Raw genomic sequence first — 143,002 nt, 5'->3', positions numbered from 1 at the left:
TGTTTCCACACTGCTCTATCAAGAGGAATGTTCAAGTCTGTGAGTAGAATGCACTCACCACAAAGAAGTTTCTGAGAATGCTTCTGTCTAGTTTTTATGTGAAGATATTTCCTTTTCCAGCATAGGCGTCAAAGCGCTCCAAATAAACACTTGCAGATTCTACAAAAGGAGTGTTTCCAAACCGCTCTATCAGAGGGAATGTTCAAGTCTGTGAGTTGAATGCACTAGTCAGACAGAAGTTTGTGAGAATGCTTCTGTGTAGTTTTTAGGTGAAGATATTTCCTTTTCCAGCATAGGTCTCAAAGTGATCCAAATAAACACTTGCAGATTCTACAAAAGGAGTGTTTCCAAACTGCTCTATCAGAGGGAATGTTCAAGTCTGTGAGTTGAATGCAGTAATCACACAGAAGTTTGTGAGAATGCTTCTGTCTAGTTTCAGGTGGAGATATTTCTTTTCCCAGCATAGGCCTCAAAGCCCTCCAAATATCCACTTGCAGACTCTACAAAAAGAGTGTTTCAAAACTGCTCTTTCAAAAGGATGGCTCAAGTCGGTGAGTTGAATGCACTCATCACAAAGAACTTTCTGAGAATGCTTCTGTGTAGTTGTTATGTGAAGATACTTCCTTTTCCAGCACAGGCCTCAGTGCGCTCGAAATAAACACTTGCAGATCCTACGAAAGGAGTGTTTCAAAACTGTCCTATCAAAATAAACGTTCAAGTCTGTGAGTTGAATGCAGTCATCACACAGAAGTTTCTGAGAATGCTTCTGTGTAGTTTTTAGGTGAAGATATTTCATTTCCCAGCACAGGCCTCAGAGCGCTCCAAATATGCATTTGCAGATTCTACAAAAAGAGAGCTTGAAAACTCTTCCACCAAAAAGAGGCTTCAACTCTATGAGTAGAATGCACTCATCACAAAGAAGTTTCTGAGAATGCTTCTGTCTAGTTTTTATGTGAAGATATTTCCTTTTCCAGCATAGGCGTCAAAGCGCTCCAAATAAACACTTGCAGATTCTACTAAAGGAGTGTTTCCAAACTGCTCTATCAAAGGCAATGTTCAAGTCTGTGAGTTGAATGCACTCATCACAGAGAAGTTTCTGAGAATGCTTCTGTGTAGTTTTTAGGTGAAGATATTTCCTTTTCCAGCATAGGCGTCAAAGCGATCCAAATAAACATTTGCAGATTCTACAAAAGGAGTGTATCCAAACTGCTCTATCAGAGGGAATGTTCAAGTCTGTGAGTTGAATGCAGTAATCACACAGAAGTTTGTGAGAATGCTTCTGTCTAGTTTTTAGGTGAAGATATTTCTTTTCCCAGAATAGGCCCTAAAGCGCTCCAAATTTCCACTTGCAGATTCTACAAAAAGAGTGTTTCAAAACTGCTCTTTCAAAAGGAAGGCTCAAGTCTGTGAGTTGAATACACTCATAACAAATAAATTTCTGAGAATGCTTCTGTGTAGTTTTTAGGTGAAGATATTTCCTTTTCCAGCATAGGCGTCAAAGCGATCCAAATAAACACTTGCAGATTCTACAAAAGGAGTCTATCCAAACTGCTCTATCAGAGGGAATGTTCAAGTCTGTGAGTTGAATGCAGTCATCACACAGAAGTTTGTGAGAATGCTTCTGTCTAGTTTTTAGGTGAAGATATTTCTTTTCCCAGAATAGGCCTGAAAGCGCTCCAAATTTCCACTTGCAGATTCTACAAAAAGAGTGTTTCAAAACTGCTCTTTCAAAAGGAAGGCTCAAGTCTGTGAGTTAAATGCACTCATCACAAAGAAGTTTCTGAGAATGCTTCTGTGTAGTTGTTATGTGAAGATACTTCCTTTTCCAGCATAGGCCTCAAAGCGCTCGAAATAAACACTTGCAGATTCTACGACAGGAGTGTTTCCAAACTGTCCTATCAAAAGAAACGTTCACGTCTGTGAGTTGAATGCACTCATCACAGAGAAGTTTCTGAGAATGCTTCTGTGTAGTTTTTAGGTGAAGATATTTCCTTTTCCAGCATAGGCGTCAAAGCGATCCAAATAAGCCCTTGCAGATTCTACAAAAGGAGTGTTTCCAAACTGCTCTATCAGAGGGAATGTTCAAGTCTGTGAGTTGAATGCAGTAATCACACAGAAGTTTGTGAGAATGCTTCTGTCTAGTTTTTAGGTGAAGATATTTCATTTCCCAGAATAGGTCTGAAAGCGCTCCAAATTTCCACTTGCAGATTCTACAAAAAGAGTGTTTCAAAACTACTCTTTCAAAAGGAAGGCTCAAGTCTGTGAGTTGAATGCACTCATCACAAAGAAGTTTCTGAGAATGCTTCTGTGTAGTTGTTATGTGAAGACACTTCCTTTTCCAGCATAGGCCCCAAAGCGCTCGAAATAAACACTTGCAGATTCTACGAAAGGAGTGTTTCAAAACTGTCCTATGAAAAGCAACGTTCAAGTCTGTGAGTTGAATGCACTCATCACAGAGAAGTTTCTGAGAATGCTTCTGTCTAGTTTTTATGTGAAGATATTTCCTTTTCCAGCATAGGCGTCAAAGCGCTCCAAATAAACACTTGCAGATTCTACAAAAGGAGTGTTTCCAAACTGCTCTATCAGAGGGAATGTTCAAGTCTGTGAGTTGAATGCACTAGTCAGACAGAAGTTTGTGAGAATGCTTCTGTGTAGTTTTTAGGTGAAGATATTTCCTTTTCCAGCATAGGTCTCAAAGTGATCCAAATAAACACTTGCAGATTCTACAAAAGGAGTGTTTCCAAACTGCTCTATCAGAGGGAATGTTCAAGTCTGTGAGTTGAATGCAGTAATCACACAGAAGTTTGTGAGAATGCTTCTGTCTAGTTTCAGGTGGAGATATTTCTTTTCCCAGCATAGGCCTCAAAGCCCTCCAAATATCCACTTGCAGACTCTACAAAAAGAGTGTTTCAAAACTGCTCTTTCAAAAGGATGGCTCAAGTCGGTGAGTTGAATGCACTCATCACAAAGAAGTTTCTGAGAATGCTTCTGTGTAGTTGTTATGTGAAGATACTTCCTTTTCCAGCACAGGCCTCAGTGCGCTCGAAATAAACACTTGCAGATCCTACGAAAGGAGTGTTTCAAAACTGTCCTATCAAAATAAACGTTCAAGTCTGTGAGTTGAATGCAGTCATCACACAGAAGTTTCTGAGAATGCTTCTGTGTAGTTTTTAGGTGAAGATATTTCATTTCCCAGCACAGGCCTCAGAGCGCTCCAAATATGCATTTGCAGATTCTACAAAAAGAGAGCTTGAAAACTCTTCCACCAAAAAGAGGCTTCAACTCTATGAGTAGAATGCACTCATCACAAAGAAGTTTCTGAGAATGCTTCTGTCTAGTTTTTATGTGAAGATATTTCCTTTTCCAGCATAGGCGTCAAAGCGCTCCAAATAAACACCTGCAGATTCTACTAAAGGAGTGTTTCCAAACTGCTCTATCAAAGGCAATGTTCAAGTCTGTGAGTTGAATGCACTCATCACAGAGAAGTTTCTGAGAATGCTTCTGTGTAGTTTTTAGGTGAAGATATTTCCTTTTCCAGCATAGGCGTCACAGCGATCCAAATAAACACTTGCAGATTCTACAAAAGGAGTGTATCCAAACTGCTCTATCAGAGGGAACGTTCAAGTCTGTGAGTTGAATGCAGTAATCACACAGAAGTTTGTGAGAATGCTTCTGTCTAGTTTTTAGGTGAAGATATTTCTTTTCCCAGAATAGGCCCTAAAGCGCTCCAAATTTCCACTTGCAGATTCTACAAAAAGAGTGTTTCAAAACTGCTCTTTCAAAAGGAAGGCTCAAGTCTGTGAGTTGAATGCACTCATCACAAAGAAGTTTCTGAGAATGCTTCTGTGTAGTTGTTATGTGAAGATACTTCCTTTTCCAGCATAGGCCTCAAAGCGCTCGAAATAAACACTTGCAGATTCTACGAAAGGAGTGTTTCAAAACTGTCCTATCAAAAGAAACGTTCAAGTCTGTGAGTTGAATGCACTCATCACAGAGAAGTTTCTGAGAATGCTTCTGTGTAGTTTTTAGGTGAAGATATTTCCTTTTCCAGCATAGGCGTCAAAGCGATCCAAATAAGCCCTTGCAGATTCTACAAAAGGAGTGTTTCCAAACTGCTCTATCAGAGGGAATGTTCAAGTCTGTGAGTTGAATGCAGTAATCACACAGAAGTTTGTGAGAATGCTTCTGTCTAGTTTTTAGGTGAAGATATTTCATTTCCCAGAATAGGCCTTAAAGCGCTCCAAATTTCCACTTGCAGATTCTACAAAAAGAGTGTTTCAAAACTACTCTTTCAAAAGGAAGGCTCAAGTCTGTGAGTTGAATGCACTCATCACAAAGAAGTTTCTGAGAATGCTTCTGTGTAGTTGTTATGTGAAGATACTTCCTTTTCCAGCATAGGCCCCATAGCGCTCGAAATAAACACTTGCAGATTCTACGAAAGGAGTGTTTCAAAACTGTCCTATGAAAAGAAACGTTCAGGTCTGTGAGTTGAATGCACTCATCACAGAGAAGTTTCTGAGAATGCTTCTGTGTAGTTTTTAGGTGAAGATATATCCTTTTCCAGCATAGGCGTCAAAGCGATCCAAATAAACACTTGCAGATTCTACAAAAGGAGTGTTTCCAAACTGCTCTATCAAGAGGAATGTTCAAGTCTGTGAGTAGAATGCACTCACCACAAAGAAGTTTCTGAGAATGCTTCTGTCTAGTTTTTATGTGAAGATATTTCCTTTTCCAGCATAGGCGTCAAAGCGCTCCAAATAAACACTTGCAGATTCTACAAAAGGAGTGTTTCCAAACCGCTCTATCAGAGGGAATGTTCTAGTCCGTGAGTTGAATGCACTAGTCAGACAGAAGTTTGTGAGAATGCTTCTGTGTAGTTTTTAGGTGAAGATATTTCCTTTTCCAGCATAGGTCTCAAAGTGATCCAAATAAACACTTGCAGATTCTACAAAACGAGTGTTTAAAAACTGCTCTATCAGAGGGAATGTTCAAGTCTGTGAGATGAATGCAGTAATCACACAGAAGTTTGTGAGAATGCTTCTGTCTAGTTTCAGGTGGAGATATTTCTTTTCCCAGCATAGGCCTCAAAGCCCTCCAAATATCCACTTGCAGACTCTACAAAAAGAGTGTTTCAAAACTGCTCTTTCAAAAGGATGGCTCAAGTCGGTGAGTTGAATGCACTCATCACAAAGAAGTTTCTGAGAATGCTTCTGTGTAGTTGTTATGTGAAGATACTTCCTTTTCCAGCACAGGCCTCAGTGCGCTCGAAATAAACACTTGCAGATCCTACGAAAGGAGTGTTTCAAAACTGTCCTATCAAAAGAAACGTTCAAGTCTGTGAGTTGAATGCACTCATCACAGAGAAGTTTCTGAGAATGCTTCTGTGTAGTTTTTAGGTGAAGATATTTCCTTTTCCAGCATAGGCGTCAAAGCGATCCAAATAAGCCCTTGCAGATTCTACAAAAGGAGTGTTTCCAAACTGCTCTATCAGAGGGAATGTTCAAGTCTGTGAGTTGAATGCAGTAATCACACAGAAGTTTGTGAGAATGCTTCTGTCTAGTTTTTAGGTGAAGATATTTCATTTCCCAGAATAGGCCTGAAAGCGCTCCAAATTTCCACTTGCAGATTCTACAAAAAGAGTGTTTCAAAACTACTCTTTCAAAAGGAAGGCTCAAGTCTGTGAGTTGAATGCACTCATCACAAAGAAGTTTCTGAGAATGCTTCTGTGTAGTTTTTATGTGAAGATACTTCCTTTTCCAGCATAGGTCCCAAAGCGCTCGAAATAAACACTTCCAGATTCTACGAAAGGAGTGTTTCAAAACTGTCCTATGAAGAGAAACGTTCAAGTCTGTGAGTTGAATGCACTCACCACAGAGAAGTTTCTGAGAATGCTTCTGTGTAGTTTTTAGGTGAAGATATATCCTTTTCCAGCATAGGCGTCAAAGCGATCCAAATAAACACTTGCAGATTCTACAAAAGGAGTGTTTCCAAACTGCTCTATCAAGAGGAATGTTCAAGTCTGTGAGTAGAATGCACTCACCACAAAGAAGTTTCTGAGAATGCTTCTGTCTAGTTTTTATGTGAAGATATTTCCTTTTCCAGCATAGGCGTCAAGGCGCTCCAAATAAACACTTGCAGATTCTACAAAAGGAGTGTTTCCAAACTGCTCTATCAGAGGGAATGTTCAAGTCTGTGAGTTGAATGCACTAGTCACACAGAAGTTTGTGAGAATGCTTCTGTGTAGTTTTTAGGTGAAGATATTTCCTTTTCCAGCATAGGTCTCAAAGTGATCCAAATAAACACTTGCAGATTCTACAAAAGGAGTGTTTCCAAACTGCTCTATCAGAGGGAATGCTCAAGTCTGTGAGTTGAATGCAGTAATCACACAGAAGTTTGTGAGAATGCTTCTGTCTAGTTTCAGGTGGAGATATTTCTTTTCCCAGCATAGGCCTCAAAGCCCTCCAAGTATCCACTTGCAGACTCTACAAAAAGAGTGTTTCAAAACTGCTCTTTCAAAAGGATGGCTCAAGTCGGTGGGTTGAATGCACTTATCACAAAGAACTTTCTGAGAATGCTTCTGTGTAGTTGTTATGTGAAGATACTTCCTTTTCCAGCACAGGCCTCAGTGCGCTCGAAATAAACACTTGCAGATCCTACGAAAGGAGTGTTTCAAAACTGTCCTATCAAAATAAACGTTCAAGTCTGTGAGTTGAATGCAGTCATCACACAGAAGTTTCTGAGAATGCTTCTGTGTAGTTTTTAGGTGAAGATACTTCATTTCCCAGCACAGGCCTCAGAGCGCTCCAAATATGCATTTGCAGATTCTACAAAAAGAGAGCTTGAAAACTCTTCCACCAAAAAGAGGCTTCAACTCTATGAGTAGAATGCACTCATCACAAAGAAGTTTCTGAGAATGCTTCTGTCTAGTTTTTATGTGAAGATATTTCCTTTTCCAGCATAGGCGTCAAAGCGCTCCAAATAAACACTTGCAGATTCTACTAAAGGAGTGTTTCCAAACTGCTCTATCAAAGGCAATGTTCAAGTCTGTGAGTTGAATGCACTCATCACAGAGAAGTTTCTGAGAATGCTTCTGTGTAGTTTTTAGGTGAAGATATTTCCTTTTCCAGCATAGGCGTCAAAGCGATCCAAATAAACACTTGCAGATTCTACAAAAGGAGTGTATCCAAACTGCTCTATCACAGGGAATGTTCAAGTCTGTGAGTTGAATGCAGTCATCACACAGAAGTTTGTGAGAATGCTTCTGTCTAGTTTTTGGGTGAAGATATTTCTTTTCCCAGAATAGGCCCTAAAGCGCTCCAAATTTCCACTTGCAGATTCTACAAAAAGAGTGTTTCAAAACTGCTCTTTCAAAAGGACGGCTCAAGTCTGTGAGTTGAATGCACTCATTACAAAGAAGTTTCTGAGAATGCTTCTGTGTAGTTGTTATGTGAAGATACTTCCTTTTCCAGCATAGGCCTCAAAGCGCTCGAAATAAACACTTGCAGATTCTACGAAAGGAGTGTTTCAAAACTGTCCTATCAAAAGAAACGTTCAAGTCTGTGAGTTGAATGCACTCATCACAGAGAAGTTTCTGAGAATGCTTCTGTGTAGTTTTTAGGTGAAGATATTTCCTTTTCCAGCATAGGCGTCAAAGCGATCCAAATAAGCCCTTGCAGATTCTACAAAAGGAGTGTTTCCAAACTGCTCTATCAGAGGGAATGTTCAAGTCTGTGAGTTGAATGCAGTAATCACACAGAAGTTTGTGAGAATGCTTCTGTCTAGTTTTTAGGTGAAGATATTTCATTTCCCAGAATAGGCCTGAAAGCGCTCCAAATTTCCACTTGCAGATTCTACAAAAAGAGTGTTTCAAAACTACTCTTTCAAAAGGAAGGCTCAAGTCTGTGAGTTGAATGCACTCATCACAAAGAAGTTTCTGAGAATGCTTCTGTGTAGTTGTTATGTGAAGATACTTCCTTTTCCAGCATAGGCCCCAAAGCGCTCGAAATAAACACTTGCAGATTCTACGAAAGGAGTGTTTCAAAACTGTCCTATGAAAAGAAACGTTCAAGTCTGTGAGTTGAATGCACTCATCACAGAGAAGTTTCTGAGAATGCTTCTGTGTAGTTTTTAGGTGAAGATATATCCTTTTCCAGCATAGGCGTCAAAGCGATCCAAATAAACACTTGCAGATTCTACAAAAGGAGTGTTTCCAAACTGCTCTATCAGAGGGAATGTTCAAGGCCGTGAGTTGAATGCACTAGTCAGACAGAAGTTTGTGAGAATGCTTCTGTGTAGTTTTTAGGTGAAGATATTTCCTTTTCCAGCATAGGTCTCAAAGTGATCCAAATAAACACTTGCAGATTCTACAAAAGGAGTGTTTCCAAACTGCTCTATCAGAGGGAATGTTCAAGTCTGTGAGTTGAATGCAGTAATCACACAGAAGTTTGTGAGAATGCTTCTGTCTAGTTTCAGGTGGAGATATTTCTTTTCCCAGCATAGGCCTCAAAGCCCTCCAAATATCCACTTGCAGACTCTACAAAAGAGTGTTTCAAAACTGCTCTTTCAAAAGGATGGCTCAAGTCTGTGAGTTGAATGCACTCATCACAAAGAAGTTTCTGAGAATGCTTCTGTGTAGTTGTTATGTGAAGATACTTCCTTTTCCAGCACAGGCCTCAGTGCGCTCGAAATAAACACTTGCAGATCCTACGAAAGGAGTGTTTCAAAACTGTCCTATCAAAATAAGCGTTCAAGTCTGTAAGTTGAATGCAGTCATCACACAGAAGTTTCTGAGAATGCTTCTGTGTAGTTTTTAGGTGAAGATATTTCCTTTTCCAGAATAGGCGTCAAAGCGATCCAAATAAACACTTGCAGATTCTACAAAAGGAGTGTATCCAAACTGCTCTATCAGAGGGAATGTTCAAGTCTGTGAGTTGAATGCAGTAATCAGACAGAAGTTTGTGAGAATGCTTCTGTCTAGTTTTTAGGTGAAGATATTTCTTTTCCCAGAATAGGCCCTAAAGCGCTCCAAATTTCCACTTGCAGATTCTACAAAAAGAGTGTTTCAAAACTGCTCTTTCAAAAGGAAGGCTCAAGTCTGTTAGTTGAACGCACTCATCACAAAGAAGTTTCTGAGAATGCTTCTGTGTAGTTTTTAGGTGAAGATATTTCCTTTTCCAGCATAGGCGTCAAAGCGATCCAAATAAACACTTGCAGATTCTACAAAAGGAGTCTATCCAAACTGCTCTATCAGAGGGAATGTTCAAGTCTGTGAGTTGAATGCAGTAATCACACAGAAGTTTGTGAGAATGCTTCTGTCTAGTTTTTAGGTGAAGATATTTCTTTTCCCAGAATAGGCCCTAAAGCGCTCCAAATTTCCACTTGCAGATTCTACAAAAAGAGTGTTTCAAAACTGCTCTTTCAAAAGGAAGGCTCAAGTCTGTGAGTTGAATGCACTCATCACAAAGAAGTTTCTGAGAATGCTTCTGTGTAGTTGTTATGTGAAGATACTTCCTTTTCCAGCATATGCCTCAAAGCGCTCGAAATAAACACTTGCAGATTCTACGAAAGGAGTGTTTCAAAACTGTCCTATCAAAAGAAACGTTCAAGTCTGTGAGTTGAATGCACTCATCACAGAGAAGTTTCTGAGAATGCTTCTGTGTAGTTTTTAGGTGAAGATATTTCCTTTTCCAGCATAGGCGTCAAAGCGATCCAAATAAGCCCTTGCAGATTCTACAAAAGGAGTGTTTCCAAACTGCTCTATCAGAGGGAATGTTCAAGTCTGTGAGTTGAATGCAGTAATCACACAGAAGTTTGTGAGAATGCTTCTGTCTAGTTTTTAGGTGAAGATATTTCATTTCCCAGAATAGGCCTGAAAGCGCTCCAAATTTCCACTTGCAGATTCTACAAAAAGAGTGTTTCAAAACTACTCTTTCAAAAGGAAGGCTCAAGTCTGTGAGTTGAATGCACTCATCACAAAGAAGTTTCTGAGAATGCTTCTGTGTAGTTGTTATGTGAAGATACTTCCTTTTCCAGCATAGGCCCCAAAGCGCTCGAAATAAACACTTGCAGATTCTACGAAAGGAGTGTTTCAAAACTGTCCTATGAAAAGAAACGTTCAAGTCTGTGAGTTGAATGCACTCATCACAGAGAAGTTTCTGAGAATGCTTCTGTGTAGTTTTTAGGTGAAGATATATCCTTTTCCAGCATAGGCGTCAAAGCGATCCAAATAAACACTTGCAGATTCTACAAAAGGAGTGTTTCCAAACTGCTCTATCAAGAGGAATGTTCAAGTCTGTGAGTAGAATGCACTCACCACAAAGAAGTTTCTGAGAATGCTTCTGTCTAGTTTTTATGTGAAGATATTTCCTTTTCCAGCATAGGCGTCAAAGCGCTCCAAATAAACACTTGCAGATTCTACAAAAGGAGTGTTTCCAAACTGCTCTATCAGAGGGAATGTTCAAGTCTGTGAGTTGAATGCACTAGTCAGACAGAAGTTTGTGAGAATGCTTCTGTGTAGTTTTTAGGTGAAGATATTTCCTTTTCCAGCATAGGTCTCAAAGTGATCCAAATAAACACTTGCAGATTCTACAAAAGGAGTGTTTCCAAACTGCTCTATCAGAGGGAATGTTCAAGTCTGTGAGTTGAATGCAGTAATCACACAGAAGTTTGTGAGAATGCTTCTGTCTAGTTTCAGGTGGAGATATTTCTTTTCCCAGCATAGGCCTCAAAGCCCTCCAAATATCCACTTGCAGACTCTACAAAAAGAGTGTTTCAAAACTGCTCTTTCAAAAGGATGGCTCAAGCCGGTGAGTTGAATGCACTCATCACAAAGAACTTTCTGAGAATGCTTCTGTGTAGTTGTTATGTGAAGATACTTCCTTTTCCAGCACAGGCCTCAGTGCGCTCGAAATAAACACTTGCAGATCCTACGAAAGGAGTGTTTCAAAACTGTCCTATCAAAATAAACGTTCAAGTCTGTGAGTTGAATGCAGTCATCACACAGAAGTTTCTGAGAATGCTTCTGTGTAGTTTTTAGGTGAAGATATTTCATTTCCCAGCACAGGCCTCAGAGCGCTCCAAATATGCATTTGCAGATTCTACAAAAAGAGAGCTTGAAAACTCTTCCACCAAAAAGAGGCTTCAACTCTATGAGTAGAATGCACTCATCACAAAGAAGTTTCTGAGAATGCTTCTGTCTAGTTTTTATGTGAAGATATTTCCTTTTCCAGCATAGGCGTCAAAGCGCTCCAAATAAACACTTGCAGATTCTACTAAAGGAGTGTTTCCAAACTGCTCTATCAAAGGCAATGTTCAAGTCTGTGAGTTGAATGCACTCATCACAGAGAAGTTTCTGAGAATGCTTCTGTGTAGTTTTTAGGTGAAGATATTTCCTTTTCCAGCATAGGCGTCAAAGCGATCCAAATAAACACTTGCAGATTCTACAAAAGGAGGGTATCCAAACTGCTCTATCAGAGGGAATGTTCAAGTCTGTGAGTTGAATGCAGTAATCACACAGAAGTTTGTGAGAATGCTTCTGTCTAGTTTTTAGGTGAAGATATTTCTTTTCCCAGAATAGGCCCTGAAGCGCTCCAAATTTCCACTTGCAGATTCTACAAAAAGAGTGTTTCAAAACTGCTCTTTCAAAAGGAAGGCTCAAGTCTGTGAGTTGAATGCACTCATCACAAAGAAGTTTCTGAGAATGCTTCTGTGTAGTTTTTAGGTGAAGATATTTCCTTTTCCAGCATAGGCGTCAAAGCGATCCAAATAAACACTTGCAGATTCTACAAAAGGAGTCTACCCAAACTGCTCTATCAGAGGGAATGTTCAAGTCTGTGAGTTGAATGCAGTAATCACTCAGAAGTTTGTGAGAATGCTTCTGTCTAGTTTTTAGGTGAAGATATTTCTTTTCCCAGAATAGGCCCTAAAGCGCTCCAAATTTCCACTTGCAGATTCTACAAAAAGAGTGTTTCAAAACTGCTCTTTCAAAAGGAAGGCTCAAGTCTGTGAGTTGAATGCACTCATTACAAAGAAGTTTCTGAGAATGCTTCTGTGTAGTTGTTATGTGAAGATACTTCCTTTTCCAGCATAGGCCTCAAAGCGCTCGAAATAAACACTTGCAGATTCTACGAAAGGAGTGTTTCAAAACTGTCCTATCAAAAGAAACGTTCAAGTCTGTGAGTTGAATGCACTCATCACAGAGAAGTTTCTGAGAATGCTTCTGTGTAGTTTTTAGGTGAAGATATTTCCTTTTCCAGCATAGGCGTCAAAGCGATCCAAATAAGCCCTTGCAGATTCTACAAAAGGAGTGTTTCCAAACTGCTCTATCAGAGGGAATGTTCAAGTCTGTGAGTTGAATGCAGTAATCACACAGAAGTTTGTGAGAATGCTTCTGTCTAGTTTTTAGGTGAAGATATTTCATTTCCCAGAATAGGCCTGAAAGCGCTCCAAATTTCCACTTGCAGATTCTACAAAAAGAGTGTTTCAAAACTACTCTTTCAAAAGGAAGGCTCAAGTCTGTGAGTTGAATGCACTCATCACAAAGAAGTTTCTGAGAATGCTTCTGTGTAGTTGTTATGTGAAGACACTTCCTTTTCCAGCATAGGCCCCAAAGCGCTCGAAATAAACACTTGCAGATTCTACGAAAGGAGTGTTTCAAAACTGTCCTATGAAAAGAAACGTTCAAGTCTGTGAGTTGAATGCACTCATCACAGAGAAGTTTCTGAGAATGCTTCTGTGTAGTTTTTAGGTGAAGATATATCCTTTTCCAGCATAGGCGTCAAAGCGATCCAAATAAACACTTGCAGATTCTACAAAAGGAGTGTTTCCAAACTGCTCTATCAAGAGGAATGTTCAAGTCTGCGAGTAGAATGCACTCACCACAAAGAAGTTTCTGAGAATGCTTCTGTCTAGTTTTTATGTGAAGATATTTCCTTTTCCAGCATAGGCGTCAAAGCGCTCCAAATAAACACTTGCAGATTCTACAAAAGGAGTGTTTCCAAACCGCTCTATCAGAGGGTATGTTCAAGTCTGTGAGTTGAATGCACTAGTCAGACAGAAGTTTGTGAGAATGCTTCTGTGTAGTTTTTAGGTGAAGATATTTCCTTTTCCAGCATAGGTCTCAAAGTGATCCAAATAAACACTTGCAGATTCTACAAAAGGAGTGTTTCCAAACTGCTCTATCAGAGGGAATGTTCAAGTCTGTGAGTTGAATGCAGTAATCACACAGAAGTTTGTGAGAATGCTTCTGTCTAGTTTCAGGTGGAGATATTTCTTTTCCCAGCATAGGCCTCAAAGCCCTCCAAATATCCACTTGCAGACTCTACAAAAAGAGTGTTTCAAAACTGCTCTTTCAAAAGGATAGCTCAAGTCGGTGAGTTGAATGCACTCATCACAAAGAAGTTTCTGAGAATGCTTCTGTGTAGTTGTTATGTGAAGATACTTCCTTTTCCAGCACAGGCCTCAGTGCGCTCGAAATAAACACTTGCAGATCCTACGAAAGGAGTGTTTCAAAACTGTCCTATCAAAATAAACGTTCAAGTCTGTGAGTTGAATGCAGTCATCACACAGAAGTTTCTGAGAATGCTTCTGTGTAGTTTTTAGGTGAAGATATTTCATTTCCCAGCACAGGCCTCAGAGCGCTCCAAATATGCATTTGCAGATTCTACAAAAAGAGAGCTTGAAAACTCTTCCACCAAAAAGAGGCTTCAACTCTATGAGTAGAATGCACTCATCACAAAGAAGTTTCTGAGAATGCTTCTGTCTAGTTTTTAGGTGAAGATATTTCTTTTCCCAGAATAGGCCCTGAAGCGCTCCAAATTTCCACTTGCAGATTCTACAAAAAGAGTGTTTCAAAACTGCTCTTTCAAAAGGAAGGCTCAAGTCTGTGAGTTGAATGCACTCATCACAAAGAAGTTTCTGAGAATGCTTCTGTGTAGTTTTTAGGTGAAGATATTTCCTTTTCCAGCATAGGCGTCAAAGCGATCCAAATAAACACTTGCAGATTCTACAAAAGGAGTCTACCCAAACTGCTCTATCAGAGGGAATGTTCAAGTCTGTGAGTTGAATGCAGTCATCACACAGAAGTTTGTGAGAATGCTTCTGTCTAGTTTTTAGGTGAAGATATTTCTTTTCCCAGAATAGGCCCTAAAGCGCTCCAAATTTCCACTTGCAGATTCTACAAAAAGAGTGTTTCAAAACTGCTCTTTCAAAAGGACGGCTCAAGTCTGTGAGTTGAATGCACTCATTACAAAGAAGTTTCTGAGAATGCTTCTGTGTAGTTGTTATGTGAAGATACTTCCTTTTCCAGCATAGGCCTCAAAGCGCTCGAAATAAACACTTGCAGATTCTACGAAAGGAGTGTTTCAAAACTGTCCTATCAAAAGAAACGTTCAAGTCTGTGAGTTGAATGCACTCATCACAGAGAAGTTTCTGAGAATGCTTCTGTGTAGTTTTTAGGTGAAGATATTTCCTTTTCCAGCATAGGCGTCAAAGCGATCCAAATAAGCCCTTGCAGATTCTACAAAAGGAGTGTTTCCAAACTGCTCTATCAGAGGGAATGTTCAAGTCTGTGAGTTGAATGCAGTAATCACACAGAAGTTTGTGAGAATGCTTCTGTCTAGTTTTTAGGTGAAGATATTTCATTTCCCAGAATAGGCCTGAAAGCGCTCCAAATTTCCACTTGCAGATTCTACAAAAAGAGTGTTTCAAAACTACTCTTTCAAAAGGAAGGCTCAAGTCTGTGAGTTGAATGCACTCATCACAAAGAAGTTTCTGAGAATGCTTCTGTGTAGTTGTTATGTGAAGACACTTCCTTTTCCAGCATAGGCCCCAAAGCGCTCGAAATAAACACTTGCAGATTCTACGAAAGGAGTGTTTCAAAACTGTCCTATGAAAAGAAACGTTCAAGTCTGTGAGTTGAATGCACTCATCACAGAGAAGTTTCTGAGAATGCTTCTGTGTAGTTTTTAGGTGAAGATATATCCTTTTCCAGCATAGGCGTCAAAGCGATCCAAATAAACACTTGCAGATTCTACAAAAGGAGTGTTTCCAAACTGCTCTATCAAGAGGAATGTTCAAGTCTGCGAGTAGAATGCACTCACCACAAAGAAGTTTCTGAGAATGCTTCTGTCTAGTTTTTATGTGAAGATATTTCCTTTTCCAGCATAGGCGTCAAAGCGCTCCAAATAAACACTTGCAGATTCTACAAAAGGAGTGTTTCCAAACCGCTCTATCAGAGGGTATGTTCAAGTCTGTGAGTTGAATGCACTAGTCAGACAGAAGTTTGTGAGAATGCTTCTGTGTAGTTTTTAGGTGAAGATATTTCCTTTTCCAGCATAGGTCTCAAAGTGATCCAAATAAACACTTGCAGATTCTACAAAAGGAGTGTTTCCAAACTGCTCTATCAGAGGGAATGTTCAAGTCTGTGAGTTGAATGCAGTAATCACACAGAAGTTTGTGAGAATGCTTCTGTCTAGTTTCAGGTGGAGATATTTCTTTTCCCAGCATAGGCCTCAAAGCCCTCCAAATATCCACTTGCAGACTCTACAAAAAGAGTGTTTCAAAACTGCTCTTTCAAAAGGATAGCTCAAGTCGGTGAGTTGAATGCACTCATCACAAAGAAGTTTCTGAGAATGCTTCTGTGTAGTTGTTATGTGAAGATACTTCCTTTTCCAGCACAGGCCTCAGTGCGCTCGAAATAAACACTTGCAGATCCTACGAAAGGAGTGTTTCAAAACTGTCCTATCAAAATAAACGTTCAAGTCTGTGAGTTGAATGCAGTCATCACACAGAAGTTTCTGAGAATGCTTCTGTGTAGTTTTTAGGTGAAGATATTTCATTTCCCAGCACAGGCCTCAGAGCGCTCCAAATATGCATTTGCAGATTCTACAAAAAGAGAGCTTGAAAACTCTTCCACCAAAAAGAGGCTTCAACTCTATGAGTAGAATGCACTCATCACAAAGAAGTTTCTGAGAATGCTTCTGTCTAGTTTTTGTGTGAAGATATTTCCTTTTCCAGCATAGGCGTCAAAGCGCTCCAAATAAACACCTGCAGATTCTACTAAAGGAGTGTTTCCAAACTGCTCTATCAAAGGCAATGTTCAAGTCCGTGAGTTGAATGGACTCATCACAGAGAAGTTGCTGAGAATGCTTCTGTGTAGTTTTTAGGTGAAGATATTTCCTTTTCCAGCATAGGCGTCATAGCGATCCAAATAAACACTTGCAGATTCTACAAAAGGAGTGTATCCAAACTGCTCTATCAGAGGGAATGTTCAAGTCTGTGAGTTGAATGCAGTAATCACACAGAAGTTTGTGAGAATGCTTCTGTCTAGTTTTTAGGTGAAGATATTTCTTTTCCCAGAATAGGCCCTAAAGCGCTCCAAATTTCCACTTGCAGATTCTACAAAAAGAGTGTTTCAAAACTGCTCTTTCAAAAGGAAGGCTCAAGTCTGTGAGTTGAATGCACTCATCACAAAGAAGTTTCTGAGAATGCTTCTGTGTAGTTGTTATGTGAAGATACTTCCTTTTCCAGCATAGGCCTCAAAGCGCTCGAAATAAACACTTGCAGATTCTACGAAAGGAGTGTTTCAAAACTGTCCTATGAAAAGAAACGTTCAAGTCTGTGAGTTGAATGCACTCATCACAGAGAAGTTTCTGAGAATGCTTCTGTGTAGTTTTTAGGTGAAGATATTTCCTTTTCCAGCATAGGCGTCAAAGCGATCCAAATAAGCCCTTGCAGATTCTACAAAAGGAGTGTTTCCAAACTGCTCTATCAGAGGGAATGTTCAAGTCTGTGAGTTGAATGCAGTAATCACACAGAAGTTTGTGAGAATGCTTCTGTCTAGTTTTTAGGTGAAGATATTTCATTTCCCAGAATAGGCCTGAAAGCGCTCCAAATTTCCACTTGCAGATTCTACAAAAAGAGTGTTTCAAAACTACTCTTTCAAAAGGAAGGCTCAAGTCTGTGAGTTGAATGCACTCATCACAAAGAAGTTTCTGAGAATGCTTCTGTGTAGTTGTTATGTGAAGATACTTCCTTTTCCAGCATAGGCCCCAAAGCGCTCGAAATAAACACTTGCAGATTCTACGAAAGGAGTGTTTCAAAACTGTCCTATGAAAAGAAACGTTCAAGTCTGTGAGTTGAATGCACTCATCACAGAGAAGTTTCTGAGAATGCTTCTGTGTAGTTTTTAGGTGAAGATATATCCTTTTCCAGCATAGGCGTCAAAGCGATCCAAATAAACACTTGCAGATTCTACAAAAGGAGTGTTTCCAAACTGCTCTATCAGAGGGAATGTTCAAGGCCGTGAGTTGAATGCACTAGTCAGACAGAAGTTTGTGAGAATGCTTCTGTGTAGTTTTTAGGTGAAGATATTTCCTTTTCCAGCATAGGTCTCAAAGTGATCCAAATAAACACTTGCAGATTCTACAAAAGGAGTGTTTCCAAACTGCTCTATCAGAGGGAATGTTCAAGTCTGTTAGTTGAATGCAGTAATCACACAGAAGTTTGTGAGAATGCTTCTGTCTAGTTTCAGGTGGAGATATTTCTTTTCCCAGCATAGGCCTCAAAGCCCTCAAAATATCCACTTGCAGACTCTACAAAAAGAGTGTTTCAAAACTGCTCTTTCAAAAGGATGGCTCAAGTCTGTGAGTTGAATGCACTCATCACAAAGAAGTTTCTGAGAATGCTTCTGTGTAGTTGCTATGTGAAGATACTTCCTTTTCCAGCACAGGCCTCAGTGCGCTCGAAATAAACACTTGCAGATCCTACGAAAGGAGTGTTTCAAAACTGTTCTATCAAAATAAACGTTCAAGTCTGTGAGTTGAATGCAGTCATCACACAGAAGTTTCTGAGAATGCTTCTGTGTAGTTTTTAGGTGAAGATATTTCCTTTTCCAGCCTAGGCGTCAAAGCGATCCAAATAAACACTTGCAGATTCTACAAAAGGAGTGTATCCAAACTGCTCTATCAGAGGGAATGTTCAAGTCTGTGAGTTGAATGCAGTAATCACACAGAAGTTTGTGAGAATGCTTCTGTCTAGTTTTTAGGTGAAGATATTCCTTTTCCCAGAATAGGCCCTAAAGCGCTCCAAATTTCCACTTGCAGATTCTACAAAAAGAGTGTATCAAAGCTGCTCTTTCAAAAGGAAGGCTCAAGTCTGTGAGTTGAACGCACTCATCACAAAGAAGTTTCTGAGAATGCTTCTGTGTAGTTTTTAGGTGAAGATATTTCCTTTTCCAGCATAGGCGTCAAAGCGATCCAAATAAACACTTGCATATTCTACAAAAGGAGTCTATCCAAACTGCTCTATCAGAGGGAATGTTCAAGTGTGTGAGTTGAATGCAGTAATCACACAGAAGTTTGTGAGAATGCTTCTGTCTAGTTTTTAGGTGAAGATATTTCTTTTCCCAGAATAGGCCCTAAAGCGCTCCAAATTTCCACTTGCAGATTCTACAAAAAGAGTGTTTCAAAACTGCTCTTTCAAAAGGAAGGCTCAAGTCTGTGAGTTGAATGCACTCATCACAAAGAAGTTTCTGAGAATGCTTCTGTGTAGTTGTTATGTGAAGATACTTCCTTTTCCAGCATAGGCCTCAAAGCGCTCGAAATAAACACTTGCAGATTCTACGAAAGGAGTGTTTCAAAACTGTCCTATCAAAAGAAACGTTCAAGTCTGTGAGTTGAATGCACTCATCACAGAGAAGTTTCTGAGAATGCTTCTGTGTAGTTTTTAGGTGAAGATATTTCCTTTTCCAGCATAGGCGTCAAAGCGATCCAAATAAGCCCTTGCAGATTCTACAAAAGGAGTGTTTCCAAACTGCTCTATCAGAGGGAATGTTCAAGTCTGTGAGTTGAATGCAGTAATCACACAGAAGTTTGTGAGAATGCTTCTGTCTAGTTTTTAGGTGAAGATATTTCATTTCCCAGAATAGGCCTGAAAGCGCTCCAAATTTCCACTTGCAGATTCTACAAAAAGAGTGTTTCAAAACTACTCTTTCAAAAGGAAGGCTCAAGTCTGTGAGTTGAATGCACTCATCACAAAGAAGTTTCTGAGAATGCTTCTGTGTAGTTGTTATGTGAAGATACTTCCTTTTCCAGCATAGGCCCCAAAGCGCTCGAAATAAACACTTGCAGATTCTACGAAAGGAGTGTTTCAAAACTGTCCTATGAAAAGAAACGTTCAAGTCTGTGAGTTGAATGCACTCATCACAGAGAAGTTTCTGAGAATGCTTCTGTGTAGTTTTTAGGTGAAGATATATCCTTTTCCAGCATAGGCGTCAAAGCGATCCAAATAAACACTTGCAGATTCTACAAAAGGAGTGTTTCCAAACTGCTCTATCAAGAGGAATGTTCAAGTCTGTGAGTAGAATGCACTCACCACAAAGAAGTTTCTGAGAATGCTTCTGTCTAGTTTTTATGTGAAGATATTTCCTTTTCCAGCATAGGCGTCAAAGCGCTCCAAATAAACACTTGCAGATTCTACAAAAGGAGTGTTTCCAAACTGCTCTATCAGAGGGAATGTTCAAGTCTGTGAGTTGAATGCACTAGTCAGACAGAAGTTTGTGAGAATGCTTCTGTGTAGTTTTTAGGTGAAGATATTTCCTTTTCCAGCATAGGTCTCAAAGTGATCCAAATAAACACTTGAAGATTCTACAAAAGGAGTGTTTCCAAACTGCTCTATCAGAGGGAATGTTCAAGTCTGTGAGTTGAATGCAGTAATCACACAGAAGTTTGTGAGAATGCTTCTGTCTAGTTTCAGGTGGAGATATTTCTTTTCCCAGCATAGGCCTCAAAGCCCTCCAAATATCCACTTGCAGACTCTACAAAAAGAGTGTTTCAAAACTGCTCTTTCAAAAGGATAGCTCAAGTCGGTGAGTTGAATGCACTCATCACAAAGAAGTTTCTGAGAATGCTTCTGTGTAGTTGTTATGTGAAGATACTTCCTTTTCCAGCACAGGCCTCAGTGCGCTCGAAATAAACACTTGCAGATCCTACGAAAGGAGTGTTTCAAAACTGTCCTATCAAAATAAACGTTCAAGTCTGTGAGTTGAATGCAGTCATCACACAGAAGTTTCTGAGAATGCTTCTGTGTAGTTTTTAGGTGAAGATATTTCATTTCCCAGCACAGGCCTCAGAGCGCTCCAAATATGCATTTGCAGATTCTACAAAAAGAGAGCTTGAAAACTCTTCCACCAAAAAGAGGCTTCAACTCTATGAGTAGAATGCACTCATCACAAAGAAATTTCTGAGAATGCTTCTGTCTAGTTTTTATGTGAAGATATTTCCTTTTCCAGCATAGGCGTCAAAGCGCTCCAAATAAACACTTGCAGATTCTACTAAAGGAGTGTTTCCAAACTGCTCTATCAAAGGCAATGTTCAAGTCTGTGAGTTGAATGCACTCATCACAGAGAAGTTTCTGAGAATGCTTCTCTGTAGTTTTTAGGTGAAGATATTTCCTTTTCCAGCATAGGCGTCAAAGCGATCCAAATAAACACTTGCAGATTCTACAAAGGAGGGTATCCAAACTGCTCTATCAGAGGGAATGTTCAAGTCTGTGAGTTGAATGCAGTAATCACACAGAAGTTTGTGAGAATGCTTCTGTCTAGTTTTTAGGTGAAGATATTTCTTTTCCCAGAATAGGCCCTAAAGCGCTCCAAATTTCCACTTGCAGATTCTACAAAAAGAGTGTTTCAAAACTGCTCTTTCAAAAGGAAGGCTCAAGTCTGTGAGTTGAATGCACTCATCACAAAGAAGTTTCTGAGAATGCTTCTGTGTAGTTTTTAGGTGAAGATATTTCCTTTTCCAGCATAGGCGTCAAAGCGATCCAAATAAACACTTGCAGATTCTACAAAAGGAGTCTACCCAAACTGCTCTATCAGAGGGAATGTTCAAGTCTGTGAGTTGAATGCAGTAATCACACAGAAGTTTGTGAGAATGCTTCTGTCTAGTTTTTAGGTGAAGATATTTCTTTTCCCAGAATAGGCCCTAAAGCGCTCCAAATTTCCACTTGCAGATTCTACAAAAAGAGTGTTTCAAAACTGCTCTTTCAAAAGGAAGGCTCAAGTCTGTGAGTTGAATGCACTCATTACAAAGAAGTTTCTGAGAATGCTTCTGTGTAGTTGTTATGTGAAGATACTTCCTTTTCCAGCATAGGCCTCAAAGCGCTCGAAATAAACACTTTCAGATTCTACGAAAGGAGTGTTTCAAAACTGTCCTATCAAAAGAAACGTTCAAGTCTGTGAGTTGAATGCACTCATCACAGAGAAGTTTCTGAGAATGCTTCTGTGTAGTTTTTAGGTGAAGATATTTCCTTTTCCAGCATAGGCGTCAAAGCGATCCAAATAAGCCCTTGCAGATTCTACAAAAGGAGTGTTTCCAAACTGCTCTATCAGAGGGAATGTTCAAGTCTGTGAGTTGAATGCAGTAATCACACAGAAGTTTGTGAGAATGCTTCTGTCTAGTTTTTAGGTGAAGATATTTCATTTCCCAGAATAGGCCTGAAAGCGCTCCAAATTTCCACTTGCAGATTCTACAAAAAGAGTGTTTCAAAACTACTCTTTCAAAAGGAAGGCTCAAGTCTGTGAGTTGAATGCACTCATCACAAAGAAGTTTCTGAGAATGCTTCTGTGTAGTTGTTATGTGAAGACACTTCCTTTTCCAGCATAGGCCCCAAAGCGCTCGAAATAAACACTTGCAGATTCTACGAAAGGAGTGTTTCAAAACTGTCCTATGAAAAGAAACGTTCAAGTCTGTGAGTTGAATGCACTCATCACAGAGAAGTTTCTGAGAATGCTTCTGTGTAGTTTTTAGGTGAAGATATATCCTTTTCCAGCATAGGCGTCAAAGCGATCCAAATAAACACTTGCAGATTCTACAAAAGGAGTGTTTCCAAACTGCTCTATCAAGAGGAATGTTCAAGTCTGTGAGTAGAATGCACTCACCACAAAGAAGTTTCTGAGAATGCTTCTGTCTAGTTTTTATGTGAAGATATTTCCTTTTCCAGCATAGGCGTCAAAGCGCTCCAAATAAACACTTGCAGATTCTACAAAAGGAGTGTTTCCAAACTGCTCTATCAGAGGGAATGTTCAAGTCTGTGAGTTGAATGCACTAGTCAGACAGAAGTTTGTGAGAATGCTTCTGTGTAGTTTTTAGGTGAAGATATTTCCTTTTCCAGCATAGGTCTCAAAGTGATCCAAATAAACACTTGCAGATTCTACAAAAGGAGTGTTTCCAAACTGCTCTATCAGAGGGAATGTTCAAGTCTGTGAGTTGAATGCAGTAATCACACAGAAGTTTGTGAGAATGCTTCTGTCTAGTTTCAGGTGGAGATATTTCTTTTCCCAGCATAGGCCTCAAAGCCCTCCAAATATCCACTTGCAGACTCTACAAAAAGAGTGTTTCAAAACTGCTCTTTCAAAAGGATGGCTCAAGTCGGTGAGTTGAATGCACTCATCACAAAGAAGTTTCTGAGAATGCTTCTGTGTAGTTGTTATGTGAAGATACTTCCTTTTCCAGCACAGGCCTCAGTGCGCTCGAAATAAACACTTGCAGATCCTACGAAAGGAGTGTTTCAAAACTGTCCTATCAAAATAAACGTTCAAGTCTGTGAGTTGAATGCAGTCATCACACAGAAGTTTCTGAGAATGCTTCTGTGTAGTTTTTAGGTGAAGATATTTCATTTCCCAGCACAGGCCTCAGAGCGCTCCAAATATGCATTTGCAGATTCTACAAAAAGAGAGCTTGAAAACTCTTCCACCAAAAAGAGGCTTTAACTCTATGAGTAGAATGCACTCATCACAAAGAAGTTTCTGAGAATGCTTCTGTCTAGTTTTTATGTGAAGATATTTCCTTTTCCAACATAGGCGTCAAAGCGCTCCAAATAAACACTTGCAGATTCTACAAAAGGAGTGTTTCCAAACTGCTCTATCAAAGGCAATGTTCAAGTCTGTGAGTTGAATGCACTCATCACAGAGAAGTTTCTGAGAATGCTTCTGTGTAGTTTTTAGGTGAAGATATTTCCTTTTCCAGCATAGGCGTCACAGCGATCCAAATAAACACTTGCAGATTCTACAAAAGGAGTGTATCCAAACTGCTCTATCAGAGGGAATGTTCAAGTCTGTGAGTTGAATGCAGTAATCACACAGAAGTTTGTGAGAATGCTTCTGTCTAGTTTTTAGGTGAAGATATTTCTTTTCCCAGAATAGGCCCTAAAGCGCTCCAAATTTCCACTTGCAGATTCTACAAAAAGAGTGTTTCAAAACTGCTCTTTCAAAAGGAAGGCTCAAGTCTGTGAGTTGAATGCACTCATCACAAAGAAGTTTCTGAGAATGCTTCTGTGTAGTTGTTATGTGAAGATACTTCCTTTTCCAGCATAGGCCTCAAAGCGCTCGAAATAAACACTTGCAGATTCTACGAAAGGAGTGTTTCAAAACTGTCCTATCAAAAGAAACGTTCAAGTCTGTGAGTTGAATGCACTCATCACAGAGAAGTTTCTGAGAATGCTTCTGTGTAGTTTTTAGGTGAAGATATTTCCTTTTCCAGCATAGGCGTCAAAGCGATCCAAATAAGCCCTTGCAGATTCTACAAAAGGAGTGTTTCCAAACTGCTCTATCAGAGGGAATGTTCAAGTCTGTGAGTTGAATGCAGTAATCACACAGAAGTTTGTGAGAATGCTTCTGTCTAGTTTTTAGGTGAAGATATTTCATTTCCCAGAATAGGCCTGAAAGCGCTCCAAATTTCCACTTGCAGATTCTACAAAAAGAGTGTTTCAAAACTACTCTTTCAAAAGGAAGGCTCAAGTCTGTGAGTTGAATGCACTCATCACAAAGAAGTTTCTGAGAATGCTTCTGTGTAGTTGTTATGTGAAGATACTTCCTTTTCCAGCATAGGCCCCAAAGCGCTCGAAATAAACACTTGCAGATTCTACGAAAGGAGTGTTTCAAAACTGTCCTATGAAAAGAAACGTTCAAGTCTGTGAGTTGAATGCACTCATCACAGAGAAGTTTCTGAGAATGCTTCTGTGTAGTTTTTAGGTGAAGATATATCCTTTTCCAGCATAGGCGTCAAAGCGATCCAAATAAACACTTGCAGATTCTACAAAAGGAGTGTTTCCACACTGCTCTATCAAGAGGAATGTTCAAGTCTGTGAGTAGAATGCACTCACCACAAAGAAGTTTCTGAGAATGCTTCTGTCTAGTTTTTATGTGAAGATATTTCCTTTTCCAGCATAGGCGTCAAAGCGCTCCAAATAAACACTTGCAGATTCTACAAAAGGAGTGTTTCCAAACTGCTCTATCAGAGGGAATGTTCAAGTCTGTGAGTTGAATGCACTAGTCAGACAGAAGTTTGTGAGAATGCTTCTGTGTAGTTTTTAGGTGAAGATATTTCCTTTTCCAGCATAGGTCTCAAAGTGATCCAAATAAACACTTGCAGATTCTACAAAAGGAGTGTTTCCAAACTGCTCTATCAGAGGGAATGTTCAAGTCTGTGAGTTGAATGCAGTAATCACACAGAAGTTTGTGAGAATGCTTCTGTCTAGTTTCAGGTGGAGATATTTCTTTTCCCAGCATAGGCCTCAAAGCCCTCCAAATATCCACTTGCAGACTCTACAAAAAGAGTGTTTCAAAACTGCTCTTTCAAAAGGATGGCTCAAGTCGGTGAGTTGAATGCACTCATCACAAAGAAGTTTCTGAGAATGCTTCTGTGTAGTTGTTATGTGAAGATACTTCCTTTTCCAGCACAGGCCTCAGTGCGCTCGAAATAAACACTTGCAGATCCTACGAAAGGAGTGTTTCAAAACTGTCCTATCAAAATAAACGTTCAAGTCTGTGAGTTGAATGCAGTCATCACACAGAAGTTTCTGAGAATGCTTCTGTGTAGTTTTTAGGTGAAGATATTTCATTTCCCAGCACAGGCCTCAGAGCGCTCCAAATATGCATTTGCAGATTCTACAAAAAGAGAGCTTGAAAACTCTTCCACCAAAAAGAGGCTTCAACTCTATGAGTAGAATGCACTCATCACAAAGAAGTTTCTGAGAATGCTTCTGTCTAGTTTTTATGTGAAGATATTTCCTTTTCCAGCATAGGCGTCAAAGCGCTCCAAATAAACACTTGCAGATTCTACTAAAGGAGTGTTTCCAAACTGCTCTATCAAAGGCAATGTTCAAGTCTGTGAGTTGAATGCACTCATCACAGAGAAGTTTCTGAGAATGCTTCTGTGTAGTTTTTAGGTGAAGATATTTCCTTTTCCAGCATAGGCGTCAAAGCGATCCAAATAAACATTTGCAGATTCTACAAAAGGAGTGTATCCAAACTGCTCTATCAGAGGGAATGTTCAAGTCTGTGAGTTGAATGCAGTAATCACACAGAAGTTTGTGAGAATGCTTCTGTCTAGTTTTTAGGTGAAGATATTTCTTTTCCCAGAATAGGCCCTAAAGCGCTCCAAATTTCCACTTGCAGATTCTACAAAAAGAGTGTTTCAAAACTGCTCTTTCAAAAGGAAGGCTCAAGTCTGTGAGTTGAATACACTCATAACAAATAAATTTCTGAGAATGCTTCTGTGTAGTTTTTAGGTGAAGATATTTCCTTTTCCAGCATAGGCGTCAAAGCGATCCAAATAAACACTTGCAGATTCTACAAAAGGAGTCTATCCAAACTGCTCTATCAGAGGGAATGTTCAAGTCTGTGAGTTGAATGCAGTCATCACACAGAAGTTTGTGAGAATGCTTCTGTCTAGTTTTTAGGTGAAGATATTTCTTTTCCCAGAATAGGCCCTAAAGCGCTCCAAATTTCCACTTGCAGATTCTACAAAAAGAGTGTTTCAAAACTGCTCTTTCAAAAGGAAGGCTCAAGTCTGTGAGTTAAATGCACTCATCACAAAGAAGTTTCTGAGAATGCTTCTGTGTAGTTGTTATGTGAAGATACTTCCTTTTCCAGCATAGGCCTCAAAGCGCTCGAAATAAACACTTGCAGATTCTACGACAGGAGTGTTTCTAAACTGTCCTATCAAAAGAAACGTTCACGTCTGTGAGTTGAATGCACTCATCACAGAGAAGTTTCTGAGAATGCTTCTGTGTAGTTTTTAGGTGAAGATATTTCCTTTTCCAGCATAGGCGTCAAAGCGATCCAAATAAGCCCTTGCAGATTCTACAAAAGGAGTGTTTCCAAACTGCTCTATCAGAGGGAATGTTCAAGTCTGTGAGTTGAATGCAGTAATCACACAGAAGTTTGTGAGAATGCTTCTGTCTAGTTTTTAGGTGAAGATATTTCATTTCCCAGAATAGGCCTGAAAGCGCTCCAAATTTCCACTTGCAGATTCTACAAAAAGAGTGTTTCAAAACTACTCTTTCAAAAGGAAGGCTCAAGTCTGTGAGTTGAATGCACTCATCACAAAGAAGTTTCTGAGAATGCTTCTGTGTAGTTGTTATGTGAAGATACTTCCTTTTCCAGCATAGGCCCCAAAGCGCTCGAAATAAACACTTGCAGATTCTACGAAAGGAGTGTTTCAAAACTGTCCTATGAAAAGAAACGTTCAAGTCTGTGAGTTGAATGCACTCATCACAGAGAAGTTTCTGAGAATGCTTCTGTGTAGTTTTTAGGTGAAGATATATCCTTTTCCAGCATAGGCGTCAAAGCGATCCAAATAAACACTTGCAGATTCTACAAAAGGAGTGTTTCCAAACTGCTCTATCAAGAGGAATGTTCAAGTCTGTGAGTAGAATGCACTCACCACAAAGAAGTTTCTGAGAATGCTTCTGTCTAGTTTTTATGTGAAGATATTTCCTTTTCCAGCATAGGCGTCAAAGCGCTCCAAATAAACACTTGCAGATTCTACAAAAGGAGTGTTTCCAAACTGCTCTATCAGAGGGAATGTTCAAGTCTGTGAGTTGAATGCACTAGTCAGACAGAAGTTTGTGAGAATGCTTCTGTGTAGTTTTTAGGTGAAGATATTTCCTTTTCCAGCATAGGTCTCAAAGTGATCCAAATAAACACTTGAAGATTCTACAAAAGGAGTGTTTCCAAACTGCTCTATCAGAGGGAATGTTCAAGTCTGTGAGTTGAATGCAGTAATCACACAGAAGTTTGTGAGAATGCTTCTGTCTAGTTTCAGGTGGAGATATTTCTTTTCCCAGCATAGGCCTCAAAGCCCTCCAAATATCCACTTGCAGACTCTACAAAAAGAGTGTTTCAAAACTGCTCTTTCAAAAGGATAGCTCAAGTCGGTGAGTTGAATGCACTCATCACAAAGAAGTTTCTGAGAATGCTTCTGTGTAGTTGTTATGTGAAGATACTTCCTTTTCCAGCACAGGCCTCAGTGCGCTCGAAATAAACACTTGCAGATCCTACGAAAGGAGTGTTTCAAAACTGTCCTATCAAAATAAACGTTCAAGTCTGTGAGTTGAATGCAGTCATCACACAGAAGTTTCTGAGAATGCTTCTGTGTAGTTTTTAGGTGAAGATATTTCATTTCCCAGCACAGGCCTCAGAGCGCTCCAAATATGCATTTGCAGATTCTACAAAAAGAGAGCTTGAAAACTCTTCCACCAAAAAGAGGCTTCAACTCTATGAGTAGAATGCACTCATCACAAAGAAATTTCTGAGAATGCTTCTGTCTAGTTTTTATGTGAAGATATTTCCTTTTCCAGCATAGGCGTCAAAGCGCTCCAAATAAACACTTGCAGATTCTACTAAAGGAGTGTTTCCAAACTGCTCTATCAAAGGCAATGTTCAATTCTGTGAGTTGAATGCACTCATCACAGAGAAGTTTCTGAGAATGCTTCTCTGTAGTTTTTAGGTGAAGATGTTTCCTTTTCCAGCATAGGCGTCAAAGCGATCCAAATAAACACTTGCAGATTCTACAAAAGGAGGGTATCCAAACTGCTCTATCAGAGGGAATGTTCAAGTCTGTGAGTTGAATGCAGTAATCACACAGAAGTTTGTGAGAATGCTTCTGTCTAGTTTTTAGGTGAAGATATTTCTTTTCCCAGAATAGGCCCTAAAGCGCTCCAAATTTCCACTTGCAGATTCTACAAAAAGAGTGTTTCAAAACTGCTCTTTCAAAAGGAAGGCTCAAGTCTGTGAGTTGAATGCACTCATCACAAAGAAGTTTCTGAGAATGCTTCTGTGTAGTTTTTAGGTGAAGATATTTCCTTTTCCAGCATAGGCGTCAAAGCGATCCAAATAAACACTTGCAGATTCTACAAAAGGAGTCTACCCAAACTGCTCTATCAGAGGGAATGTTCAAGTCTGTGAGTTGAATGCAGTAATCACACAGAAGTTTGTGAGAATGCTTCTGTCTAGTTTTTAGGTGAAGATATTTCTTTTCCCAGAATAGGCCCTAAAGCGCTCCAAATTTCCACTTGCAGATTCTACAAAAAGAGTGTTTCAAAACTGCTCTTTCAAAAGGAAGGCTCAAGTCTGTGAGTTGAATGCACTCATTACAAAGAAGTTTCTGAGAATGCTTCTGTGTAGTTGTTATGTGAAGATACTTCCTTTTCCAGCATAGGCCTCAAAGCGCTCGAAATAAACACTTTCAGATTCTACGAAAGGAGTGTTTCAAAACTGTCCTATCAAAAGAAACGTTCAAGTCTGTGAGTTGAATGCACTCATCACAGAGAAGTTTCTGAGAATGCTTCTGTGTAGTTTTTAGGTGAAGATATTTCCTTTTCCAGCATAGGCGTCAAAGCGATCCAAATAAGCCCTTGCAGATTCTACAAAAGGAGTGTTTCCAAACTGCTCTATCAGAGGGAATGTTCAAGTCTGTGAGTTGAATGCAGTAATCACACAGAAGTTTGTGAGAATGCTTCTGTCTAGTTTTTAGGTGAAGATATTTCATTTCCCAGAATAGGCCTGAAAGCGCTCCAAATTTCCACTTGCAGATTCTACAAAAAGAGTGTTTCAAAACTACTCTTTCAAAAGGAAGGCTCAAGTCTGTGAGTTGAATGCACTCATCACAAAGAAGTTTCTGAGAATGCTTCTGTGTAGTTGTTATGTGAAGACACTTCCTTTTCCAGCATAGGCCCCAAAGCGCTCGAAATAAACACTTGCAGATTCTACGAAAGGAGTGTTTCAAAACTGTCCTATGAAAAGAAACGTTCAAGTCTGTGAGTTGAATGCACTCATCACAGAGAAGTTTCTGAGAATGCTTCTGTGTAGTTTTTAGGTGAAGATATATCCTTTTCCAGCATAGGCGTCAAAGCGATCCAAATAAACACTTGCAGATTCTACAAAAGGAGTGTTTCCAAACTGCTCTATCAAGAGGAATGTTCAAGTCTGTGAGTAGAATGCACTCACCACAAAGAAGTTTCTGAGAATGCTTCTGTCTAGTTTTTATGTGAAGATATTTCCTTTTCCAGCATAGGCGTCAAAGCGCTCCAAATAAACACTTGCAGATTCTACAAAAGGAGTGTTTCCAAACTGCTCTATCAGAGGGAATGTTCAAGTCTGTGAGTTGAATGCACTAGTCAGACAGAAGTTTGTGAGAATGCTTCTGTGTAGTTTTTAGGTGAAGATATTTCCTTTTCCAGCATAGGTCTCAAAGTGATCCAAATAAACACTTGCAGATTCTACAAAAGGAGTGTTTCCAAACTGCTCTATCAGAGGGAATGTTCAAGTCTGTGAGTTGAATGCAGTAATCACACAGAAGTTTGTGAGAATGCTTCTGTCTAGTTTCAGGTGGAGATATTTCTTTTCCCAGCATAGGCCTCAAAGCCCTCCAAATATCCACTTGCAGACTCTACAAAAAGAGTGTTTCAAAACTGCTCTTTCAAAAGGATGGCTCAAGTCGGTGAGTTGAATGCACTCATCACAAAGAAGTTTCTGAGAATGCTTCTGTGTAGTTGTTATGTGAAGATACTTCCTTTTCCAGCACAGGCCTCAGTGCGCTCGAAATAAACACTTGCAGATCCTACGAAAGGAGTGTTTCAAAACTGTCCTATCAAAATAAACGTTCAAGTCTGTGAGTTGAATGCAGTCATCACACAGAAGTTTCTGAGAATGCTTCTGTGTAGTTTTTAGGTGAAGATATTTCATTTCCCAGCACAGGCCTCAGAGCGCTCCAAATATGCATTTGCAGATTCTACAAAAAGAGAGCTTGAAAACTCTTCCACCAAAAAGAGGCTTCAACTCTATGAGTAGAATGCACTCATCACAAAGAAGTTTCTGAGAATGCTTCTGTCTAGTTTTTATGTGAAGATATTTCCTTTTCCAACATAGGCGTCAAAGCGCTCCAAATAAACACCTGCAGATTCTACTAAAGGAGTGTTTCCAAACTGCTCTATCAAAGGCAATGTTCAAGTCTGTGAGTTGAATGCACTCATCACAGAGAAGTTTCTGAGAATGCTTCTGTGTAGTTTTTAGGTGAAGATATTTCCTTTTCCAGCATAGGCGTCACAGCGATCCAAATAAACACTTGCAGATTCTACAAAAGGAGTGTATCCAAACTGCTCTATCAGAGGGAATGTTCAAGTCTGTGAGTTGAATGCAGTAATCACACAGAAGTTTGTGAGAATGCTTCTGTCTAGTTTTTAGGTGAAGATATTTCTTTTCCCAGAATAGGCCCTAAAGCGCTCCAAATTTCCACTTGCAGATTCTACAAAAAGAGTGTTTCAAAACTGCTCTTTCAAAAGGAAGGCTCAAGTCTGTGAGTTGAATGCACTCATCACAAAGAAGTTTCTGAGAATGCTTCTGTGTAGTTGTTATGTGAAGATACTTCCTTTTCCAGCATAGGCCTCAAAGCGCTCGAAATAAACACTTGCAGATTCTACGAAAGGAGTGTTTCAAAACTGTCCTATCAAAAGAAACGTTCAAGTCTGTGAGTTGAATGCACTCATCACAGAGAAGTTTCTGAGAATGCTTCTGTGTAGTTTTTAGGTGAAGATATTTCCTTTTCCAGCATAGGCGTCAAAGCGATCCAAATAAGCCCTTGCAGATTCTACAAAAGGAGTGTTTCCAAACTGCTCTATCAGAGGGAATGTTCAAGTCTGTGAGTTGAATGCAGTAATCACACAGAAGTTTGTGAGAATGCTTCTGTCTAGTTTTTAGGTGAAGATATTTCATTTCCCAGAATAGGCCTGAAAGCGCTCCAAATTTCCACTTGCAGATTCTACAAAAAGAGTGTTTCAAAACTACTCTTTCAAAAGGAAGGCTCAAGTCTGTGAGTTGAATGCACTCATCACAAAGAAGTTTCTGAGAATGCTTCTGTGTAGTTGTTATGTGAAGATACTTCCTTTTCCAGCATAGGCCCCAAAGCGCTCGAAATAAACACTTGCAGATTCTACGAAAGGAGTGTTTCAAAACTGTCCTATGAAAAGAAACGTTCAAGTCTGTGAGTTGAATGCACTCATCACAGAGAAGTTTCTGAGAATGCTTCTGTGTAGTTTTTAGGTGAAGATATATCCTTTTCCAGCATAGGCGTCAAAGCGATCCAAATAAACACTTGCAGATTCTACAAAAGGAGTGTTTCCACACTGCTCTATCAAGAGGAATGTTCAAGTCTGTGAGTAGAATGCACTCACCACAAAGAAGTTTCTGAGAATGCTTCTGTCTAGTTTTTATGTGAAGATATTTCCTTTTCCAGCATAGGCGTCAAAGCGCTCCAAATAAACACTTGCAGATTCTACAAAAGGAGTGTTTCCAAACTGCTCTATCAGAGGGAATGTTCAAGTCTGTGAGTTGAATGCACTAGTCAGACAGAAGTTTGTGAGAATGCTTCTGTGTAGTTTTTAGGTGAAGATATTTCCTTTTCCAGCATAGGTCTCAAAGTGATCCAAATAAACACTTGCAGATTCTACAAAAGGAGTGTTTCCAAACTGCTCTATCAGAGGGAATGTTCAAGTCTGTGAGTTGAATGCAGTAATCACACAGAAGTTTGTGAGAATGCTTCTGTCTAGTTTCAGGTGGAGATATTTCTTTTCCCAGCATAGGCCTCAAAGCCCTCCAAATATCCACTTGCAGACTCTACAAAAAGAGTGTTTCAAAACTGCTCTTTCAAAAGGATGGCTCAAGTCGGTGAGTTGAATGCACTCATCACAAAGAACTTTCTGAGAATGCTTCTGTGTAGTTGTTATGTGAAGATACTTCCTTTTCCAGCACAGGCCTCAGTGCGCTCGAAATAAACACTTGCAGATCCTACGAAAGGAGTGTTTCAAAACTGTCCTATCAAAATAAACGTTCAAGTCTGTGAGTTGAATGCAGTCATCACACAGAAGTTTCTGAGAATGCTTCTGTGTAGTTTTTAGGTGAAGATATTTCATTTCCCAGCACAGGCCTCAGAGCGCTCCAAATATGCATTTGCAGATTCTACAAAAAGAGAGCTTGAAAACTCTTCCACCAAAAAGAGGCTTCAACTCTATGAGTAGAATGCACTCATCACAAAGAAGTTTCTGAGAATGCTTCTGTCTAGTTTTTATGTGAAGATATTTCCTTTTCCAGCATAGGCGTCAAAGCGCTCCAAATAAACACTTGCAGATTCTACTAAAGGAGTGTTTCCAAACTGCTCTATCAAAGGCAATGTTCAAGTCTGTGAGTTGAATGCACTCATCACAGAGAAGTTTCTGAGAATGCTTCTGTGTAGTTTTTAGGTGAAGATATTTCCTTTTCCAGCATAGGCGTCAAAGCGATCCAAATAAACATTTGCAGATTCTACAAAAGGAGTGTATCCAAACTGCTCTATCAGAGGGAATGTTCAAGTCTGTGAGTTGAATGCAGTAATCACACAGAAGTTTGTGAGAATGCTTCTGTCTAGTTTTTAGGTGAAGATATTTCTTTTCCCAGAATAGGCCCTAAAGCGCTCCAAATTTCCACTTGCAGATTCTACAAAAAGAGTGTTTCAAAACTGCTCTTTCAAAAGGAAGGCTCAAGTCTGTGAGTTGAATACACTCATAACAAATAAATTTCTGAGAATGCTTCTGTGTAGTTTTTAGGTGAAGATATTTCCTTTTCCAGCATAGGCGTCAAAGCGATCCAAATAAACACTTGCAGATTCTACAAAAGGAGTCTATCCAAACTGCTCTATCAGAGGGAATGTTCAAGTCTGTGAGTTGAATGCAGTCATCACACAGAAGTTTGTGAGAATGCTTCTGTCTAGTTTTTAGGTGAAGATATTTCTTTTCCCAGAATAGGCCCTAAAGCGCTCCAAATTTCCACTTGCAGATTCTACAAAAAGAGTGTTTCAAAACTGCTCTTTCAAAAGGAAGGCTCAAGTCTGTGAGTTAAATGCACTCATCACAAAGAAGTTTCTGAGAATGCTTCTGTGTAGTTGTTATGTGAAGATACTTCCTTTTCCAGCATAGGCCTCAAAGCGCTCGAAATAAACACTTGCAGATTCTACGACAGGAGTGTTTCTAAACTGTCCTATCAAAAGAAACGTTCACGTCTGTGAGTTGAATGCACTCATCACAGAGAAGTTTCTGAGAATGCTTCTGTGTAGTTTTTAGGTGAAGATATTTCCTTTTCCAGCATAGGCGTCAAAGCGATCCAAATAAGCCCTTGCAGATTCTACAAAAGGAGTGTTTCCAAACTGCTCTATCAGAGGGAATGTTCAAGTCTGTGAGTTGAATGCAGTAATCACACAGAAGTTTGTGAGAATGCTTCTGTCTAGTTTTTAGGTGAAGATATTTCATTTCCCAGAATAGGCCTGAAAGCGCTCCAAATTTCCACTTGCAGATTCTACAAAAAGAGTGTTTCAAAACTACTCTTTCAAAAGGAAGGCTCAAGTCTGTGAGTTGAATGCACTCATCACAAAGAAGTTTCTGAGAATGCTTCTGTGTAGTTGTTATGTGAAGACACTTCCTTTTCCAGCATAGGCCCCAAAGCGCTCGAAATAAACACTTGCAGATTCTACGAAAGGAGTGTTTCAAAACTTTCCTATGAAAAGAAACGTTCAAGTCTGTGAGTTGAATGCACTCATCACAGAGAAGTTTCTGAGAATGCTTCTGTGTAGTTTTTAGGTGAAGATATATCCTTTTCCAGCATAGGCGTCAAAGCGATCCAAATAAACACTTGCAGATTCTACAAAAGGAGTGTTTCCAAACTGCTCTATCAAGAGGAATGTTCAAGTCTGTGAGTAGAATGCACTCACCACAAAGAAGTTTCTGAGAATGCTTCTGTCTAGTTTTTATGTGAAGATATTTCCTTTTCCAGCATAGGCGTCAAAGCGCTCCAAATAAACACTTGCAGATTCTACAAAAGGAGTGTTTCCAAACTGCTCTATCAGAGGGAATGTTCAAGTCTGTGAGTTGAATGCACTAGTCAGACAGAAGTTTGTGAGAATGCTTCTGTGTAGTTTTTAGGTGAAGATATTTCCTTTTCCAGCATAGGTCTCAAAGTGATCCAAATAAACACTTGCAGATTCTACAAAAGGAGTGTTTCCAAACTGCTCTATCAGAGGGAATGTTCAAGTCTGTGAGTTGAATGCAGTAATCACACAGAAGTTTGTGAGAATGCTTCTGTCTAGTTTCAGGTGGAGATATTTCTTTTCCCAGCATAGGCCTCAAAGCCCTCCAAATATCCACTTGCAGACTCTACAAAAAGAGTGTTTCAAAACTGCTCTTTCAAAAGGATGGCTCAAGTCGGTGAGTTGAATGCACTCATCACAAAGAAGTTTCTGAGAATGCTTCTGTGTAGTTGTTATGTGAAGATACTTCCTTTTCCAGCACAGGCCTCAGTGCGCTCGAAATAAACACTTGCAGATCCTACGAAAGGAGTGTTTCAAAACTGTCCTATCAAAATAAACGTTCAAGTCTGTGAGTTGAATGCAGTCATCACACAGAAGTTTCTGAGAATGCTTCTGTGTAGTTTTTAGGTGAAGATATTTCATTTCCCAGCACAGGCCTCAGAGCCCTCCAAATATGCATTTGCAGATTCTACAAAAAGAGAGCTTGAAAACTCTTCCACCAAAAAGAGGCTTCAACTCTATGAGTAGAATGCACTCATCACAAAGAAGTTTCTGAGAATGCTTCTGTCTAGTTTTTATGTGAAGATATTTCCTTTTCCAGCATAGGCGTCAAAGCGCTCCAAATAAACACCTGCAGATTCTACTAAAGGAGTGTTTCCAAACTGCTCTATCAAAGGCAATGTTCAAGTCTGTGAGTTGAATGCACTCATCACAGAGAAGTTTCTGAGAATGCTTCTGTGTAGTTTTTAGGTGAAGATATTTCCTTTTCCAGCATAGGCGTCACAGCGATCCAAATAAACACTTGCAGATTCTACAAAAGGAGTGTATCCAAACTGCTCTATCAGAGGGAACGTTCAAGTCTGTGAGTTGAATGCAGTAATCACACAGAAGTTTGTGAGAATGCTTCTGTCTAGTTTTTAGGTGAAGATATTTCTTTTCCCAGAATAGGCCCTAAAGCGCTCCAAATTTCCACTTGCAGATTCTACAAAAAGAGTGTTTCAAAACTGCTCTTTCAAAAGGAAGGCTCAAGTCTGTGAGTTGAATGCACTCATCACAAAGAAGTTTCTGAGAATGCTTCTGTGTAGTTGTTATGTGAAGATACTTCCTTTTCCAGCATAGGCCTCAAAGCGCTCGAAATAAACACTTGCAGATTCTACGAAAGGAGTGTTTCAAAACTGTCCTATCAAAAGAAACGTTCAAGTCTGTGAGTTGAATGCACTCATCACAGAGAAGTTTCTGAGAATGCTTCTGTGTAGTTTTTAGGTGAAGATATTTCCTTTTCCAGCATAGGCGTCAAAGCGATCCAAATAAGCCCTTGCAGATTCTACAAAAGGAGTGTTTCCAAACTGCTCTATCAGAGGGAATGTTCAAGTCTGTGAGTTGAATGCAGTAATCACACAGAAGTTTGTGAGAATGCTTCTGTCTAGTTTTTAGGTGAAGATATTTCATTTCCCAGAATAGGCCTTAAAGCGCTCCAAATTTCCACTTGCAGATTCTACAAAAAGAGTGTTTCAAAACTACTCTTTCAAAAGGAAGGCTCAAGTCTGTGAGTTGAATGCACTCATCACAAAGAAGTTTCTGAGAATGCTTCTGTGTAGTTGTTATGTGAAGATACTTCCTTTTCCAGCATAGGCCCCAAAGCGCTCGAAATAAACACTTGCAGATTCTACGAAAGGAGTGTTTCAAAACTGTCCTATGAAAAGAAACGTTCAAGTCTGTGAGTTGAATGCACTCATCACAGAGAAGTTTCTGAGAATGCTTCTGTGTAGTTTTTAGGTGAAGATATATCCTTTTCCAGCATAGGCGTCAAAGCGATCCAAATAAACACTTGCAGATTCTACAAAAGGAGTGTTTCCAAACTGCTCTATCAAGAGGAATGTTCAAGTCTGTGAGTAGAATGCACTCACCACAAAGAAGTTTCTGAGAATGCTTCTGTCTAGTTTTTATGTGAAGATATTTCCTTTTCCAGCATAGGCGTCAAAGCGCTCCAAATAAACACTTGCAGATTCTACAAAAGGAGTGTTTCCAAACCGCTCTATCAGAGGGAATGTTCTAGTCCGTGAGTTGAATGCACTAGTCAGACAGAAGTTTGTGAGAATGCTTCTGTGTAGTTTTAAGGTGAAGATATTTCCTTTTCCAGCATAGGTCTCAAAGTGATCCAAATAAACACTTGCAGATTCTACAAAACGAGTGTTTAAAAACTGCTCTATCAGAGGGAATGTTCAAGTCTGTGAGTTGAATGCAGTAATCACACAGAAGTTTGTGAGAATGCTTCTGTCTAGTTTCAGGTGGAGATATTTCTTTTCCCAGCATAGGCCTCAAAGCCCTCCAAATATCCACTTGCAGACTCTACAAAAAGAGTGTTTCAAAACTGCTCTTTCAAAAGGATGGCTCAAGTCGGTGAGTTGAATGCACTCATCACAAAGAAGTTTCTGAGAATGCTTCTGTGTAGTTGTTATGTGAAGATACTTCCTTTTCCAGCACAGGCCTCAGTGCGCTCGAAATAAACACTTGCAGATCCTACGAAAGGAGTGTTTCAAAACTGTCCTATCAAAAGAAACGTTCAAGTCTGTGAGTTGAATGCACTCATCACAGAGAAGTTTCTGAGAATGCTTCTGTGTAGTTTTTAGGTGAAGATATTTCCTTTTCCAGCATAGGCGTCAAAGCGATCCAAATAAGCCCTTGCAGATTCTACAAAAGGAGTGTTTCCAAACTGCTCTATCAGAGGGAATGTTCAAGTCTGTGAGTTGAATGCAGTAATCACACAGAAGTTTGTGAGAATGCTTCTGTCTAGTTTTTAGGTGAAGATATTTCATTTCCCAGAATAGGCCTGAAAGCGCTCCAAATTTCCACTTGCAGATTCTACAAAAAGAGTGTTTCAAAACTACTCTTTCAAAAGGAAGGCTCAAGTCTGTGAGTTGAATGCACTCATCACAAAGAAGTTTCTGAGAATGCTTCTGTGTAGTTGTTATGTGAAGATACTTCCTTTTCCAGCATAGGTCCCAAAGCGCTCGAAATAAACACTTGCAGATTCTACGAAAGGAGTGTTTCAAAACTGTCCTATGAAGAGAAACGTTCAAGTCTGTGAGTTGAATGCACTCACCACAGAGAAGTTTCTGAGAATGCTTCTGTGTAGTTTTTAGGTGAAGATATATCCTTTTCCAGCATAGGCGTCAAAGCGATCCAAATAAACACTTGCAGATTCTACAAAAGGAGTGTTTCCAAACTGCTCTATCAAGAGGAATGTTCAAGTCTGTGAGTAGAATGCACTCACCACAAAGAAGTTTCTGAGAATGCTTCTGTCTAGTTTTTATGTGAAGATATTTCCTTTTCCAGCATAGGCGTCAAAGCGCTCCAAATAAACACTTGCAGATTCTACAAAAGGAGTGTTTCCAAACTGCTCTATCAGAGGGAATGTTCAAGTCTGTGAGTTGAATGCACTAGTCAGACAGAAGTTTGTGAGAATGCTTCTGTGTAGTTTTTAGGTGAAGATATTTCCTTTTCCAGCATAGGTCTCAAAGTGATCCAAATAAACACTTGCAGATTCTACAAAAGGAGTGTTTCCAAACTGCTCTATCAGAGGGAATGTTCAAGTCTGTGAGTTGAATGCAGTAATCACACAGAAGTTTGTGAGAATGCTTCTGTCTAGTTTCAGGTGGAGATATTTCTTTTCCCAGCATAGGCCTCAAAGCCCTCCAAATATCCACTTGCAGACTCTACAAAAAGAGTGTTTCAAAACTGCTCTTTCAAAAGGATGGCTCAAGTCGGTGAGTTGAATGCACTCATCACAAAGAAGTTTCTGAGAATGCTTCTGTGTAGTTGTTATGTGAAGATACTTCCTTTTCCAGCACAGGCCTCAGTGCGCTCGAAATAAACACTTGCAGATCCTACGAAAGGAGTGTTTCAAAACTGTCCTATCAAAATAAACGTTCAAGTCTGTGAGTTGAATGCAGTCATCACACAGAAGTTTCTGAGAATGCTTCTGTGTAGTTTTTAGGTGAAGATATTTCATTTCCCAGCACAGGCCTCAGAGCGCTCCAAATATGCATTTGCAGATTCTACAAAAAGAGAGCTTGAAAACTCTTCCACCAAAAAGAGGCTTCAACTCTATGAGTAGAATGCACTCATCACAAAGAAGTTTCTGAGAATGCTTCTGTCTAGTTTTTATGTGAAGATATTTCCTTTTCCAACATAGGCGTCAAAGCGCTCCAAATAAACACCTGCAGATTCTACTAAAGGAGTGTTTCCAAACTGCTCTATCAAAGGCAATGTTCAAGTCTGTGAGTTGAATGCACTCATCACAGAGAAGTTTCTGAGAATGCTTCTGTGTAGTTTTTAGGTGAAGATATTTCCTTTTCCAGCATAGGCGTCACAGCGATCCAAATAAACACTTGCAGATTCTACAAAAGGAGTGTATCCAAACTGCTCTATCAGAGGGAATGTTCAAGTCTGTGAGTTGAATGCAGTAATCACACAGAAGTTTGTGAGAATGCTTCTGTCTAGTTTTTAGGTGAAGATATTTCTTTTCCCAGAATAGGCCCTAAAGCGCTCCAAATTTCCACTTGCAGATTCTACAAAAAGAGTGTTTCAAAACTGCTCTTTCAAAAGGAAGGCTCAAGTCTGTGAGTTGAATGCACTCATCACAAAGAAGTTTCTGAGAATGCTTCTGTGTAGTTGTTATGTGAAGATACTTCCTTTTCCAGCATAGGCCTCAAAGCGCTCGAAATAAACACTTGCAGATTCTACGAAAGGAGTGTTTCAAAACTGTCCTATCAAAAGAAACGTTCAAGTCTGTGAGTTGAATGCACTCATCACAGAGAAGTTTCTGAGAATGCTTCTGTGTAGTTTTTAGGTGAAGATATTTCCTTTTCCAGCATAGGCGTCAAAGCGATCCAAATAAGCCCTTGCAGATTCTACAAAAGGAGTGTTTCCAAACTGCTCTATCAGAGGGAATGTTCAAGTCTGTGAGTTGAATGCAGTAATCACACAGAAGTTTGTGAGAATGCTTCTGTCTAGTTTTTAGGTGAAGATATTTCATTTCCCAGAATAGGCCTGAAAGCGCTCCAAATTTCCACTTGCAGATTCTACAAAAAGAGTGTTTCAAAACTACTCTTTCAAAAGGAAGGCTCAAGTCTGTGAGTTGAATGCACTCATCACAAAGAAGTTTCTGAGAATGCTTCTGTGTAGTTGTTATGTGAAGATACTTCCTTTTCCAGCATAGGCCCCAAAGCGCTCGAAATAAACACTTGCAGATTCTACGAAAGGAGTGTTTCAAAACTGTCCTATGAAAAGAAACGTTCAAGTCTGTGAGTTGAATGCACTCATCACAGAGAAGTTTCTGAGAATGCTTCTGTGTAGTTTTTAGGTGAAGATATATCCTTTTCCAGCATAGGCGTCAAAGCGATCCAAATAAACACTTGCAGATTCTACAAAAGGAGTGTTTCCACACTGCTCTATCAAGAGGAATGTTCAAGTCTGTGAGTAGAATGCACTCACCACAAAGAAGTTTCTGAGAATGCTTCTGTCTAGTTTTTATGTGAAGATATTTCCTTTTCCAGCATAGGCGTCAAAGCGCTCCAAATAAACACTTGCAGATTCTACAAAAGGAGTGTTTCCAAACTGCTCTATCAGAGGGAATGTTCAAGTCTGTGAGTTGAATGCACTAGTCAGACAGAAGTTTGTGAGAATGCTTCTGTGTAGTTTTTAGGTGAAGATATTTCCTTTTCCAGCATAGGTCTCAAAGTGATCCAAATAAACACTTGCAGATTCTACAAAAGGAGTGTTTCCAAACTGCTCTATCAGAGGGAATGTTCAAGTCTGTGAGTTGAATGCAGTAATCACACAGAAGTTTGTGAGAATGCTTCTGTCTAGTTTCAGGTGGAGATATTTCTTTTCCCAGCATAGGCCTCAAAGCCCTCCAAATATCCACTTGCAGACTCTACAAAAAGAGTGTTTCAAAACTGCTCTTTCAAAAGGATGGCTCAAGTCGGTGAGTTGAATGCACTCATCACAAAGAACTTTCTGAGAATGCTTCTGTGTAGTTGTTATGTGAAGATACTTCCTTTTCCAGCACAGGCCTCAGTGCGCTCGAAATAAACACTTGCAGATCCTACGAAAGGAGTGTTTCAAAACTGTCCTATCAAAATAAACGTTCAAGTCTGTGAGTTGAATGCAGTCATCACACAGAAGTTTCTGAGAATGCTTCTGTGTAGTTTTTAGGTGAAGATATTTCATTTCCCAGCACAGGCCTCAGAGCGCTCCAAATATGCATTTGCAGATTCTACAAAAAGAGAGCTTGAAAACTCTTCCACCAAAAAGAGGCTTCAACTCTATGAGTAGAATGCACTCATCACAAAGAAGTTTCTGAGAATGCTTCTGTCTAGTTTTTATGTGAAGATATTTCCTTTTCCAGCATAGGCGTCAAAGCGCTCCAAATAAACACTTGCAGATTCTACTAAAGGAGTGTTTCCAAACTGCTCTATCAAAGGCAATGTTCAAGTCTGTGAGTTGAATGCACTCATCACAGAGAAGTTTCTGAGAATGCTTCTGTGTAGTTTTTAGGTGAAGATATTTCCTTTTCCAGCATAGGCGTCAAAGCGATCCAAATAAACATTTGCAGATTCTACAAAAGGAGTGTATCCAAACTGCTCTATCAGAGGGAATGTTCAAGTCTGTGAGTTGAATGCAGTAATCACACAGAAGTTTGTGAGAATGCTTCTGTCTAGTTTTTAGGTGAAGATATTTCTTTTCCCAGAATAGGCCCTAAAGCGCTCCAAATTTCCACTTGCAGATTCTACAAAAAGAGTGTTTCAAAACTGCTCTTTCAAAAGGAAGGCTCAAGTCTGTGAGTTGAATACACTCATAACAAATAAATTTCTGAGAATGCTTCTGTGTAGTTTTTAGGTGAAGATATTTCCTTTTCCAGCATAGGCGTCAAAGCGATCCAAATAAACACTTGCAGATTCTACAAAAGGAGTCTATCCAAACTGCTCTATCAGAGGGAATGTTCAAGTCTGTGAGTTGAATGCAGTAATCACACAGAAGTTTGTGAGAATGCTTCTGTCTAGTTTTTAGGTGAAGATATTTCTTTTCCCAGAATAGGCCCTAAAGCGCTCCAAATTTCCACTTGCAGATTCTACAAAAAGAGTGTTTCAAAACTGCTCTTTCAAAAGGAAGGCTCAAGTCTGTGAGTTAAATGCACTCATCACAAAGAAGTTTCTGAGAATGCTTCTGTGTAGTTGTTATGTGAAGATACTTCCTTTTCCAGCATAGGCCTCAAAGCGCTCGAAATAAACACTTGCAGATTCTACGACAGGAGTGTTTCTAAACTGTCCTATCAAAAGAAACGTTCACGTCTGTGAGTTGAATGCACTCATCACAGAGAAGTTTCTGAGAATGCTTCTGTGTAGTTTTTAGGTGAAGATATTTCCTTTTCCAGCATAGGCGTCAAAGCGATCCAAATAAGCCCTTGCAGATTCTACAAAAGGAGTGTTTCCAAACTGCTCTATCAGAGGGAATGTTCAAGTCTGTGAGTTGAATGCAGTAATCACACAGAAGTTTGTGAGAATGCTTCTGTCTAGTTTTTAGGTGAAGATATTTCATTTCCCAGAATAGGCCTGAAAGCGCTCCAAATTTCCACTTGCAGATTCTACAAAAAGAGTGTTTCAAAACTACTCTTTCAAAAGGAAGGCTCAAGTCTGTGAGTTGAATGCACTCATCACAAAGAAGTTTCTGAGAATGCTTCTGTGTAGTTGTTATGTGAAGATACTTCCTTTTCCAGCATAGGCCCCAAAGCGCTCGAAATAAACACTTGCAGATTCTACGAAAGGAGTGTTTCAAAACTGTCCTATGAAAAGAAACGTTCAAGTCTGTGAGTTGAATGCACTCATCACAGAGAAGTTTCTGAGAATGCTTCTGTGTAGTTTTTAGGTGAAGATATATCCTTTTCCAGCATAGGCGTCAAAGCGATCCAAATAAACACTTGCAGATTCTACAAAAGGAGTGTTTCCAAACTGCTCTATCAAGAGGAATGTTCAAGTCTGTGAGTAGAATGCACTCACCACAAAGAAGTTTCTGAGAATGCTTCTGTCTAGTTTTTATGTGAAGATATTTCCTTTTCCAGCATAGGCGTCAAAGCGCTCCAAATAAACACTTGCAGATTCTACAAAAGGAGTGTTTCCAAACTGCTCTATCAGAGGGAATGTTCAAGTCTGTGAGTTGAATGCACTAGTCAGACAGAAGTTTGTGAGAATGCTTCTGTGTAGTTTTTAGGTGAAGATATTTCCTTTTCCAGCATAGGTCTCAAAGTGATCCAAATAAACACTTGCAGATTCTACAAAAGGAGTGTTTCCAAACTGCTCTATCAGAGGGAATGTTCAAGTCTGTGAGTTGAATGCAGTAATCACACAGAAGTTTGTGAGAATGCTTCTGTCTAGTTTCAGGTGGAGATATTTCTTTTCCCAGCATAGGCCTCAAAGCCCTCCAAATATCCACTTGCAGACTCTACAAAAAGAGTGTTTCAAAACTGCTCTTTCAAAAGGATGGCTCAAGCCGGTGAGTTGAATGCACTCATCACAAAGAACTTTCTGAGAATGCTTCTGTGTAGTTGTTATGTGAAGATACTTCCTTTTCCAGCACAGGCCTCAGTGCGCTCGAAATAAACACTTGCAGATCCTACGAAAGGAGTGTTTCAAAACTGTCCTATCAAAATAAACGTTCAAGTCTGTGAGTTGAATGCAGTCATCACACAGAAGTTTCTGAGAATGCTTCTGTGTAGTTTTTAGGTGAAGATATTTCATTTCCCAGCACAGGCCTCAGAGCGCTCCAAATATGCATTTGCAGATTCTACAAAAAGAGAGCTTGAAAACTCTTCCACCAAAAAGAGGCTTCAACTCTATGAGTAGAATGCACTCATCACAAAGAAGTTTCTGAGAATGCTTCTGTCTAGTTTTTATGTGAAGATATTTCCTTTTCCAGCATAGGCGTCAAAGCGCTCCAAATAAACACTTGCAGATTCTACTAAAGGAGTGTTTCCAAACTGCTCTATCAAAGGCAATGTTCAAGTCTGTGAGTTGAATGCACTCATCACAGAGAAGTTTCTGAGAATGCTTCTGTGTAGTTTTTAGGTGAAGATATTTCCTTTTCCAGCATAGGCGTCAAAGCGATCCAAATAAACACTTGCAGATTCTACAAAAGGAGGGTATCCAAACTGCTCTATCAGAGGGAATGTTCAAGTCTGTGAGTTGAATGCAGTAATCACACAGAAGTTTGTGAGAATGCTTCTGTCTAGTTTTTAGGTGAAGATATTTCTTTTCCCAGAATAGGCCCTGAAGCGCTCCAAATTTCCACTTGCAGATTCTACAAAAAGAGTGTTTCAAAACTGCTCTTTCAAAAGGAAGGCTCAAGTCTGTGAGTTGAATGCACTCATCACAAAGAAGTTTCTGAGAATGCTTCTGTGTAGTTTTTAGGTGAAGATATTTCCTTTTCCAGCATAGGCGTCAAAGCGATCCAAATAAACACTTGCAGATTCTACAAAAGGAGTCTACCCAAACTGCTCTATCAGAGGGAATGTTCAAGTCTGTGAGTTGAATGCAGTAATCACTCAGAAGTTTGTGAGAATGCTTCTGTCTAGTTTTTAGGTGAAGATATTTCTTTTCCCAGAATAGGCCCTAAAGCGCTCCAAATTTCCACTTGCAGATTCTACAAAAAGAGTGTTTCAAAACTGCTCTTTCAAAAGGAAGGCTCAAGTCTGTGAGTTGAATGCACTCATTACAAAGAAGTTTCTGAGAATGCTTCTGTGTAGTTGTTATGTGAAGATACTTCCTTTTCCAGCATAGGCCTCAAAGCGCTCGAAATAAACACTTGCAGATTCTACGAAAGGAGTGTTTCAAAACTGTCCTATCAAAAGAAACGTTCAAGTCTGTGAGTTGAATGCACTCATCACAGAGAAGTTTCTGAGAATGCTTCTGTGTAGTTTTTAGGTGAAGATATTTCCTTTTCCAGCATAGGCGTCAAAGCGATCCAAATAAGCCCTTGCAGATTCTACAAAAGGAGTGTTTCCAAACTGCTCTATCAGAGGGAATGTTCAAGTCTGTGAGTTGAATGCAGTAATCACACAGAAGTTTGTGAGAATGCTTCTGTCTAGTTTTTAGGTGAAGATATTTCATTTCCCAGAATAGGCCTGAAAGCGCTCCAAATTTCCACTTGCAGATTCTACAAAAAGAGTGTTTCAAAACTACTCTTTCAAAAGGAAGGCTCAAGTCTGTGAGTTGAATGCACTCATCACAAAGAAGTTTCTGAGAATGCTTCTGTGTAGTTGTTATGTGAAGACACTTCCTTTTCCAGCATAGGCCCCAAAGCGCTCGAAATAAACACTTGCAGATTCTACGAAAGGAGTGTTTCAAAACTGTCCTATGAAAAGAAACGTTCAAGTCTGTGAGTTGAATGCACTCATCACAGAGAAGTTTCTGAGAATGCTTCTGTGTAGTTTTTAGGTGAAGATATATCCTTTTCCAGCATAGGCGTCAAAGCGATCCAAATAAACACTTGCAGATTCTACAAAAGGAGTGTTTCCAAACTGCTCTATCAAGAGGAATGTTCAAGTCTGCGAGTAGAATGCACTCACCACAAAGAAGTTTCTGAGAATGCTTCTGTCTAGTTTTTATGTGAAGATATTTCCTTTTCCAGCATAGGCGTCAAAGCGCTCCAAATAAACACTTGCAGATTCTACAAAAGGAGTGTTTCCAAACCGCTCTATCAGAGGGTATGTTCAAGTCTGTGAGTTGAATGCACTAGTCAGACAGAAGTTTGTGAGAATGCTTCTGTGTAGTTTTTAGGTGAAGATATTTCCTTTTCCAGCATAGGTCTCAAAGTGATCCAAATAAACACTTGCAGATTCTACAAAAGGAGTGTTTCCAAACTGCTCTATCAGAGGGAATGTTCAAGTCTGTGAGTTGAATGCAGTAATCACACAGAAGTTTGTGAGAATGCTTCTGTCTAGTTTCAGGTGGAGATATTTCTTTTCCCAGCATAGGCCTCAAAGCCCTCCAAATATCCACTTGCAGACTCTACAAAAAGAGTGTTTCAAAACTGCTCTTTCAAAAGGATAGCTCAAGTCGGTGAGTTGAATGCACTCATCACAAAGAAGTTTCTGAGAATGCTTCTGTGTAGTTGTTATGTGAAGATACTTCCTTTTCCAGCACAGGCCTCAGTGCGCTCGAAATAAACACTTGCAGATCCTACGAAAGGAGTGTTTCAAAACTGTCCTATCAAAATAAACGTTCAAGTCTGTGAGTTGAATGCAGTCATCACACAGAAGTTTCTGAGAATGCTTCTGTGTAGTTTTTAGGTGAAGATATTTCATTTCCCAGCACAGGCCTCAGAGCGCTCCAAATATGCATTTGCAGATTCTACAAAAAGAGAGCTTGAAAACTCTTCCACCAAAAAGAGGCTTCAACTCTATGAGTAGAATGCACTCATCACAAAGAAGTTTCTGAGAATGCTTCTGTCTAGTTTTTAGGTGAAGATATTTCTTTTCCCAGAATAGGCCCTGAAGCGCTCCAAATTTCCACTTGCAGATTCTACAAAAAGAGTGTTTCAAAACTGCTCTTTCAAAAGGAAGGCTCAAGTCTGTGAGTTGAATGCACTCATCACAAAGAAGTTTCTGAGAATGCTTCTGTGTAGTTTTTAGGTGAAGATATTTCCTTTTCCAGCATAGGCGTCAAAGCGATCCAAATAAACACTTGCAGATTCTACAAAAGGAGTCTACCCAAACTGCTCTATCAGAGGGAATGTTCAAGTCTGTGAGTTGAATGCAGTCATCACACAGAAGTTTGTGAGAATGCTTCTGTCTAGTTTTTAGGTGAAGATATTTCTTTTCCCAGAATAGGCCCTAAAGCGCTCCAAATTTCCACTTGCAGATTCTACAAAAAGAGTGTTTCAAAACTGCTCTTTCAAAAGGACGGCTCAAGTCTGTGAGTTGAATGCACTCATTACAAAGAAGTTTCTGAGAATGCTTCTGTGTAGTTGTTATGTGAAGATACTTCCTTTTCCAGCATAGGCCTCAAAGCGCTCGAAATAAACACTTGCAGATTCTACGAAAGGAGTGTTTCAAAACTGTCCTATCAAAAGAAACGTTCAAGTCTGTGAGTTGAATGCACTCATCACAGAGAAGTTTCTGAGAATGCTTCTGTGTAGTTTTTAGGTGAAGATATTTCCTTTTCCAGCATAGGCGTCAAAGCGATCCAAATAAGCCCTTGCAGATTCTACAAAAGGAGTGTTTCCAAACTGCTCTATCAGAGGGAATGTTCAAGTCTGTGAGTTGAATGCAGTAATCACACAGAAGTTTGTGAGAATGCTTCTGTCTAGTTTTTAGGTGAAGATATTTCATTTCCCAGAATAGGCCTGAAAGCGCTCCAAATTTCCACTTGCAGATTCTACAAAAAGAGTGTTTCAAAACTACTCTTTCAAAAGGAAGGCTCAAGTCTGTGAGTTGAATGCACTCATCACAAAGAAGTTTCTGAGAATGCTTCTGTGTAGTTGTTATGTGAAGACACTTCCTTTTCCAGCATAGGCCCCAAAGCGCTCGAAATAAACACTTGCAGATTCTACGAAAGGAGTGTTTCAAAACTGTCCTATGAAAAGAAACGTTCAAGTCTGTGAGTTGAATGCACTCATCACAGAGAAGTTTCTGAGAATGCTTCTGTGTAGTTTTTAGGTGAAGATATATCCTTTTCCAGCATAGGCGTCAAAGCGATCCAAATAAACACTTGCAGATTCTACAAAAGGAGTGTTTCCAAACTGCTCTATCAAGAGGAATGTTCAAGTCTGCGAGTAGAATGCACTCACCACAAAGAAGTTTCTGAGAATGCTTCTGTCTAGTTTTTATGTGAAGATATTTCCTTTTCCAGCATAGGCGTCAAAGCGCTCCAAATAAACACTTGCAGATTCTACAAAAGGAGTGTTTCCAAACTGCTCTATCAGAGGGAATGTTCAAGTCTGTGAGTTGAATGCACTAGTCAGACAGAAGTTTGTGAGAATGCTTCTGTGTAGTTTTTAGGTGAAGATATTTCCTTTTCCAGCATAGGTCTCAAAGTGATCCAAATAAACACTTGCAGATTCTACAAAAGGAGTGTTTCCAAACTGCTCTATCAGAGGGAATGTTCAAGTCTGTGAGTTGAATGCAGTAATCACACAGAAGTTTGTGAGAATGCTTCTGTCTAGTTTCAGGTGGAGATATTTCTTTTCCCAGCATAGGCCTCAAAGCCCTCCAAATATCCACTTGCAGACTCTACAAAAAGAGTGTTTCAAAACTGCTCTTTCAAAAGGATGGCTCAAGTCGGTGAGTTGAATGCACTCATCACAAAGAACTTTCTGAGAATGCTTCTGTGTAGTTGTTATGTGAAGATACTTCCTTTTCCAGCACAGGCCTCAGTGCGCTCGAAATAAACACTTGCAGATCCTACGAAAGGAGTGTTTCAAAACTGTCCTATCAAAATAAACGTTCAAGTCTGTGAGTTGAATGCAGTCATCACACAGAAGTTTCTGAGAATGCTTCTGTGTAGTTTTTAGGTGAAGATATTTCATTTCCCAGCACAGGCCTCAGAGCGCTCCAAATATGCATTTGCAGATTCTACAAAAAGAGAGCTTGAAAACTCTTCCACCAAAAAGAGGCTTCAACTCTATGAGTAGAATGCACTCATCACAAAGAAGTTTCTGAGAATGCTTCTGTCTAGTTTTTATGTGAAGATATTTCCTTTTCCAGCATAGGCGTCAAAGCGCTCCAAATAAACACTTGCAGATTCTACTAAAGGAGTGTTTCCAAACTGCTCTATCAAAGGCAATGTTCAAGTCTGTGAGTTGAATGCACTCATCACAGAGAAGTTTCTGAGAATGCTTCTGTGTAGTTTTTAGGTGAAGATATTTCCTTTTCCAGCATAGGCGTCAAAGCGATCCAAATAAACATTTGCAGATTCTACAAAAGGAGTGTATCCAAACTGCTCTATCAGAGGGAATGTTCAAGTCTGTGAGTTGAATGCAGTAATCACACAGAAGTTTGTGAGAATGCTTCTGTCTAGTTTTTAGGTGAAGATATTTCTTTTCCCAGAATAGGCCCTAAAGCGCTCCAAATTTCCACTTGCAGATTCTACAAAAAGAGTGTTTCAAAACTGCTCTTTCAAAAGGAAGGCTCAAGTCTGTGAGTTGAATACACTCATAACAAATAAATTTCTGAGAATGCTTCTGTGTAGTTTTTAGGTGAAGATATTTCCTTTTCCAGCATAGGCGTCAAAGCGATCCAAATAAACACTTGCAGATTCTACAAAAGGAGTCTATCCAAACTGCTCTATCAGAGGGAATGTTCAAGTCTGTGAGTTGAATGCAGTAATCACACAGAAGTTTGTGAGAATGCTTCTGTCTAGTTTTTAGGTGAAGATATTTCTTTTCCCAGAATAGGCCCTAAAGCGCTCCAAATTTCCACTTGCAGATTCTACAAAAAGAGTGTTTCAAAACTGCTCTTTCAAAAGGAAGGCTCAAGTCTGTGAGTTAAATGCACTCATCACAAAGAAGTTTCTGAGAATGCTTCTGTGTAGTTGTTATGTGAAGATACTTCCTTTTCCAGCATAGGCCTCAAAGCGCTCGAAATAAACACTTGCAGATTCTACGACAGGAGTGTTTCTAAACTGTCCTATCAAAAGAAACGTTCACGTCTGTGAGTTGAATGCACTCATCACAGAGAAGTTTCTGAGAATGCTTCTGTGTAGTTTTTAGGTGAAGATATTTCCTTTTCCAGCATAGGCGTCAAAGCGATCCAAATAAGCCCTTGCAGATTCTACAAAAGGAGTGTTTCCAAACTGCTCTATCAGAGGGAATGTTCAAGTCTGTGAGTTGAATGCAGTAATCACACAGAAGTTTGTGAGAATGCTTCTGTCTAGTTTTTAGGTGAAGATATTTCATTTCCCAGAATAGGCCTGAAAGCGCTCCAAATTTCCACTTGCAGATTCTACAAAAAGAGTGTTTCAAAACTACTCTTTCAAAAGGAAGGCTCAAGTCTGTGAGTTGAATGCACTCATCACAAAGAAGTTTCTGAGAATGCTTCTGTGTAGTTGTTATGTGAAGATACTTCCTTTTCCAGCATAGGCCCCAAAGCGCTCGAAATAAACACTTGCAGATTCTACGAAAGGAGTGTTTCAAAACTGTCCTATGAAAAGAAACGTTCAAGTCTGTGAGTTGAATGCACTCATCACAGAGAAGTTTCTGAGAATGCTTCTGTGTAGTTTTTAGGTGAAGATATATCCTTTTCCAGCATAGGCGTCAAAGCGATCCAAATAAACACTTGCAGATTCTACAAAAGGAGTGTTTCCAAACTGCTCTATCAAGAGGAATGTTCAAGTCTGTGAGTAGAATGCACTCACCACAAAGAAGTTTCTGAGAATGCTTCTGTCTAGTTTTTATGTGAAGATATTTCCTTTTCCAGCATAGGCGTCAAAGCGCTCCAAATAAACACTTGCAGATTCTACAAAAGGAGTGTTTCCAAACTGCTCTATCAGAGGGAATGTTCAAGTCTGTGAGTTGAATGCACTAGTCAGACAGAAGTTTGTGAGAATGCTTCTGTGTAGTTTTTAGGTGAAGATATTTCCTTTTCCAGCATAGGTCTCAAAGTGATCCAAATAAACACTTGCAGATTCTACAAAAGGAGTGTTTCCAAACTGCTCTATCAGAGGGAATGTTCAAGTCTGTGAGTTGAATGCAGTAATCACACAGAAGTTTGTGAGAATGCTTCTGTCTAGTTTCAGGTGGAGATATTTCTTTTCCCAGCATAGGCCTCAAAGCCCTCCAAATATCCACTTGCAGACTCTACAAAAAGAGTGTTTCAAAACTGCTCTTTCAAAAGGATGGCTCAAGCCGGTGAGTTGAATGCACTCATCACAAAGAACTTTCTGAGAATGCTTCTGTGTAGTTGTTATGTGAAGATACTTCCTTTTCCAGCACAGGCCTCAGTGCGCTCGAAATAAACACTTGCAGATCCTACGAAAGGAGTGTTTCAAAACTGTCCTATCAAAATAAACGTTCAAGTCTGTGAGTTGAATGCAGTCATCACACAGAAGTTTCTGAGAATGCTTCTGTGTAGTTTTTAGGTGAAGATATTTCATTTCCCAGCACAGGCCTCAGAGCGCTCCAAATATGCATTTGCAGATTCTACAAAAAGAGAGCTTGAAAACTCTTCCACCAAAAAGAGGCTTCAACTCTATGAGTAGAATGCACTCATCACAAAGAAGTTTCTGAGAATGCTTCTGTCTAGTTTTTATGTGAAGATATTTCCTTTTCCAGCATAGGCGTCAAAGCGCTCCAAATAAACACTTGCAGATTCTACTAAAGGAGTGTTTCCAAACTGCTCTATCAAAGGCAATGTTCAAGTCTGTGAGTTGAATGCACTCATCACAGAGAAGTTTCTGAGAATGCTTCTGTGTAGTTTTTAGGTGAAGATATTTCCTTTTCCAGCATAGGCGTCAAAGCGATCCAAATAAACACTTGCAGATTCTACAAAAGGAGGGTATCCAAACTGCTCTATCAGAGGGAATGTTCAAGTCTGTGAGTTGAATGCAGTAATCACACAGAAGTTTGTGAGAATGCTTCTGTCTAGTTTTTAGGTGAAGATATTTCTTTTCCCAGAATAGGCCCTGAAGCGCTCCAAATTTCCACTTGCAGATTCTACAAAAAGAGTGTTTCAAAACTGCTCTTTCAAAAGGAAGGCTCAAGTCTGTGAGTTGAATGCACTCATCACAAAGAAGTTTCTGAGAATGCTTCTGTGTAGTTTTTAGGTGAAGATATTTCCTTTTCCAGCATAGGCGTCAAAGCGATCCAAATAAACACTTGCAGATTCTACAAAAGGAGTCTACCCAAACTGCTCTATCAGAGGGAATGTTCAAGTCTGTGAGTTGAATGCAGTAATCACTCAGAAGTTTGTGAGAATGCTTCTGTCTAGTTTTTAGGTGAAGATATTTCTTTTCCCAGAATAGGCCCTAAAGCGCTCCAAATTTCCACTTGCAGATTCTACAAAAAGAGTGTTTCAAAACTGCTCTTTCAAAAGGAAGGCTCAAGTCTGTGAGTTGAATGCACTCATTACAAAGAAGTTTCTGAGAATGCTTCTGTGTAGTTGTTATGTGAAGATACTTCCTTTTCCAGCATAGGCCTCAAAGCGCTCGAAATAAACACTTGCAGATTCTACGAAAGGAGTGTTTCAAAACTGTCCTATCAAAAGAAACGTTCAAGTCTGTGAGTTGAATGCACTCATCACAGAGAAGTTTCTGAGAATGCTTCTGTGTAGTTTTTAGGTGAAGATATTTCCTTTTCCAGCATAGGCGTCAAAGCGATCCAAATAAGCCCTTGCAGATTCTACAAAAGGAGTGTTTCCAAACTGCTCTATCAGAGGGAATGTTCAAGTCTGTGAGTTGAATGCAGTAATCACACAGAAGTTTGTGAGAATGCTTCTGTCTAGTTTTTAGGTGAAGATATTTCATTTCCCAGAATAGGCCTGAAAGCGCTCCAAATTTCCACTTGCAGATTCTACAAAAAGAGTGTTTCAAAACTACTCTTTCAAAAGGAAGGCTCAAGTCTGTGAGTTGAATGCACTCATCACAAAGAAGTTTCTGAGAATGCTTCTGTGTAGTTGTTATGTGAAGACACTTCCTTTTCCAGCATAGGCCCCAAAGCGCTCGAAATAAACACTTGCAGATTCTACGAAAGGAGTGTTTCAAAACTGTCCTATGAAAAGAAACGTTCAAGTCTGTGAGTTGAATGCACTCATCACAGAGAAGTTTCTGAGAATGCTTCTGTGTAGTTTTTAGGTGAAGATATATCCTTTTCCAGCATAGGCGTCAAAGCGATCCAAATAAACACTTGCAGATTCTACAAAAGGAGTGTTTCCAAACTGCTCTATCAAGAGGAATGTTCAAGTCTGCGAGTAGAATGCACTCACCACAAAGAAGTTTCTGAGAATGCTTCTGTCTAGTTTTTATGTGAAGATATTTCCTTTTCCAGCATAGGCGTCAAAGCGCTCCAAATAAACACTTGCAGATTCTACAAAAGGAGTGTTTCCAAACCGCTCTATCAGAGGGTATGTTCAAGTCTGTGAGTTGAATGCACTAGTCAGACAGAAGTTTGTGAGAATGCTTCTGTGTAGTTTTTAGGTGAAGATATTTCCTTTTCCAGCATAGGTCTCAAAGTGATCCAAATAAACACTTGCAGATTCTACAAAAGGAGTGTTTCCAAACTGCTCTATCAGAGGGAATGTTCAAGTCTGTGAGTTGAATGCAGTAATCACACAGAAGTTTGTGAGAATGCTTCTGTCTAGTTTCAGGTGGAGATATTTCTTTTCCCAGCATAGGCCTCAAAGCCCTCCAAATATCCACTTGCAGACTCTACAAAAAGAGTGTTTCAAAACTGCTCTTTCAAAAGGATAGCTCAAGTCGGTGAGTTGAATGCACTCATCACAAAGAAGTTTCTGAGAATGCTTCTGTGTAGTTGTTATGTGAAGATACTTCCTTTTCCAGCACAGGCCTCAGTGCGCTCGAAATAAACACTTGCAGATCCTACGAAAGGAGTGTTTCAAAACTGTCCTATCAAAATAAACGTTCAAGTCTGTGAGTTGAATGCAGTCATCACACAGAAGTTTCTGAGAATGCTTCTGTGTAGTTTTTAGGTGAAGATATTTCATTTCCCAGCACAGGCCTCAGAGCGCTCCAAATATGCATTTGCAGATTCTACAAAAAGAGAGCTTGAAAACTCTTCCACCAAAAAGAGGCTTCAACTCTATGAGTAGAATGCACTCATCACAAAGAAGTTTCTGAGAATGCTTCTGTCTAGTTTTTAGGTGAAGATATTTCTTTTCCCAGAATAGGCCCTGAAGCGCTCCAAATTTCCACTTGCAGATTCTACAAAAAGAGTGTTTCAAAACTGCTCTTTCAAAAGGAAGGCTCAAGTCTGTGAGTTGAATGCACTCATCACAAAGAAGTTTCTGAGAATGCTTCTGTGTAGTTTTTAGGTGAAGATATTTCCTTTTCCAGCATAGGCGTCAAAGCGATCCAAATAAACACTTGCAGATTCTACAAAAGGAGTCTACCCAAACTGCTCTATCAGAGGGAATGTTCAAGTCTGTGAGTTGAATGCAGTCATCACACAGAAGTTTGTGAGAATGCTTCTGTCTAGTTTTTAGGTGAAGATATTTCTTTTCCCAGAATAGGCCCTAAAGCGCTCCAAATTTCCACTTGCAGATTCTACAAAAAGAGTGTTTCAAAACTGCTCTTTCAAAAGGACGGCTCAAGTCTGTGAGTTGAATGCACTCATTACAAAGAAGTTTCTGAGAATGCTTCTGTGTAGTTGTTATGTGAAGATACTTCCTTTTCCAGCATAGGCCTCAAAGCGCTCGAAATAAACACTTGCAGATTCTACGAAAGGAGTGTTTCAAAACTGTCCTATCAAAAGAAACGTTCAAGTCTGTGAGTTGAATGCACTCATCACAGAGAAGTTTCTGAGAATGCTTCTGTGTAGTTTTTAGGTGAAGATATTTCCTTTTCCAGCATAGGCGTCAAAGCGATCCAAATAAGCCCTTGCAGATTCTACAAAAGGAGTGTTTCCAAACTGCTCTATCAGAGGGAATGTTCAAGTCTGTGAGTTGAATGCAGTAATCACACAGAAGTTTGTGAGAATGCTTCTGTCTAGTTTTTAGGTGAAGATATTTCATTTCCCAGAATAGGCCTGAAAGCGCTCCAAATTTCCACTTGCAGATTCTACAAAAAGAGTGTTTCAAAACTACTCTTTCAAAAGGAAGGCTCAAGTCTGTGAGTTGAATGCACTCATCACAAAGAAGTTTCTGAGAATGCTTCTGTGTAGTTGTTATGTGAAGACACTTCCTTTTCCAGCATAGGCCCCAAAGCGCTCGAAATAAACACTTGCAGATTCTACGAAAGGAGTGTTTCAAAACTGTCCTATGAAAAGAAACGTTCAAGTCTGTGAGTTGAATGCACTCATCACAGAGAAGTTTCTGAGAATGCTTCTGTGTAGTTTTTAGGTGAAGATATATCCTTTTCCAGCATAGGCGTCAAAGCGATCCAAATAAACACTTGCAGATTCTACAAAAGGAGTGTTTCCAAACTGCTCTATCAAGAGGAATGTTCAAGTCTGCGAGTAGAATGCACTCACCACAAAGAAGTTTCTGAGAATGCTTCTGTCTAGTTTTTATGTGAAGATATTTCCTTTTCCAGCATAGGCGTCAAAGCGCTCCAAATAAACACTTGCAGATTCTACAAAAGGAGTGTTTCCAAACCGCTCTATCAGAGGGTATGTTCAAGTCTGTGAGTTGAATGCACTAGTCAGACAGAAGTTTGTGAGAATGCTTCTGTGTAGTTTTTAGGTGAAGATATTTCCTTTTCCAGCATAGGTCTCAAAGTGATCCAAATAAACACTTGCAGATTCTACAAAAGGAGTGTTTCCAAACTGCTCTATCAGAGGGAATGTTCAAGTCTGTGAGTTGAATGCAGTAATCACACAGAAGTTTGTGAGAATGCTTCTGTCTAGTTTCAGGTGGAGATATTTCTTTTCCCAGCATAGGCCTCAAAGCCCTCCAAATATCCACTTGCAGACTCTACAAAAAGAGTGTTTCAAAACTGCTCTTTCAAAAGGATAGCTCAAGTCGGTGAGTTGAATGCACTCATCACAAAGAAGTTTCTGAGAATGCTTCTGTGTAGTTGTTATGTGAAGATACTTCCTTTTCCAGCACAGGCCTCAGTGCGCTCGAAATAAACACTTGCAGATCCTACGAAAGGAGTGTTTCAAAACTGTCCTATCAAAATAAACGTTCAAGTCTGTGAGTTGAATGCAGTCATCACACAGAAGTTTCTGAGAATGCTTCTGTGTAGTTTTTAGGTGAAGATATTTCATTTCCCAGCACAGGCCTCAGAGCGCTCCAAATATGCATTTGCAGATTCTACAAAAAGAGAGCTTGAAAACTCTTCCACCAAAAAGAGGCTTCAACTCTATGAGTAGAATGCACTCATCACAAAGAAGTTTCTGAGAATGCTTCTGTCTAGTTTTTGTGTGAAGATATTTCCTTTTCCAGCATAGGCGTCAAAGCGCTCCAAATAAACACCTGCAGATTCTACTAAAGGAGTGTTTCCAAACTGCTCTATCAAAGGCAATGTTCAAGTCCGTGAGTTGAATGGACTCATCACAGAGAAGTTGCTGAGAATGCTTCTGTGTAGTTTTTAGGTGAAGATATTTCCTTTTCCAGCATAGGCGTCATAGCGATCCAAATAAACACTTGCAGATTCTACAAAAGGAGTGTATCCAAACTGCTCTATCAGAGGGAATGTTCAAGTCTGTGAGTTGAATGCAGTAATCACACAGAAGTTTGTGAGAATGCTTCTGTCTAGTTTTTAGGTGAAGATATTTCTTTTCCCAGAATAGGCCCTAAAGCGCTCCAAATTTCCACTTGCAGATTCTACAAAAAGAGTGTTTCAAAACTGCTCTTTCAAAAGGAAGGCTCAAGTCTGTGAGTTGAATGCACTCATCACAAAGAAGTTTCTGAGAATGCTTCTGTGTAGTTGTTATGTGAAGATACTTCCTTTTCCAGCATAGGCCTCAAAGCGCTCGAAATAAACACTTGCAGATTCTACGAAAGGAGTGTTTCAAAACTGTCCTATGAAAAGAAACGTTCAAGTCTGTGAGTTGAATGCACTCATCACAGAGAAGTTTCTGAGAATGCTTCTGTGTAGTTTTTAGGTGAAGATATTTCCTTTTCCAGCATAGGCGTCAAAGCGATCCAAATAAGCCCTTGCAGATTCTACAAAAGGAGTGTTTCCAAACTGCTCTATCAGAGGGAATGTTCAAGTCTGTGAGTTGAATGCAGTAATCACACAGAAGTTTGTGAGAATGCTTCTGTCTAGTTTTTAGGTGAAGATATTTCATTTCCCAGAATAGGCCTGAAAGCGCTCCAAATTTCCACTTGCAGATTCTACAAAAAGAGTGTTTCAAAACTACTCTTTCAAAAGGAAGGCTCAAGTCTGTGAGTTGAATGCACTCATCACAAAGAAGTTTCTGAGAATGCTTCTGTGTAGTTGTTATGTGAAGATACTTCCTTTTCCAGCATAGGCCCCAAAGCGCTCGAAATAAACACTTGCAGATTCTACGAAAGGAGTGTTTCAAAACTGTCCTATGAAAAGAAACGTTCAAGTCTGTGAGTTGAATGCACTCATCACAGAGAAGTTTCTGAGAATGCTTCTGTGTAGTTTTTAGGTGAAGATATATCCTTTTCCAGCATAGGCGTCAAAGCGATCCAAATAAACACTTGCAGATTCTACAAAAGGAGTGTTTCCAAACTGCTCTATCAGAGGGAATGTTCAAGGCCGTGAGTTGAATGCACTAGTCAGACAGAAGTTTGTGAGAATGCTTCTGTGTAGTTTTTAGGTGAAGATATTTCCTTTTCCAGCATAGGTCTCAAAGTGATCCAAATAAACACTTGCAGATTCTACAAAAGGAGTGTTTCCAAACTGCTCTATCAGAGGGAATGTTCAAGTCTGTTAGTTGAATGCAGTAATCACACAGAAGTTTGTGAGAATGCTTCTGTCTAGTTTCAGGTGGAGATATTTCTTTTCCCAGCATAGGCCTCAAAGCCCTCAAAATATCCACTTGCAGACTCTACAAAAAGAGTGTTTCAAAACTGCTCTTTCAAAAGGATGGCTCAAGTCTGTGAGTTGAATGCACTCATCACAAAGAAGTTTCTGAGAATGCTTCTGTGTAGTTGCTATGTGAAGATACTTCCTTTTCCAGCACAGGCCTCAGTGCGCTCGAAATAAACACTTGCAGATCCTACGAAAGGAGTGTTTCAAAACTGTTCTATCAAAATAAACGTTCAAGTCTGTGAGTTGAATGCAGTCATCACACAGAAGTTTCTGAGAATGCTTCTGTGTAGTTTTTAGGTGAAGATATTTCCTTTTCCAGCCTAGGCGTCAAAGCGATCCAAATAAACACTTGCAGATTCTACAAAAGGAGTGTATCCAAACTGCTCTATCAGAGGGAATGTTCAAGTCTGTGAGTTGAATGCAGTAATCACACAGAAGTTTGTGAGAATGCTTCTGTCTAGTTTTTAGGTGAAGATATTCCTTTTCCCAGAATAGGCCCTAAAGCGCTCCAAATTTCCACTTGCAGATTCTACAAAAAGAGTGTATCAAAGCTGCTCTTTCAAAAGGAAGGCTCAAGTCTGTGAGTTGAACGCACTCATCACAAAGAAGTTTCTGAGAATGCTTCTGTGTAGTTTTTAGGTGAAGATATTTCCTTTTCCAGCATAGGCGTCAAAGCGATCCAAATAAACACTTGCATATTCTACAAAAGGAGTCTATCCAAACTGCTCTATCAGAGGGAATGTTCAAGTGTGTGAGTTGAATGCAGTAATCACACAGAAGTTTGTGAGAATGCTTCTGTCTAGTTTTTAGGTGAAGATATTTCTTTTCCCAGAATAGGCCCTAAAGCGCTCCAAATTTCCACTTGCAGATTCTACAAAAAGAGTGTTTCAAAACTGCTCTTTCAAAAGGAAGGCTCAAGTCTGTGAGTTGAATGCACTCATCACAAAGAAGTTTCTGAGAATGCTTCTGTGTAGTTGTTATGTGAAGATACTTCCTTTTCCAGCATAGGCCTCAAAGCGCTCGAAATAAACACTTGCAGATTCTACGAAAGGAGTGTTTCAAAACTGTCCTATCAAAAGAAACGTTCAAGTCTGTGAGTTGAATGCACTCATCACAGAGAAGTTTCTGAGAATGCTTCTGTGTAGTTTTTAGGTGAAGATATTTCCTTTTCCAGCATAGGCGTCAAAGCGATCCAAATAAGCCCTTGCAGATTCTACAAAAGGAGTGTTTCCAAACTGCTCTATCAGAGGGAATGTTCAAGTCTGTGAGTTGAATGCAGTAATCACACAGAAGTTTGTGAGAATGCTTCTGTCTAGTTTTTAGGTGAAGATATTTCATTTCCCAGAATAGGCCTGAAAGCGCTCCAAATTTCCACTTGCAGATTCTACAAAAAGAGTGTTTCAAAACTACTCTTTCAAAAGGAAGGCTCAAGTCTGTGAGTTGAATGCACTCATCACAAAGAAGTTTCTGAGAATGCTTCTGTGTAGTTGTTATGTGAAGATACTTCCTTTTCCAGCATAGGCCCCAAAGCGCTCGAAATAAACACTTGCAGATTCTACGAAAGGAGTGTTTCAAAACTGTCCTATGAAAAGAAACGTTCAAGTCTGTGAGTTGAATGCACTCATCACAGAGAAGTTTCTGAGAATGCTTCTGTGTAGTTTTTAGGTGAAGATATATCCTTTTCCAGCATAGGCGTCAAAGCGATCCAAATAAACACTTGCAGATTCTACAAAAGGAGTGTTTCCAAACTGCTCTATCAAGAGGAATGTTCAAGTCTGTGAGTAGAATGCACTCACCACAAAGAAGTTTCTGAGAATGCTTCTGTCTAGTTTTTATGTGAAGATATTTCCTTTTCCAGCATAGGCGTCAAAGCGCTCCAAATAAACACTTGCAGATTCTACAAAAGGAGTGTTTCCAAACTGCTCTATCAGAGGGAATGTTCAAGTCTGTGAGTTGAATGCACTAGTCAGACAGAAGTTTGTGAGAATGCTTCTGTGTAGTTTTTAGGTGAAGATATTTCCTTTTCCAGCATAGGTCTCAAAGTGATCCAAATAAACACTTGAAGATTCTACAAAAGGAGTGTTTCCAAACTGCTCTATCAGAGGGAATGTTCAAGTCTGTGAGTTGAATGCAGTAATCACACAGAAGTTTGTGAGAATGCTTCTGTCTAGTTTCAGGTGGAGATATTTCTTTTCCCAGCATAGGCCTCAAAGCCCTCCAAATATCCACTTGCAGACTCTACAAAAAGAGTGTTTCAAAACTGCTCTTTCAAAAGGATAGCTCAAGTCGGTGAGTTGAATGCACTCATCACAAAGAAGTTTCTGAGAATGCTTCTGTGTAGTTGTTATGTGAAGATACTTCCTTTTCCAGCACAGGCCTCAGTGCGCTCGAAATAAACACTTGCAGATCCTACGAAAGGAGTGTTTCAAAACTGTCCTATCAAAATAAACGTTCAAGTCTGTGAGTTGAATGCAGTCATCACACAGAAGTTTCTGAGAATGCTTCTGTGTAGTTTTTAGGTGAAGATATTTCATTTCCCAGCACAGGCCTCAGAGCGCTCCAAATATGCATTTGCAGATTCTACAAAAAGAGAGCTTGAAAACTCTTCCACCAAAAAGAGGCTTCAACTCTATGAGTAGAATGCACTCATCACAAAGAAATTTCTGAGAATGCTTCTGTCTAGTTTTTATGTGAAGATATTTCCTTTTCCAGCATAGGCGTCAAAGCGCTCCAAATAAACACTTGCAGATTCTACTAAAGGAGTGTTTCCAAACTGCTCTATCAAAGGCAATGTTCAAGTCTGTGAGTTGAATGCACTCATCACAGAGAAGTTTCTGAGAATGCTTCTCTGTAGTTTTTAGGTGAAGATATTTCCTTTTCCAGCATAGGCGTCAAAGCGATCCAAATAAACACTTGCAGATTCTACAAAGGAGGGTATCCAAACTGCTCTATCAGAGGGAATGTTCAAGTCTGTGAGTTGAATGCAGTAATCACACAGAAGTTTGTGAGAATGCTTCTGTCTAGTTTTTAGGTGAAGATATTTCTTTTCCCAGAATAGGCCCTAAAGCGCTCCAAATTTCCACTTGCAGATTCTACAAAAAGAGTGTTTCAAAACTGCTCTTTCAAAAGGAAGGCTCAAGTCTGTGAGTTGAATGCACTCATCACAAAGAAGTTTCTGAGAATGCTTCTGTGTAGTTTTTAGGTGAAGATATTTCCTTTTCCAGCATAGGCGTCAAAGCGATCCAAATAAACACTTGCAGATTCTACAAAAGGAGTCTACCCAAACTGCTCTATCAGAGGGAATGTTCAAGTCTGTGAGTTGAATGCAGTAATCACACAGAAGTTTGTGAGAATGCTTCTGTCTAGTTTTTAGGTGAAGATATTTCTTTTCCCAGAATAGGCCCTAAAGCGCTCCAAATTTCCACTTGCAGATTCTACAAAAAGAGTGTTTCAAAACTGCTCTTTCAAAAGGAAGGCTCAAGTCTGTGAGTTGAATGCACTCATTACAAAGAAGTTTCTGAGAATGCTTCTGTGTAGTTGTTATGTGAAGATACTTCCTTTTCCAGCATAGGCCTCAAAGCGCTCGAAATAAACACTTTCAGATTCTACGAAAGGAGTGTTTCAAAACTGTCCTATCAAAAGAAACGTTCAAGTCTGTGAGTTGAATGCACTCATCACAGAGAAGTTTCTGAGAATGCTTCTGTGTAGTTTTTAGGTGAAGATATTTCCTTTTCCAGCATAGGCGTCAAAGCGATCCAAATAAGCCCTTGCAGATTCTACAAAAGGAGTGTTTCCAAACTGCTCTATCAGAGGGAATGTTCAAGTCTGTGAGTTGAATGCAGTAATCACACAGAAGTTTGTGAGAATGCTTCTGTCTAGTTTTTAGGTGAAGATATTTCATTTCCCAGAATAGGCCTGAAAGCGCTCCAAATTTCCACTTGCAGATTCTACAAAAAGAGTGTTTCAAAACTACTCTTTCAAAAGGAAGGCTCAAGTCTGTGAGTTGAATGCACTCATCACAAAGAAGTTTCTGAGAATGCTTCTGTGTAGTTGTTATGTGAAGACACTTCCTTTTCCAGCATAGGCCCCAAAGCGCTCGAAATAAACACTTGCAGATTCTACGAAAGGAGTGTTTCAAAACTGTCCTATGAAAAGAAACGTTCAAGTCTGTGAGTTGAATGCACTCATCACAGAGAAGTTTCTGAGAATGCTTCTGTGTAGTTTTTAGGTGAAGATATATCCTTTTCCAGCATAGGCGTCAAAGCGATCCAAATAAACACTTGCAGATTCTACAAAAGGAGTGTTTCCAAACTGCTCTATCAAGAGGAATGTTCAAGTCTGTGAGTAGAATGCACTCACCACAAAGAAGTTTCTGAGAATGCTTCTGTCTAGTTTTTATGTGAAGATATTTCCTTTTCCAGCATAGGCGTCAAAGCGCTCCAAATAAACACTTGCAGATTCTACAAAAGGAGTGTTTCCAAACTGCTCTATCAGAGGGAATGTTCAAGTCTGTGAGTTGAATGCACTAGTCAGACAGAAGTTTGTGAGAATGCTTCTGTGTAGTTTTTAGGTGAAGATATTTCCTTTTCCAGCATAGGTCTCAAAGTGATCCAAATAAACACTTGCAGATTCTACAAAAGGAGTGTTTCCAAACTGCTCTATCAGAGGGAATGTTCAAGTCTGTGAGTTGAATGCAGTAATCACACAGAAGTTTGTGAGAATGCTTCTGTCTAGTTTCAGGTGGAGATATTTCTTTTCCCAGCATAGGCCTCAAAGCCCTCCAAATATCCACTTGCAGACTCTACAAAAAGAGTGTTTCAAAACTGCTCTTTCAAAAGGATGGCTCAAGTCGGTGAGTTGAATGCACTCATCACAAAGAAGTTTCTGAGAATGCTTCTGTGTAGTTGTTATGTGAAGATACTTCCTTTTCCAGCACAGGCCTCAGTGCGCTCGAAATAAACACTTGCAGATCCTACGAAAGGAGTGTTTCAAAACTGTCCTATCAAAATAAACGTTCAAGTCTGTGAGTTGAATGCAGTCATCACACAGAAGTTTCTGAGAATGCTTCTGTGTAGTTTTTAGGTGAAGATATTTCATTTCCCAACACAGGCCTCAGAGCGCTCCAAATATGCATTTGCAGATTCTACAAAAAGAGAGCTTGAAAACTCTTCCACCAAAAAGAGGCTTTAACTCTATGAGTAGAATGCACTCATCACAAAGAAGTTTCTGAGAATGCTTCTGTCTAGTTTTTATGTGAAGATATTTCCTTTTCCAACATAGGCGTCAAAGCGCTCCAAATAAACACTTGCAGATTCTACAAAAGGAGTGTTTCCAAACTGCTCTATCAAAGGCAATGTTCAAGTCTGTGAGTTGAATGCACTCATCACAGAGAAGTTTCTGAGAATGCTTCTGTGTAGTTTTTAGGTGAAGATATTTCCTTTTCCAGCATAGGCGTCACAGCGATCCAAATAAACACTTGCAGATTCTACAAAAGGAGTGTATCCAAACTGCTCTATCAGAGGGAATGTTCAAGTCTGTGAGTTGAATGCAGTAATCACACAGAAGTTTGTGAGAATGCTTCTGTCTAGTTTTTAGGTGAAGATATTTCTTTTCCCAGAATAGGCCCTAAAGCGCTCCAAATTTCCACTTGCAGATTCTACAAAAAGAGTGTTTCAAAACTGCTCTTTCAAAAGGAAGGCTCAAGTCTGTGAGTTGAATGCACTCATCACAAAGAAGTTTCTGAGAATGCTTCTGTGTAGTTGTTATGTGAAGATACTTCCTTTTCCAGCATAGGCCTCAAAGCGCTCGAAATAAACACTTGCAGATTCTACGAAAGGAGTGTTTCAAAACTGTCCTATCAAAAGAAACGTTCAAGTCTGTGAGTTGAATGCACTCATCACAGAGAAGTTTCTGAGAATGCTTCTGTGTAGTTTTTAGGTGAAGATATTTCCTTTTCCAGCATAGGCGTCAAAGCGATCCAAATAAGCCCTTGCAGATTCTACAAAAGGAGTGTTTCCAAACTGCTCTATCAGAGGGAATGTTCAAGTCTGTGAGTTGAATGCAGTAATCACACAGAAGTTTGTGAGAATGCTTCTGTCTAGTTTTTAGGTGAAGATATTTCATTTCCCAGAATAGGCCTGAAAGCGCTCCAAATTTCCACTTGCAGATTCTACAAAAAGAGTGTTTCAAAACTACTCTTTCAAAAGGAAGGCTCAAGTCTGTGAGTTGAATGCACTCATCACAAAGAAGTTTCTGAGAATGCTTCTGTGTAGTTGTTATGTGAAGATACTTCCTTTTCCAGCATAGGCCCCAAAGCGCTCGAAATAAACACTTGCAGATTCTACGAAAGGAGTGTTTCAAAACTGTCCTATGAAAAGAAACGTTCAAGTCTGTGAGTTGAATGCACTCATCACAGAGAAGTTTCTGAGAATGCTTCTGTGTAGTTTTTAGGTGAAGATATATCCTTTTCCAGCATAGGCGTCAAAGCGATCCAAATAAACACTTGCAGATTCTACAAAAGGAGTGTTTCCACACTGCTCTATCAAGAGGAATGTTCAAGTCTGTGAGTAGAATGCACTCACCACAAAGAAGTTTCTGAGAATGCTTCTGTCTAGTTTTTATGTGAAGATATTTCCTTTTCCAGCATAGGCGTCAAAGCGCTCCAAATAAACACTTGCAGATTCTACAAAAGGAGTGTTTCCAAACTGCTCTATCAGAGGGAATGTTCAAGTCTGTGAGTTGAATGCACTAGTCAGACAGAAGTTTGTGAGAATGCTTCTGTGTAGTTTTTAGGTGAAGATATTTCCTTTTCCAGCATAGGTCTCAAAGTGATCCAAATAAACACTTGCAGATTCTACAAAAGGAGTGTTTCCAAACTGCTCTATCAGAGGGAATGTTCAAGTCTGTGAGTTGAATGCAGTAATCACACAGAAGTTTGTGAGAATGCTTCTGTCTAGTTTCAGGTGGAGATATTTCTTTTCCCAGCATAGGCCTCAAAGCCCTCCAAATATCCACTTGCAGACTCTACAAAAAGAGTGTTTCAAAACTGCTCTTTCAAAAGGATGGCTCAAGTCGGTGAGTTGAATGCACTCATCACAAAGAAGTTTCTGAGAATGCTTCTGTGTAGTTGTTATGTGAAGATACTTCCTTTTCCAGCACAGGCCTCAGTGCGCTCGAAATAAACACTTGCAGATCCTACGAAAGGAGTGTTTCAAAACTGTCCTATCAAAATAAACGTTCAAGTCTGTGAGTTGAATGCAGTCATCACACAGAAGTTTCTGAGAATGCTTCTGTGTAGTTTTTAGGTGAAGATATTTCATTTCCCAGCACAGGCCTCAGAGCGCTCCAAATATGCATTTGCAGATTCTACAAAAAGAGAGCTTGAAAACTCTTCCACCAAAAAGAGGCTTCAACTCTATGAGTAGAATGCACTCATCACAAAGAAGTTTCTGAGAATGCTTCTGTCTAGTTTTTATGTGAAGATATTTCCTTTTCCAGCATAGGCGTCAAAGCGCTCCAAATAAACACTTGCAGATTCTACTAAAGGAGTGTTTCCAAACTGCTCTATCAAAGGCAATGTTCAAGTCTGTGAGTTGAATGCACTCATCACAGAGAAGTTTCTGAGAATGCTTCTGTGTAGTTTTTAGGTGAAGATATTTCCTTTTCCAGCATAGGCGTCAAAGCGATCCAAATAAACATTTGCAGATTCTACAAAAGGAGTGTATCCAAACTGCTCTATCAGAGGGAATGTTCAAGTCTGTGAGTTGAATGCAGTAATCACACAGAAGTTTGTGAGAATGCTTCTGTCTAGTTTTTAGGTGAAGATATTTCTTTTCCCAGAATAGGCCCTAAAGCGCTCCAAATTTCCACTTGCAGATTCTACAAAAAGAGTGTTTCAAAACTGCTCTTTCAAAAGGAAGGCTCAAGTCTGTGAGTTGAATACACTCATAACAAATAAATTTCTGAGAATGCTTCTGTGTAGTTTTTAGGTGAAGATATTTCCTTTTCCAGCATAGGCGTCAAAGCGATCCAAATAAACACTTGCAGATTCTACAAAAGGAGTCTATCCAAACTGCTCTATCAGAGGGAATGTTCAAGTCTGTGAGTTGAATGCAGTCATCACACAGAAGTTTGTGAGAATGCTTCTGTCTAGTTTTTAGGTGAAGATATTTCTTTTCCCAGAATAGGCCCTAAAGCGCTCCAAATTTCCACTTGCAGATTCTACAAAAAGAGTGTTTCAAAACTGCTCTTTCAAAAGGAAGGCTCAAGTCTGTGAGTTAAATGCACTCATCACAAAGAAGTTTCTGAGAATGCTTCTGTGTAGTTGTTATGTGAAGATACTTCCTTTTCCAGCATAGGCCTCAAAGCGCTCGAAATAAACACTTGCAGATTCTACGACAGGAGTGTTTCTAAACTGTCCTATCAAAAGAAACGTTCACGTCTGTGAGTTGAATGCACTCATCACAGAGAAGTTTCTGAGAATGCTTCTGTGTAGTTTTTAGGTGAAGATATTTCCTTTTCCAGCATAGGCGTCAAAGCGATCCAAATAAGCCCTTGCAGATTCTACAAAAGGAGTGTTTCCAAACTGCTCTATCAGAGGGAATGTTCAAGTCTGTGAGTTGAATGCAGTAATCACACAGAAGTTTGTGAGAATGCTTCTGTCTAGTTTTTAGGTGAAGATATTTCATTTCCCAGAATAGGCCTGAAAGCGCTCCAAATTTCCACTTGCAGATTCTACAAAAAGAGTGTTTCAAAACTACTCTTTCAAAAGGAAGGCTCAAGTCTGTGAGTTGAATGCACTCATCACAAAGAAGTTTCTGAGAATGCTTCTGTGTAGTTGTTATGTGAAGATACTTCCTTTTCCAGCATAGGCCCCAAAGCGCTCGAAATAAACACTTGCAGATTCTACGAAAGGAGTGTTTCAAAACTGTCCTATGAAAAGAAACGTTCAAGTCTGTGAGTTGAATGCACTCATCACAGAGAAGTTTCTGAGAATGCTTCTGTGTAGTTTTTAGGTGAAGATATATCCTTTTCCAGCATAGGCGTCAAAGCGATCCAAATAAACACTTGCAGATTCTACAAAAGGAGTGTTTCCAAACTGCTCTATCAAGAGGAATGTTCAAGTCTGTGAGTAGAATGCACTCACCACAAAGAAGTTTCTGAGAATGCTTCTGTCTAGTTTTTATGTGAAGATATTTCCTTTTCCAGCATAGGCGTCAAAGCGCTCCAAATAAACACTTGCAGATTCTACAAAAGGAGTGTTTCCAAACTGCTCTATCAGAGGGAATGTTCAAGTCTGTGAGTTGAATGCACTAGTCAGACAGAAGTTTGTGAGAATGCTTCTGTGTAGTTTTTAGGTGAAGATATTTCCTTTTCCAGCATAGGTCTCAAAGTGATCCAAATAAACACTTGAAGATTCTACAAAAGGAGTGTTTCCAAACTGCTCTATCAGAGGGAATGTTCAAGTCTGTGAGTTGAATGCAGTAATCACACAGAAGTTTGTGAGAATGCTTCTGTCTAGTTTCAGGTGGAGATATTTCTTTTCCCAGCATAGGCCTCAAAGCCCTCCAAATATCCACTTGCAGACTCTACAAAAAGAGTGTTTCAAAACTGCTCTTTCAAAAGGATAGCTCAAGTCGGTGAGTTGAATGCACTCATCACAAAGAAGTTTCTGAGAATGCTTCTGTGTAGTTGTTATGTGAAGATACTTCCTTTTCCAGCACAGGCCTCAGTGCGCTCGAAATAAACACTTGCAGATCCTACGAAAGGAGTGTTTCAAAACTGTCCTATCAAAATAAACGTTCAAGTCTGTGAGTTGAATGCAGTCATCACACAGAAGTTTCTGAGAATGCTTCTGTGTAGTTTTTAGGTGAAGATATTTCATTTCCCAGCACAGGCCTCAGAGCGCTCCAAATATGCATTTGCAGATTCTACAAAAAGAGAGCTTGAAAACTCTTCCACCAAAAAGAGGCTTCAACTCTATGAGTAGAATGCACTCATCACAAAGAAATTTCTGAGAATGCTTCTGTCTAGTTTTTATGTGAAGATATTTCCTTTTCCAGCATAGGCGTCAAAGCGCTCCAAATAAACACTTGCAGATTCTACTAAAGGAGTGTTTCCAAACTGCTCTATCAAAGGCAATGTTCAAGTCTGTGAGTTGAATGCACTCATCACAGAGAAGTTTCTGAGAATGCTTCTCTGTAGTTTTTAGGTGAAGATGTTTCCTTTTCCAGCATAGGCGTCAAAGCGATCCAAATAAACACTTGCAGATTCTACAAAAGGAGGGTATCCAAACTGCTCTATCAGAGGGAATGTTCAAGTCTGTGAGTTGAATGCAGTAATCACACAGAAGTTTGTGAGAATGCTTCTGTCTAGTTTTTAGGTGAAGATATTTCTTTTCCCAGAATAGGCCCTAAAGCGCTCCAAATTTCCACTTGCAGATTCTACAAAAAGAGTGTTTCAAAACTGCTCTTTCAAAAGGAAGGCTCAAGTCTGTGAGTTGAATGCACTCATCACAAAGAAGTTTCTGAGAATGCTTCTGTGTAGTTTTTAGGTGAAGATATTTCCTTTTCCAGCATAGGCGTCAAAGCGATCCAAATAAACACTTGCAGATTCTACAAAAGGAGTCTACCCAAACTGCTCTATCAGAGGGAATGTTCAAGTCTGTGAGTTGAATGCAGTAATCACACAGAAGTTTGTGAGAATGCTTCTGTCTAGTTTTTAGGTGAAGATATTTCTTTTCCCAGAATAGGCCCTAAAGCGCTCCAAATTTCCACTTGCAGATTCTACAAAAAGAGTGTTTCAAAACTGCTCTTTCAAAAGGAAGGCTCAAGTCTGTGAGTTGAATGCACTCATTACAAAGAAGTTTCTGAGAATGCTTCTGTGTAGTTGTTATGTGAAGATACTTCCTTTTCCAGCATAGGCCTCAAAGCGCTCGAAATAAACACTTTCAGATTCTACGAAAGGAGTGTTTCAAAACTGTCCTATCAAAAGAAACGTTCAAGTCTGTGAGTTGAATGCACTCATCACAGAGAAGTTTCTGAGAATGCTTCTGTGTAGTTTTTAGGTGAAGATATTTCCTTTTCCAGCATAGGCGTCAAAGCGATCCAAATAAGCCCTTGCAGATTCTACAAAAGGAGTGTTTCCAAACTGCTCTATCAGAGGGAATGTTCAAGTCTGTGAGTTGAATGCAGTAATCACACAGAAGTTTGTGAGAATGCTTCTGTCTAGTTTTTAGGTGAAGATATTTCATTTCCCAGAATAGGCCTGAAAGCGCTCCAAATTTCCACTTGCAGATTCTACAAAAAGAGTGTTTCAAAACTACTCTTTCAAAAGGAAGGCTCAAGTCTGTGAGTTGAATGCACTCATCACAAAGAAGTTTCTGAGAATGCTTCTGTGTAGTTGTTATGTGAAGACACTTCCTTTTCCAGCATAGGCCCCAAAGCGCTCGAAATAAACACTTGCAGATTCTACGAAAGGAGTGTTTCAAAACTGTCCTATGAAAAGAAACGTTCAAGTCTGTGAGTTGAATGCACTCATCACAGAGAAGTTTCTGAGAATGCTTCTGTGTAGTTTTTAGGTGAAGATATATCCTTTTCCAGCATAGGCGTCAAAGCGATCCAAATAAACACTTGCAGATTCTACAAAAGGAGTGTTTCCAAACTGCTCTATCAAGAGGAATGTTCAAGTCTGTGAGTAGAATGCACTCACCACAAAGAAGTTTCTGAGAATGCTTCTGTCTAGTTTTTATGTGAAGATATTTCCTTTTCCAGCATAGGCGTCAAAGCGCTCCAAATAAACACTTGCAGATTCTACAAAAGGAGTGTTTCCAAACTGCTCTATCAGAGGGAATGTTCAAGTCTGTGAGTTGAATGCACTAGTCAGACAGAAGTTTGTGAGAATGCTTCTGTGTAGTTTTTAGGTGAAGATATTTCCTTTTCCAGCATAGGTCTCAAAGTGATCCAAATAAACACTTGCAGATTCTACAAAAGGAGTGTTTCCAAACTGCTCTATCAGAGGGAATGTTCAAGTCTGTGAGTTGAATGCAGTAATCACACAGAAGTTTGTGAGAATGCTTCTGTCTAGTTTCAGGTGGAGATATTTCTTTTCCCAGCATAGGCCTCAAAGCCCTCCAAATATCCACTTGCAGACTCTACAAAAAGAGTGTTTCAAAACTGCTCTTTCAAAAGGATGGCTCAAGTCGGTGAGTTGAATGCACTCATCACAAAGAAGTTTCTGAGAATGCTTCTGTGTAGTTGTTATGTGAAGATACTTCCTTTTCCAGCACAGGCCTCAGTGCGCTCGAAATAAACACTTGCAGATCCTACGAAAGGAGTGTTTCAAAACTGTCCTATCAAAATAAACGTTCAAGTCTGTGAGTTGAATGCAGTCATCACACAGAAGTTTCTGAGAATGCTTCTGTGTAGTTTTTAGGTGAAGATATTTCATTTCCCAGCACAGGCCTCAGAGCGCTCCAAATATGCATTTGCAGATTCTACAAAAAGAGAGCTTGAAAACTCTTCCACCAAAAAGAGGCTTCAACTCTATGAGTAGAATGCACTCATCACAAAGAAGTTTCTGAGAATGCTTCTGTCTAGTTTTTATGTGAAGATATTTCCTTTTCCAACATAGGCGTCAAAGCGCTCCAAATAAACACCTGCAGATTCTACTAAAGGAGTGTTTCCAAACTGCTCTATCAAAGGCAATGTTCAAGTCTGTGAGTTGAATGCACTCATCACAGAGAAGTTTCTGAGAATGCTTCTGTGTAGTTTTTAGGTGAAGATATTTCCTTTTCCAGCATAGGCGTCACAGCGATCCAAATAAACACTTGCAGATTCTACAAAAGGAGTGTATCCAAACTGCTCTATCAGAGGGAATGTTCAAGTCTGTGAGTTGAATGCAGTAATCACACAGAAGTTTGTGAGAATGCTTCTGTCTAGTTTTTAGGTGAAGATATTTCTTTTCCCAGAATAGGCCCTAAAGCGCTCCAAATTTCCACTTGCAGATTCTACAAAAAGAGTGTTTCAAAACTGCTCTTTCAAAAGGAAGGCTCAAGTCTGTGAGTTGAATGCACTCATCACAAAGAAGTTTCTGAGAATGCTTCTGTGTAGTTGTTATGTGAAGATACTTCCTTTTCCAGCATAGGCCTCAAAGCGCTCGAAATAAACACTTGCAGATTCTACGAAAGGAGTGTTTCAAAACTGTCCTATCAAAAGAAACGTTCAAGTCTGTGAGTTGAATGCACTCATCACAGAGAAGTTTCTGAGAATGCTTCTGTGTAGTTTTTAGGTGAAGATATTTCCTTTTCCAGCATAGGCGTCAAAGCGATCCAAATAAGCCCTTGCAGATTCTACAAAAGGAGTGTTTCCAAACTGCTCTATCAGAGGGAATGTTCAAGTCTGTGAGTTGAATGCAGTAATCACACAGAAGTTTGTGAGAATGCTTCTGTCTAGTTTTTAGGTGAAGATATTTCATTTCCCAGAATAGGCCTGAAAGCGCTCCAAATTTCCACTTGCAGATTCTACAAAAAGAGTGTTTCAAAACTACTCTTTCAAAAGGAAGGCTCAAGTCTGTGAGTTGAATGCACTCATCACAAAGAAGTTTCTGAGAATGCTTCTGTGTAGTTGTTATGTGAAGATACTTCCTTTTCCAGCATAGGCCCCAAAGCGCTCGAAATAAACACTTGCAGATTCTACGAAAGGAGTGTTTCAAAACTGTCCTATGAAAAGAAACGTTCAAGTCTGTGAGTTGAATGCACTCATCACAGAGAAGTTTCTGAGAATGCTTCTGTGTAGTTTTTAGGTGAAGATATATCCTTTTCCAGCATAGGCGTCAAAGCGATCCAAATAAACACTTGCAGATTCTACAAAAGGAGTGTTTCCACACTGCTCTATCAAGAGGAATGTTCAAGTCTGTGAGTAGAATGCACTCACCACAAAGAAGTTTCTGAGAATGCTTCTGTCTAGTTTTTATGTGAAGATATTTCCTTTTCCAGCATAGGCGTCAAAGCGCTCCAAATAAACACTTGCAGATTCTACAAAAGGAGTGTTTCCAAACTGCTCTATCAGAGGGAATGTTCAAGTCTGTGAGTTGAATGCACTAGTCAGACAGAAGTTTGTGAGAATGCTTCTGTGTAGTTTTTAGGTGAAGATATTTCCTTTTCCAGCATAGGTCTCAAAGTGATCCAAATAAACACTTGCAGATTCTACAAAAGGAGTGTTTCCAAACTGCTCTATCAGAGGGAATGTTCAAGTCTGTGAGTTGAATGCAGTAATCACACAGAAGTTTGTGAGAATGCTTCTGTCTAGTTTCAGGTGGAGATATTTCTTTTCCCAGCATAGGCCTCAAAGCCCTCCAAATATCCACTTGCAGACTCTACAAAAAGAGTGTTTCAAAACTGCTCTTTCAAAAGGATGGCTCAAGTCGGTGAGTTGAATGCACTCATCACAAAGAACTTTCTGAGAATGCTTCTGTGTAGTTGTTATGTGAAGATACTTCCTTTTCCAGCACAGGCCTCAGTGCGCTCGAAATAAACACTTGCAGATCCTACGAAAGGAGTGTTTCAAAACTGTCCTATCAAAATAAACGTTCAAGTCTGTGAGTTGAATGCAGTCATCACACAGAAGTTTCTGAGAATGCTTCTGTGTAGTTTTTAGGTGAAGATATTTCATTTCCCAGCACAGGCCTCAGAGCGCTCCAAATATGCATTTGCAGATTCTACAAAAAGAGAGCTTGAAAACTCTTCCACCAAAAAGAGGCTTCAACTCTATGAGTAGAATGCACTCATCACAAAGAAGTTTCTGAGAATGCTTCTGTCTAGTTTTTATGTGAAGATATTTCCTTTTCCAGCATAGGCGTCAAAGCGCTCCAAATAAACACTTGCAGATTCTACTAAAGGAGTGTTTCCAAACTGCTCTATCAAAGGCAATGTTCAAGTCTGTGAGTTGAATGCACTCATCACAGAGAAGTTTCTGAGAATGCTTCTGTGTAGTTTTTAGGTGAAGATATTTCCTTTTCCAGCATAGGCGTCAAAGCGATCCAAATAAACATTTGCAGATTCTACAAAAGGAGTGTATCCAAACTGCTCTATCAGAGGGAATGTTCAAGTCTGTGAGTTGAATGCAGTAATCACACAGAAGTTTGTGAGAATGCTTCTGTCTAGTTTTTAGGTGAAGATATTTCTTTTCCCAGAATAGGCCCTAAAGCGCTCCAAATTTCCACTTGCAGATTCTACAAAAAGAGTGTTTCAAAACTGCTCTTTCAAAAGGAAGGCTCAAGTCTGTGAGTTGAATACACTCATAACAAATAAATTTCTGAGAATGCTTCTGTGTAGTTTTTAGGTGAAGATATTTCCTTTTCCAGCATAGGCGTCAAAGCGATCCAAATAAACACTTGCAGATTCTACAAAAGGAGTCTATCCAAACTGCTCTATCAGAGGGAATGTTCAAGTCTGTGAGTTGAATGCAGTCATCACACAGAAGTTTGTGAGAATGCTTCTGTCTAGTTTTTAGGTGAAGATATTTCTTTTCCCAGAATAGGCCCTAAAGCGCTCCAAATTTCCACTTGCAGATTCTACAAAAAGAGTGTTTCAAAACTGCTCTTTCAAAAGGAAGGCTCAAGTCTGTGAGTTAAATGCACTCATCACAAAGAAGTTTCTGAGAATGCTTCTGTGTAGTTGTTATGTGAAGATACTTCCTTTTCCAGCATAGGCCTCAAAGCGCTCGAAATAAACACTTGCAGATTCTACGACAGGAGTGTTTCTAAACTGTCCTATCAAAAGAAACGTTCACGTCTGTGAGTTGAATGCACTCATCACAGAGAAGTTTCTGAGAATGCTTCTGTGTAGTTTTTAGGTGAAGATATTTCCTTTTCCAGCATAGGCGTCAAAGCGATCCAAATAAGCCCTTGCAGATTCTACAAAAGGAGTGTTTCCAAACTGCTCTATCAGAGGGAATGTTCAAGTCTGTGAGTTGAATGCAGTAATCACACAGAAGTTTGTGAGAATGCTTCTGTCTAGTTTTTAGGTGAAGATATTTCATTTCCCAGAATAGGCCTGAAAGCGCTCCAAATTTCCACTTGCAGATTCTACAAAAAGAGTGTTTCAAAACTACTCTTTCAAAAGGAAGGCTCAAGTCTGTGAGTTGAATGCACTCATCACAAAGAAGTTTCTGAGAATGCTTCTGTGTAGTTGTTATGTGAAGACACTTCCTTTTCCAGCATAGGCCCCAAAGCGCTCGAAATAAACACTTGCAGATTCTACGAAAGGAGTGTTTCAAAACTTTCCTATGAAAAGAAACGTTCAAGTCTGTGAGTTGAATGCACTCATCACAGAGAAGTTTCTGAGAATGCTTCTGTGTAGTTTTTAGGTGAAGATATATCCTTTTCCAGCATAGGCGTCAAAGCGATCCAAATAAACACTTGCAGATTCTACAAAAGGAGTGTTTCCAAACTGCTCTATCAAGAGGAATGTTCAAGTCTGTGAGTAGAATGCACTCACCACAAAGAAGTTTCTGAGAATGCTTCTGTCTAGTTTTTATGTGAAGATATTTCCTTTTCCAGCATAGGCGTCAAAGCGCTCCAAATAAACACTTGCAGATTCTACAAAAGGAGTGTTTCCAAACTGCTCTATCAGAGGGAATGTTCAAGTCTGTGAGTTGAATGCACTAGTCAGACAGAAGTTTGTGAGAATGCTTCTGTGTAGTTTTTAGGTGAAGATATTTCCTTTTCCAGCATAGGTCTCAAAGTGATCCAAATAAACACTTGCAGATTCTACAAAAGGAGTGTTTCCAAACTGCTCTATCAGAGGGAATGTTCAAGTCTGTGAGTTGAATGCAGTAATCACACAGAAGTTTGTGAGAATGCTTCTGTCTAGTTTCAGGTGGAGATATTTCTTTTCCCAGCATAGGCCTCAAAGCCCTCCAAATATCCACTTGCAGACTCTACAAAAAGAGTGTTTCAAAACTGCTCTTTCAAAAGGATGGCTCAAGTCGGTGAGTTGAATGCACTCATCACAAAGAAGTTTCTGAGAATGCTTCTGTGTAGTTGTTATGTGAAGATACTTCCTTTTCCAGCACAGGCCTCAGTGCGCTCGAAATAAACACTTGCAGATCCTACGAAAGGAGTGTTTCAAAACTGTCCTATCAAAATAAACGTTCAAGTCTGTGAGTTGAATGCAGTCATCACACAGAAGTTTCTGAGAATGCTTCTGTGTAGTTTTTAGGTGAAGATATTTCATTTCCCAGCACAGGCCTCAGAGCCCTCCAAATATGCATTTGCAGATTCTACAAAAAGAGAGCTTGAAAACTCTTCCACCAAAAAGAGGCTTCAACTCTATGAGTAGAATGCACTCATCACAAAGAAGTTTCTGAGAATGCTTCTGTCTAGTTTTTATGTGAAGATATTTCCTTTTCCAGCATAGGCGTCAAAGCGCTCCAAATAAACACCTGCAGATTCTACTAAAGGAGTGTTTCCAAACTGCTCTATCAAAGGCAATGTTCAAGTCTGTGAGTTGAATGCACTCATCACAGAGAAGTTTCTGAGAATGCTTCTGTGTAGTTTTTAGGTGAAGATATTTCCTTTTCCAGCATAGGCGTCACAGCGATCCAAATAAACACTTGCAGATTCTACAAAAGGAGTGTATCCAAACTGCTCTATCAGAGGGAACGTTCAAGTCTGTGAGTTGAATGCAGTAATCACACAGAAGTTTGTGAGAATGCTTCTGTCTAGTTTTTAGGTGAAGATATTTCTTTTCCCAGAATAGGCCCTAAAGCGCTCCAAATTTCCACTTGCAGATTCTACAAAAAGAGTGTTTCAAAACTGCTCTTTCAAAAGGAAGGCTCAAGTCTGTGAGTTGAATGCACTCATCACAAAGAAGTTTCTGAGAATGCTTCTGTGTAGTTGTTATGTGAAGATACTTCCTTTTCCAGCATAGGCCTCAAAGCGCTCGAAATAAACACTTGCAGATTCTACGAAAGGAGTGTTTCAAAACTGTCCTATCAAAAGAAACGTTCAAGTCTGTGAGTTGAATGCACTCATCACAGAGAAGTTTCTGAGAATGCTTCTGTGTAGTTTTTAGGTGAAGATATTTCCTTTTCCAGCATAGGCGTCAAAGCGATCCAAATAAGCCCTTGCAGATTCTACAAAAGGAGTGTTTCCAAACTGCTCTATCAGAGGGAATGTTCAAGTCTGTGAGTTGAATGCAGTAATCACACAGAAGTTTGTGAGAATGCTTCTGTCTAGTTTTTAGGTGAAGATATTTCATTTCCCAGAATAGGCCTTAAAGCGCTCCAAATTTCCACTTGCAGATTCTACAAAAAGAGTGTTTCAAAACTACTCTTTCAAAAGGAAGGCTCAAGTCTGTGAGTTGAATGCACTCATCACAAAGAAGTTTCTGAGAATGCTTCTGTGTAGTTGTTATGTGAAGATACTTCCTTTTCCAGCATAGGCCCCAAAGCGCTCGAAATAAACACTTGCAGATTCTACGAAAGGAGTGTTTCAAAACTGTCCTATGAAAAGAAACGTTCAAGTCTGTGAGTTGAATGCACTCATCACAGAGAAGTTTCTGAGAATGCTTCTGTGTAGTTTTTAGGTGAAGATATATCCTTTTCCAGCATAGGCGTCAAAGCGATCCAAATAAACACTTGCAGATTCTACAAAAGGAGTGTTTCCAAACTGCTCTATCAAGAGGAATGTTCAAGTCTGTGAGTAGAATGCACTCACCACAAAGAAGTTTCTGAGAATGCTTCTGTCTAGTTTTTATGTGAAGATATTTCCTTTTCCAGCATAGGCGTCAAAGCGCTCCAAATAAACACTTGCAGATTCTACAAAAGGAGTGTTTCCAAACCGCTCTATCAGAGGGAATGTTCTAGTCCGTGAGTTGAATGCACTAGTCAGACAGAAGTTTGTGAGAATGCTTCTGTGTAGTTTTAAGGTGAAGATATTTCCTTTTCCAGCATAGGTCTCAAAGTGATCCAAATAAACACTTGCAGATTCTACAAAACGAGTGTTTAAAAACTGCTCTATCAGAGGGAATGTTCAAGTCTGTGAGTTGAATGCAGTAATCACACAGAAGTTTGTGAGAATGCTTCTGTCTAGTTTCAGGTGGAGATATTTCTTTTCCCAGCATAGGCCTCAAAGCCCTCCAAATATCCACTTGCAGACTCTACAAAAAGAGTGTTTCAAAACTGCTCTTTCAAAAGGATGGCTCAAGTCGGTGAGTTGAATGCACTCATCACAAAGAAGTTTCTGAGAATGCTTCTGTGTAGTTGTTATGTGAAGATACTTCCTTTTCCAGCACAGGCCTCAGTGCGCTCGAAATAAACACTTGCAGATCCTACGAAAGGAGTGTTTCAAAACTGTCCTATCAAAAGAAACGTTCAAGTCTGTGAGTTGAATGCACTCATCACAGAGAAGTTTCTGAGAATGCTTCTGTGTAGTTTTTAGGTGAAGATATTTCCTTTTCCAGCATAGGCGTCAAAGCGATCCAAATAAGCCCTTGCAGATTCTACAAAAGGAGTGTTTCCAAACTGCTCTATCAGAGGGAATGTTCAAGTCTGTGAGTTGAATGCAGTAATCACACAGAAGTTTGTGAGAATGCTTCTGTCTAGTTTTTAGGTGAAGATATTTCATTTCCCAGAATAGGCCTGAAAGCGCTCCAAATTTCCACTTGCAGATTCTACAAAAAGAGTGTTTCAAAACTACTCTTTCAAAAGGAAGGCTCAAGTCTGTGAGTTGAATGCACTCATCACAAAGAAGTTTCTGAGAATGCTTCTGTGTAGTTGTTATGTGAAGATACTTCCTTTTCCAGCATAGGTCCCAAAGCGCTCGAAATAAACACTTGCAGATTCTACGAAAGGAGTGTTTCAAAACTGTCCTATGAAGAGAAACGTTCAAGTCTGTGAGTTGAATGCACTCACCACAGAGAAGTTTCTGAGAATGCTTCTGTGTAGTTTTTAGGTGAAGATATATCCTTTTCCAGCATAGGCGTCAAAGCGATCCAAATAAACACTTGCAGATTCTACAAAAGGAGTGTTTCCAAACTGCTCTATCAAGAGGAATGTTCAAGTCTGTGAGTAGAATGCACTCACCACAAAGAAGTTTCTGAGAATGCTTCTGTCTAGTTTTTATGTGAAGATATTTCCTTTTCCAGCATAGGCGTCAAAGCGCTCCAAATAAACACTTGCAGATTCTACAAAAGGAGTGTTTCCAAACTGCTCTATCAGAGGGAATGTTCAAGTCTGTGAGTTGAATGCACTAGTCAGACAGAAGTTTGTGAGAATGCTTCTGTGTAGTTTTTAGGTGAAGATATTTCCTTTTCCAGCATAGGTCTCAAAGTGATCCAAATAAACACTTGCAGATTCTACAAAAGGAGTGTTTCCAAACTGCTCTATCAGAGGGAATGTTCAAGTCTGTGAGTTGAATGCAGTAATCACACAGAAGTTTGTGAGAATGCTTCTGTCTAGTTTCAGGTGGAGATATTTCTTTTCCCAGCATAGGCCTCAAAGCCCTCCAAATATCCACTTGCAGACTCTACAAAAAGAGTGTTTCAAAACTGCTCTTTCAAAAGGATGGCTCAAGTCGGTGAGTTGAATGCACTCATCACAAAGAAGTTTCTGAGAATGCTTCTGTGTAGTTGTTATGTGAAGATACTTCCTTTTCCAGCACAGGCCTCAGTGCGCTCGAAATAAACACTTGCAGATCCTACGAAAGGAGTGTTTCAAAACTGTCCTATCAAAATAAACGTTCAAGTCTGTGAGTTGAATGCAGTCATCACACAGAAGTTTCTGAGAATGCTTCTGTGTAGTTTTTAGGTGAAGATATTTCATTTCCCAGCACAGGCCTCAGAGCGCTCCAAATATGCATTTGCAGATTCTACAAAAAGAGAGCTTGAAAACTCTTCCACCAAAAAGAGGCTTCAACTCTATGAGTAGAATGCACTCATCACAAAGAAGTTTCTGAGAATGCTTCTGTCTAGTTTTTATGTGAAGATATTTCCTTTTCCAACATAGGCGTCAAAGCGCTCCAAATAAACACCTGCAGATTCTACTAAAGGAGTGTTTCCAAACTGCTCTATCAAAGGCAATGTTCAAGTCTGTGAGTTGAATGCACTCATCACAGAGAAGTTTCTGAGAATGCTTCTGTGTAGTTTTTAGGTGAAGATATTTCCTTTTCCAGCATAGGCGTCACAGCGATCCAAATAAACACTTGCAGATTCTACAAAAGGAGTGTATCCAAACTGCTCTATCAGAGGGAATGTTCAAGTCTGTGAGTTGAATGCAGTAATCACACAGAAGTTTGTGAGAATGCTTCTGTCTAGTTTTTAGGTGAAGATATTTCTTTTCCCAGAATAGGCCCTAAAGCGCTCCAAATTTCCACTTGCAGATTCTACAAAAAGAGTGTTTCAAAACTGCTCTTTCAAAAGGAAGGCTCAAGTCTGTGAGTTGAATGCACTCATCACAAAGAAGTTTCTGAGAATGCTTCTGTGTAGTTGTTATGTGAAGATACTTCCTTTTCCAGCATAGGCCTCAAAGCGCTCGAAATAAACACTTGCAGATTCTACGAAAGGAGTGTTTCAAAACTGTCCTATCAAAAGAAACGTTCAAGTCTGTGAGTTGAATGCACTCATCACAGAGAAGTTTCTGAGAATGCTTCTGTGTAGTTTTTAGGTGAAGATATTTCCTTTTCCAGCATAGGCGTCAAAGCGATCCAAATAAGCCCTTGCAGATTCTACAAAAGGAGTGTTTCCAAACTGCTCTATCAGAGGGAATGTTCAAGTCTGTGAGTTGAATGCAGTAATCACACAGAAGTTTGTGAGAATGCTTCTGTCTAGTTTTTAGGTGAAGATATTTCATTTCCCAGAATAGGCCTGAAAGCGCTCCAAATTTCCACTTGCAGATTCTACAAAAAGAGTGTTTCAAAACTACTCTTTCAAAAGGAAGGCTCAAGTCTGTGAGTTGAATGCACTCATCACAAAGAAGTTTCTGAGAATGCTTCTGTGTAGTTGTTATGTGAAGATACTTCCTTTTCCAGCATAGGCCCCAAAGCGCTCGAAATAAACACTTGCAGATTCTACGAAAGGAGTGTTTCAAAACTGTCCTATGAAAAGAAACGTTCAAGTCTGTGAGTTGAATGCACTCATCACAGAGAAGTTTCTGAGAATGCTTCTGTGTAGTTTTTAGGTGAAGATATATCCTTTTCCAGCATAGGCGTCAAAGCGATCCAAATAAACACTTGCAGATTCTACAAAAGGAGTGTTTCCACACTGCTCTATCAAGAGGAATGTTCAAGTCTGTGAGTAGAATGCACTCACCACAAAGAAGTTTCTGAGAATGCTTCTGTCTAGTTTTTATGTGAAGATATTTCCTTTTCCAGCATAGGCGTCAAAGCGCTCCAAATAAACACTTGCAGATTCTACAAAAGGAGTGTTTCCAAACTGCTCTATCAGAGGGAATGTTCAAGTCTGTGAGTTGAATGCACTAGTCAGACAGAAGTTTGTGAGAATGCTTCTGTGTAGTTTTTAGGTGAAGATATTTCCTTTTCCAGCATAGGTCTCAAAGTGATCCAAATAAACACTTGCAGATTCTACAAAAGGAGTGTTTCCAAACTGCTCTATCAGAGGGAATGTTCAAGTCTGTGAGTTGAATGCAGTAATCACACAGAAGTTTGTGAGAATGCTTCTGTCTAGTTTCAGGTGGAGATATTTCTTTTCCCAGCATAGGCCTCAAAGCCCTCCAAATATCCACTTGCAGACTCTACAAAAAGAGTGTTTCAAAACTGCTCTTTCAAAAGGATGGCTCAAGTCGGTGAGTTGAATGCACTCATCACAAAGAACTTTCTGAGAATGCTTCTGTGTAGTTGTTATGTGAAGATACTTCCTTTTCCAGCACAGGCCTCAGTGCGCTCGAAATAAACACTTGCAGATCCTACGAAAGGAGTGTTTCAAAACTGTCCTATCAAAATAAACGTTCAAGTCTGTGAGTTGAATGCAGTCATCACACAGAAGTTTCTGAGAATGCTTCTGTGTAGTTTTTAGGTGAAGATATTTCATTTCCCAGCACAGGCCTCAGAGCGCTCCAAATATGCATTTGCAGATTCTACAAAAAGAGAGCTTGAAAACTCTTCCACCAAAAAGAGGCTTCAACTCTATGAGTAGAATGCACTCATCACAAAGAAGTTTCTGAGAATGCTTCTGTCTAGTTTTTATGTGAAGATATTTCCTTTTCCAGCATAGGCGTCAAAGCGCTCCAAATAAACACTTGCAGATTCTACTAAAGGAGTGTTTCCAAACTGCTCTATCAAAGGCAATGTTCAAGTCTGTGAGTTGAATGCACTCATCACAGAGAAGTTTCTGAGAATGCTTCTGTGTAGTTTTTAGGTGAAGATATTTCCTTTTCCAGCATAGGCGTCAAAGCGATCCAAATAAACATTTGCAGATTCTACAAAAGGAGTGTATCCAAACTGCTCTATCAGAGGGAATGTTCAAGTCTGTGAGTTGAATGCAGTAATCACACAGAAGTTTGTGAGAATGCTTCTGTCTAGTTTTTAGGTGAAGATATTTCTTTTCCCAGAATAGGCCCTAAAGCGCTCCAAATTTCCACTTGCAGATTCTACAAAAAGAGTGTTTCAAAACTGCTCTTTCAAAAGGAAGGCTCAAGTCTGTGAGTTGAATACACTCATAACAAATAAATTTCTGAGAATGCTTCTGTGTAGTTTTTAGGTGAAGATATTTCCTTTTCCAGCATAGGCGTCAAAGCGATCCAAATAAACACTTGCAGATTCTACAAAAGGAGTCTATCCAAACTGCTCTATCAGAGGGAATGTTCAAGTCTGTGAGTTGAATGCAGTCATCACACAGAAGTTTGTGAGAATGCTTCTGTCTAGTTTTTAGGTGAAGATATTTCTTTTCCCAGAATAGGCCCTAAAGCGCTCCAAATTTCCACTTGCAGATTCTACAAAAAGAGTGTTTCAAAACTGCTCTTTCAAAAGGAAGGCTCAAGTCTGTGAGTTAAATGCACTCATCACAAAGAAGTTTCTGAGAATGCTTCTGTGTAGTTGTTATGTGAAGATACTTCCTTTTCCAGCATAGGCCTCAAAGCGCTCGAAATAAACACTTGCAGATTCTACGACAGGAGTGTTTCTAAACTGTCCTATCAAAAGAAACGTTCACGTCTGTGAGTTGAATGCACTCATCACAGAGAAGTTTCTGAGAATGCTTCTGTGTAGTTTTTAGGTGAAGATATTTCCTTTTCCAGCATAGGCGTCAAAGCGATCCAAATAAGCCCTTGCAGATTCTACAAAAGGAGTGTTTCCAAACTGCTCTATCAGAGGGAATGTTCAAGTCTGTGAGTTGAATGCAGTAATCACACAGAAGTTTGTGAGAATGCTTCTGTCTAGTTTTTAGGTGAAGATATTTCATTTCCCAGAATAGGCCTTAAAGCGCTCCAAATTTCCACTTGCAGATTCTACAAAAAGAGTGTTTCAAAACTACTCTTTCAAAAGGAAGGCTCAAGTCTGTGAGTTGAATGCACTCATCACAAAGAAGTTTCTGAGAATGCTTCTGTGTAGTTGTTATGTGAAGATACTTCCTTTTCCAGCATAGGCCCCAAAGCGCTCGAAATAAACACTTGCAGATTCTACGAAAGGAGTGTTTCAAAACTGTCCTATGAAAAGAAACGTTCAAGTCTGTGAGTTGAATGCACTCATCACAGAGAAGTTTCTGAGAATGCTTCTGTGTAGTTTTTAGGTGAAGATATATCCTTTTCCAGCATAGGCGTCAAAGCGATCCAAATAAACACTTGCAGATTCTACAAAAGGAGTGTTTCCAAACTGCTCTATCAAGAGGAATGTTCAAGTCTGTGAGTAGAATGCACTCACCACAAAGAAGTTTCTGAGAATGCTTCTGTCTAGTTTTTATGTGAAGATATTTCCTTTTCCAGCATAGGCGTCAAAGCGCTCCAAATAAACACTTGCAGATTCTACAAAAGGAGTGTTTCCAAACTGCTCTATCAGAGGGAATGTTCAAGTCTGTGAGTTGAATGCACTAGTCAGACAGAAGTTTGTGAGAATGCTTCTGTGTAGTTTTTAGGTGAAGATATTTCCTTTTCCAGCATAGGTCTCAAAGTGATCCAAATAAACACTTGAAGATTCTACAAAAGGAGTGTTTCCAAACTGCTCTATCAGAGGGAATGTTCAACTCTGTGAGTTGAATGCAGTAATCACACAGAAGTTTGTGAGAATGCTTCTGTCTAGTTTCAGGTGGAGATATTTCTTTTCCCAGCATAGGCCTCAAAGCCCTCCAAATATCCACTTGCAGACTCTACAAAAAGAGTGTTTCAAAACTGCTCTTTCAAAAGGATAGCTCAAGTCGGTGAGTTGAATGCACTCATCACAAAGAAGTTTCTGAGAATGCTTCTGTGTAGTTGTTATGTGAAGATACTTCCTTTTCCAGCACAGGCCTCAGTGCGCTCGAAATAAACACTTGCAGATCCTACGAAAGGAGTGTTTCAAAACTGTCCTATCAAAATAAACGTTCAAGTCTGTGAGTTGAATGCAGTCATCACACAGAAGTTTCTGAGAATGCTTCTGTGTAGTTTTTAGGTGAAGATATTTCATTTCCCAGCACAGGCCTCAGAGCGCTCCAAATATGCATTTGCAGATTCTACAAAAAGAGAGCTTGAAAACTCTTCCACCAAAAAGAGGCTTCAACTCTATGAGTAGAATGCACTCATCACAAAGAAATTTCTGAGAATGCTTCTGTCTAGTTTTTATGTGAAGATATTTCCTTTTCCAGCATAGGCGTCAAAGCGCTCCAAATAAACACTTGCAGATTCTACTAAAGGAGTGTTTCCAAACTACTCTATCAAAGGCAATGTTCAAGTCTGTGAGTTGAATGCACTCATCACAGAGAAGTTTCTGAGAATGCTTCTCTGTAGTTTTTAGGTGAAGATATTTCCTTTTCCAGCATAGGCGTCAAAGCGATCCAAATAAACACTTGCAGATTCTACAAAAGGAGGGTATCCAAACTGCTCTATCAGAGGGAATGTTCAAGTCTGTGAGTTGAATGCAGTAATCACACAGAAGTTTGTGAGAATGCTTCTGTCTAGTTTTTAGGTGAAGATATTTCTTTTCCCAGAATAGGCCCTAAAGCGCTCCAAATTTCCACTTGCAGATTCTACAAAAAGAGTGTTTCAAAACTGCTCTTTCAAAAGGAAGGCTCAAGTCTGTGAGTTGAATGCACTCATCACAAAGAAGTTTCTGAGAATGCTTCTGTGTAGTTTTTAGGTGAAGATATTTCCTTTTCCAGCATAGGCGTCAAAGCGATCCAAATAAACACTTGCAGATTCTACAAAAGGAGTCTACCCAAACTGCTCTATCAGAGGGAATGTTCAAGTCTGTGAGTTGAATGCAGTAATCACACAGAAGTTTGTGAGAATGCTTCTGTCTAGTTTTTAGGTGAAGATATTTCTTTTCCCAGAATAGGCCCTAAAGCGCTCCAAATTTCCACTTGCAGATTCTACAAAAAGAGTGTTTCAAAACTGCTCTTTCAAAAGGAAGGCTCAAGTCTGTGAGTTGAATGCACTCATTACAAAGAAGTTTCTGAGAATGCTTCTGTGTAGTTGTTATGTGAAGATACTTCCTTTTCCAGCATAGGCCTCAAAGCGCTCGAAATAAACACTTTCAGATTCTACGAAAGGAGTGTTTCAAAACTGTCCTATCAAAAGAAACGTTCAAGTCTGTGAGTTGAATGCACTCATCACAGAGAAGTTTCTGAGAATGCTTCTGTGTAGTTTTTAGGTGAAGATATTTCCTTTTCCAGCATAGGCGTCAAAGCGATCCAAATAAGCCCTTGCAGATTCTACAAAAGGAGTGTTTCCAAACTGCTCTATCAGAGGGAATGTTCAAGTCTGTGAGTTGAATGCAGTAATCACACAGAAGTTTGTGAGAATGCTTCTGTCTAGTTTTTAGGTGAAGATATTTCATTTCCCAGAATAGGCCTGAAAGCGCTCCAAATTTCCACTTGCAGATTCTACAAAAAGAGTGTTTCAAAACTACTCTTTCAAAAGGAAGGCTCAAGTCTGTGAGTTGAATGCACTCATCACAAAGAAGTTTCTGAGAATGCTTCTGTGTAGTTGTTATGTGAAGACACTTCCTTTTCCAGCATAGGCCCCAAAGCGCTCGAAATAAACACTTGCAGATTCTACGAAAGGAGTGTTTCAAAACTGTCCTATGAAAAGAAACGTTCAAGTCTGTGAGTTGAATGCACTCATCACAGAGAAGTTTCTGAGAATGCTTCTGTGTAGTTTTTAGGTGAAGATATATCCTTTTCCAGCATAGGCGTCAAAGCGATCCAAATAAACACTTGCAGATTCTACAAAAGGAGTGTTTCCAAACTGCTCTATCAAGAGGAATGTTCAAGTCTGTGAGTAGAATGCACTCACCACAAAGAAGTTTCTGAGAATGCTTCTGTCTAGTTTTTATGTGAAGATATTTCCTTTTCCAGCATAGGCGTCAAAGCGCTCCAAATAAACACTTGCAGATTCTACAAAAGGAGTGTTTCCAAACTGCTCTATCAGAGGGAATGTTCAAGTCTGTGAGTTGAATGCACTAGTCACACAGAAGTTTGTGAGAATGCTTCTGTGTAGTTTTTAGGTGAAGATATTTCCTTTTCCAGCATAGGTCTCAAAGTGATCCAAATAAACACTTGCAGATTCTACAAAAGGAGTGTTTCCAAACTGCTCTATCAGAGGGAATGTTCAAGTCTGTGAGTTGAATGCAGTAATCACACAGAAGTTTGTGAGAATGCTTCTGTCTAGTTTCAGGTGGAGATATTTCTTTTCCCAGCATAGGCCTCAAAGCCCTCCAAATATCCACTTGCAGACTCTACAAAAAGAGTGTTTCAAAACTGCTCTTTCAAAAGGATGGCTCAAGTCGGTGAGTTGAATGCACTCATCACAAAGAAGTTTCTGAGAATGCTTCTGTGTAGTTGTTATGTGAAGATACTTCCTTTTCCAGCACAGGCCTCAGTGCGCTCGAAATAAACACTTGCAGATCCTACGAAAGGAGTGTTTCAAAACTGTCCTATCAAAATAAACGTTCAAGTCTGTGAGTTGAATGCAGTCATCACACAGAAGTTTCTGAGAATGCTTCTGTGTAGTTTTTAGGTGAAGATATTTCATTTCCCAGCACAGGCCTCAGAGCGCTCCAAATATGCATTTGCAGATTCTACAAAAAGAGAGCTTGAAAACTCTTCCACCAAAAAGAGGCTTCAACTCTATGAGTAGAATGCACTCATCACAAAGAAGTTTCTGAGAATGCTTCTGTCTAGTTTTTATGTGAAGATATTTCCTTTTCCAACATAGGCGTCAAAGCGCTCCAAATAAACCCCTGCAGATTCTACTAAAGGAGTGTTTCCAAACTGCTCTATCAAAGGCAATGTTCAAGTCTGTGAGTTGAATGCACTCATCACAGAGAAGTTTCTGAGAATGCTTCTGTGTAGTTTTTAGGTGAAGATATTTCCTTTTCCAGCATAGGCGTCACAGCGATCCAAATAAACCCTTGCAGATTCTACAAAAGGAGTGTATCCAAACTGCTCTATCAGAGGGAACGTTCAAGTCTGTGAGTTGAATGCAGTAATCACACAGAAGTTTGTGAGAATGCTTCTGTCTAGTTTTTAGGTGAAGATATTTCTTTTCCCAGAATAGGCCCTAAAGCGCTCCAAATTTCCACTTGCAGATTCTACAAAAAGAGTGTTTCAAAACTGCTCTTTCAAAAGGAAGGCTCAAGTCTGTGAGTTGAATGCACTCATCACAAAGAAGTTTCTGAGAATGCTTCTGTGTAGTTGTTATGTGAAGATACTTCCTTTTCCAGCATAGGCCTCAAAGCGCTCGAAATAAACACTTGCAGATTCTACGAAAGGAGTGTTTCAAAACTGTCCTATCAAAAGAAACGTTCAAGTCTGTGAGTTGAATGCACTCATCACAGAGAAGTTTCTGAGAATGCTTCTGTGTAGTTTTTAGGTGAAGATATTTCCTTTTCCAGCATAGGCGTCAAAGCGATCCAAATAAGCCCTTGCAGATTCTACAAAAGGAGTGTTTCCAAACTGCTCTATCAGAGGGAATGTTCAAGTCTGTGAGTTGAATGCAGTAATCACACAGAAGTTTGTGAGAATGCTTCTGTCTAGTTTTTAGGTGAAGATATTTCATTTCCCAGAATAGGCCTGAAAGCGCTCCAAATTTCCACTTGCAGATTCTACAAAAAGAGTGTTTCAAAACTACTCTTTCAAAAGGAAGGCTCAAGTCTGTGAGTTGAATGCACTCATCACAAAGAAGTTTCTGAGAATGCTTCTGTGTAGTTGTTATGTGAAGATACTTCCTTTTCCAGCATAGGCCCCAAAGCGCTCGAAATAAACACTTGCAGATTCTACGAAAGGAGTGTTTCAAAACTGTCCTATGAAAAGAAACGTTCAAGTCTGTGAGTTGAATGCACTCATCACAGAGAAGTTTCTGAGAATGCTTCTGTGTAGTTTTTAGGTGAAGATATATCCTTTTCCAGCATAGGCGTCAAAGCGATCCAAATAAACACTTGCAGATTCTACAAAAGGAGTGTTTCCACACTGCTCTATCAAGAGGAATGTTCAAGTCTGTGAGTAGAATGCACTCACCACAAAGAAGTTTCTGAGAATGCTTCTGTCTAGTTTTTATGTGAAGATATTTCCTTTTCCAGCATAGGCGTCAAAGCGCTCCAAATAAACACTTGCAGATTCTACAAAAGGAGTGTTTCCAAACCGCTCTATCAGAGGGAATGTTCAAGTCCGTGAGTTGAATGCACTAGTCAGACAGAAGTTTGTGAGAATGCTTCTGTGTAGTTTTTAGGTGAAGATATTTCCTTTTCCAGCATAGGTCTCAAAGTGATCCAAATAAACACTTGCAGATTCTACAAAAGGAGTGTTTCCAAACTGCTCTATCAGAGGGAATGTTCAAGTCTGTGAGTTGAATGCAGTAATCACACAGAAGTTTGTGAGAATGCTTCTGTCTAGTTTCAGGTGGAGATATTTCTTTTCCCAGCATAGGCCTCAAAGCCCTCCAAATATCCACTTGCAGACTCTACAAAAAGAGTGTTTCAAAACTGCTCTTTCAAAAGGATGGCTCAAGTCGGTGAGTTGAATGCACTCATCACAAAGAAGTTTCTGAGAATGCTTCTGTGTAGTTGTTATGTGAAGATACTTCCTTTTCCAGCACAGGCCTCAGTGCGCTCGAAATAAACACTTGCAGATCCTACGAAAGGAGTGTTTCAAAACTGTCCTATCAAAAGAAACGTTCAAGTCTGTGAGTTGAATGCACTCATCACAGAGAAGTTTCTGAGAATGCTTCTGTGTAGTTTTTAGGTGAAGATATTTCCTTTTCCAGCATAGGCGTCAAAGCGATCCAAATAAGCCCTTGCAGATTCTACAAAAGGAGTGTTTCCAAACTGCTCTATCAGAGGGAATGTTCAAGTCTGTGAGTTGAATGCAGTAATCACACAGAAGTTTGTGAGAATGCTTCTGTCTAGTTTTTAGGTGAAGATATTTCATTTCCCAGAATAGGCCTGAAAGCACTCCAAATTTCCACTTGCAGATTCTACAAAAAGAGTGTTTCAAAACTACTCTTTCAAAAGGAAGGCTCAAGTCTGTGAGTTGAATGCACTCATCACAAAGAAGTTTCTGAGAATGCTTCTGTGTAGTTGTTATGTGAAGATACTTCCTTTTCCAGCATAGGTCCCAAAGCGCTCGAAATAAACACTTGCAGATTCTACGAAAGGAGTGTTTCAAAACTGTCCTATGAAGAGAAACGTTCCAGTCTGTGAGTTGAATGCACTCACCACAGAGAAGTTTCTGAGAATGCTTCTGTGTAGTTTTTAGGTGAAGATATATCCTTTTCCAGCATAGGCGTCAAAGCGATCCAAATAAACACTTGCAGATTCTACAAAAGGAGTGTTTCCAAACTGCTCTATCAAGAGGAATGTTCAAGTCTGTGAGTAGAATGCACTCACCACAAAGAAGTTTCTGAGAATGCTTCTGTCTAGTTTTTATGTGAAGATATTTCCTTTTCCAGCATAGGCGTCAAGGCGCTCCAAATAAACACTTGCAGATTCTACAAAAGGAGTGTTTCCAAACTGCTCTATCAGAGGGAATGTTCAAGTCTGTGAGTTGAATGCACTAGTCACACAGAAGTTTGTGAGAATGCTTCTGTGTAGTTTTTAGGTGAAGATATTTCCTTTTCCAGCATAGGTCTCAAAGTGATCCAAATAAACACTTGCAGATTCTACAAAAGGAGTGTTTCCAAACTGCTCTATCAGAGGGAATGCTCAAGTCTGTGAGTTGAATGCAGTAATCACACAGAAGTTTGTGAGAATGCTTCTGTCTAGTTTCAGGTGGAGATATTTCTTTTCCCAGCATAGGCCTCAAAGCCCTCCAAGTATCCACTTGCAGACTCTACAAAAAGAGTGTTTCAAAACTGCTCTTTCAAAAGGATGGCTCAAGTCGGTGGGTTGAATGCACTTATCACAAAGAACTTTCTGAGAATGCTTCTGTGTAGTTGTTATGTGAAGATACTTCCTTTTCCAGCACAGGCCTCAGTGCGCTCGAAATAAACACTTGCAGATCCTACGAAAGGAGTGTTTCAAAACTGTCCTATCAAAATAAACGTTCAAGTCTGTGAGTTGAATGCAGTCATCACACAGAAGTTTCTGAGAATGCTTCTGTGTAGTTTTTAGGTGAAGATACTTCATTTCCCAGCACAGGCCTCAGAGCGCTCCAAATATGCATTTGCAGATTCTACAAAAAGAGAGCTTGAAAACTCTTCCACCAAAAAGAGGCTTCAACTCTATGAGTAGAATGCACTCATCACAAAGAAGTTTCTGAGAATGCTTCTGTCTAGTTTTTATGTGAAGATATTTCCTTTTCCAGCATAGGCGTCAAAGCGCTCCAAATAAACACTTGCAGATTCTACTAAAGGAGTGTTTCCAAACTGCTCTATCAAAGGCAATGTTCAAGTCTGTGAGTTGAATGCACTCATCACAGAGAAGTTTCTGAGAATGCTTCTGTGTAGTTTTTAGGTGAAGATATTTCCTTTTCCAGCATAGGCGTCAAAGCGATCCAAATAAACACTTGCAGATTCTACAAAAGGAGTGTATCCAAACTGCTCTATCAGAGGGAATGTTCAAGTCTGTGAGTTGAATGCAGTCATCACACAGAAGTTTGTGAGAATGCTTCTGTCTAGTTTTTGGGTGAATATATTTCTTTTCCCAGAATAGGCCCTAAAGCGCTCCAAATTTCCACTTGCAGATTCTACAAAAAGAGTGTTTCAAAACTGCTCTTTCAAAAGGAAGGCTCAAGTCTGTGAGTTGAATGCACTCATTACAAAGAAGTTTCTGAGAATGCTTCTGTTTAGTTGTTATGTGAAGATACTTCCTTTTCCAGCATAGGCCTGAAAGCGCTCCAAATAAACAGTTGCAGATTCTACGAAAGGAGTGTTTCAAAACTGTCCTATCAAAAGAAACGTTCAAGTCTGTGAGTTGAATGCACTCATCACAGAGAAGTTTCTGAGAATGCTTCTGTGTAGTTTTTAGGTGAAGATATTTCCTTTTCCAGCATAGGCGTCAAAGCGATCCAAATAAGCCCTTGCAGATTCTACAAAAGGAGTGTTTCCAAACTGCTCTATCAGAGGGAATGTTCAAGTCTGTGAGTTGAATGCAGTAATCACACAGAAGTTTGTGAGAATGCTTCTGTCTAGTTTTTAGGTGAAGATATTTCATTTCCCAGAATAGGCCTGAAAGCGCTCCAAATTTCCACTTGCAGATTCTACAAAAAGAGTGTTTCAAAACTACTCTTTCAAAAGGAAGGCTCAAGTCTGTGAGTTGAATGCACTCATCACAAAGAAGTTTCTGAGAATGCTTCTGTGTAGTTGTTATGTGAAGATACTTCCTTTTCCAGCATAGGCCCCAAAGCGCTCGAAATAAACACTTGCAGATTCTACGAAAGGAGTGTTTCAAAACTGTCCTATGAAGAGAAACGTTCAAATCTGTGAGTTGAATGCACTCATCACAGAGAAGTTTCTGAGAATGCTTCTGTGTAGTTTTTAGGTGAAGATATATCCTTTTCCAGCATAGGCGTCAAAGCGATCCAAATAAACACTTGCAGATTCTACAAAAGGAGTGTTTCCAAACTGCTCTATCAAGAGGAATGTTCAAGTCTGTGAGTAGAATGCACTCACCACAAAGAAGTTTCTGAGAATGCTTCTGTCTAGTTTTTATGTGAAGATATTTCCTTTTCCAGCATAGGCGTCAAGGCGCTCCAAATAAACACTTGCAGATTCTACAAAAGGAGTGTTTCCAAACTGCTCTATCAGAGGGAATGTTCAAGTCTGTGAGTTGAATGCACTAGTCACACAGAAGTTTGTGAGAATGCTTCTGTGTAGTTTTTAGGTGAAGATATTTCCTTTTCCAGCATAGGTCTCAAAGTGATCCAAATAAACACTTGCAGATTCTACAAAAGGAGTGTTTCCAAACTGCTCTATCAGAGGGAATGCTCAAGTCTGTGAGTTGAATGCAGTAATCACACAGAAGTTTGTGAGAATGCTTCTGTCTAGTTTCAGGTGGAGATATTTCTTTTCCCAGCATAGGCCTCAAAGCCCTCCAAATATCCACTTGCAGACTCTACAAAAAGAGTGTTTCAAAACTGCTCTTTCAAAAGGATGGCTCAAGTCGGTGAGTTGAATGCACTCATCACAAAGAAGTTTCTGAGAATGCTTCTGTGTAGTTGTTATGTGAAGATACTTCCTTTTCCAGCACAGGCCTCAGTGCGCTCGAAATAAACACTTGCAGATCCTACGAAAGGAGTGTTTCAAAACTGTCCTATCAAAATAAACGTTCAAGTCTGTGAGTTGAATGCAGTCATCACACAGAAGTTTCTGAGAATGCTTCTGTGTAGTTTTTAGGTGAAGATATTTCATTTCCCAGCACAGGCCTCAGAGCGCTCCAAATATGCATTTGCAGATTCTACAAAAAGAGAGCTTGAAAACTCTTCCACCAAAAAGAGGCTTCAACTCTATGAGTAGAATGCACTCATCACAAAGAAGTTTCTAAGAATGCTTCTGTCCAGTTTTTATGTGAAGATATTTCCTTTTCCAGCATAGGCGTCAAAGCGCTCCAAATAAACACTTGCAGATTCTACTAAAGGAGTGTTTCCAAACTGCTCTATCAAAGGCAATGTTCAAGTCCGTGAGTTGAATGCACTCATCACAGAGAAGTTTCTGAGAATGCTTCTGTGTAGTTTTTAGGTGAAGATATTTCCTTTTCCAGCATAGGCGTCATAGCGATCCAAATAAACACTTGCAGATTCTACAAAAGGAGTGTATCCAAACTGCTCTATCAGAGGGAATGTTCAAGTCTGTGAGTTGAATGCAGTAATCACACAGAAGTTTGTGAGAATGCTTCTGTCTAGTTTTTAGGTGAAGATATTTCTTTTCCCAGAATAGGCCCTAAAGCGCTCCAAATTTCCACTTGCAGATTCTACAAAAAGAGTGTTTCAAAACTGCTCTTTCAAAAGGAAGGCTCAAGTCTGTGAGTTGAATGCACTCATCACAAAGAAGTTTCTGAGAATGCTTCTGTGTAGTTGTTATGTGAAGATACTTCCTTTTCCAGCATAGGCCTCAAAGCGCTCGAAATAAACACTTGCAGATTCTAAGAAAGGAGTGTTTCAAAACTGTCCTATCAAAAGAAACGTTCAAGTCTGTGAGTTGAATGCACTCATCACAGAGAAGTTTCTGAGAATGCTTCTGTGTAGTTTTTAGGTGAAGATATTTCCTTTTCCAGCATAGGCGTCAAAGCGATCCAAATAAGCCCTTGCAGATTCTACAAAAGGAGTGTTTCCAAACTGCTCTATCAGAGGGAATGTTCAAGTCTGTGAGTTGAATGCAGTAATCACACAGAAGTTTGTGAGAATGCTTCTGTCTAGTTTTTAGGTGAAGATATTTCTTTTCCCAGAATAGGCCCTAAAGCGCTCCAAATTTCCACTTGCAGATTCTACAAAAAGAGTGTTTCAAAACTGCTCTTTCAAAAGGAAGGCTCAAGTCTGTGAGTTGAATGCACTCATCACAAAGAAGTTTCTGAGAATGCTTCTGTGTAGTTTTTAGGTGAAGATATTTCCTTTTCCAGCATAGGCGTCAAAGCGATCAAAATAAACACTTGCAGATTCTACAAAAGGAGTCTACCCAAACTGCTCTATCAGAGGGAATGTTCAAGTCTGTGAGTTGAATGCAGTAATCACACAGAAGTTTGTGAGAATGCTTCTGTCTAGTTTTTAGGTGAAGATATTTCTTTTCCCAGAATAGGCCCTAAAGCGCTCCAAATTTCCACTTGCAGATTCTACAAAAAGAGTGTTTCAAAACTGCTCTTTCAAAAGGAAGGCTCAAGTCTGTGAGTTGAATGCACTCATTACAAAGAAGTTTCTGAGAATGCTTCTGTGTAGTTGTTATGTGAAGATACTTCCTTTTCCAGCATAGGCCTCAAAGCGCTCGAAATAAACACTTTCAGATTCTACGAAAGGAGTGTTTCAAAACTGTCCTATCAAAAGAAACGTTCAAGTCTGTGAGTTGAATGCACTCATCACAGAGAAGTTTCTGAGAATGCTTCTGTGTAGTTTTTAGGTGAAGATATTTCCTTTTCCAGCATAGGCGTCAAAGCGATCCAAATAAGCCCTTGCAGATTCTACAAAAGGAGTGTTTCCAAACTGCTCTATCAGAGGGAATGTTCAAGTCTGTGAGTTGAATGCAGTAATCACACAGAAGTTTGTGAGAATGCTTCTGTCTAGTTTTTAGGTGAAGATATTTCATTTCCCAGAATAGGCCTGAAAGCGCTCCAAATTTCCACTTGCAGATTCTACAAAAAGAGTGTTTCAAAACTACTCTTTCAAAAGGAAGGCTCAAGTCTGTGAGTTGAATGCACTCATCACAAAGAAGTTTCTGAGAATGCTTCTGTGTAGTTGTTATGTGAAGACACTTCCTTTTCCAGCATAGGCCCCAAAGCGCTCGAAATAAACACTTGCAGATTCTACGAAAGGAGTGTTTCAAAACTGTCCTATGAAAAGAAACGTTCAAGTCTGTGAGTTGAATGCACTCATCACAGAGAAGTTTCTGAGAATGCTTCTGTGTAGTTTTTAGGTGAAGATATATCCTTTTCCAGCATAGGCGTCAAAGCGATCCAAATAAACACTTGCAGATTCTACAAAAGGAGTGTTTCCAAACTGCTCTATCAAGAGGAATGTTCAAGTCTGTGAGTAGAATGCACTCACCACAAAGAAGTTTCTGAGAATGCTTCTGTCTAGTTTTTATGTGAAGATATTTCCTTTTCCAGCATAGGCGTCAAAGCGCTCCAAATAAACACTTGCAGATTCTACAAAAGGAGTGTTTCCAAACTGCTCTATCAGAGGGAATGTTCAAGTCTGTGAGTTGAATGCACTAGTCAGACAGAAGTTTGTGAGAATGCTTCTGTGTAGTTTTTAGGTGAAGATATTTCCTTTTCCAGCATAGGTCTCAAAGTGATCCAAATAAACACTTGCAGATTCTACAAAAGGAGTGTTTCCAAACTGCTCTATCAGAGGGAATGTTCAAGTCTGTGAGTTGAATGCAGTAATCACACAGAAGTTTGTGAGAATGCTTCTGTCTAGTTTCAGGTGGAGATATTTCTTTTCCCAGCATAGGCCTCAAAGCCCTCCAAATATCCACTTGCAGACTCTACAAAAAGAGTGTTTCAAAACTGCTCTTTCAAAAGGATGGCTCAAGTCGGTGAGTTGAATGCACTCATCACAAAGAAGTTTCTGAGAATGCTTCTGTGTAGTTGTTATGTGAAGATACTTCCTTTTCCAGCACAGGCCTCAGTGCGCTCGAAATAAACACTTGCAGATCCTACGAAAGGAGTGTTTCAAAACTGTCCTATCAAAATAAACGTTCAAGTCTGTGAGTTGAATGCAGTCATCACACAGAAGTTTCTGAGAATGCTTCTGTGTAGTTTTTAGGTGAAGATATTTCATTTCCCAGCACAGGCCTCAGAGCGCTCCAAATATGCATTTGCAGATTCTACAAAAAGAGAGCTTGAAAACTCTTCCACCAAAAAGAGGCTTCAACTCTATGAGTAGAATGCACTCATCACAAAGAAGTTTCTGAGAATGCTTCTGTCTAGTTTTTATGTGAAGATATTTCCTTTTCCAACATAGGCGTCAAAGCGCTCCAAATAAACACCTGCAGATTCTACTAAAGGAGTGTTTCCAAACTGCTCTATCAAAGGCAATGTTCAAGTCTGTGAGTTGAATGCACTCATCACAGAGAAGTTTCTGAGAATGCTTCTGTGTAGTTTTTAGGTGAAGATATTTCCTTTTCCAGCATAGGCGTCACAGCGATCCAAATAAACACTTGCAGATTCTACAAAAGGAGTGTATCCAAACTGCTCTATCAGAGGGAACGTTCAAGTCTGTGAGTTGAATGCAGTAATCACACAGAAGTTTGTGAGAATGCTTCTGTCTAGTTTTTAGGTGAAGATATTTCTTTTCCCAGAATAGGCCCTAAAGCGCTCCAAATTTCCACTTGCAGATTCTACAAAAAGAGTGTTTCAAAACTGCTCTTTCAAAAGGAAGGCTCAAGTCTGTGAGTTGAATGCACTCATCACAAAGAAGTTTCTGAGAATGCTTCTGTGTAGTTGTTATGTGAAGATACTTCCTTTTCCAGCATAGGCCTCAAAGCGCTCGAAATAAACACTTGCAGATTCTACGAAAGGAGTGTTTCAAAACTGTCCTATCAAAAGAAACGTTCAAGTCTGTGAGTTGAATGCACTCATCACAGAGAAGTTTCTGAGAATGCTTCTGTGTAGTTTTTAGGTGAAGATATTTCCTTTTCCAGCATAGGCGTCAAAGCGATCCAAATAAGCCCTTGCAGATTCTACAAAAGGAGTGTTTCCAAACTGCTCTATCAGAGGGAATGTTCAAGTCTGTGAGTTGAATGCAGTAATCACACAGAAGTTTGTGAGAATGCTTCTGTCTAGTTTTTAGGTGAAGATATTTCATTTCCCAGAATAGGCCTGAAAGCGCTCCAAATTTCCACTTGCAGATTCTACAAAAAGAGTGTTTCAAACTACTCTTTCAAAAGGAAGGCTCAAGTCTGTGAGTTGAATGCACTCATCACAAAGAAGTTTCTGAGAATGCTTCTGTGTAGTTGTTATGTGAAGATACTTCCTTTTCCAGCATAGGCCCCAAAGCGCTCGAAATAAACACTTGCAGATTCTACGAAAGGAGTGTTTCAAAACTGTCCTATGAAAAGAAACGTTCAAGTCTGTGAGTTGAATGCACTCATCACAGAGAAGTTTCTGAGAATGCTTCTGTGTAGTTTTTAGGTGAAGATATATCCTTTTCCAGCATAGGCGTCAAAGCGATCCAAATAAACACTTGCAGATTCTACAAAAGGAGTGTTTCCACACTGCTCTATCAAGAGGAATGTTCAAGTCTGTGAGTAGAATGCACTCACCACAAAGAAGTTTCTGAGAATGCTTCTGTCTAGTTTTTATGTGAAGATATTTCCTTTTCCAGCATAGGCGTCAAAGCGCTCCAAATAAACACTTGCAGATTCTACAAAAGGAGTGTTTCCAAACCGCTCTATCAGAGGGAATGTTCAAGTCCGTGAGTTGAATGCACTAGTCAGACAGAAGTTTGTGAGAATGCTTCTGTGTAGTTTTTAGGTGAAGATATTTCCTTTTCCAGCATAGGTCTCAAAGTGATCCAAATAAACACTTGCAGATTCTACAAAAGGAGTGTTTCCAAACTGCTCTATCAGAGGGAATGTTCAAGTCTGTGAGTTGAATGCAGTAATCACACAGAAGTTTGTGAGAATGCTTCTGTCTAGTTTCAGGTGGAGATATTTCTTTTCCCAGCATAGGCCTCAAAGCCCTCCAAATATCCACTTGCAGACTCTACAAAAAGAGTGTTTCAAAACTGCTCTTTCAAAAGGATGGCTCAAGTCGGTGAGTTGAATGCACTCATCACAAAGAAGTTTCTGAGAATGCTTCTGTGTAGTTGTTATGTGAAGATACTTCCTTTTCCAGCACAGGCCTCAGTGCGCTCGAAATAAACACTTGCAGATCCTACGAAAGGAGTGTTTCAAAACTGTCCTATCAAAAGAAACGTTCAAGTCTGTGAGTTGAATGCACTCATCACAGAGAAGTTTCTGAGAATGCTTCTGTGTAGTTTTTAGGTGAAGATATTTCCTTTTCCAGCATAGGCGTCAAAGCGATCCAAATAAGCCCTTGCAGATTCTACAAAAGGAGTGTTTCCAAACTGCTCTATCAGAGGGAATGTTCAAGTCTGTGAGTTGAATGCAGTAATCACACAGAAGTTTGTGAGAATGCTTCTGTCTAGTTTTTAGGTGAAGATATTTCATTTCCCAGAATAGGCCTGAAAGCGCTCCAAATTTCCACTTGCAGATTCTACAAAAAGAGTGTTTCAAAACTACTCTTTCAAAAGGAAGGCTCAAGTCTGTGAGTTGAATGCACTCATCACAAAGAAGTTTCTGAGAATGCTTCTGTGTAGTTGTTATGTGAAGATACTTCCTTTTCCAGCATAGGTCCCAAAGCGCTCGAAATAAACACTTGCAGATTCTACGAAAGGAGTGTTTCAAAACTGTCCTATGAAGAGAAACGTTCAAGTCTGTGAGTTGAATGCACTCACCACAGAGAAGTTTCTGAGAATGCTTCTGTGTAGTTTTTAGGTGAAGATATATCCTTTTCCAGCATAGGCGTCAAAGCGATCCAAATAAACACTTGCAGATTCTACAAAAGGAGTGTTTCCAAACTGCTCTATCAAGAGGAATGTTCAAGTCTGTGAGTAGAATGCACTCACCACAAAGAAGTTTCTGAGAATGCTTCTGTCTAGTTTTTATGTGAAGATATTTCCTTTTCCAGCATAGGCGTCAAGGCGCTCCAAATAAACACTTGCAGATTCTACAAAAGGAGTGTTTCCAAACTGCTCTATCAGAGGGAATGTTCAAGTCTGTGAGTTGAATGCACTAGTCACACAGAAGTTTGTGAGAATGCTTCTGTGTAGTTTTTAGGTGAAGATATTTCCTTTTCCAGCATAGGTCTCAAAGTGATCCAAATAAACACTTGCAGATTCTACAAAAGGAGTGTTTCCAAACTGCTCTATCAGAGGGAATGCTCAAGTCTGTGAGTTGAATGCAGTAATCACACAGAAGTTTGTGAGAATGCTTCTGTCTAGTTTCAGGTGGAGATATTTCTTTTCCCAGCATAGGCCTCAAAGCCCTCCAAGTATCCACTTGCAGACTCTACAAAAAGAGTGTTTCAAAACTGCTCTTTCAAAAGGATGGCTCAAGTCGGTGGGTTGAATGCACTTATCACAAAGAACTTTCTGAGAATGCTTCTGTGTAGTTGTTATGTGAAGATACTTCCTTTTCCAGCACAGGCCTCAGTGCGCTCGAAATAAACACTTGCAGATCCTACGAAAGGAGTGTTTCAAAACTGTCCTATCAAAATAAACGTTCAAGTCTGTGAGTTGAATGCAGTCATCACACAGAAGTTTCTGAGAATGCTTCTGTGTAGTTTTTAGGTGAAGATACTTCATTTCCCAGCACAGGCCTCAGAGCGCTCCAAATATGCATTTGCAGATTCTACAAAAAGAGAGCTTGAAAACTCTTCCACCAAAAAGAGGCTTCAACTCTATGAGTAGAATGCACTCATCACAAAGAAGTTTCTGAGAATGCTTCTGTCTAGTTTTTATGTGAAGATATTTCCTTTTCCAGCATAGGCGTCAAAGCGCTCCAAATAAACACTTGCAGATTCTACTAAAGGAGTGTTTCCAAACTGCTCTATCAAAGGCAATGTTCAAGTCTGTGAGTTGAATGCACTCATCACAGAGAAGTTTCTGAGAATGCTTCTGTGTAGTTTTTAGGTGAAGATATTTCCTTTTCCAGCATAGGCGTCAAAGCGATCCAAATAAACACTTGCAGATTCTACAAAAGGAGTGTATCCAAACTGCTCTATCAGAGGGAATGTTCAAGTCTGTGAGTTGAATGCAGTCATCACACAGAAGTTTGTGAGAATGCTTCTGTCTAGTTTTTGGGTGAATATATTTCTTTTCCCAGAATAGGCCCTAAAGCGCTCCAAATTTCCACTTGCAGATTCTACAAAAAGAGTGTTTCAAAACTGCTCTTTCAAAAGGAAGGCTCAAGTCTGTGAGTTGAATGCACTCATTACAAAGAAGTTTCTGAGAATGCTTCTGTTTAGTTGTTATGTGAAGATACTTCCTTTTCCAGCATAGGCCTGAAAGCGCTCCAAATAAACAGTTGCAGATTCTACGAAAGGAGTGTTTCAAAACTGTCCTATCAAAAGAAACGTTCAAGTCTGTGAGTTGAATGCACTCATCACAGAGAAGTTTCTGAGAATGCTTCTGTGTAGTTTTTAGGTGAAGATATTTCCTTTTCCAGCATAGGCGTCAAAGCGATCCAAATAAGCCCTTGCAGATTCTACAAAAGGAGTGTTTCCAAACTGCTCTATCAGAGGGAATGTTCAAGTCTGTGAGTTGAATGCAGTAATCACACAGAAGTTTGTGAGAATGCTTCTGTCTAGTTTTTAGGTGAAGATATTTCATTTCCCAGAATAGGCCTGAAAGCGCTCCAAATTTCCACTTGCAGATTCTACAAAAAGAGTGTTTCAAAACTACTCTTTCAAAAGGAAGGCTCAAGTCTGTGAGTTGAATGCACTCATCACAAAGAAGTTTCTGAGAATGCTTCTGTGTAGTTGTTATGTGAAGATACTTCCTTTTCCAGCATAGGCCCCAAAGCGCTCGAAATAAACACTTGCAGATTCTACGAAAGGAGTGTTTCAAAACTGTCCTATGAAGAGAAACGTTCAAATCTGTGAGTTGAATGCACTCATCACAGAGAAGTTTCTGAGAATGCTTCTGTGTAGTTTTTAGGTGAAGATATATCCTTTTCCAGCATAGGCGTCAAAGCGATCCAAATAAACACTTGCAGATTCTACAAAAGGAGTGTTTCCAAACTGCTCTATCAAGAGGAATGTTCAAGTCTGTGAGTAGAATGCACTCACCACAAAGAAGTTTCTGAGAATGCTTCTGTCTAGTTTTTATGTGAAGATATTTCCTTTTCCAGCATAGGCGTCAAGGCGCTCCAAATAAACACTTGCAGATTCTACAAAAGGAGTGTTTCCAAACTGCTCTATCAGAGGGAATGTTCAAGTCTGTGAGTTGAATGCACTAGTCACACAGAAGTTTGTGAGAATGCTTCTGTGTAGTTTTTAGGTGAAGATATTTCCTTTTCCAGCATAGGTCTCAAAGTGATCCAAATAAACACTTGCAGATTCTACAAAAGGAGTGTTTCCAAACTGCTCTATCAGAGGGAATGCTCAAGTCTGTGAGTTGAATGCAGTAATCACACAGAAGTTTGTGAGAATGCTTCTGTCTAGTTTCAGGTGGAGATATTTCTTTTCCCAGCATAGGCCTCAAAGCCCTCCAAATATCCACTTGCAGACTCTACAAAAAGAGTGTTTCAAAACTGCTCTTTCAAAAGGATGGCTCAAGTCGGTGAGTTGAATGCACTCATCACAAAGAAGTTTCTGAGAATGCTTCTGTGTAGTTGTTATGTGAAGATACTTCCTTTTCCAGCACAGGCCTCAGTGCGCTCGAAATAAACACTTGCAGATCCTACGAAAGGAGTGTTTCAAAACTGTCCTATCAAAATAAACGTTCAAGTCTGTGAGTTGAATGCAGTCATCACACAGAAGTTTCTGAGAATGCTTCTGTGTAGTTTTTAGGTGAAGATATTTCATTTCCCAGCACAGGCCTCAGAGCGCTCCAAATATGCATTTGCAGATTCTACAAAAAGAGAGCTTGAAAACTCTTCCACCAAAAAGAGGCTTCAACTCTATGAGTAGAATGCACTCATCACAAAGAAGTTTCTAAGAATGCTTCTGTCCAGTTTTTATGTGAAGATATTTCCTTTTCCAGCATAGGCGTCAAAGCGCTCCAAATAAACACTTGCAGATTCTACTAAAGGAGTGTTTCCAAACTGCTCTATCAAAGGCAATGTTCAAGTCCGTGAGTTGAATGCACTCATCACAGAGAAGTTTCTGAGAATGCTTCTGTGTAGTTTTTAGGTGAAGATATTTCCTTTTCCAGCATAGGCGTCATAGCGATCCAAATAAACACTTGCAGATTCTACAAAAGGAGTGTATCCAAACTGCTCTATCAGAGGGAATGTTCAAGTCTGTGAGTTGAATGCAGTAATCACACAGAAGTTTGTGAGAATGCTTCTGTCTAGTTTTTAGGTGAAGATATTTCTTTTCCCAGAATAGGCCCTAAAGCGCTCCAAATTTCCACTTGCAGATTCTACAAAAAGAGTGTTTCAAAACTGCTCTTTCAAAAGGAAGGCTCAAGTCTGTGAGTTGAATGCACTCATCACAAAGAAGTTTCTGAGAATGCTTCTGTGTAGTTGTTATGTGAAGATACTTCCTTTTCCAGCATAGGCCTCAAAGCGCTCGAAATAAACACTTGCAGATTCTAAGAAAGGAGTGTTTCAAAACTGTCCTATCAAAAGAAACGTTCAAGTCTGTGAGTTGAATGCACTCATCACAGAGAAGTTTCTGAGAATGCTTCTGTGTAGTTTTTAGGTGAAGATATTTCCTTTTCCAGCATAGGCGTCAAAGCGATCCAAATAAGCCCTTGCAGATTCTACAAAAGGAGTGTTTCCAAACTGCTCTATCAGAGGGAATGTTCAAGTCTGTGAGTTGAATGCAGTAATCACACAGAAATTTGTGAGAATGCTTCTGTCTAGTTTTTAGGAGAAGATATTTCATTTCCCAGAATAGGCCTGAAAGCGCTCCAAATTTCCACTTGCAGATTCTACAAAAAGAGTGTTTCAAAACTACCCTTTCAAAAGGAAGGCTCAAGTCTGTGAGTTGAATGCACTCATCACAAAGAAGTTTCTGAGAATGCTTCTGTGTAGTTGTTATGTGAAGATACTTCCTTTTCCAGCATAGGCCCCAAAGCGCTGGAAATAAACACTTGCAGATTCTACGAAAGGAGTGTTTCAAAACTGTCCTATGAAAAGAAACGTTCAAGTCTGTGAGTTGAATGCACTCATCACAGAGAAGTTTCTGAGAATGCTTCTGTGTAGTTTTTAGGTGAAGATATATCCTTTTCCAGCATAGGCGTCAAAGCGATCCAAATAAACACTTGCAGATTCTACAAAAGGAGTGTTTCCAAACTGCTCTATCAGAGGGAATGTTCAAGTCTGTGAGTTGAATGCACTAGTCAGACAGAAGTTTGTGAGAATGCTTCTGTGTAGTTTTTAGGTGAAGATATTTCCTTTTCCAGCATAGGTCTCAAAGTGATCCAAATAAACACTTGCAGATTCTACAAAAGGAGTGTTTCCAAACTGCTCTATCAGAGGGAATGTTCAAGTCTGTGAGTTGAATGCAGTAATCACACAGAAGTTTGTGAGAATGCTTCTGTCTAGTTTCAGGTGGAGATATTTCTTTTCCCAGCATAGGCCTCAAAGCCCTCCAAATATCCACTTGCAGACTCTACAAAAAGAGTGTTTCAAAACTGCTCTTTCAAAAGGATGGCTCAAGTCGGTGAGTTGAATGCACTCATCACAAAGAAGTTTCTGAGAATGCTTCTGTGTAGTTCTTATGTGAAGATACTTCCTTTTCCAGCACAGGCCTCAGTGCGCTCGAAATAAACACTTGCAGATCCTACGAAAGGAGTGTTTCAAAACTGTCCTATCAAAATAAACGTTCAAGTCTGTGAGTTGAATGCAGTCATCACACAGAAGTTTCTGAGAATGCTTCTGTGTAGTTTTTAGGTGAAGATATTTCATTTCCCAGCACAGGCCTCAGAGCGCTCCAAATATGCATTTCCAGATTCTACAAAAAGAGAGCTTGAAAACTCTTCCACCAAAAAGAGGCTTCAACTCTATGAGTAGAATGCACTCATCACAAAGAAGTTTCTGAGAATGCTTCTGTCTAGTTTTTATGTGAAGATATTTCCTTTTCCAGCATAGGCGTCAAAGCGCTCCAAATAAACACCTGCAGATTCTACTAAAGGAGTGTTTCCAAACTGCTCTATCAAAGGCAATGTTCAAGTCTGTGAGTTGAATGCACTCATCACAGAGAAGTTTCTGAGAATGCTTCTGTGTAGTTTTTAGGTGAAGATATTTCCTTTTCCAGCATAGGCGTCAAAGCGATCCAAATAAACACTTGCAGATTCTACAAAAGGAGTGTATCCAAACTGCTCTATCAGAGGGAATGTTCAAGTCTGTGAGTTGAATGCAGTCATCACACAGAAGTTTGTGAGAATGCTTCTGTCTAGTTTTTAGGTGAAGATATTTCATTTCCCAGAATAGGCCCGAAAGCGCTCCAAATTTCCACTTGCAGATTCTACAAAAAGAGTGTTTCAAAACTACTCTTTCAAAAGGAAGGCTCAAGTCTGTGAGTTGAATGCACTCATCACAAAGAAGTTTCTGAGAATGCTTCTGTGTAGTTGTTATGTGAAGATACTTCCTTTTCCAGCATAGGCCCCAAAGCGCTCGAAATAAACACTTGCAGATTCTACGAAAGGAGTGTTTCAAAACTGTCCTATGAAAAGAAACGTTCAAGTCTGTGAGTTGAATGCACTCATCACAGAGAAGTTTCTGAGAATGCTTCTGTGTAGTTTTTAGGTGAAGATGTATCCTTTTCCAGCATAGGCGTCAAAGCGATCCAAATAAACACTTGCAGATTCTACAAAAGAAGTGTTTCCAAACTGCTCTATCAAGAGGAATGTTCAAGTCTGTGAGTAGAATGCACTCACCACAAAGAAGTTTCTGAGAATGCTTCTGTCTAGTTTTTATGTGAAGATATTTCCTTTTCCAGCATAGGCGTCAAAGCGCTCCAAATAAACACTTGCAGATTCTACAAAAGGAGTGTTTCCAAACTGCTCTATCAAAGGCAATGTTCAAGTCTGTGAGTTGAATGCACTCATCACAGAGAAGTTTCTGAGAATGCTTCTGTGTAGTTTTTAGGTGAAGATATTTCCTTTTCCAGCATAGGTCTCAAAGTGATCCAAATAAACACTTGCAGATTCTACAAAAGGAGTGTTTCCAAACTGCTCTATCAGAGGGAATGTTCAAGTCTGTGAGTTGAATGCAGTAATCACACAGAAGTTTGTGAGAATGCTTCTGTCTAGTTTCAGGTGGAGATATTTCTTTTCCCAGCATAGGCCTCAAAGCCCTCCAAATATCCACTTGCAGACTCTACAAAAAGAGTGTTTCAAAACTGCTCTTTCAAAAGGATGGCTCAAGTCGGTGAGTTGAATGCACTCATCACAAAGAACTTTCTGAGAATGCTTCTGTGTAGTTGTTATGTGAAGATACTTCCTTTTCCAGCACAGGCCTCAGTGCGCTCGAAATAAACACTTGCACATCCTACGAAAGGAGTGTTTCAAAACTGTCCTATCAAAATAAACGTTCAAGTCTGTGAGTTGAATGCAGTCATCACACAGAAGTTTCTGAGAATGCTTCTGTGTAGTTTTTAGGTGAAGATATTTCATTTCCCAGCACAGGCCTCAGAGCGCTCCAAATATGCATTTGCAGATTCTACAAAAAGAGAGCTTGAAAACTCTTCCACCAAAAAGAGGCTTCCACTCTATGAGTAGAATGCACTCATCACAAAGAAGTTTCTGAGAATGCTTCTGTCTAGTTTTTATGTGAAGATATTTCCTTTTCCAGCATAGGCGTCAAAGCGCTCCAAATAAACACTTGCAGATTCTACTAAAGGAGTGTTTCCAAACTGCTCTATCAAAGGCAGTGTTCAAGTCTGTGAGTTGAATGCACTCATCACAGAGAAGTTTCTGAGAATGCTTCTGTGTAGTTTTTAGGTGAAGATATTTCCTTTTCCAGCATAGGCGTCAAAGCGATCCAAATAAACACTTGCAGATTCTACAAAAGGAGTGTATCCAAACTGCTCTATCAGAGGGAATGTTCAAGTCTGTGAGTTGAATGCAGTCATCACACAGAAGTTTGTGAGAATGCTTCTGTCTAGTTTTTGGGTGAAGATATTTCTTTTCCCAGAATAGGCCCTAAAGCGCTCCAAATTTCCACTTGCAGATTCTACAAAAAGAGTGTTTCAAAACTGCTCTTTCAAAACGAAGGCTCAAGTCTGTGAGTTGAATGCACTCATTACAAAGAAGTTTCTGAGAATGCTTCTGTGTAGTTGTTATGTGAAGATACTTCCTTTTCCAGCATAGGCCTCAAAGCGCTCCAAATAAACAGTTGCAGATTCTACGAAAGGAGTGTTTCAAAACTGTCCTATCAAAAGAAACGTTCAAGTCTGTGAGTTGAATGCACTCATCACAGAGAAGTTTCTGAGAATGCTTCTGTGTAGTTTTTAGGTGAAGATATTTCCTTTTCCAGCATAGGCGTCAAAGCGATCCAAATAAGCCCTTGCAGATTCTACAAAAGGAGTGTTTCCAAACTGCTCTAACAGAGGGAATGTTCAAGTCTGTGAGTTGAATGCAGTAATCACACAGAAGTTTGTGAGAATGCTTCTGTCTAGTTTTTAGGTGAAGATATTTCATTTCCCAGAATAGGCCTGAAAGCGCTCCAAATTTCCACTTGCAGATTCTACAAAAAGAGTGTTTCAAAACTACTCTTTCAAAAGGAAGGCTCAAGTCTGTGAGTTGAATGCACTCATCACAAAGTAGTTTCTGAGAATGCTTCTGTGTAGTTGTTATGTGAAGATACTTCCTTTTCCAGCATAGGCCCGAAAGCGCTGGAAATAAACACTTGCAGATTCTACGAAAGGAGTGTTTCAAAACTGTCCTATGAAAAGAAACGTTCAAGTCTTTGAGTTGAATGCACTCATCACAGAGAAGTTTCTGAGAATGCTTCTGTGTAGTTTTTAGGTGAAGATATATCCTTTTCCAGCATAGGCGTCAAAGCGATCCAAATAAACACTTGCAGATTCTACAAAAGGAGTGTTTCCAAACTGCTCTATCAAGAGGAATGTTCAAGTCTGTGAGTAGAATGCACTCACCACAAAGAAGTTTCTGAGAATGCTTCTGTCTAGTTTTTATGTGAAGATATTTCCTTTTCCAGCATAGGCGTCAAAGCGCTCCAAATAAACACTTGCAGATTCTACAAAAGGAGTGTTTCCAAACTGCTCTATCAGAGGGAATGTTCAAGTCTGTGAGTTGAATGCACTAGTCAGACAGAAGTTTGTGAGAATGCTTCTGTGTAGTTTTTAGGTGAAGATATTTCCTTTTCCAGCATAGGTCTCAAAGTGATCCAAATAAACACTTGAAGATTCTACAAAAGGAGTGTTTCCAAACTGCTCTATCAGAGGGAATGTTCAAGTCTGTGAGTTGAATGCAGTAATCACACAGAAGTTTGTGAGAATGCTTCTGTCTAGTTTCAGGTGGAGATATTTCTTTTCCCAGCATAGGCCTCAAAGCCCTCCAAATATCCACTTGCAGACTCTACAAAAAGAGTGTTTCAAAACTGCTCTTTCAAAAGGATGGCTCAAGTCGGTGAGTTGAATGCACTCATCTCAAAGAAGTTTCTGAGAATGCTTCTGTGTAGTTGTTATGTGAAGATACTTCCTTTTCCAGCACAGGCCTCAGTGCGCTCGAAATAAACACTTGCAGATCCTACGAAAGGAGTGTTTCAAAACTGTCCTATCAAAATAAACGTTCAAGTCTGTGAGTTGAATGCAGTCATCACACAGAAGTTTCTGAGAATGCTTCTGTGTAGTTTTTAGGTGAAGATATTTCATTTCCCAGCACAGGCCTCAGAGCGCTCCAAATATGCATTTGCAGATTCTACAAAAAGAGAGCTTGAAAACTCTTCCACCAAAAAGAGGCTTCAACTCTATGAGTAGAATGCACTCATCACAAAGAAGTTTCTGAGAATGCTTCTGTCTAGTTTTTATGTGAAGATATTTCCTTTTCCAGCATAGGCGTCAAAGCGCTCCAAATAAACACTTGCAGATTCTACTAAAGGAGTGTTTCCAAACTGCTCTATCAAAGGCAATGTTCAAGTCTGTGAGTTGAATGCACTCATCACAGAGAAGTTTCTGAGAATGCTTCTGTGTAGTTTTTAGGTGAAGATATTTCCTTTTCCAGCATAGGCGTCAAAGCGATCCAAATAAACACTTGCAGATTCTACAAAAGGAGTGTATCCAAACTGCTCTATCAGAGGGAATGTTCAAGTCTGTGAGTTGAATGCAGTCATCACACAGAAGTTTGTGAGAATGCTTCTGTCTAGTTTTTAGGTGAAGATATTTCTTTTCCCAGAATAGGCCCTAAAGCGCTCCAAATTTCCACTTGCAGATTCTACAAAAAGAGTGTTTCAAAACTGCTCTTTCAAAAGGAAGGCTCAAGTCTGTGAGTTGAATGCACTCATCACAAAGAAGTTTCTGAGAATGCTTCTGTGTAGTTGTTATGTGAAGATACTTCCTTTTCCAGCATAGGCCTCAAAGCGCTCGAAATAAACACTTGCAGATTCTACGAAAGGAGTGTTTCAAAACTGTCCTATCAAAAGAAACGTTCAAGTCTGTGAGTTGAATGCACTCATCACAGAGAAGTTTCTGAGAATGCTTCTGTGTAGTTTTTAGGTGAAGATATTTCCTTTTCCAGCATAGGTGTCAAAGCGATCCAAATAAACTCTTGCAGATTCTACAAAAGGAGTGTTTCCAAACTGCTCTATCAGAGGGAATGTTCAAGTGTGTGAGTTGAATGCAGTAATCACACAGAAGTTTGTGAGAATGCTTCTGTCTAGTTTTTAGGTGAAGATATTTCATTTCCCAGAATAGGCCTGAAAGCGCTCCAAATTTCCACTTGCAGATTCTACAAAAAGAGTGTTTCAAAACTACTCTTTCAAAAGGAAGGCTCAAGTCTGTGAGTTGAATGCACTCATCACAGAGAAGTTTCTGAGAATGCTTCTGTGTAGTTGTTATGTGAAGATACTTCCTTTTCCAGCATAGGCCCCAAAGCGCTCGAAATAAACACTTGCAGATTCTACGAAAGGAGTGTTTCAAAACTGTCCTATGAAAAGAAACGTTCAAGTCTGTGAGTTGAATGCACTCATCACAGAGAAGTTTCTGAGAATGCTTCTGTGTAGTTTTTAGGTGAAGATATTTCCTTTTCCAGCATAGGCGTCAAAGCGATCCAAATAAACACTTGCAGATGCTACAAAAGGAGTGTTTCCAAACTGCTCTATCAAGAGGAATGTTCAAGTCTGTGAGTAGAATGCACTCACCACAAAGAAGTTTCTGAGAATGCTTCTGTCTAGTTTTTATGTGAAGATATTTCCTTTTCCAGCATAGGCGTCAAAGCGCTCCAAATAAACACTTGCAGATTCTACAAAAGGAGTGTTTCCAAACTGCTCTATCAGAGGGAATGTTCAAGGCCGTGAGTTGAATGCACTAGTCAGACAGAAGTTTGTGAGAATGCTTCTGTGTAGGTTTTAGGTGAAGATATTTCCCTTTCCAGCATAGGTCTCAAAGTGATCCAAATAAACACTTGCAGATTCTACAAAAGGAGTGTTTCCAAACTGCTCTATCAGAGGGAATGTTCAAGTCTGTGAGTTGAATGCAGTAATCACACAGAAGTTTGTGAGAATGCTTCTGTCTAGTTTCAGGTGGAGATATTTCTTTTCCCAGCATAGGCCTCAAAGCCCTCCAAATATCCACTTGCAGACTCTACAAAAAGAGTGTTTCAAAACTGCTCTTTCAAAAGGATGGCTCAAGTCTGTGAGTTGAATGCACTCATCACAAAGAAGTTTCTGAGAATGCTTCTGTGTAGTTGTTATGTGAAGATACTTCCTTTTCCAGCACTGGCCTCAGTGCGCTCGAAATAAACACTTGCAGATCCTACGAAAGGAGTGTTTCAAAACTGTCCTATCAAAATAAACGTTCAAGTCTGTGAGTTGAATGCAGTCATCACACAGAAGTTTCTGAGAATGCTTCTGTGTAGTTTTTAGGTGAAGATATTTCATTTCCCAGCACAGGCCTCAGAGCGCTCCAAATATGCATTTGCAGATTCTACAAAAAGAGAGCTTGAAAACTCTTCCACCAAAAAGAGGCTTCAACTCTATGAGTAGAATGCACTCATCACAAAGAAGTTTCTGAGAATGCTTCTGTCTAGTTTTTATGTGAAGATATTTCCTTTTCCAGCATAGGCGTCAAAGCGCTCCAAATAAACACTTGCAGATTCTACTAAAGGAGTGTTTCCAAACTGCTCTATCAAAGGCAATGTTCAAGTCTGTGAGTTGAATGCACTCATCCAGAGAAGTTTCTGAGAATGCTTCTGTGTAGTTTTTAGTTGAAGATATTTCCTTTTCCAGCATAGGCGTCAAAGCGATCCAAATAAACACTTGCTACAAAAGGAGTGTATCCAAACTGCTCTATCAGAAGGTATGTTCAAGTCTGTGAGTTGAATGCAGTAATCACACAGAAGTTTGTGAGAATGCTTCTGTCTAGTTTTTAGGTGAAGATATTTCTTTTCCCAGAATAGGCCCTAAAGCGCTCCAAATTTCCACTTGCAGATTCTACAAAAAGAGTGTTTCAAAACTGCTCTTTCAAAAGGAAGGCTCAAGTCTGTGAGTTGAATGCACTCATCACAAAGAAGTTTCTGAGAATGCTTCCGTGTAGTTGTTATGTGAAGATACTTCCTTTTCCAGCATAGGCCTCAAAGCGCTCGAAATAAACAGTTGCAGATTCTACGAAAGGAGTGTTTCAAAACTGTCCTATGAAAAGAAACGTTCAAGTCTGTGAGTTGAATGCACTCATCACAGAGAAGTTTCTGAGAATGCTTCTGTGTAGTTTTTAGGTGAAGATATATCCTTTTCCAGCATAGGCGTCAAAGCGATCCAAATAAACACTTGCAGATTCTACAAAAGGAGTGTTTCCAAACTGCTCTATCAAGAGGAATGTTCAAGTCTGTGAGTAGAATGCACTCACCACAAAGAAGTTTCTGAGAATGCTTCTGTCTAGTTTTTATGTGAAGATATTTCCTTTTCCAGCATAGGCGTCAAAGCGCTCCAAATAAACACTTGCAGATTCTACAAAAGGAGTGTTTCCAAACTGCTCTATCAGAGGGAATGTTCAAGTCTGTGAGTTGAATGCACTAGTCAGACAGAAGTTTGTGAGAATGCTTCTGTGTAGTTTTTAGGTGAAGATATTTCCTTTTCCAGCATAGGTCTCAAAGTGATCCAAATAAACACTTGCAGATTCTACAAAACGAGTGTTTCCAAACTGCTCTATCAGAGGGAATGTTCAAGTCTGTGAGTTGAATGCAGTAATCACACAGAAGTTTGTGAGAATGCTTCTGTCTAGTTTCAGGTGGAGATATTTCTTTTCCCAGCATAGGCCTCAAAGCCCTCCAAATATCCACTTGCAGACTCTACAAAAAGAGTGTTTCAAAACTGCTCTTTCAAAAGGATGGCTCAAGTCGGTGAGTTGAATGCACTCATCACAAAGAAGTTTCTGAGAATGCTTCTGTGTAGTTGTTATGTGAAGATACTTCCTTTTCCAGCACAGGCCTCAGTGCGCTCGAAATAAACAATTGCACATCCTACGAAAGGAGTGTTTCAAAACTGTCCTATCAAAATAAACGTTCAAGTCTGTGAGTTGAATGCAGTCATCACACAGAAGTTTCTGAGAATGCTTCTGTGTAGTTTTTAGGTGAAGATATTTCATTTCCCAGCACAGGCCTCAGAGCGCTCCAAATATGCATTTGCAGATTCTACAAAAAGAGAGCTTGAAAACTCTTCCACCAAAAAGAGGCTTCAACTCTATGAGTAGAATGCACTCATCACAAAGAAGTTTCTAAGAATGCTTCTGTCCAGTTTTTATGTGAAGATATTTCCTTTTCCAGCATAGGCGTCAAAGCGCTCCAAATAAACACTTGCAGATTCTACTAAAGGAGTGTTTCCAAACTGCTCTATCAAAGGCAATGTTCAAGTCCGTGAGTTGAATGCACTCATCACAGAGAAGTTTCTGAGAATGCTTCTGTGTAGTTTTTAGGTGAAGATATTTCCTTTTCCAGCATAGGCGTCATAGCGATCCAAATAAACACTTGCAGATTCTACAAAAGGAGTGTATCCAAACTGCTCTATCAGAGGGAATGTTCAAGTCTGTGAGTTGAATGCAGTAATCACACAGAAGTTTGTGAGAATGCTTCTGTCTAGTTTTTAGGTGAAGATATTTCTTTTCCCAGAATAGGCCCTAAAGCGCTCCAAATTTCCACTTGCAGATTCTACAAAAAGAGTGTTTCAAAACTGCTCTTTCAAAAGGAAGGCTCAAGTCTGTGAGTTGAATGCACTCATCACAAAGAAGTTTCTGAGAATGCTTCTGTGTAGTTGTTATGTGAAGATACTTCCTTTTCCAGCATAGGCCTCAAAGCGCTCGAAATAAACACTTGCAGATTCTACGAAAGGAGTGTTTCAAAACTGTCCTATGAAAAGAAACGTTCAAGTCTGTGAGTTAAATGCACTCATCACAGAGAAGTTTCTGAGAATGCTTCTGTGTAGTTTTTAGGTGAAGATATTTCCTTTTCCAGCATAGGCGTCAAAGCGATCCAAATAAGCCCTTGCAGATTCTACAAAAGGAGTGTTTCCAAACTGCTCTATCAGAGGGAATGTTCAAGTCTGTGAGTTGAATGCAGTAATCACACAGAAGTTTGTGAGAATGCTTCTGTCTAGTTTTTAGGTGAAGATATTTCATTTCCCAGAATAGGCCTGAAAGCGCTCCAAATTTCCACTTGCAGATTCTACAAAAAGAGTGTTTCAAAACTACTCTTTCAAAAGGAAGGCTCAAGTCTGTGAGTTGAATGCACTCATCACAAAGAAGTTTCTGAGAATGCTTCTGTGTAGTTGTTATGTGAAGATACTTCCTTTTCCAGCATAGGCCCCAAAGCGCTCGAAATAAACACTTGCAGATTCTACGAAAGGAGTGTTTCAAAACTGTCCTATGAAAAGAAACGTTCAAGTCTGTGAGTTGAATGCACTCATCACAGAGAAGTTTCTGAGAATGCTTCTGTGTAGTTTTTAGGTGAAGATATATCCTTTTCCAGCATAGGCGTCAAAGCGATCCAAATAAACACTTGCAGATTCTACAAAAGGAGTGTTTCCAAACTGCTCTATCAGAGGGAATGTTCAAGGCCGTGAGTTGAATGCACTAGTCAGACAGAAGTTTGTGAGAATGCTTCTGTGTAGTTTTTAGGTGAAGATATTTCCTTTTCCAGCATAGGTCTCAAAGTGATCCAAATAAACACTTGCAGATTCTACAAAAGGAGTGTTTCCAAACTGCTCTATCAGAGGGAATGTTCAAGTCTGTTAGTTGAATGCAGTAATCACACAGAAGTTTGTGAGAATGCTTCTGTCTAGTTTCAGGTGGAGATATTTCTTTTCCCAGCATAGGCCTCAAAGCCCTCAAAATATCCACTTGCAGACTCTACAAAAAGAGTGTTTCAAAACTGCTCTTTCAAAAGGATGGCTCAAGTCTGTGAGTTGAATGCACTCATCACAAAGAAGTTTCTGAGAATGCTTCTGTGTAGTTGCTATGTGAAGATACTTCCTTTTCCAGCACAGGCCTCAGTGCGCTCGAAATAAACACTTGCAGATCCTACGAAAGGAGTGTTTCAAAACTGTTCTATCAAAATAAACGTTCAAGTCTGTGAGTTGAATGCAGTCATCACACAGAAGTTTCTGAGAATGCTTCTGTGTAGTTTTTAGGTGAAGATATTTCCTTTTCCAGCCTAGGCGTCAAAGCGATCCAAATAAACACTTGCAGATTCTACAAAAGGAGTGTATCCAAACTGCTCTATCAGAGGGAATGTTCAAGTCTGTGAGTTGAATGCAGTAATCACACAGAAGTTTGTGAGAATGCTTCTGTCTAGTTTTTAGGTGAAGATATTCCTTTTCCCAGAATAGGCCCTAAAGCGCTCCAAATTTCCACTTGCAGATTCTACAAAAAGAGTGTATCAAAGCTGCTCTTTCAAAAGGAAGGCTCAAGTCTGTGAGTTGAACGCACTCATCACAAAGAAGTTTCTGAGAATGCTTCTGTGTAGTTTTTAGGTGAAGATATTTCCTTTTCCAGCATAGGCGTCAAAGCGATCCAAATAAACACTTGCATATTCTACAAAAGGAGTCTATCCAAACTGCTCTATCAGAGGGAATGTTCAAGTGTGTGAGTTGAATGCAGTAATCACACAGAAGTTTGTGAGAATGCTTCTGTCTAGTTTTTAGGTGAAGATATTTCTTTTCCCAGAATAGGCCCTAAAGCGCTCCAAATTTCCACTTGCAGATTCTACAAAAAGAGTGTTTCAAAACTGCTCTTTCAAAAGGAAGGCTCAAGTCTGTGAGTTGAATGCACTCATCACAAAGAAGTTTCTGAGAATGCTTCTGTGTAGTTGTTATGTGAAGATACTTCCTTTTCCAGCATAGGCCTCAAAGCGCTCGAAATAAACACTTGCAGATTCTACGAAAGGAGTGTTTCAAAACTGTCCTATCAAAAGAAACGTTCAAGTCTGTGAGTTGAATGCACTCATCACAGAGAAGTTTCTGAGAATGCTTCTGTGTAGTTTTTAGGTGAAGATATTTTCTTTTCCAGCATAGGCGTCAAAGCGATCCAAATAAGCCCTTGCAGATTCTACAAAAGGAGTGTTTCCAAACTGCTCTATCAGAGGGAATGTTCAAGTCTGTGAGTTGAATGCAGTAATCACACAGAAGTTTGTGAGAATGCTTCTGTCTAGTTTTTAGGTGAAGATATTTCATTTCCCAGAATAGGCCTGAAAGCGCTCCAAATTTCCACTTGCAGATTCTACAAAAAGAGTGTTTCAAAACTACTCTTTCAAAAGGAAGGCTCAAGTCTGTGAGTTGAATGCACTCATCACAAAGAAGTTTCTGAGAATGCTTCTGTGTAGTTGTTATGTGAAGATACTTCCTTTTCCAGCATAGGCCCCAAAGCGCTCGAAATAAACACTTGCAGATTCTACGAAAGGAGTGTTTCAAAACTGTCCTATGAAAAGAAACGTTCAAGTCTGTGAGTTGAATGCACTCATCACAGAGAAGTTTCTGAGAATGCTTCTGTGTAGTTTTTAGGTGAAGATATATCCTTTTCCAGCATAGGCGTCAAAGCGATCCAAATAAACACTTGCAGATTCTACAAAAGGAGTGTTTCCAAACTGCTCTATCAAGAGGAATGTTCAAGTCTGTGAGTAGAATGCACTCACCACAAAGAAGTTTCTGAGAATGCTTCTGTCTAGTTTTTATGTGAAGATATTTCCTTTTCCAGCATAGGCGTCAAAGCGCTCCAAATAAACACTTGCAGATTCTACAAAAGGAGTGTTTCCAAACTGCTCTATCAGAGGGAATGTTCAAGTCTGTGAGTTGAATGCACTAGTCAGACAGAAGTTTGTGAGAATGCTTCTGTGTAGTTTTTAGGTGAAGATATTTCCTTTTCCAGCATAGGTCTCAAAGTGATCCAAATAAACACTTGAAGATTCTACAAAAGGAGTGTTTCCAAACTGCTCTATCAGAGGGAATGTTCAAGTCTGTGAGTTGAATGCAGTAATCACACAGAAGTTTGTGAGAATGCTTCTGTCTAGTTTCAGGTGGAGATATTTCTTTTCCCAGCATAGGCCTCAAAGCCCTCCAAATATCCACTTGCAGACTCTACAAAAAGAGTGTTTCAAAACTGCTCTTTCAAAAGGATAGCTCAAGTCGGTGAGTTGAATGCACTCATCACAAAGAAGTTTCTGAGAATGCTTCTGTGTAGTTGTTATGTGAAGATACTTCCTTTTCCAGCACAGGCCTCAGTGCGCTCGAAATAAACACTTGCAGATCCTACGAAAGGAGTGTTTCAAAACTGTCCTATCAAAATAAACGTTCAAGTCTGTGAGTTGAATGCAGTCATCACACAGAAGTTTCTGAGAATGCTTCTGTGTAGTTTTTAGGTGAAGATATTTCATTTCCCAGCACAGGCCTCAGAGCGCTCCAAATATGCATTTGCAGATTCTACAAAAAGAGAGCTTGAAAACTCTTCCACCAAAAAGAGGCTTCAACTCTATGAGTAGAATGCACTCATCACAAAGAAATTTCTGAGAATGCTTCTGTCTAGTTTTTATGTGAAGATATTTCCTTTTCCAGCATAGGCGTCAAAGCGCTCCAAATAAACACTTGCAGATTCTACTAAAGGAGTGTTTCCAAACTGCTCTATCAAAGGCAATGTTCAAGTCTGTGAGTTGAATGCACTCATCACAGAGAAGTTTCTGAGAATGCTTCTCTGTAGTTTTTAGGTGAAGATATTTCCTTTTCCAGCATAGGCGTCAAAGCGATCCAAATAAACACTTGCAGATTCTACAAAAGGAGGGTATCCAAACTGCTCTATCAGAGGGAATGTTCAAGTCTGTGAGTTGAATGCAGTAATCACACAGAAGTTTGTGAGAATGCTTCTGTCTAGTTTTTAGGTGAAGATATTTCTTTTCCCAGAATAGGCCCTAAAGCGCTCCAAATTTCCACTTGCAGATTCTACAAAAAGAGTGTTTCAAAACTGCTCTTTCAAAAGGAAGGCTCAAGTCTGTGAGTTGAATGCACTCATCACAAAGAAGTTTCTGAGAATGCTTCTGTGTAGTTTTTAGGTGAAGATATTTCCTTTTCCAGCATAGGCGTCAAAGCGATCCAAATAAACACTTGCAGATTCTACAAAAGGAGTCTACCCAAACTGCTCTATCAGAGGGAATGTTCAAGTCTGTGAGTTGAATGCAGTAATCACACAGAAGTTTGTGAGAATGCTTCTGTCTAGTTTTTAGGTGAAGATATTTCTTTTCCCAGAATAGGCCCTAAAGCGCTCCAAATTTCCACTTGCAGATTCTACAAAAAGAGTGTTTCAAAACTGCTCTTTCAAAAGGAAGGCTCAAGTCTGTGAGTTGAATGCACTCATTACAAAGAAGTTTCTGAGAATGCTTCTGTGTAGTTGTTATGTGAAGATACTTCCTTTTCCAGCATAGGCCTCAAAGCGCTCGAAATAAACACTTTCAGATTCTACGAAAGGAGTGTTTCAAAACTGTCCTATCAAAAGAAACGTTCAAGTCTGTGAGTTGAATGCACTCATCACAGAGAAGTTTCTGAGAATGCTTCTGTGTAGTTTTTAGGTGAAGATATTTCCTTTTCCAGCATAGGCGTCAAAGCGATCCAAATAAGCCCTTGCAGATTCTACAAAAGGAGTGTTTCCAAACTGCTCTATCAGAGGGAATGTTCAAGTCTGTGAGTTGAATGCAGTAATCACACAGAAGTTTGTGAGAATGCTTCTGTCTAGTTTTTAGGTGAAGATATTTCATTTCCCAGAATAGGCCTGAAAGCGCTCCAAATTTCCACTTGCAGATTCTACAAAAAGAGTGTTTCAAAACTACTCTTTCAAAAGGAAGGCTCAAGTCTGTGAGTTGAATGCACTCATCACAAAGAAGTTTCTGAGAATGCTTCTGTGTAGTTGTTATGTGAAGACACTTCCTTTTCCAGCATAGGCCCCAAAGCGCTCGAAATAAACACTTGCAGATTCTACGAAAGGAGTGTTTCAAAACTGTCCTATGAAAAGAAACGTTCAAGTCTGTGAGTTGAATGCACTCATCACAGAGAAGTTTCTGAGAATGCTTCTGTGTAGTTTTTAGGTGAAGATATATCCTTTTCCAGCATAGGCGTCAAAGCGATCCAAATAAACACTTGCAGATTCTACAAAAGGAGTGTTTCCAAACTGCTCTATCAAGAGGAATGTTCAAGTCTGTGAGTAGAATGCACTCACCACAAAGAAGTTTCTGAGAATGCTTCTGTCTAGTTTTTATGTGAAGATATTTCCTTTTCCAGCATAGGCGTCAAAGCGCTCCAAATAAACACTTGCAGATTCTACAAAAGGAGTGTTTCCAAACTGCTCTATCAGAGGGAATGTTCAAGTCTGTGAGTTGAATGCACTAGTCAGACAGAAGTTTGTGAGAATGCTTCTGTGTAGTTTTTAGGTGAAGATATTTCCTTTTCCAGCATAGGTCTCAAAGTGATCCAAATAAACACTTGCAGATTCTACAAAAGGAGTGTTTCCAAACTGCTCTATCAGAGGGAATGTTCAAGTCTGTGAGTTGAATGCAGTAATCACACAGAAGTTTGTGAGAATGCTTCTGTCTAGTTTCAGGTGGAGATATTTCTTTTCCCAGCATAGGCCTCAAAGCCCTCCAAATATCCACTTGCAGACTCTACAAAAAGAGTGTTTCAAAACTGCTCTTTCAAAAGGATGGCTCAAGTCGGTGAGTTGAATGCACTCATCACAAAGAAGTTTCTGAGAATGCTTCTGTGTAGTTGTTATGTGAAGATACTTCCTTTTCCAGCACAGGCCTCAGTGCGCTCGAAATAAACACTTGCAGATCCTACGAAAGGAGTGTTTCAAAACTGTCCTATCAAAATAAACGTTCAAGTCTGTGAGTTGAATGCAGTCATCACACAGAAGTTTCTGAGAATGCTTCTGTGTAGTTTTTAGGTGAAGATATTTCATTTCCCAGCACAGGCCTCAGAGCGCTCCAAATATGCATTTGCAGATTCTACAAAAAGAGAGCTTGAAAACTCTTCCACCAAAAAGAGGCTTTAACTCTATGAGTAGAATGCACTCATCACAAAGAAGTTTCTGAGAATGCTTCTGTCTAGTTTTTATGTGAAGATATTTCCTTTTCCAACATGGGCGTCAAAGCGCTCCAAATAAACACCTGCAGATTCTACTAAAGGAGTGTTTCCAAACTGCTCTATCAAAGGCAATGTTCAAGTCTGTGAGTTGAATGCACTCATCACAGAGAAGTTTCTGAGAATGCTTCTGTGTAGTTTTTAGGTGAAGATATTTCCTTTTCCAGCATAGGCGTCACAGCGATCCAAATAAACACTTGCAGATTCTACAAAAGGAGTGTATCCAAACTGCTCTATCAGAGGGAATGTTCAAGTCTGTGAGTTGAATGCAGTAATCACACAGAAGTTTGTGAGAATGCTTCTGTCTAGTTTTTAGGTGAAGATATTTCTTTTCCCAGAATAGGCCCTAAAGCGCTCCAAATTTCCACTTGCAGATTCTACAAAAAGAGTGTTTCAAAACTGCTCTTTCAAAAGGAAGGCTCAAGTCTGTGAGTTGAATGCACTCATCACAAAGAAGTTTCTGAGAATGCTTCTGTGTAGTTGTTATGTGAAGATACTTCCTTTTCCAGCATAGGCCTCAAAGCGCTCGAAATAAACACTTGCAGATTCTACGAAAGGAGTGTTTCAAAACTGTCCTATCAAAAGAAACGTTCAAGTCTGTGAGTTGAATGCACTCATCACAGAGAAGTTTCTGAGAATGCTTCTGTGTAGTTTTTAGGTGAAGATATTTCCTTTTCCAGCATAGGCGTCAAAGCCATCCAAATAAGCCCTTGCAGATTCTACAAAAGGAGTGTTTCCAAACTGCTCTATCAGAGGGAATGTTCAAGTCTGTGAGTTGAATGCAGTAATCACACAGAAGTTTGTGAGAATGCTTCTGTCTAGTTTTTAGGTGAAGATATTTCATTTCCCAGAATAGGCCTGAAAGCGCTCCAAATTTCCACTTGCAGATTCTACAAAAAGAGTGTTTCAAAACTACTCTTTCAAAAGGAAGGCTCAAGTCTGTGAGTTGAATGCACTCATCACAAAGAAGTTTCTGAGAATGCTTCTGTGTAGTTGTTATGTGAAGATACTTCCTTTTCCAGCATAGGCCCCAAAGCGCTCGAAATAAACACTTGCAGATTCTACGAAAGGAGTGTTTCAAAACTGTCCTATGAAAAGAAACGTTCAAGTCTGTGAGTTGAATGCACTCATCACAGAGAAGTTTCTGAGAATGCTTCTGTGTAGTTTTTAGGTGAAGATATATCCTTTTCCAGCATAGGCGTCAAAGCGATCCAAATAAACACTTGCAGATTCTACAAAAGGAGTGTTTCCACACTGCTCTATCAAGAGGAATGTTCAAGTCTGTGAGTAGAATGCACTCACCACAAAGAAGTTTCTGAGAATGCTTCTGTCTAGTTTTTATGTGAAGATATTTCCTTTTCCAGCATAGGCGTCAAAGCGCTCCAAATAAACACTTGCAGATTCTACAAAAGGAGTGTTTCCAAACTGCTCTATCAGAGGGAATGTTCAAGTCTGTGAGTTGAATGCACTAGTCAGACAGAAGTTTGTGAGAATGCTTCTGTGTAGTTTTTAGGTGAAGATATTTCCTTTTCCAGCATAGGTCTCAAAGTGATCCAAATAAACACTTGCAGATTCTACAAAAGGAGTGTTTCCAAACTGCTCTATCAGAGGGAATGTTCAAGTCTGTGAGTTGAATGCAGTAATCACACAGAAGTTTGTGAGAATGCTTCTGTCTAGTTTCAGGTGGAGATATTTCTTTTCCCAGCATAGGCCTCAAAGCCCTCCAAATATCCACTTGCAGACTCTACAAAAAGAGTGTTTCAAAACTGCTCTTTCAAAAGGATGGCTCAAGTCGGTGAGTTGAATGCACTCATCACAAAGAAGTTTCTGAGAATGCTTCTGTGTAGTTGTTATGTGAAGATACTTCCTTTTCCAGCACAGGCCTCAGTGCGCTCGAAATAAACACTTGCAGATCCTACGAAAGGAGTGTTTCAAAACTGTCCTATCAAAATAAACGTTCAAGTCTGTGAGTTGAATGCAGTCATCACACAGAAGTTTCTGAGAATGCTTCTGTGTAGTTTTTAGGTGAAGATATTTCATTTCCCAGCACAGGCCTCAGAGCGCTCCAAATATGCATTTGCAGATTCTACAAAAAGAGAGCTTGAAAACTCTTCCACCAAAAAGAGGCTTCAACTCTATGAGTAGAATGCACTCATCACAAAGAAGTTTCTGAGAATGCTTCTGTCTAGTTTTTATGTGAAGATATTTCCTTTTCCAGCATAGGCGTCAAAGCGCTCCAAATAAACACTTGCAGATTCTACTAAAGGAGTGTTTCCAAACTGCTCTATCAAAGGCAATGTTCAAGTCTGTGAGTTGAATGCACTCATCACAGAGAAGTTTCTGAGAATGCTTCTGTGTAGTTTTTAGGTGAAGATATTTCCTTTTCCAGCATAGGCGTCCAAGCGATCCAAATAAACATTTGCAGATTCTACAAAAGGAGTGTATCCAAACTGCTCTATCAGAGGGAATGTTCAAGTCTGTGAGTTGAATGCAGTAATCACACAGAAGTTTGTGAGAATGCTTCTGTCTAGTTTTTAGGTGAAGATATTTCTTTTCCCAGAATAGGCCCTAAAGCGCTCCAAATTTCCACTTGCAGATTCTACAAAAAGAGTGTTTCAAAACTGCTCTTTCAAAAGGAAGGCTCAAGTCTGTGAGTTGAATACACTCATAACAAATAAATTTCTGAGAATGCTTCTGTGTAGTTTTTAGGTGAAGATATTTCCTTTTCCAGCATAGGCGTCAAAGCGATCCAAATAAACACTTGCAGATTCTACAAAAGGAGTCTATCCAAACTGCTCTATCAGAGGGAATGTTCAAGTCTGTGAGTTGAATGCAGTCATCACACAGAAGTTTGTGAGAATGCTTCTGTCTAGTTTTTAGGTGAAGATATTTCTTTTCCCAGAATAGGCCCTAAAGCGCTCCAAATTTCCACTTGCAGATTCTACAAAAAGAGTGTTTCAAAACTGCTCTTTCAAAAGGAAGGCTCAAGTCTGTGAGTTAAATGCACTCATCACAAAGAAGTTTCTGAGAATGCTTCTGTGTAGTTGTTATGTGAAGATACTTCCTTTTCCAGCATAGGCCTCAAAGCGCTCGAAATAAACACTTGCAGATTCTACGACAGGAGTGTTTCTAAACTGTCCTATCAAAAGAAACGTTCACGTCTGTGAGTTGAATGCACTCATCACAGAGAAGTTTCTGAGAATGCTTCTGTGTAGTTTTTAGGTGAAGATATTTCCTTTTCCAGCATAGGCGTCAAAGCGATCCAAATAAGCCCTTGCAGATTCTACAAAAGGAGTGTTTCCAAACTGCTCTATCAGAGGGAATGTTCAAGTCTGTGAGTTGAATGCAGTAATCACACAGAAGTTTGTGAGAATGCTTCTGTCTAGTTTTTAGGTGAAGATATTTCATTTCCCAGAATAGGCCTGAAAGCGCTCCAAATTTCCACTTGCAGATTCTACAAAAAGAGTGTTTCAAAACTACTCTTTCAAAAGGAAGGCTCAAGTCTGTGAGTTGAATGCACTCATCACAAAGAAGTTTCTGAGAATGCTTCTGTGTAGTTGTTATGTGAAGATACTTCCTTTTCCAGCATAGGCCCCAAAGCGCTCGAAATAAACACTTGCAGATTCTACGAAAGGAGTGTTTCAAAACTGTCCTATGAAAAGAAACGTTCAAGTCTGTGAGTTGAATGCACTCATCACAGAGAAGTTTCTGAGAATGCTTCTGTGTAGTTTTTAGGTGAAGATATATCCTTTTCCAGCATAGGCGTCAAAGCGATCCAAATAAACACTTGCAGATTCTACAAAAGGAGTGTTTCCAAACTGCTCTATCAAGAGGAATGTTCAAGTCTGTGAGTAGAATGCACTCACCACAAAGAAGTTTCTGAGAATGCTTCTGTCTAGTTTTTATGTGAAGATATTTCCTTTTCCAGCATAGGCGTCAAAGCGCTCCAAATAAACACTTGCAGATTCTACAAAAGGAGTGTTTCCAAACTGCTCTATCAGAGGGAATGTTCAAGTCTGTGAGTTGAATGCACTAGTCAGACAGAAGTTTGTGAGAATGCTTCTGTGTAGTTTTTAGGTGAAGATATTTCCTTTTCCAGCATAGGTCTCAAAGTGATCCAAATAAACACTTGAAGATTCTACAAAAGGAGTGTTTCCAAACTGCTCTATCAGAGGGAATGTTCAAGTCTGTGAGTTGAATGCAGTAATCACACAGAAGTTTGTGAGAATGCTTCTGTCTAGTTTCAGGTGGAGATATTTCTTTTCCCAGCATAGGCCTCAAAGCCCTCCAAATATCCACTTGCAGACTCTACAAAAAGAGTGTTTCAAAACTGCTCTTTCAAAAGGATAGCTCAAGTCGGTGAGTTGAATGCACTCATCACAAAGAAGTTTCTGAGAATGCTTCTGTGTAGTTGTTATGTGAAGATACTTCCTTTTCCAGCACAGGCCTCAGTGCGCTCGAAATAAACACTTGCAGATCCTACGAAAGGAGTGTTTCAAAACTGTCCTATCAAAATAAACGTTCAAGTCTGTGAGTTGAATGCAGTCATCACACAGAAGTTTCTGAGAATGCTTCTGTGTAGTTTTTAGGTGAAGATATTTCATTTCCCAGCACAGGCCTCAGAGCGCTCCAAATATGCATTTGCAGATTCTACAAAAAGAGAGCTTGAAAACTCTTCCACCAAAAAGAGGCTTCAACTCTATGAGTAGAATGCACTCATCACAAAGAAATTTCTGAGAATGCTTCTGTCTAGTTTTTATGTGAAGATATTTCCTTTTCCAGCATAGGCGTCAAAGCGCTCCAAATAAACACTTGCAGATTCTACTAAAGGAGTGTTTCCAAACTGCTCTATCAAAGGCAATGTTCAAGTCTGTGAGTTGAATGCACTCATCACAGAGAAGTTTCTGAGAATGCTTCTCTGTAGTTTTTAGGTGAAGATGTTTCCTTTTCCAGCATAGGCGTCAAAGCGATCCAAATAAACACTTGCAGATTCTACAAAAGGAGGGTATCCAAACTGCTCTATCAGAGGGAATGTTCAAGTCTGTGAGTTGAATGCAGTAATCACACAGAAGTTTGTGAGAATGCTTCTGTCTAGTTTTTAGGTGAAGATATTTCTTTTCCCAGAATAGGCCCTAAAGCGCTCCAAATTTCCACTTGCAGATTCTACAAAAAGAGTGTTTCAAAACTGCTCTTTCAAAAGGAAGGCTCAAGTCTGTGAGTTGAATGCACTCATCACAAAGAAGTTTCTGAGAATGCTTCTGTGTAGTTTTTAGGTGAAGATATTTCCTTTTCCAGCATAGGCGTCAAAGCGATCCAAATAAACACTTGCAGATTCTACAAAAGGAGTCTACCCAAACTGCTCTATCAGAGGGAATGTTCAAGTCTGTGAGTTGAATGCAGTAATCACACAGAAGTTTGTGAGAATGCTTCTGTCTAGTTTTTAGGTGAAGATATTTCTTTTCCCAGAATAGGCCCTAAAGCGCTCCAAATTTCCACTTGCAGATTCTACAAAAAGAGTGTTTCAAAACTGCTCTTTCAAAAGGAAGGCTCAAGTCTGTGAGTTGAATGCACTCATTACAAAGAAGTTTCTGAGAATGCTTCTGTGTAGTTGTTATGTGAAGATACTTCCTTTTCCAGCATAGGCCTCAAAGCGCTCGAAATAAACACTTTCAGATTCTACGAAAGGAGTGTTTCAAAACTGTCCTATCAAAAGAAACGTTCAAGTCTGTGAGTTGAATGCACTCATCACAGAGAAGTTTCTGAGAATGCTTCTGTGTAGTTTTTAGGTGAAGATATTTCCTTTTCCAGCATAGGCGTCAAAGCGATCCAAATAAGCCCTTGCAGATTCTACAAAAGGAGTGTTTCCAAACTGCTCTATCAGAGGGAATGTTCAAGTCTGTGAGTTGAATGCAGTAATCACACAGAAGTTTGTGAGAATGCTTCTGTCTAGTTTTTAGGTGAAGATATTTCATTTCCCAGAATAGGCCTGAAAGCGCTCCAAATTTCCACTTGCAGATTCTACAAAAAGAGTGTTTCAAAACTACTCTTTCAAAAGGAAGGCTCAAGTCTGTGAGTTGAATGCACTCATCACAAAGAAGTTTCTGAGAATGCTTCTGTGTAGTTGTTATGTGAAGACACTTCCTTTTCCAGCATAGGCCCCAAAGCGCTCGAAATAAACACTTGCAGATTCTACGAAAGGAGTGTTTCAAAACTGTCCTATGAAAAGAAACGTTCAAGTCTGTGAGTTGAATGCACTCATCACAGAGAAGTTTCTGAGAATGCTTCTGTGTAGTTTTTAGGTGAAGATATATCCTTTTCCAGCATAGGCGTCAAAGCGATCCAAATAAACACTTGCAGATTCTACAAAAGGAGTGTTTCCAAACTGCTCTATCAAGAGGAATGTTCAAGTCTGTGAGTAGAATGCACTCACCACAAAGAAGTTTCTGAGAATGCTTCTGTCTAGTTTTTATGTGAAGATATTTCCTTTTCCAGCATAGGCGTCAAAGCGCTCCAAATAAACACTTGCAGATTCTACAAAAGGAGTGTTTCCAAACTGCTCTATCAGAGGGAATGTTCAAGTCTGTGAGTTGAATGCACTAGTCAGACAGAAGTTTGTGAGAATGCTTCTGTGTAGTTTTTAGGTGAAGATATTTCCTTTTCCAGCATAGGTCTCAAAGTGATCCAAATAAACACTTGCAGATTCTACAAAAGGAGTGTTTCCAAACTGCTCTATCAGAGGGAATGTTCAAGTCTGTGAGTTGAATGCAGTAATCACACAGAAGTTTGTGAGAATGCTTCTGTCTAGTTTCAGGTGGAGATATTTCTTTTCCCAGCATAGGCCTCAAAGCCCTCCAAATATCCACTTGCAGACTCTACAAAAAGAGTGTTTCAAAACTGCTCTTTCAAAAGGATGGCTCAAGTCGGTGAGTTGAATGCACTCATCACAAAGAAGTTTCTGAGAATGCTTCTGTGTAGTTGTTATGTGAAGATACTTCCTTTTCCAGCACAGGCCTCAGTGCGCTCGAAATAAACACTTGCAGATCCTACGAAAGGAGTGTTTCAAAACTGTCCTATCAAAATAAACGTTCAAGTCTGTGAGTTGAATGCAGTCATCACACAGAAGTTTCTGAGAATGCTTCTGTGTAGTTTTTAGGTGAAGATATTTCATTTCCCAGCACAGGCCTCAGAGCGCTCCAAATATGCATTTGCAGATTCTACAAAAAGAGAGCTTGAAAACTCTTCCACCAAAAAGAGGCTTCAACTCTATGAGTAGAATGCACTCATCACAAAGAAGTTTCTGAGAATGCTTCTGTCTAGTTTTTATGTGAAGATATTTCCTTTTCCAACATAGGCGTCAAAGCGCTCCAAATAAACACCTGCAGATTCTACTAAAGGAGTGTTTCCAAACTGCTCTATCAAAGGCAATGTTCAAGTCTGTGAGTTGAATGCACTCATCACAGAGAAGTTTCTGAGAATGCTTCTGTGTAGTTTTTAGGTGAAGATATTTCCTTTTCCAGCATAGGCGTCACAGCGATCCAAATAAACACTTGCAGATTCTACAAAAGGAGTGTATCCAAACTGCTCTATCAGAGGGAATGTTCAAGTCTGTGAGTTGAATGCAGTAATCACACAGAAGTTTGTGAGAATGCTTCTGTCTAGTTTTTAGGTGAAGATATTTCTTTTCCCAGAATAGGCCCTAAAGCGCTCCAAATTTCCACTTGCAGATTCTACAAAAAGAGTGTTTCAAAACTGCTCTTTCAAAAGGAAGGCTCAAGTCTGTGAGTTGAATGCACTCATCACAAAGAAGTTTCTGAGAATGCTTCTGTGTAGTTGTTATGTGAAGATACTTCCTTTTCCAGCATAGGCCTCAAAGCGCTCGAAATAAACACTTGCAGATTCTACGAAAGGAGTGTTTCAAAACTGTCCTATCAAAAGAAACGTTCAAGTCTGTGAGTTGAATGCACTCATCACAGAGAAGTTTCTGAGAATGCTTCTGTGTAGTTTTTAGGTGAAGATATTTCCTTTTCCAGCATAGGCGTCAAAGCGATCCAAATAAGCCCTTGCAGATTCTACAAAAGGAGTGTTTCCAAACTGCTCTATCAGAGGGAATGTTCAAGTCTGTGAGTTGAATGCAGTAATCACACAGAAGTTTGTGAGAATGCTTCTGTCTAGTTTTTAGGTGAAGATATTTCATTTCCCAGAATAGGCCTGAAAGCGCTCCAAATTTCCACTTGCAGATTCTACAAAAAGAGTGTTTCAAAACTACTCTTTCAAAAGGAAGGCTCAAGTCTGTGAGTTGAATGCACTCATCACAAAGAAGTTTCTGAGAATGCTTCTGTGTAGTTGTTATGTGAAGATACTTCCTTTTCCAGCATAGGCCCCAAAGCGCTCGAAATAAACACTTGCAGATTCTACGAAAGGAGTGTTTCAAAACTGTCCTATGAAAAGAAACGTTCAAGTCTGTGAGTTGAATGCACTCATCACAGAGAAGTTTCTGAGAATGCTTCTGTGTAGTTTTTAGGTGAAGATATATCCTTTTCCAGCATAGGCGTCAAAGCGATCCAAATAAACACTTGCAGATTCTACAAAAGGAGTGTTTCCACACTGCTCTATCAAGAGGAATGTTCAAGTCTGTGAGTAGAATGCACTCACCACAAAGAAGTTTCTGAGAATGCTTCTGTCTAGTTTTTATGTGAAGATATTTCCTTTTCCAGCATAGGCGTCAAAGCGCTCCAAATAAACACTTGCAGATTCTACAAAAGGAGTGTTTCCAAACTGCTCTATCAGAGGGAATGTTCAAGTCTGTGAGTTGAATGCACTAGTCAGACAGAAGTTTGTGAGAATGCTTCTGTGTAGTTTTTAGGTGAAGATATTTCCTTTTCCAGCATAGGTCTCAAAGTGATCCAAATAAACACTTGCAGATTCTACAAAAGGAGTGTTTCCAAACTGCTCTATCAGAGGGAATGTTCAAGTCTGTGAGTTGAATGCAGTAATCACACAGAAGTTTGTGAGAATGCTTCTGTCTAGTTTCAGGTGGAGATATTTCTTTTCCCAGCATAGGCCTCAAAGCCCTCCAAATATCCACTTGCAGACTCTACAAAAAGAGTGTTTCAAAACTGCTCTTTCAAAAGGATGGCTCAAGTCGGTGAGTTGAATGCACTCATCACAAAGAACTTTCTGAGAATGCTTCTGTGTAGTTGTTATGTGAAGATACTTCCTTTTCCAGCACAGGCCTCAGTGCGCTCGAAATAAACACTTGCAGATCCTACGAAAGGAGTGTTTCAAAACTGTCCTATCAAAATAAACGTTCAAGTCTGTGAGTTGAATGCAGTCATCACACAGAAGTTTCTGAGAATGCTTCTGTGTAGTTTTTAGGTGAAGATATTTCATTTCCCAGCACAGGCCTCAGAGCGCTCCAAATATGCATTTGCAGATTCTACAAAAAGAGAGCTTGAAAACTCTTCCACCAAAAAGAGGCTTCAACTCTATGAGTAGAATGCACTCATCACAAAGAAGTTTCTGAGAATGCTTCTGTCTAGTTTTTATGTGAAGATATTTCCTTTTCCAGCATAGGCGTCAAAGCGCTCCAAATAAACACTTGCAGATTCTACTAAAGGAGTGTTTCCAAACTGCTCTATCAAAGGCAATGTTCAAGTCTGTGAGTTGAATGCACTCATCACAGAGAAGTTTCTGAGAATGCTTCTGTGTAGTTTTTAGGTGAAGATATTTCCTTTTCCAGCATAGGCGTCAAAGCGATCCAAATAAACATTTGCAGATTCTACAAAAGGAGTGTATCCAAACTGCTCTATCAGAGGGAATGTTCAAGTCTGTGAGTTGAATGCAGTAATCACACAGAAGTTTGTGAGAATGCTTCTGTCTAGTTTTTAGGTGAAGATATTTCTTTTCCCAGAATAGGCCCTAAAGCGCTCCAAATTTCCACTTGCAGATTCTACAAAAAGAGTGTTTCAAAACTGCTCTTTCAAAAGGAAGGCTCAAGTCTGTGAGTTGAATACACTCATAACAAATAAATTTCTGAGAATGCTTCTGTGTAGTTTTTAGGTGAAGATATTTCCTTTTCCAGCATAGGCGTCAAAGCGATCCAAATAAACACTTGCAGATTCTACAAAAGGAGTCTATCCAAACTGCTCTATCAGAGGGAATGTTCAAGTCTGTGAGTTGAATGCAGTCATCACACAGAAGTTTGTGAGAATGCTTCTGTCTAGTTTTTAGGTGAAGATATTTCTTTTCCCAGAATAGGCCCTAAAGCGCTCCAAATTTCCACTTGCAGATTCTACAAAAAGAGTGTTTCAAAACTGCTCTTTCAAAAGGAAGGCTCAAGTCTGTGAGTTAAATGCACTCATCACAAAGAAGTTTCTGAGAATGCTTCTGTGTAGTTGTTATGTGAAGATACTTCCTTTTCCAGCATAGGCCTCAAAGCGCTCGAAATAAACACTTGCAGATTCTACGACAGGAGTGTTTCTAAACTGTCCTATCAAAAGAAACGTTCACGTCTGTGAGTTGAATGCACTCATCACAGAGAAGTTTCTGAGAATGCTTCTGTGTAGTTTTTAGGTGAAGATATTTCCTTTTCCAGCATAGGCGTCAAAGCGATCCAAATAAGCCCTTGCAGATTCTACAAAAGGAGTGTTTCCAAACTGCTCTATCAGAGGGAATGTTCAAGTCTGTGAGTTGAATGCAGTAATCACACAGAAGTTTGTGAGAATGCTTCTGTCTAGTTTTTAGGTGAAGATATTTCATTTCCCAGAATAGGCCTGAAAGCGCTCCAAATTTCCACTTGCAGATTCTACAAAAAGAGTGTTTCAAAACTACTCTTTCAAAAGGAAGGCTCAAGTCTGTGAGTTGAATGCACTCATCACAAAGAAGTTTCTGAGAATGCTTCTGTGTAGTTGTTATGTGAAGACACTTCCTTTTCCAGCATAGGCCCCAAAGCGCTCGAAATAAACACTTGCAGATTCTACGAAAGGAGTGTTTCAAAACTTTCCTATGAAAAGAAACGTTCAAGTCTGTGAGTTGAATGCACTCATCACAGAGAAGTTTCTGAGAATGCTTCTGTGTAGTTTTTAGGTGAAGATATATCCTTTTCCAGCATAGGCGTCAAAGCGATCCAAATAAACACTTGCAGATTCTACAAAAGGAGTGTTTCCAAACTGCTCTATCAAGAGGAATGTTCAAGTCTGTGAGTAGAATGCACTCACCACAAAGAAGTTTCTGAGAATGCTTCTGTCTAGTTTTTATGTGAAGATATTTCCTTTTCCAGCATAGGCGTCAAAGCGCTCCAAATAAACACTTGCAGATTCTACAAAAGGAGTGTTTCCAAACTGCTCTATCAGAGGGAATGTTCAAGTCTGTGAGTTGAATGCACTAGTCAGACAGAAGTTTGTGAGAATGCTTCTGTGTAGTTTTTAGGTGAAGATATTTCCTTTTCCAGCATAGGTCTCAAAGTGATCCAAATAAACACTTGCAGATTCTACAAAAGGAGTGTTTCCAAACTGCTCTATCAGAGGGAATGTTCAAGTCTGTGAGTTGAATGCAGTAATCACACAGAAGTTTGTGAGAATGCTTCTGTCTAGTTTCAGGTGGAGATATTTCTTTTCCCAGCATAGGCCTCAAAGCCCTCCAAATATCCACTTGCAGACTCTACAAAAAGAGTGTTTCAAAACTGCTCTTTCAAAAGGATGGCTCAAGTCGGTGAGTTGAATGCACTCATCACAAAGAAGTTTCTGAGAATGCTTCTGTGTAGTTGTTATGTGAAGATACTTCCTTTTCCAGCACAGGCCTCAGTGCGCTCGAAATAAACACTTGCAGATCCTACGAAAGGAGTGTTTCAAAACTGTCCTATCAAAATAAACGTTCAAGTCTGTGAGTTGAATGCAGTCATCACACAGAAGTTTCTGAGAATGCTTCTGTGTAGTTTTTAGGTGAAGATATTTCATTTCCCAGCACAGGCCTCAGAGCCCTCCAAATATGCATTTGCAGATTCTACAAAAAGAGAGCTTGAAAACTCTTCCACCAAAAAGAGGCTTCAACTCTATGAGTAGAATGCACTCATCACAAAGAAGTTTCTGAGAATGCTTCTGTCTAGTTTTTATGTGAAGATATTTCCTTTTCCAGCATAGGCGTCAAAGCGCTCCAAATAAACACCTGCAGATTCTACTAAAGGAGTGTTTCCAAACTGCTCTATCAAAGGCAATGTTCAAGTCTGTGAGTTGAATGCACTCATCACAGAGAAGTTTCTGAGAATGCTTCTGTGTAGTTTTTAGGTGAAGATATTTCCTTTTCCAGCATAGGCGTCACAGCGATCCAAATAAACACTTGCAGATTCTACAAAAGGAGTGTATCCAAACTGCTCTATCAGAGGGAACGTTCAAGTCTGTGAGTTGAATGCAGTAATCACACAGAAGTTTGTGAGAATGCTTCTGTCTAGTTTTTAGGTGAAGATATTTCTTTTCCCAGAATAGGCCCTAAAGCGCTCCAAATTTCCACTTGCAGATTCTACAAAAAGAGTGTTTCAAAACTGCTCTTTCAAAAGGAAGGCTCAAGTCTGTGAGTTGAATGCACTCATCACAAAGAAGTTTCTGAGAATGCTTCTGTGTAGTTGTTATGTGAAGATACTTCCTTTTCCAGCATAGGCCTCAAAGCGCTCGAAATAAACACTTGCAGATTCTACGAAAGGAGTGTTTCAAAACTGTCCTATCAAAAGAAACGTTCAAGTCTGTGAGTTGAATGCACTCATCACAGAGAAGTTTCTGAGAATGCTTCTGTGTAGTTTTTAGGTGAAGATATTTCCTTTTCCAGCATAGGCGTCAAAGCGATCCAAATAAGCCCTTGCAGATTCTACAAAAGGAGTGTTTCCAAACTGCTCTATCAGAGGGAATGTTCAAGTCTGTGAGTTGAATGCACTCATCACAGAGAAGTTTCTGAGAATGCTTCTGTGTAGTTTTTAGGTGAAGATATTTCCTTTTCCAGCATAGGCGTCACAGCGATCCAAATAAACACTTGCAGATTCTACAAAAGGAGTGTATCCAAACTGCTCTATCAGAGGGAACGTTCAAGTCTGTGAGTTGAATGCAGTAATCACACAGAAGTTTGTGAGAATGCTTCTGTCTAGTTTTTAGGTGAAGATATTTCATTTCCCAGAATAGGCCTTAAAGCGCTCCAAATTTCCACTTGCAGATTCTACAAAAAGAGTGTTTCAAAACTACTCTTTCAAAAGGAAGGCTCAAGTCTGTGAGTTGAATGCACTCATCACAAAGAAGTTTCTGAGAATGCTTCTGTGTAGTTGTTATGTGAAGATACTTCCTTTTCCAGCATAGGCCCCAAAGCGCTCGAAATAAACACTTGCAGATTCTACGAAAGGAGTGTTTCAAAACTGTCCTATGAAAAGAAACGTTCAAGTCTGTGAGTTGAATGCACTCATCACAGAGAAGTTTCTGAGAATGCTTCTGTGTAGTTTTTAGGTGAAGATATATCCTTTTCCAGCATAGGCGTCAAAGCGATCCAAATAAACACTTGCAGATTCTACAAAAGGAGTGTTTCCAAACTGCTCTATCAAGAGGAATGTTCAAGTCTGTGAGTAGAATGCACTCACCACAAAGAAGTTTCTGAGAATGCTTCTGTCTAGTTTTTATGTGAAGATATTTCCTTTTCCAGCATAGGCGTCAAAGCGCTCCAAATAAACACTTGCAGATTCTACAAAAGGAGTGTTTCCAAACCGCTCTATCAGAGGGAATGTTCTAGTCCGTGAGTTGAATGCACTAGTCAGACAGAAGTTTGTGAGAATGCTTCTGTGTAGTTTTAAGGTGAAGATATTTCCTTTTCCAGCATAGGTCTCAAAGTGATCCAAATAAACACTTGCAGATTCTACAAAACGAGTGTTTAAAAACTGCTCTATCAGAGGGAATGTTCAAGTCTGTGAGTTGAATGCAGTAATCACACAGAAGTTTGTGAGAATGCTTCTGTCTAGTTTCAGGTGGAGATATTTCTTTTCCCAGCATAGGCCTCAAAGCCCTCCAAATATCCACTTGCAGACTCTACAAAAAGAGTGTTTCAAAACTGCTCTTTCAAAAGGATGGCTCAAGTCGGTGAGTTGAATGCACTCATCACAAAGAAGTTTCTGAGAATGCTTCTGTGTAGTTGTTATGTGAAGATACTTCCTTTTCCAGCACAGGCCTCAGTGCGCTCGAAATAAACACTTGCAGATCCTACGAAAGGAGTGTTTCAAAACTGTCCTATCAAAAGAAACGTTCAAGTCTGTGAGTTGAATGCACTCATCACAGAGAAGTTTCTGAGAATGCTTCTGTGTAGTTTTTAGGTGAAGATATTTCCTTTTCCAGCATAGGCGTCAAAGCGATCCAAATAAGCCCTTGCAGATTCTACAAAAGGAGTGTTTCCAAACTGCTCTATCAGAGGGAATGTTCAAGTCTGTGAGTTGAATGCAGTAATCACACAGAAGTTTGTGAGAATGCTTCTGTCTAGTTTTTAGGTGAAGATATTTCATTTCCCAGAATAGGCCTGAAAGCGCTCCAAATTTCCACTTGCAGATTCTACAAAAAGAGTGTTTCAAAACTACTCTTTCAAAAGGAAGGCTCAAGTCTGTGAGTTGAATGCACTCATCACAAAGAAGTTTCTGAGAATGCTTCTGTGTAGTTGTTATGTGAAGATACTTCCTTTTCCAGCATAGGTCCCAAAGCGCTCGAAATAAACACTTGCAGATTCTACGAAAGGAGTGTTTCAAAACTGTCCTATGAAGAGAAACGTTCAAGTCTGTGAGTTGAATGCACTCACCACAGAGAAGTTTCTGAGAATGCTTCTGTGTAGTTTTTAGGTGAAGATATATCCTTTTCCAGCATAGGCGTCAAAGCGATCCAAATAAACACTTGCAGATTCTACAAAAGGAGTGTTTCCAAACTGCTCTATCAAGAGGAATGTTCAAGTCTGTGAGTAGAATGCACTCACCACAAAGAAGTTTCTGAGAATGCTTCTGTCTAGTTTTTATGTGAAGATATTTCCTTTTCCAGCATAGGCGTCAAAGCGCTCCAAATAAACACTTGCAGATTCTACAAAAGGAGTGTTTCCAAACTGCTCTATCAGAGGGAATGTTCAAGTCTGTGAGTTGAATGCACTAGTCAGACAGAAGTTTGTGAGAATGCTTCTGTGTAGTTTTTAGGTGAAGATATTTCCTTTTCCAGCATAGGTCTCAAAGTGATCCAAATAAACACTTGCAGATTCTACAAAAGGAGTGTTTCCAAACTGCTCTATCAGAGGGAATGTTCAAGTCTGTGAGTTGAATGCAGTAATCACACAGAAGTTTGTGAGAATGCTTCTGTCTAGTTTCAGGTGGAGATATTTCTTTTCCCAGCATAGGCCTCAAAGCCCTCCAAATATCCACTTGCAGACTCTACAAAAAGAGTGTTTCAAAACTGCTCTTTCAAAAGGATGGCTCAAGTCGGTGAGTTGAATGCACTCATCACAAAGAAGTTTCTGAGAATGCTTCTGTGTAGTTGTTATGTGAAGATACTTCCTTTTCCAGCACAGGCCTCAGTGCGCTCGAAATAAACACTTGCAGATCCTACGAAAGGAGTGTTTCAAAACTGTCCTATCAAAATAAACGTTCAAGTCTGTGAGTTGAATGCAGTCATCACACAGAAGTTTCTGAGAATGCTTCTGTGTAGTTTTTAGGTGAAGATATTTCATTTCCCAGCACAGGCCTCAGAGCGCTCCAAATATGCATTTGCAGATTCTACAAAAAGAGAGCTTGAAAACTCTTCCACCAAAAAGAGGCTTCAACTCTATGAGTAGAATGCACTCATCACAAAGAAGTTTCTGAGAATGCTTCTGTCTAGTTTTTATGTGAAGATATTTCCTTTTCCAACATAGGCGTCAAAGCGCTCCAAGTAAACACCTGCAGATTCTACTAAAGGAGTGTTTCCAAACTGCTCTATCAAAGGCAATGTTCAAGTCTGTGAGTTGAATGCACTCATCACAGAGAAGTTTCTGAGAATGCTTCTGTGTAGTTTTTAGGTGAAGATATTTCCTTTTCCAGCATAGGCGTCACAGCGATCCAAATAAACACTTGCAGATTCTACAAAAGGAGTGTATCCAAACTGCTCTATCAGAGGGAATGTTCAAGTCTGTGAGTTGAATGCAGTAATCACACAGAAGTTTGTGAGAATGCTTCTGTCTAGTTTTTAGGTGAAGATATTTCTTTTCCCAGAATAGGCCCTAAAGCGCTCCAAATTTCCACTTGCAGATTCTACAAAAAGAGTGTTTCAAAACTGCTCTTTCAAAAGGAAGGCTCAAGTCTGTGAGTTGAATGCACTCATCACAAAGAAGTTTCTGAGAATGCTTCTGTGTAGTTGTTATGTGAAGATACTTCCTTTTCCAGCATAGGCCTCAAAGCGCTCGAAATAAACACTTGCAGATTCTACGAAAGGAGTGTTTCAAAACTGTCCTATCAAAAGAAACGTTCAAGTCTGTGAGTTGAATGCACTCATCACAGAGAAGTTTCTGAGAATGCTTCTGTGTAGTTTTTAGGTGAAGATATTTCCTTTTCCAGCATAGGCGTCAAAGCGATCCAAATAAGCCCTTGCAGATTCTACAAAAGGAGTGTTTCCAAACTGCTCTATCAGAGGGAATGTTCAAGTCTGTGAGTTGAATGCAGTAATCACACAGAAGTTTGTGAGAATGCTTCTGTCTAGTTTTTAGGTGAAGATATTTCATTTCCCAGAATAGGCCTGAAAGCGCTCCAAATTTCCACTTGCAGATTCTACAAAAAGAGTGTTTCAAAACTACTCTTTCAAAAGGAAGGCTCAAGTCTGTGAGTTGAATGCACTCATCACAAAGAAGTTTCTGAGAATGCTTCTGTGTAGTTGTTATGTGAAGATACTTCCTTTTCCAGCATAGGCCCCAAAGCGCTCGAAATAAACACTTGCAGATTCTACGAAAGGAGTGTTTCAAAACTGTCCTATGAAAAGAAACGTTCAAGTCTGTGAGTTGAATGCACTCATCACAGAGAAGTTTCTGAGAATGCTTCTGTGTAGTTTTTAGGTGAAGATATATCCTTTTCCAGCATAGGCGTCAAAGCGATCCAAATAAACACTTGCAGATTCTACAAAAGGAGTGTTTCCACACTGCTCTATCAAGAGGAATGTTCAAGTCTGTGAGTAGAATGCACTCACCACAAAGAAGTTTCTGAGAATGCTTCTGTCTAGTTTTTATGTGAAGATATTTCCTTTTCCAGCATAGGCGTCAAAGCGCTCCAAATAAACACTTGCAGATTCTACAAAAGGAGTGTTTCCAAACTGCTCTATCAGAGGGAATGTTCAAGTCTGTGAGTTGAATGCACTAGTCAGACAGAAGTTTGTGAGAATGCTTCTGTGTAGTTTTTAGGTGAAGATATTTCCTTTTCCAGCATAGGTCTCAAAGTGATCCAAATAAACACTTGCAGATTCTACAAAAGGAGTGTTTCCAAACTGCTCTATCAGAGGGAATGTTCAAGTCTGTGAGTTGAATGCAGTAATCACACAGAAGTTTGTGAGAATGCTTCTGTCTAGTTTCAGGTGGAGATATTTCTTTTCCCAGCATAGGCCTCAAAGCCCTCCAAATATCCACTTGCAGACTCTACAAAAAGAGTGTTTCAAAACTGCTCTTTCAAAAGGATGGCTCAAGTCGGTGAGTTGAATGCACTCATCACAAAGAACTTTCTGAGAATGCTTCTGTGTAGTTGTTATGTGAAGATACTTCCTTTTCCAGCACAGGCCTCAGTGCGCTCGAAATAAACACTTGCAGATCCTACGAAAGGAGTGTTTCAAAACTGTCCTATCAAAATAAACGTTCAAGTCTGTGAGTTGAATGCAGTCATCACACAGAAGTTTCTGAGAATGCTTCTGTGTAGTTTTTAGGTGAAGATATTTCATTTCCCAGCACAGGCCTCAGAGCGCTCCAAATATGCATTTGCAGATTCTACAAAAAGAGAGCTTGAAAACTCTTCCACCAAAAAGAGGCTTCAACTCTATGAGTAGAATGCACTCATCACAAAGAAGTTTCTGAGAATGCTTCTGTCTAGTTTTTATGTGAAGATATTTCCTTTTCCAGCATAGGCGTCAAAGCGCTCCAAATAAACACTTGCAGATTCTACTAAAGGAGTGTTTCCAAACTGCTCTATCAAAGGCAATGTTCAAGTCTGTGAGTTGAATGCACTCATCACAGAGAAGTTTCTGAGAATGCTTCTGTGTAGTTTTTAGGTGAAGATATTTCCTTTTCCAGCATAGGCGTCAAAGCGATCCAAATAAACATTTGCAGATTCTACAAAAGGAGTGTATCCAAACTGCTCTATCAGAGGGAATGTTCAAGTCTGTGAGTTGAATGCAGTAATCACACAGAAGTTTGTGAGAATGCTTCTGTCTAGTTTTTAGGTGAAGATATTTCTTTTCCCAGAATAGGCCCTAAAGCGCTCCAAATTTCCACTTGCAGATTCTACAAAAAGAGTGTTTCAAAACTGCTCTTTCAAAAGGAAGGCTCAAGTCTGTGAGTTGAATACACTCATAACAAATAAATTTCTGAGAATGCTTCTGTGTAGTTTTTAGGTGAAGATATTTCCTTTTCCAGCATAGGCGTCAAAGCGATCCAAATAAACACTTGCAGATTCTACAAAAGGAGTCTATCCAAACTGCTCTATCAGAGGGAATGTTCAAGTCTGTGAGTTGAATGCAGTCATCACACAGAAGTTTGTGAGAATGCTTCTGTCTAGTTTTTAGGTGAAGATATTTCTTTTCCCAGAATAGGCCCTAAAGCGCTCCAAATTTCCACTTGCAGATTCTACAAAAAGAGTGTTTCAAAACTGCTCTTTCAAAAGGAAGGCTCAAGTCTGTGAGTTAAATGCACTCATCACAAAGAAGTTTCTGAGAATGCTTCTGTGTAGTTGTTATGTGAAGATACTTCCTTTTCCAGCATAGGCCTCAAAGCGCTCGAAATAAACACTTGCAGATTCTACGACAGGAGTGTTTCTAAACTGTCCTATCAAAAGAAACGTTCACGTCTGTGAGTTGAATGCACTCATCACAGAGAAGTTTCTGAGAATGCTTCTGTGTAGTTTTTAGGTGAAGATATTTCCTTTTCCAGCATAGGCGTCAAAGCGATCCAAATAAGCCCTTGCAGATTCTACAAAAGGAGTGTTTCCAAACTGCTCTATCAGAGGGAATGTTCAAGTCTGTGAGTTGAATGCAGTAATCACACAGAAGTTTGTGAGAATGCTTCTGTCTAGTTTTTAGGTGAAGATATTTCATTTCCCAGAATAGGCCTGAAAGCGCTCCAAATTTCCACTTGCAGATTCTACAAAAAGAGTGTTTCAAAACTACTCTTTCAAAAGGAAGGCTCAAGTCTGTGAGTTGAATGCACTCATCACAAAGAAGTTTCTGAGAATGCTTCTGTGTAGTTGTTATGTGAAGATACTTCCTTTTCCAGCATAGGCCCCAAAGCGCTCGAAATAAACACTTGCAGATTCTACGAAAGGAGTGTTTCAAAACTGTCCTATGAAAAGAAACGTTCAAGTCTGTGAGTTGAATGCACTCATCACAGAGAAGTTTCTGAGAATGCTTCTGTGTAGTTTTTAGGTGAAGATATATCCTTTTCCAGCATAGGCGTCAAAGCGATCCAAATAAACACTTGCAGATTCTACAAAAGGAGTGTTTCCAAACTGCTCTATCAAGAGGAATGTTCAAGTCTGTGAGTAGAATGCACTCACCACAAAGAAGTTTCTGAGAATGCTTCTGTCTAGTTTTTATGTGAAGATATTTCCTTTTCCAGCATAGGCGTCAAAGCGCTCCAAATAAACACTTGCAGATTCTACAAAAGGAGTGTTTCCAAACTGCTCTATCAGAGGGAATGTTCAAGTCTGTGAGTTGAATGCACTAGTCAGACAGAAGTTTGTGAGAATGCTTCTGTGTAGTTTTTAGGTGAAGATATTTCCTTTTCCAGCATAGGTCTCAAAGTGATCCAAATAAACACTTGAAGATTCTACAAAAGGAGTGTTTCCAAACTGCTCTATCAGAGGGAATGTTCAAGTCTGTGAGTTGAATGCAGTAATCACACAGAAGTTTGTGAGAATGCTTCTGTCTAGTTTCAGGTGGAGATATTTCTTTTCCCAGCATAGGCCTCAAAGCCCTCCAAATATCCACTTGCAGACTCTACAAAAAGAGTGTTTCAAAACTGCTCTTTCAAAAGGATAGCTCAAGTCGGTGAGTTGAATGCACTCATCACAAAGAAGTTTCTGAGAATGCTTCTGTGTAGTTGTTATGTGAAGATACTTCCTTTTCCAGCACAGGCCTCAGTGCGCTCGAAATAAACACTTGCAGATCCTACGAAAGGAGTGTTTCAAAACTGTCCTATCAAAATAAACGTTCAAGTCTGTGAGTTGAATGCAGTCATCACACAGAAGTTTCTGAGAATGCTTCTGTGTAGTTTTTAGGTGAAGATATTTCATTTCCCAGCACAGGCCTCAGAGCGCTCCAAATATGCATTTGCAGATTCTACAAAAAGAGAGCTTGAAAACTCTTCCACCAAAAAGAGGCTTCAACTCTATGAGTAGAATGCACTCATCACAAAGAAATTTCTGAGAATGCTTCTGTCTAGTTTTTATGTGAAGATATTTCCTTTTCCAGCATAGGCGTCAAAGCGCTCCAAATAAACACTTGCAGATTCTACTAAAGGAGTGTTTCCAAACTGCTCTATCAAAGGCAATGTTCAAGTCTGTGAGTTGAATGCACTCATCACAGAGAAGTTTCTGAGAATGCTTCTCTGTAGTTTTTAGGTGAAGATATTTCCTTTTCCAGCATAGGCGTCAAAGCGATCCAAATAAACACTTGCAGATTCTACAAAAGGAGGGTATCCAAACTGCTCTATCAGAGGGAATGTTCAAGTCTGTGAGTTGAATGCAGTAATCACACAGAAGTTTGTGAGAATGCTTCTGTCTAGTTTTTAGGTGAAGATATTTCTTTTCCCAGAATAGGCCCTAAAGCGCTCCAAATTTCCACTTGCAGATTCTACAAAAAGAGTGTTTCAAAACTGCTCTTTCAAAAGGAAGGCTCAAGTCTGTGAGTTGAATGCACTCATCACAAAGAAGTTTCTGAGAATGCTTCTGTGTAGTTTTTAGGTGAAGATATTTCCTTTTCCAGCATAGGCGTCAAAGCGATCCAAATAAACACTTGCAGATTCTACAAAAGGAGTCTACCCAAACTGCTCTATCAGAGGGAATGTTCAAGTCTGTGAGTTGAATGCAGTAATCACACAGAAGTTTGTGAGAATGCTTCTGTCTAGTTTTTAGGTGAAGATATTTCTTTTCCCAGAATAGGCCCTAAAGCGCTCCAAATTTCCACTTGCAGATTCTACAAAAAGAGTGTTTCAAAACTGCTCTTTCAAAAGGAAGGCTCAAGTCTGTGAGTTGAATGCACTCATTACAAAGAAGTTTCTGAGAATGCTTCTGTGTAGTTGTTATGTGAAGATACTTCCTTTTCCAGCATAGGCCTCAAAGCGCTCGAAATAAACACTTTCAGATTCTACGAAAGGAGTGTTTCAAAACTGTCCTATCAAAAGAAACGTTCAAGTCTGTGAGTTGAATGCACTCATCACAGAGAAGTTTCTGAGAATGCTTCTGTGTAGTTTTTAGGTGAAGATATTTCCTTTTCCAGCATAGGCGTCAAAGCGATCCAAATAAGCCCTTGCAGATTCTACAAAAGGAGTGTTTCCAAACTGCTCTATCAGAGGGAATGTTCAAGTCTGTGAGTTGAATGCAGTAATCACACAGAAGTTTGTGAGAATGCTTCTGTCTAGTTTTTAGGTGAAGATATTTCATTTCCCAGAATAGGCCTGAAAGCGCTCCAAATTTCCACTTGCAGATTCTACAAAAAGAGTGTTTCAAAACTACTCTTTCAAAAGGAAGGCTCAAGTCTGTGAGTTGAATGCACTCATCACAAAGAAGTTTCTGAGAATGCTTCTGTGTAGTTGTTATGTGAAGACACTTCCTTTTCCAGCATAGGCCCCAAAGCGCTCGAAATAAACACTTGCAGATTCTACGAAAGGAGTGTTTCAAAACTGTCCTATGAAAAGAAACGTTCAAGTCTGTGAGTTGAATGCACTCATCACAGAGAAGTTTCTGAGAATGCTTCTGTGTAGTTTTTAGGTGAAGATATATCCTTTTCCAGCATAGGCGTCAAAGCGATCCAAATAAACACTTGCAGATTCTACAAAAGGAGTGTTTCCAAACTGCTCTATCAAGAGGAATGTTCAAGTCTGTGAGTAGAATGCACTCACCACAAAGAAGTTTCTGAGAATGCTTCTGTCTAGTTTTTATGTGAAGATATTTCCTTTTCCAGCATAGGCGTCAAAGCGCTCCAAATAAACACTTGCAGATTCTACAAAAGGAGTGTTTCCAAACTGCTCTATCAGAGGGAATGTTCAAGTCTGTGAGTTGAATGCACTAGTCAGACAGAAGTTTGTGAGAATGCTTCTGTGTAGTTTTTAGGTGAAGATATTTCCTTTTCCAGCATAGGTCTCAAAGTGATCCAAATAAACACTTGCAGATTCTACAAAAGGAGTGTTTCCAAACTGCTCTATCAGAGGGAATGTTCAAGTCTGTGAGTTGAATGCAGTAATCACACAGAAGTTTGTGAGAATGCTTCTGTCTAGTTTCAGGTGGAGATATTTCTTTTCCCAGCATAGGCCTCAAAGCCCTCCAAATATCCACTTGCAGACTCTACAAAAAGAGTGTTTCAAAACTGCTCTTTCAAAAGGATGGCTCAAGTCGGTGAGTTGAATGCACTCATCACAAAGAAGTTTCTGAGAATGCTTCTGTGTAGTTGTTATGTGAAGATACTTCCTTTTCCAGCACAGGCCTCAGTGCGCTCGAAATAAACACTTGCAGATCCTACGAAAGGAGTGTTTCAAAACTGTCCTATCAAAATAAACGTTCAAGTCTGTGAGTTGAATGCAGTCATCACACAGAAGTTTCTGAGAATGCTTCTGTGTAGTTTTTAGGTGAAGATATTTCATTTCCCAGCACAGGCCTCAGAGCGCTCCAAATATGCATTTGCAGATTCTACAAAAAGAGAGCTTGAAAACTCTTCCACCAAAAAGAGGCTTCAACTCTATGAGTAGAATGCACTCATCACAAAGAAGTTTCTGAGAATGCTTCTGTCTAGTTTTTATGTGAAGATATTTCCTTTTCCAACATAGGCGTCAAAGCGCTCCAAATAAACACCTGCAGATTCTACTAAAGGAGTGTTTCCAAACTGCTCTATCAAAGGCAATGTTCAAGTCTGTGAGTTGAATGCACTCATCACAGAGAAGTTTCTGAGAATGCTTCTGTGTAGTTTTTAGGTGAAGATATTTCCTTTTCCAGCATAGGCGTCACAGCGATCCAAATAAACCCTTGCAGATTCTACAAAAGGAGTGTATCCAAACTGCTCTATCAGAGGGAACGTTCAAGTCTGTGAGTTGAATGCAGTAATCACACAGAAGTTTGTGAGAATGCTTCTGTCTAGTTTTTAGGTGAAGATATTTCTTTTCCCAGAATAGGCCCTAAAGCGCTCCAAATTTCCACTTGCAGATTCTACAAAAAGAGTGTTTCAAAACTGCTCTTTCAAAAGGAAGGCTCAAGTCTGTGAGTTGAATGCACTCATCACAAAGAAGTTTCTGAGAATGCTTCTGTGTAGTTGTTATGTGAAGATACTTCCTTTTCCAGCATAGGCCTCAAAGCGCTCGAAATAAACACTTGCAGATTCTACGAAAGGAGTGTTTCAAAACTGTCCTATCAAAAGAAACGTTCAAGTCTGTGAGTTGAATGCACTCATCACAGAGAAGTTTCTGAGAATGCTTCTGTGTAGTTTTTAGGTGAAGATATTTCCTTTTCCAGCATAGGCGTCAAAGCGATCCAAATAAGCCCTTGCAGATTCTACAAAAGGAGTGTTTCCAAACTGCTCTATCAGAGGGAATGTTCAAGTCTGTGAGTTGAATGCAGTAATCACACAGAAGTTTGTGAGAATGCTTCTGTCTAGTTTTTAGGTGAAGATATTTCATTTCCCAGAATAGGCCTGAAAGCGCTCCAAATTTCCACTTGCAGATTCTACAAAAAGAGTGTTTCAAAACTACTCTTTCAAAAGGAAGGCTCAAGTCTGTGAGTTGAATGCACTCATCACAAAGAAGTTTCTGAGAATGCTTCTGTGTAGTTGTTATGTGAAGATACTTCCTTTTCCAGCATAGGCCCCAAAGCGCTCGAAATAAACACTTGCAGATTCTACGAAAGGAGTGTTTCAAAACTGTCCTATGAAAAGAAACGTTCAAGTCTGTGAGTTGAATGCACTCATCACAGAGAAGTTTCTGAGAATGCTTCTGTGTAGTTTTTAGGTGAAGATATATCCTTTTCCAGCATAGGCGTCAAAGCGATCCAAATAAACACTTGCAGATTCTACAAAAGGAGTGTTTCCACACTGCTCTATCAAGAGGAATGTTCAAGTCTGTGAGTAGAATGCACTCACCACAAAGAAGTTTCTGAGAATGCTTCTGTCTAGTTTTTATGTGAAGATATTTCCTTTTCCAGCATAGGCGTCAAAGCGCTCCAAATAAACACTTGCAGATTCTACAAAAGGAGTGTTTCCAAACCGCTCTATCAGAGGGAATGTTCAAGTCCGTGAGTTGAATGCACTAGTCAGACAGAAGTTTGTGAGAATGCTTCTGTGTAGTTTTTAGGTGAAGATATTTCCTTTTCCAGCATAGGTCTCAAAGTGATCCAAATAAACACTTGCAGATTCTACAAAAGGAGTGTTTCCAAACTGCTCTATCAGAGGGAATGTTCAAGTCTGTGAGTTGAATGCAGTAATCACACAGAAGTTTGTGAGAATGCTTCTGTCTAGTTTCAGGTGGAGATATTTCTTTTCCCAGCATAGGCCTCAAAGCCCTCCAAATATCCACTTGCAGACTCTACAAAAAGAGTGTTTCAAAACTGCTCTTTCAAAAGGATGGCTCAAGTCGGTGAGTTGAATGCACTCATCACAAAGAAGTTTCTGAGAATGCTTCTGTGTAGTTGTTATGTGAAGATACTTCCTTTTCCAGCACAGGCCTCAGTGCGCTCGAAATAAACACTTGCAGATCCTACGAAAGGAGTGTTTCAAAACTGTCCTATCAAAAGAAACGTTCAAGTCTGTGAGTTGAATGCACTCATCACAGAGAAGTTTCTGAGAATGCTTCTGTGTAGTTTTTAGGTGAAGATATTTCCTTTTCCAGCATAGGCGTCAAAGCGATCCAAATAAGCCCTTGCAGATTCTACAAAAGGAGTGTTTCCAAACTGCTCTATCAGAGGGAATGTTCAAGTCTGTGAGTTGAATGCAGTAATCACACAGAAGTTTGTGAGAATGCTTCTGTCTAGTTTTTAGGTGAAGATATTTCATTTCCCAGAATAGGCCTGAAAGCGCTCCAAATTTCCACTTGCAGATTCTACAAAAAGAGTGTTTCAAAACTACTCTTTCAAAAGGAAGGCTCAAGTCTGTGAGTTGAATGCACTCATCACAAAGAAGTTTCTGAGAATGCTTCTGTGTAGTTGTTATGTGAAGATACTTCCTTTTCCAGCATAGGTCCCAAAGCGCTCGAAATAAACACTTGCAGATTCTACGAAAGGAGTGTTTCAAAACTGTCCTATGAAGAGAAACGTTCAAGTCTGTGAGTTGAATGCACTCACCACAGAGAAGTTTCTGAGAATGCTTCTGTGTAGTTTTTAGGTGAAGATATATCCTTTTCCAGCATAGGCGTCAAAGCGATCCAAATAAACACTTGCAGATTCTACAAAAGGAGTGTTTCCAAACTGCTCTATCAAGAGGAATGTTCAAGTCTGTGAGTAGAATGCACTCACCACAAAGAAGTTTCTGAGAATGCTTCTGTCTAGTTTTTATGTGAAGATATTTCCTTTTCCAGCATAGGCGTCAAGGCGCTCCAAATAAACACTTGCAGATTCTACAAAAGGAGTGTTTCCAAACTGCTCTATCAGAGGGAATGTTCAAGTCTGTGAGTTGAATGCACTAGTCACACAGAAGTTTGTGAGAATGCTTCTGTGTAGTTTTTAGGTGAAGATATTTCCTTTTCCAGC

This window comes from Pongo pygmaeus, chromosome 8 (assembly GCF_028885625.2).
Source record: "Pongo pygmaeus isolate AG05252 chromosome 8, NHGRI_mPonPyg2-v2.0_pri, whole genome shotgun sequence".
NCBI lineage: Eukaryota > Metazoa > Chordata > Mammalia > Primates > Hominidae > Pongo > Pongo pygmaeus.
Note: the sequence above shows the minus strand (reverse complement) of the source record.